The sequence below is a fragment of the Leopardus geoffroyi genome, chromosome B2 (genome assembly GCF_018350155.1).
Source record: "Leopardus geoffroyi isolate Oge1 chromosome B2, O.geoffroyi_Oge1_pat1.0, whole genome shotgun sequence".
Lineage (NCBI taxonomy): Eukaryota > Metazoa > Chordata > Mammalia > Carnivora > Felidae > Leopardus > Leopardus geoffroyi.
The window spans coordinates 81,323,371-81,467,549 of NC_059332.1; the positions used below are offsets into that span (position 1 = coordinate 81,323,371).

At 36.4% G+C, this 144,179-nt stretch overlaps 2 protein-coding genes across 10 annotated transcripts; both read right to left on the bottom strand.

The window, feature by feature from the left end:
* Positions 1-1,090: 1,090 nt before the first annotated feature.
* Positions 1,091-90,304, bottom strand: MAP3K7 (mitogen-activated protein kinase kinase kinase 7). Of its 9 annotated transcripts, none has more exons than XR_006717411.1 (19): positions 89,832-90,233; positions 70,580-70,690; positions 66,627-66,692; positions 66,090-66,135; positions 64,872-65,010; positions 55,942-56,066; positions 49,715-49,843; positions 47,805-47,935; positions 46,142-46,223; positions 43,711-43,841; positions 42,952-43,081; positions 39,939-40,019; positions 31,243-31,307; positions 17,312-17,417; positions 12,275-12,336; positions 11,425-11,540; positions 8,312-9,083; positions 7,444-7,499; positions 1,091-1,311 (listed from the first exon to the last, which is right to left on the bottom strand). XR_006717411.1 is itself a non-coding variant. In XM_045499046.1 (17 exons), exons 1-17 carry the CDS (start codon positions 89,949-89,951, stop codon positions 8,903-8,905), a joined length of 1,821 nt encoding a protein of 606 aa, XP_045355002.1. In that variant the 5' UTR covers positions 89,952-90,233; the 3' UTR covers positions 6,024-8,902. The 9 variants fall into 9 exon arrangements, 2 of the variants coding, with proteins under 2 accessions (XP_045355002.1, XP_045355003.1); XR_006717413.1 differs by lacking the exon at positions 39,939-40,019 and adding an exon at positions 6,162-6,280 and having other exon boundaries at positions 89,832-90,231; XR_006717410.1 differs by lacking the exon at positions 1,091-1,311 and adding an exon at positions 6,024-6,280.
* A 10,059-nt stretch (positions 90,305-100,363) lies between these two features.
* LOC123609766 (peptidyl-prolyl cis-trans isomerase NIMA-interacting 4-like) lies at positions 100,364-100,823 on the bottom strand. Its single transcript, XM_045500864.1, has one exon. It carries the CDS (start codon positions 100,789-100,791, stop codon positions 100,396-100,398), a length of 396 nt encoding a protein of 131 aa, XP_045356820.1. The 5' UTR covers positions 100,792-100,823; the 3' UTR covers positions 100,364-100,395.
* Positions 100,824-144,179: the final 43,356 nt, after the last annotated feature.

Sequence of the window (144,179 nt, forward strand, 5' to 3'; positions counted from 1 at the left end):
TTGTGAGTCCAATTATAATGTGTGGGCATTTCTCCTCATGCCAAACAATTTGACACCAGCCAGGTATCCTACAATTCAACTCAACTGTGATGTGATCTACTCAAGAGACAGTATAAGACTCCACAGGTTAAGGGTTCGGTCCTACAAGACTGCCCCCGCCCCCCTCCATTTCAGGCACAAATTGCAAGTCCAGGTTGTCACCTGTGCTTCTGACTGGCTATATAGATCAGAGGTTCCAACAATCTGTTCCCTGTATTTGATTAGTACGCCAGGGCAGCTCACAGAACTTGGGAGAAACATTTTACTTATTAGGTCACCACTTTGTTATAAAAGACATAATCCAAGAACAGCCACATAGAAGAGATGCACAGGGAGAGGTATTTGGAAATGGTGTAGAGTTTCCACGCCTTCTGTGTGCATCACTCTCCCCACTCCCACCCCATCTTCATATGTTTACCAACTCAGGAACTCTATGAACCCTGTTCTTTTGGAGTTTTTATGGGGGGCTCCATTACACAGGCATGACCAATTAAATCATTGGCCTTTGGTGACTGAATTCCATACCTCCAGCCCTTTTTCCCCTCCCTGAAGGTGGGGGTTGGGTGGGGCTAAGTTTTCTCACCTTCTAACTGGGTAGTTGGCTTCTGGGGCAACTAGCTCCCATTCTCACCCAGGGGCTTTCCCCAAAATTGCCTCATTACCATAACAAGACATCTTTATGGTTCTCACCACTTAAGGAATTTCAAAAGTTTTAGGTGCTGTGTACCAGGAACAGGGAAGAAGACCAAATATAGAATTTATTATAAATCACAATGTCACACTCCGCCTCTCAGCTTTCACAACACTAGATGGGTTAGAATCTAGAAAGCTGACGATGGCAATACCCCTTCTATCCACTCTATGGTATAGGTAATTCTCAAATCTGTCGGTGTAACAGAATCACTTCAGGAACTGGATAAAAGTTTATATCCCTGAATGATAACCTGTCATTGTGAAGCAGAATTTCGAAGGTTGGGGCCCCTAGAATGTGCATTGATAAAATAATAATAATAATAATAATAATAATAATAATAACAACAATAAACTTAAAGCCATTAAAGTTCTGATTTATTTATTTTTTTACTCCTCTTGTTGAGACTATGCTGCATCTTCACCAAATCCATGGGACAACCTTTGGAATCACTCCCTTTGGGTCCACCCCTACCTGCAGGGATCCAGGTTGGGGCCAGTAGTGGGAAGGGAAGTTCCTGCCCCTGTAGGATTCATGCAAGGGCTCCAATGGTTGTGCCCATGGCAAAGGGCCCTGAGTTCCTGCCAAAGAAACATGGTTTGTGTAAGGCTTTGTCCTCCTGGTTTTAATTTTTACTATGCAGAAAACAATAAAAAGGTAAAGAACTCTTAAAAGGAAAAAAATTACCACAATGTCAATACCTGAAGACAACCACCATGTCACTTTAGTATTTTCTCTCATAGTCTTTGTTGGAATTGTTCCATTCAACGGCATTATGATTTCATTTCCATTAAAGACCAGACTTTTATAAATATGCTTAGGAACCTAGTTTTCCTCCCCTTTATTAGGTCTATAAGAAAATGTATTCCAAGTTCTAAACTATTAAAATGAGATTTTTGTGAGCCTTGAAGCTAAGAAGACCTGGGTTTGAACTGCAGCCCATCATTTACTAGCTGGGCAAGTTTTAAACATCTCTGTTCATCACTTTATTTCTAAAGCAAGAGTAACATTTACAAAATGTCTAAAACATAGTATACACTTAGTAAGTGTTAGTTACTTTCTTTATGATACCTCCAAGTTTAAAATTTTTTTCCTCATAATATGGCTAATTTTGTTTTCTCATAATTTGTTCTACCAAAGTTTCTATTACTTCTTTCATTCGAGATATAAAGTTTCTTTTCTAAGGTGGATTGTCATTACTGAATATCTAAATTACTTCAAGTCTGATTTCCAACCAGTGTTCTAACTAAAGTGCTCTAACTTCACATTTTGAAGTTTTATTTTTCTTTAAACATATTATTTTTTTAATTTTTATTTTTGAGAGAGAGAGCGAGCAGGGGAGGGGGGAGGGGGAGAGAGAGAGAGAGAGAGAGAGAGAGAGAGAGAGAGAGAGAGAGAGAATATAAAACAGGGTCCAGGATCCAAGCTGTCAGCACAGAGCCTGACACAGGGGTTGAACACACAAACTGCGAGATCATGACCTGAGCTGAAGTTGGTGCTTAACCGACTAAGCCCCCCAGGCGCCTCTGAAATTTTATTTTTCTAAGCTGCATCAACTGTAAATATAGGGAAATCTTTAAGTATTATACACCATATTGATTGGGTTTTGACATTAATGTCCATTCTTGTGAGGGGCCAGCTTTTCCTATTTCCATTTTTATTGTGGAGAACAGGGGCAGAGAAAATGGGGGAGGCAGTGGTCTATTTTCCTTTCCAAGAGTGTGAAGAAGGCTATTCATTGTCCTCTAAATCTTTTTGATCCTTCGTTTGTAACTGAATTCCCCGCTTCCAGTTAGGCACACAGCTGCCCATTCAGACATTTCAGGCCTCAAAGAGGGTAGGGTTAAGGTGTGTGATTAAATTCTGGCAAATGGATGTGACCATAAGTGACTTGAACCTTTGCTGCTCTTGCCCTTTCCCTCTCCTCTTTGGCCAGGATGCAGATGAGCAAAACTATCATAGAAGCCATTATTTTCGGCAGCATCCAAATTTATGTTATTATGAATCACAGGCTACATGCAGCAGCACCAAGACTGGGGAATTTTCTGATATTGCTGAAAAAAAAAAAAAAGTGAAAAGGGAAGAAATATTCGGCTTAGGTCTAGGAACTTGGTACCACTTCCTCAAGTCTCCTATACATAAAATGTGGAATCATGAATGGGAGGACAGAATTAATGTGGTCAGACATGAGTTTTAGTATGAATTTTGAAGTTAAGACTATTGTCCAACAATGTACTAGTATATATTAGCCCTACTGTACGGAAATAGATTGTTTGTGAGCATATAAATTATAAATTGCATATGTGGCTTACAGAATAAAGACATGTTTCCAATCCTTAAATGATATCTGTTAAAGGGTTCTCATGGTATATGCAAAAGAAACAAGTGGTACTGATTTTTGTAAGTAATATGCTCATGACATATGGATATTTAGGTAAGTATCTTTGCAGGAAATGGATTAAAAGTCAAAAAGGTGTATGAGGGAATATCAGCATTTTTTCTTCAACCACAAAAAATTACACCCGTTTTTAGGTTTCTCCATTCTCTAATTTGAATTTGGTAAAGTTATCAATGATTAATGTAGTCATTCCTTTAATAACTAAAGAAGAGATTCCACGAAGAGAAACAGATAATAAGTCCGAGAAGCAACTGCATTTTACAGATGACTTTTGCTTTTCAGAAGATTTCTGGTGTACTCAAAGCAATTATCGTGATGCTATGTGGCATCTATAAGATATCACTGACCATTAAATTACAGGATAAAAAATGCATTTCATTACTTGGAAATGATTTCACTGAAAAAACTGACATCAAGGGCAGGTCATTTCAACAAACTCAGTTTTTGTGGGACCTCATGGCAGGGATGAGAAGCTCTGAGAGCAGTTACTCATTACTGATGGAAAAGGAACACAGGTCCCGGCAGTAAGCAGTACATGATCTACCAATGTCATCTTAGTTATTCCCATGGGCACCGCAATAGTACACAGGACCACAGAGAGCATCAGTATGAGAGATCCCTATCAAATACTTTTTACCAAAGACTGTTTTGTTCAGTTAGAATACTGTCTCCCAGGTTTTTGAACAAGCAAAAAAGCAGCTGCAATCTAAATAAAAATGAAAAGCAGGATTTTTTTAAAAGTGACACTGCCCAACGACTATTTCCTGAAAACCACCATGAACTTACTAATGTGCTACTGTCCATGTCCATGTTGCATTTCTAACACCCAAATACAGAGATAAACGGGCTTACTTTACCAAACAATGCAAGGGATTTTGTAAGCAAAGTGTTAAGGTTCCCTAAAAACAAAAATAAAGCAATCTTAAATGTTTCAGAACCTGACAACAATGCACAATCAAGCTGGCCACAATGGACACATCTATAGCCTCTTAAAACCTATGTTTTCTCTTGAAGACTGATACTGAAAGGTTTTCAAGTATCATTAAAAGTGATTTAATTAAAATTTCCTGTCAAAGGAATTAAAACAACTGTTCAAGAGGAGGAAAAAAAGCTTAAAAAGAATACATATTGAATGATTTCATTAATGTAACTAGAAAATGCAAACAAATTTATACTGTTAGAAAGCACATCAGGGTCTGGGGCTTAGGGCCTAGAGTGGAGGGAGGCAAGGACTACAAAGGGGATGGGAGACCCTGGGGAGGCGGGAAGGAAATGTTCAGTATCTTGCTTGTTGGATGGACTCCCAAGTGTATACACATGTCAAAACTCAGTAAACTGCACTCACTAAGTGGATGCAGTTTAGTGTGTAAATATTACATCCCAATTAAAAGACAAAGAACAAAGAGGTAAAAACAAAAACACAAAACAAACCAAAAATGGAAACGCCTGAATTAAACCTTTCCTAAGAGCAGAGAACAAATCTTTCTAGACCAAGCCTCACAATATAATTATTTGTATTTCCATTTTTAGCAGGTCTTTCAGCTGAGGGGAGTGAAAGAGTGACGACACCCCACCACATTGAATAAATAATGTGGAAACTGAAGCACTCTGCAAGTTTTAAATTACGGCGAAGTAGTATAGAGCACAGACTTGGGTTTAAAAGTGTTGGCTAGGGGCGCCTGGGTGGCGCAGTCGGTTGAGCGTCCGACTTCAGCCAGGTCACGATCTCGCGGTCCGTGAGTTCGAGCCCCGCGTCGGGCTCTGGGCTGATGGCTCAGAGCCTGGAGCCTGTTTCCGATTCTGTGTCTCCCTCTCTCTCTGCCCCTCCCCTGTTCATGCTCTGTCTCTCTCTGTCCCAAAAAAAAAAAAAAGTGTTGGCTAGAGGACCTGGGTGGCTCAGTCTGTTAAGCGTCTGACTGTTGGTTTCGGCTCAGGTTATGATCTCATGGTTTGTGGGATGGAGCCCTGTGTTGGGCTCTGCACTGACAGTATAGAGCCTGCTTGGGATTCTCCTTCCCTCTCTCTCTCTGCCTCTCCCCTGCTTGTGTTCCGTCTCTCAAAATAAATCAATAAACTTAAAAAAAAATAAAGTGTTGGTTTTGTTGTGATCTATAGAGTGGTCACAAAGCCTCTGTGCCTGCAAGTTACCTCAAATCCCCCCCTTCCCCCACTGACCATTTGCTACTCAGTTTACAAATTTTCCCATGCTCTTCTTCACATCATGGGCTTATAGTGGCTACAGAGTCCCCTTGCATGAGATTCTGCCTAAAACAGCTGACGGGGGAAAAGTAGACTCAGGCACAAGTCTTAACATTTAGGAGCCCCTTTTCCATCTGTGAAATGGGAGTACAATCGAACTACCATGTGACTAAAGAGAACATGTAACTTGGCATTAGCCATATGGGCTTCACTTATAATACATGCTCAATAAATATCTGTTAAAGAAATAAGTGAATCAATGAGCTGATTTACTAAAATGAAGATCAAGTTTATAAGAATGTGTATATGTGCACACAGGTGCTGGTTGGGGGGTTAGTAGGTAGATAATAGAATGAAATGCTTAATGTAACTTAGATATACTACAGGAAACCAGTTTCCTAATGAGAAGAATCACTCAGTGAGGTATATGCCATTTGTACCTCATATAAATCATGATTTAATGAAATTGTGAAGAGCACCCATTTAACAAAAACTTTGAATGGTTAGATAGATTATGTTAAATGGCCAATCATCTAGCTTCTCAAAAATCATGATTATGTTACAACAGTGTTGAGTACTGTAAGAATACTCACTACTCAGTTTTTATTTGACTTTGTGTGAGGTAAACATATTGCAGAGCAGAACACCTCACAGCTTATTTGCTGATATAAATCATTAACCATTTTTGTAAACAAGTTTAGAATAACAATCTGAATTTTATTACAAACAAAAATAATCTAGAAAGCTTCCTTCAATTATACAGTATGCACAAGGATTTCTGCATTACATGGTTTTACATAAAATGTTTTGAATGATACAAGTGGGACTTCCTACCATTTGAAGAGGAGTTGACTGCTGAAAACCATACACTTAACAGAAAGAAAAAAGTTTCACAGGCAAAACCTATGATCTCTGGCTACAGGCAGGAGCGGAAACTAGGAACATAAAAGAAGCTTGGAGAAAAAAAAAAGACAATAAATACTCCAAAATGCTTTAGCAAAAAGAGTCAAACATTTGTAAACAACTTTTAAACAAATCTCTTTACTATGTGGTGTTGCTATAAAGTCAAGTCTTAACTGATTTTCATTTGACTCAGAAAAGTTACTTTTACTGCTGAGTATTTCTCTCTAGATTTTGTTTTCTTTCCCTGGAGAATAAAATATAATTAGGTATTGTTCGAGATTCTGAATTTCTTAGACGGGGGCCTTTGAGCCACTTGCTTGTCTTTTTGCTATTTCCACCCAAACATGAGGGTTAGAGTGAAAGGTAAAAACAGAATCAATAAAAATTTTGGCTCCTTATTAGTCTCTGTTTGGAGGTTTAATGGGTGAGGATGCTGATAAAACTAGCTGTGGATTTTAATTATCCCTGCTGCACTTTTATCCCGTCAGGGATAATCAGGACTTAAAAAGTATTAGCTTTGCAACACAACTACTTACAAACCATGTAGGCTGAGCTGCACTCAGTGTCTAGGACAATTACTGTTTGAGAACCCCCAGGAACTTATTGTAAACAAACAAGCAAGTGTTCAAGAGCCTGTTTTTGTACTTGGTACCATGACATAACACTACTATTTTCTTTCGTTTTCCTACTTGAGACTTTTATGAAATGATTACATGTAACAATAATAAATTTTCCCTTTAAGTATATATGATATATAGTAAAAACACATTAATGACTAAAATAAAATCTGAAGTCAAGCATTAGCATCCATACTTGAATGTCTTGTGCTCTGAGATAATCAGAAAAGTCTCTAAACACTGACTAGGTCCCTCTTGGTGAAGTGACACATGTATGTAACAAGCAGCAATGCTAGGAGTTATACTTTTCCTTAGTCTACAGGTATTTTCTGTGCTAATTTTATTTTACTATTAATGTGTTGAGACCAGTATCACTTTCAGCTAGGTAATCAAATTATTTGGGAATGATAACCTTTCTTTCATTTAAATCAAGCAATGGTAGACATTTACTGGAAACTTTCTAATAATAGATTTTGAGGAAGCTAAAAATGACACAGTTTAGTACAAACTGTCCTTTACCTTTATTGCTTGTATACACAGGAATACATTATAAAACTCAGTGGAAGGAGGAAAAAAGTAACAGAAGAAAAAGTTACCTGCTTTAGCATTTTTTAAGAATAGTTTTGATAACTTCTTAGATCAACTTGCTTATCTGAAACAGAGCAGAACTACAATACAATCATGATATAATTCTAATAATCACAGAAATTATGCTTTCATTTTTAATTTTCTCTTCATAAAACATTAATGCTATAAAAATGAGGTTGATGACATCCTTATTTAAAAGACACCTTGTACTGGTATCAAAATGTGATTTATTTTAATACCAACTGAAAAAATAGAGCTTATATAGTCTATTATTTCAATGAAGTTTTTTTATTACTTTTATTTTCAAAGTTTACGGTAGCAAAGTTATTGTTAACAATATAAATTTTCTCTTTATAAGTGTTGAAATTCCCTTAAAAGTGTTGAAAGGCAGCAGGCATTCTAGGATGGGCTTGTAAGGAAAATTAATTATTCCAATGTTGATAAAGAGTATACTTGATGAATTTATATTTCCTTCTTTAACTTCCTTACTAAACTTCTCCTGATTTGCCAGGTTTGTTTTTATTTTTTACTCTTTTGGTATCATAAAAGAAATCTAAGCCCAAGCCTTTTAGTTGGAGCAATTATTTCCATTTTCCATCATTTCTCTTCAGTTTTTCAAATATACACTACAACAATCCAATAATCATTGCAGGAAGGAATGATCATTTAAGCTGGATCGTGTTCATTTACCTTTTAATTTCATTTAGGAGATACTAATATTAGAGTCATAAAGTCTTTACAGTCTCAACACACATACACACAATCACAGAATTAAAAATCTTTATATCTTAAAAAAAAGGGTTCCATTTTGTTCAATGTATCATAATTTCAGTCCAATGAAATATGCTTTTATTAAATACAGCAGCCGCCACTTACCTTTAAATATTTTATGGATGGAACTAAGTTCAGTACTGATTGAAGGATGCTGGCATCAGAGCCCTCACTTTGGAACTATCTCTAAAGGTTCTGCATTTCTATAATGTACCACTGATTATTCTAGATTTTATAATACCCTGTCTTTAACTTGGTATATACCATCTTTTGGAAAAAAAAAAATTATTTGTTTTTTGAGATGAGATACAAGAACAAAATCATTCTTGAGGTTCCACCTCGAAAAAAGGCGATGTTTGCACATAGCAGCTAGTTTGATACCCCGTTTTGTTAGGCTAGCCTTCACACAATGAGCATGCATATATAGCCATGGTTCACTGCATCTGTTTTGAAGTTGAGAACTGCTGCTTATTCAAGTCACAGATGCCCCCATGTTATGCAAGGAGACAGTTGAACTGCATGTCCACCATGAGAAAAAGAAAATAAACGATGAAACAAAATGCAGCAAATATAGGCAGTTGGCATTCAGAACACGCCCAAAAGCTAACACTCATGAATTGTCATTAGAAGGGCTTTTCTTTCCTTAAAAAAAAAAGTCTTTCTTTGCATATTTTAAAATTTGAAGGTCCCAGAGAATCATGAAGTGCCTTGTCGTTTTTGCTGCTGGCTTCTGATGACCTCTAGTTGTTTTTTACATTGCTGGTAGTAAGTAGAAAGGCTTTTGTTTTCATCTAAAAGCTTTTTATGTTCCTGTACCAGACGAGATGTATTTTGCTGGTCCTTTTCATCCTGGTCCAGTTCTGCAACTAGTTCTTGCCTAAAAACAAATACCACATAATAAAATATAGTACAAGATACACGATAGAAAAAATTTATACACTAATAACCAATGAGCTCAACTAATCAGAACTTTTATTCTGGCTCTGTCATTATGCATCTCAGGGACACCATGCAAATGTAACTGCGGGCTAGAATGGAGACTAGCATCCACTCTTCTGGTTTACCCATACAAACACCATAATCCTTTTATTTTAATAAGTAACTCTACTTAGACAATTAGTGAATACAGATAAAATGGTATAATTAAAATTTTAGAAAATTTTATCTGGTATCCTTTTTGTGTAGGAAGAAAAAGGCTGGGGAAGGGCTCTGACCACAAGAAAATAACATGATGCTTTTACCATTCACATTCCACTTTTACACTCATGAACTTTTATTCATGTTTTGAAGTCACAGTTTTATTTAACCACAGTGCCAAGTGGGGGCTAATACAACATTTGCAAGCTAATTAAAATAGATGCTATCAACTTAAATCTGTTTCTTATTTTAAAACAGTGAGAACAATACAAAGTACCACTTTCAAATGAGTTATTCACTTTTAAGAACATTTTCAGGAAAGACCCTTAGAGACTTTCATAGTCTGATAAACTTTTTTAAGCCCCCTTTTATTTGGGAGATGTTCAATATTAGCTCCTAAAGCGAAGTTACTGGATATAACTGAATAACTAACGAAAAGCCTCCAAATGGTTTTCTTGTAATACTTCTCATTTTTAAAGTATTCAAGGGGTGCCTGGATGGCTCAACTGGTTAAGCTTCCGACTTCAGCTCAGGTCATGATCTCATGGTCCGTGGGTTTGAGACCCATGTCAAACTCTTGTCCAGCTCAGAGCCTGGAGCCTGCTTTGGATTCTGTCTCTCCCTCTCTCTCTCTGCCCCTCCCCTGCTTCTGCTCTCTCTCTCAAAAACGAATAAACATTAAAGAAAAATAAAGTATTTAAAACTGATTAAAACCATCATAGTGTTCACATTCCCTCAATCCACCATTTATTTTTTCCAGCTCAGAACTCCTCTTTCAAATGAATAAAGTATGAAAAAAGTATAGGTTAAACATGTGAAATAAAGTTTTTTTTTTTTAAATAAAGTACTAACAGTTCTATAGTTAGCTCCATAATTTGCAGACTCTAATATTTATTTCCTATATAGCTTTTAAAGTAGTGAATTGAAATCATTTACATTGTTATAACAATAAATTGCGATGGAGCTACTTTTTGTTTGTTTTTTTGGAAGTACAAAAAGAAATTATTCCAGGAAGCAAGAAATTTTCACTTATTTAGATTAAAATTAATAGACGGAATCCTATTACCGTATATACATATAGTTGCCATGAGTTTTTCCTATAGCACTTCATTTTAGTTACCACAGTAACTCAGCTTCAGAGGTACAAAATTTCATGAGGTTCATGTTTAAGAAAACTGAAGTTTTGGGTTTCTTTAAGAATTTCAAATAAAGGAGTATGGGAATTGTAGTTCTTAAAAAAGCGAGGAAGGCAGCCTCCATAACTCTTAGAAAGACACCTATGAGTATAAAACTCCCAAGAAAAACACTCACAGGTATAAAATAAAGTAATTCTATTCTCCTAAACAGATAACTGGAGAGAACAGATCTACAAAATGTTTCTAAGATAAAGCACAAGTGAACATTAGTAAATCAAATTATTTCACTTATGTCCAAGGAAACAATAAATCTTTATAATTATAAATCTAAACAGCTTTTAATTTTAAAATTCTTAGAACATAAAACATGTTTATGTAGCACCAGTTTATTCTCCTTAGTTTTAATGTATGTAGTCAAAAAGGTTTAGTTTTGCAAGAAAAATAGCCAAACGGTGCTACAAACTGAAAGGTAGAACATATGTAGAACCTCCAAGTTACAAATATAGTTGAACAACATGGGTCTGAACTATATGTGTCCACTTATACGTGGATTTTTGTATAGTACTGCAAATGTATTTCCCCTTCCTTTTGATTTCCTTAAAATTTTCTTTTCTCTAGCTTACTTTATTGTAAGAATACAGTACATAATACTCATAGCATATAAAATATATGTTAATTGACTGCTTATGTTATTGGTAAGGATTCTGGTCAACAATAGGCCATTAGCAGTTATGTTTTTGCAGAGTCGGAAGTTACATGCAGATTTTTGAATCAGTGGGAGTTCACAACCCCAACCCCAAGCTATTCAAGGAAGTCAAGTGCATGCTTAATGATTAATTCTAAAAATTAACACAGTTTTCATGTCTTTAAACAATATTTCACCTTAACATATTTTAGACCCAAAATACTAATGTGTTTTATTTTTATTCATAACAGTCAACTTACTTTCTCTGTAATAACAATGCAATTTCTGTTTGAACTTTCATATATTCTTGTGCCATTTTACAATGCTGCTCAAACACTGCCATAGATTCTTTGGAGTTTGGGCACGGTGCTAGAGGCTGAAAATAAATAAAGAAAGTTAAAACATAATTAAATCAAATCTCAATATCAAGCTGAGAGTTAATATGGTGACTGTGATATATTTTTATAGCACTAAAGCAATGATCTTTTAAAAATAAGTGTTAACCCATGGCCTAGAAAATTTCAGTGTCCTTTTCTCAGAGTTAATTCACAGCTTAAATTCACACCTGTGGTTTTAACACTTTCATTGTTATAGCGGATCATGACTAAAGTGATCACTGGCCTCTGGTTTTACATTTCAGGTTGCCAAACCGTATTATACCAAGAGGGTTTATGGCTCTCATACTCATGAGGAGACACTGAAGTATATTACTTATATTTTCAGTCACAATGAACGTGACAGTGTATTACAAAATCTACTAAGGAGAAATGAGCTTAAGTAAAGTTTATATTGTAGTGCACTGAAAGAGCAAAAATGCTATTCTTGGCATCCTTAAAGATATGGGAGTATTTTAAGACAACTGTTAAGAACATGATTTTGCCAATTTTAAACTTGATTAACTTAACTGAATGAATTATTTTAACTTGAATTTAGAAAGTTTGGGGAAGCCAACTAAAAGCATAAATAAATGAATATACGATGACAAGATATGAACACTTTCTAGGTAGATTCTAGAAAGATTCTCTAGCTTAGATAGCTTTCTAGATAGATTCTCTAAACCTTTTCTATAAGGAAAAAGTAAAAACGGTCACTGAGAAACTACTCCTTTACCTGTAGTTGGTGATCCAGTGTAAGATAAGCCATTGGGATGGAGTTATCCGATCCATTGGTATCTGGAAATCAAGTATGTGTTTATTTATTTTCTATCATAAATAATTATAAACAAAAAGCAAGAAAGCTTCATGAGATATTGGCATTTTGTTCCTAAAGTAAGCAACACATAAAATAAAAGTTATTGCTACTGGTAATGAAGAATCTATTTCTGAATTTAAAGGTAAACACAGAACATCCAATTACCAGATAATCAGAATGCAATCATACTCTCATACAATTTAAGTTGGCTATAAATTACATAATATTAAAGCTTACAAATGCTTGTTCAATTAAAAACAAAAACAGTGGTATGGGACCTTTTTAAAATTTGGTCTTCACTGACCCCACCTAATCAAAGCTCGTATCTCTTTCTTTCCTTGACCATGCTAAGTTTGCTATAAGGCTGTGTCAACCCCTTGAACATTCGTGCTCTTTAACGAAGAAAGAGGGGAAAATAAGGATTACCTTCAATTTATATATATTCTAGTGTGAACCCTCAACCCACCTCCCCTAATGAGAATCACTGCAGAAAATGAAAGATGTTTTTGATGGGAGTATATTAAACACAGGTATAATGAACAGTTAGGTATATGGAAACTGCAGTTCAGTGTCCTGTGTGAAACAGTTAAATGGATTAAATCAAACAACTAGTCGATTTTACCAAATTGTTTGGATGGCTTTTGTTTGTATTTCGTAAGAGGTAAACTGTCATAACTTGCGTGAGTCACATGGGATTAACATTTATGCCTCCAGAAGCAGGCAGGATAACTGTGAAGTAATACGGACTTTTTATTTCAGAAGTAGCTGCCTTCCCACAGTTAGGAAAGAGTAAATGAGCTACACAAGTGAACTGTTCAGCCCTTTTCCTGACAAGTGACTCCTTGAAAGAGTGGTATAGATAAAGACAAGGTCAGGCTGACAGTAAGGCACTGTATGCAATGCAATAAAAAACTAGGACAGTTTGATGGTTCACTAACCTCAATAATTTATTGTTGACTGATGAATATTCTAGTTTCCTTTTTTAAAGCCATTGAGAATGTGCTTGCAAGTAACTCTAAAAGCCAAGCTAAATCAGATGAAATAAGATAATGCATGTAAGAAATACCATGCAATGCTGGCATATGGTATGCAGTCAACACATGGTGGTGATGGTTACTATTACTGTAGTCGTTGTTGTTATTGATATAAAATGGGAGCATTAGAAAGGACAGGCAATTTAAATTCTAAAGTTTGTTTTTCCGATTGAAAAAGTAATGCTTATTAAATACCGGAGTGCAATAAAGAAAAATAACAGCATATTGCCTAGTAGAGTCCTACCTACCTTAAAATCATATACACTATCATAAATGTTTCCTGAAATGGTTAAACAAGAAATACACTTAATTTGTTATTTCCCTCACCAATTCTTTCCCCACCCACAACAAGACTTTCAAACTATGCTCCCATGGAACACTATTTTCCACAAAATTACAACTGATTGGGGCACCTGGGTGGCTCAGTCGGTTAAGTGTCAGACTCTTGGTTTTGGCTCAAGTCATGATTTTGCAGTTCGTGAGTTCGAGCCCCACACTGGGCTCCATGCTGATAGTGCAGAGTCTGCTTTGGATTCTCTCTTTCACTTTCTTTGACCCTCCCCTGCTCACACTTTCTTTCTCTCTCTCTCTTTCTTTCTAAATTCATTCATTCATTCATTCCTTCATTCACTCCCCCTGGGGCACCTGGGTGGCTTAGTCAGTTAAGCACCTGACTTCAGCTCAGGTCTTGATCTCATGGATTGTGGGTTTGAGCCCCGCGTCGGGCTCTGTGCTGACAGCTCAGAGCCTGGAGCCTGCTCTGGATTCTGTGTCTCCCTCTTTCTCTGCACCTCCACTACTAGTGCTCTGTCTGTCTCTCAAAAATGAATAAACATTAAAAAAAAAATTTTTTTTTAAATTATTTCCCCCCGACTTTATAGGAAAAATTAAGTGTCTTGAACTCTTTTAAAAGCACTTCTATTCCTATTACTCTTTCTTAAATCTTTGATATTTGAGGGCGCCTGGGTGGCTCAGTCGGTTGAGCATCTGACTTTGGCTCAGGTCATGATCTCGCGGTCTGTGGGTTCGAGCCCCGTGTCGGGCTCTGTGCTGACAGCTCAGAGCCTGGACCCTGCTTCAGATTCTGTGTCTCCCTCTCTCTCGGCCCCTCCCCCGCTCATGCTCTGTCTCTGTCTCTCTCTCTCTGTCAAAAATAAACATTAAAAAATTTTTTTAAATCTTTCATACTTGATGTATCTTATTAAATAAATACCCTGTATCTGACATGTATTTTAGAATTAAGTATATCAGTGTTTCACAGTATTCAGGGAATGGAAAAAAAAGCCAAGGACTGTTATTAACTATTAAAGTACTCAGCTTACACTGCAAATATAGTAGTTTATTGAATTTATTAAATAAAGCACGCTAAGTTTATTTTTATTTTTAATGGGCCAGTATTCTGACTCTAATAATATTACAAGGAATGGGCTCCATGTCTTATACTTCTGTCCTTGCAAACATTGAGTGTTTCCCCCCCCCGTGGCTCCCTCTACTGTGTCTAGCCATCTCTCTCACTAACTGCTCTTGGGTATGTGTCTTTCTTTATCCCTACTATTATAAATAGAAACCCAAAGGCCCTCATTATGTGCTGTGATCATTAAACCGATGTATGCTTTTTACTTTTCTCTGAAAATGCATAGAAATCCCTTCTCTTTTGAAGTAAAAACATCTGATTAATTTTTTTTAACTATGTATGTATGCACTTGTAATTTTTTCCTAAATCAGGGGCCTTCAAAGAAAAAGGATTTGCCAGTATCTCTTCCCTGTAATTTACTGTATTAGCTTGATCATCGATACTTTTCTTAGAAACAGTGCAAAGCTGAACTTCATTAAATATAAGGCTTAAACCACTCTCAACTTTTAAATTATATTAAAAATTATTTAAAAATGCCAAAGACAAATTTCAGTTGAATTCTGGACCCAAGTACAATTTCTAACTATTGGCATTTTGTGGTATCTTAGGTCCCAAAAAGAAAAAAATGAGACTGGGGTTGGAAGGTTGGAAGAACACGGGAAGTAGAAAAAACACAGCAGTTAAGTGAGAGGGACGTAAGAGGATTTTTATTTTACTTTCATGAGTTCACATCTGCCACATGGTGACTGGTATGTCTAGATCAGTCTAGGCTGAAGTCAGGAGGCCGAGTTGAGTACCTCCCTCACCAGAGGGCTGAAGACCCAAAAAGAGCTAACAGTACCTGAATGTTAATGATCAAGTCTGTCAAGAGCATTTCCCTATGCACCTCTGAGGAGAAGCACACAATGATGAATTCTGCACATGTGCTGCTGAGTACTGGTTAATGTTCTGGACAGTCCTAGGTTGGGCAATGCTAGGGGTGAGACTTAGAGGAGTTTTTGCCACCACTAAATTTAAACTTGCTAAAACTAGAGAGTACACCCTTGGCTAAACATAGTTGTATCTTACACGAAACAGAGAAAAGCTACTCAGTTAATTTTTTATATTAAATTATGAACCTGACTAAGCCATGCCAAATATCTATAAATACTTGTAAGTAGTGTTTTTTTTTTTGTAAAGACAGAAAGCTGACTTTTTAATTTGGATTTAACTGCAACTATTAATAACATAGTTGATCTTATACAAGATCCCAAATGATCTGATTTTCTAAGGTCTAAGAGATCATCTTTCCTTCTCTGACATAATAACATATAAATAATAAATTTTTATAGAACTATACTGCTGAGTAATTTATTAAGGAATTCTCTTAATGCTAAGGAAAAGTTAATTCCACTATGGCACATAATTTCCTGCTTGCCCATAATAAACCCATTCCATCATTAGATTTTAATACTAATATTTTAACCAGTTAGTCATTCATGTTAAGGATTTTAGTGACTCTTCACAGGCTTTTTAAGGTCTAGTTAAAAATTTAGAGATTTGAGGCGCCTGGGTGGCACAGTCGGTTAAGCGTCCGACTTCAGCCAGGTCACGATCTCGCGGTCCGTGAGTTCGAGCCCCGTGTCGGGCTCTGGGCTGATGGCTCAGAGCCTGGAGCCTGTTTCCGATTCTGTGTCTCCCTCTCTCTCTGCCCCTCCCCCATTCATGCTCTGTCTCTCTCTGTCCCAAAAATAAATAAAGGTTGAAAAAAAAAAAAAATTTAGAGATTTATTTAAATTTAGAAATTTAAATTTCTAACTAGAAATTTATGTATCTGAAATGAAGTCTCCCTACCAGTTAAAAATGATTCAAAAGGTCAATGGTCAGAAATTTTTTTTTTCACTGAAGTGAGGTACTGGCATATTGTGTCTTTAAAACAAAAGACTGAGATGAAGAGGATTATCATTCTGATTTTAGTTCTTTAAAAAATAATGACTTTACTACTATCATATAGTAGGATGGATCAAAAATAGGAAAATCAGAGATGTAAGTTCAAGAATACAATATCTTCCTGTCTGTAAAAACCCCAAATCAAACCATGTTCAAAATACATGTTTAGTATCTGGGGGGAAATGAAGTATCTGGGGAAATGACGAGGGCAAGACAATCTCAGTACTCAGAAAGTCATCTTTAAGTTTATTGCTAAATATTTGATTTTATTAGTATAAAAATCTAACCTATTGTAAAATGTCTGCCTTTATTTAAAAAAATTTTTTTTAATGTTTATTTATTTTGAAGAGAGAGGGAGAGAGACAGCGCGTGAGAAGAGCAGGGGCAGAGAGAGAGGGAGACACAGAATCCAAAGCAGACTCCAGGCTCTCAGCTGTCAGCACAGAGTCTGACGTGGGGCTTGAACCCACAAACCATGAGATCATGACCTGAGCCGAAGTCGGATGCTCAACTGACTGAGCCACCCAGGCACCCCCCAAAATGCCTGCCTTTATAAAGATCAGAGCCATAACACAAAGAAATGAAAACAAATATGATAAATTCAGCTTCATAATTATAATGAGGAAATACACTGGTCACCTGTGGAATCATCAGGAGTCCATGGATGACTTCGACTTGGCTTTTCTGAGGTTGGTCCTGAGGTAGTGATCATTCTGACACTAGGACTGGATGACCTACTGCTTACCTGTAGGAAGAAGTAATAGAAGGAACAAAATGTGATGTTTATGTGGGAATAAAAAAAGACAAGAGAAAATTTTTATTATAAAGCAAAAGATAGGCTTCCATTTCTATCAGCAGAGGTCCTAAAACACTCTTGCAAAAAATATATCCTCTAAAAAGATACCTCTTAAAACTTGGTGAGCTTTCAGAGCACCCAGGTGGCTCTGTGGGTTAAGTGTCTGACTCTTGGTTTTGGCTTAGGTCATGATCTCACAGTTCATGAGTTTGAGCTCTGGTTCGGGCTCTGTGCTGCCAGCACAGAGCCTGCTTGCGATATTCTCTCTCTCTCTCTCTCTCTCTCTCTTTCTGCCCTACCCCTGCTTGCACGCTCTCGCTCTCTCTCAATAAATGAACTTAAACAAACAAACAAACAAGAAACAAAACTGCTGAGCTTTCAAGAAAGTAAGAGAAATGCTCTGAGACCAGAAATAAAGCAGGAGTAGGAGTCTAGTAAGTGCTTAAGCTATTAGACGGGAATTTCAGTTGAACACCAATGACCTAGAGCTTTTGTTTTGCTTACTTTCTGTACTCAGAGGAATAAGCATAAAGTCTTGGGCCTTTGTAGGATGGGAGTGAGACCAGAGAACTGCCTTGCTTAAAGCTAAAACCCAAGAAAGTCTTCACTCTTGGGGAAAAAGTAAACTAGGAAAAACATCTACCCTATAAAAGCAGATAGCAAATAAATTTGTCTGCATTGGTAGTGGCTCTGGGTGAAGGGGAGAAAATGTATACTGTGAATTCATAAAATATTTCCATAATTGATAGAAGATACAACAAATCCCAATGACAACCAATCCCAAGCAGAAAAAATAACAGAAAAGCTACAATAACTGAGTTAAACATGGGTCATATCATCGTCAAATTCTAGAAAACAAAGACAAATAGAAGATAGAAGGAGGCAGCCAGAGAAAGATTATCCACAAAAGAATACTAGTCAGATTCTCAACAGCAAAAAGGAAGCCAGAAGCCAGAAGAAAGTGGAATATCTTTAAACTGCAAAGAGATTAACTGCCAACTTAGAATAGGTTAGCCAACAAAAATGTAAAGAATGAGGTCAAAATAACGTTCTTAGACAAGCAAAAAGGGAGTCTACCATCCATATACTCTTATAACAGTATCTAAAGCATGAACTTTAGGAGTAAGAAAAGTTTTTCTCTGATGGAAGGGCCTAGTTACAATCAGGAATGTTGGTAAACACAAGGATGAATCTATACACAGAAAATATCAAACAATGGAAACATGACTAATTTACAAAATTACCAAGCAAAAAATAAATAAGATGGAACTAAAAACTGAACAAAAGCATAAGCAAAATAAGGAATGCTTTAAAAATGCTTATATTGTTGAGGATAAGAATAAAGATGTTAACTTTAGGTTCAGTATGAGTGTTAAAGTTTCTCAGGTAGTTACAAAACATAATACACATGACTCCAAATAAGAAAGACAAATAATGGAATGAGAAATGTATTTGCTCAATTCAAAGGAAGGCAAAAAAGGAGAAAAAAAGAGAAAAAAGAAAGCATAAAATAAGGAGGAGCAAACTTATCGATAATATAAATGGATTAAACTCTTCAGTTAAGATATTTAAAAAAATCAGAGTGTCAGGCTAGATTAAACATTGTTTATAAGAATTAGATCTAACAGAGATAGAGAAAACAGGAAGTTAAAGGATAAAAAAGGATAATCAGGCAAACCTACCCAAAATAAAGTTATTCAGCTATATTATATGAGAGAGGATACGTTTTAGGGCAAAAAAAAAAAAAAAAAAGATTAGAGAAGGAGATAAAATGATAAATGAGTCAATTCACTATGTAACAACAATTCAAAACTTATGTGCTCTACCTATTATACTACATGCTGTATCTATATATCGCTTCCAAATAGATAAAGCAATAAAACTGCAAGGAGAAAGGGACATATTCACCATTATCATGAGATATTTTAATACTCCTCTGTAAATACTTTATAAAAGCAGACCAGGGGTGCCTGGGTGGCTCAGTCGGTTGGGCGGCCGACTTCAGCTCAGGTCATGATGTCGCAGTCTGTGAGTTCGAGCCCTGCATCGGGCTCTGTGCTGACAGCTCAGAGCCTGGAGCCTGTTTCAGATTCTGCGTCTCCCTCTCTCTGACCCTCCCCCGTTCATGCTCTATCTCTCTCTGTCTCAAAAAATATAAATAAATGTTAAAAAAATAATTTAATAAAAAAAAAAAAGCAGACCAAAAAATATATATATATAACACTAGTGAAACCTGAACTCCAAAAAAAGCAAGCTTGATCTAAACAAAAAGATATGACTAAAAATTGGAGAATATGCATTCTTTTTAAGCACCATGGAACATTTATGAAAACTGATCATGTACTAAACTATTAAAGCAAATCTCAAAAAAGTTAAAAAAGATTATTATATAAACCATGTATTTTTGTACTGATTCAAAATTAACCTCATGTTTAGACATTAAAAAAAATTTTTTTTAATGTTTTTATTTATTTTTGAAACAGAGAGAGACAGAGCATGTGCAGGGGAGGGGCAGAGGGAGAGGGAGACACAGAATCTGACGCAGGCTCCAGGCTCCGAGCTCTCAGCACAGAGTCCGACACAGGGCTCCAACTCACAGACTGTGAGATCATGACCTGAGCCGAAGTTGGATGCTCAACCGACTGAGCCACCCAGGCGCCCCTGTTTAGACATTTAAAAATACTTCTAAATAACTCACTGGTCAAAGAAAACAAAGTGGAAATGAGAAAGTAAGTGACTTTTACCATGGAACACAGTATAACCTGTGGGATGCAACTAAAGATGCACTTGGAGAAAAATATTTAATTCTAAATATTTAGATGAAAAAAATTAGAAGTAGTGACAATTTACAAGATAGACATTTAACTTACAAAGTTAGAAAAAGAACAAAGTTATCAGTCCCCCCACCCCCGATAACAAAATAAAAATGAGAATACTACAAAAATTTGGTGGTTAGTAAATTAAAAATAAAACAAAAAAAATCAAGTGTAACAAATTCCAAAAAATATATAAATCACCAAAATTTCTACACATTAAAGAAAACCCCAAACCCAGAGGATTTTACAGTTGAGTTCTATCAAACAATCAAGAAAATATCGCTTTCCATCTTAAACAAATTATTCTAGAAAAAAGAAACACTTCTTGACTCATTCTGTGAAAGCAATAAACCTGATTAAGAAACAACAGAATAAGAAATACTACTAGCTAACCTCACTGATGAAAATATGTGCAAAGTTAAAAGTCCTAAAAATTATACTAGCAAATGAAATTTGGCAATGTAAAGACAATAAAAATAATTTGAAAAATTGAGGGTATCCCACAAATGCAAAGGCCACTTGATGATAGGAATTCTATTAATCTGATTCATTATATTAACAGATTAAAGGAGAAAATTCTCAATAGATATATAAAAAGGCATTTGACAAAATTTAACAGTCATCTATGAAACTACATTTAACAAGCTTAAATTCCATTTAAGAGAAGATAATTTCTTAACCGGAGATATTTATAAAAAGTCTACAAACGTGGTCTGAGAGAAAATGGTACTGTAGGCTGGTGGATGACAGGGAGGCCACAGGCAAGGAATACAAAGAAAAGACTCCTAGGCATAGATCATGTTCCATTTCCTAAGCTGTGTGGTGGATTCATGAGTGTCCATTTTATTATCAGCTTTCGCAACTTACATATTCATATATTCTTATCTATGTATTGTTATTTCACATATTAAAAACTCTCAAAGGACATATGAACTAAAATGGATTTTATAAGAATCTTTTTTTTAAAAGCACCTGTTTTTCTTGAAGTGTTAGTGAATACCCTACAGAAGACACAAAAAAGAATATGGAGTTATACATATACAAAGTAAAACATAAAAAGCACATACATTCATGAAGAACCTTATGTCCAATTTCAATATGTAAACACAGAAAAACACTCAAAGGGCTGCCTGGGTGGCTCAGTTGGTTGGGCATCTGACTTCAGCTCAGGTCACGATCTCACGGTTTGTAAGTTCGAGCCCCACATTGGACTCTGTGCTGGCAGCTCAGAGCCTGGAGTCTGCTTTGGATTCTGTGTCTCCCTCTCTCTCTCTGTCCCACCCCTGCTCACACTCTGTCTCTGTCTCTCTCAAGAAATGAATGAACATTAGAAAAAAAAAAAAAAGAAAAAAGTAAAACACTCAAAGACTGCATTAAGTAAAACGAGGGGCAATACAGCAGTGGAAAGTACCCCTGAGTAGAAATTAGCAATGTGAATTCTAATTATAGTACAATGTCTGATTTAGTTTATTTCAAGAAGCCTCCTTTATCTACAGAGGGGTTGGGGCTGGGTTAAAATGTGATGACTTTTAGTGTATCATTCACTGCTAACGTTCTGTTATTTTAAGTTTTGACAACTCACAATGAATTGAGGGTACTAAAAATAAAAGGCACTTTTATAACAAGTTCGGAAATAAATCATAAAATAATTGAAGAAATGACTGGTGGAATGTTACTCTCATCTTGGGTACCTACTGAAATTCCAAAAAGCTTTTCTATACCATAAACAATTTTCAACTCAATTATCAGACCAGTCTTTTCCAAAACCTTAGTTTATGCATGCCACACTTACAAAGGTGCCCTGTGTATAACAATACTCATTCTGTTCTCTCCTCCTTGCTAATTCCTCTCCATTCTGTAAGGCTCACCTCAGAGTCCCTTCCACATTAAATGCTCATTCTTGTTATATTCTTGGTTCTTTGAGCACAAAGCCAGACCCTGTGTTTGAAGACTGCTTTATTCTAGCAGTGTGTAAAGTACAAAATGTTCATTTACTGGTTGTTATGGAATAATTCTGAAATTTTCACCCTGGCATTCCTGACCCTCCATTGGCAGGTTTTACCTTATCCAGATGATCTCTACTCTGACAATTCCTTATGCCCCTCTTTCTCTCCCTGTTTTTAATCTTGACTCCATATTCATCCAAGGATTATATGGTCTAGTGCAAAGACCAAGTATGAAAACTGAACTATATGAAACTGACTTATTTATTTATTTATTTATTTATTTATTTTTTTAATTTTTTTTTTTTCAACGTTTATTTTTGGGACAGAGAGAGACAGAGCATGAACGGGGGAGGGTCAGAGAGAGAGGGAGACACAGAATCGGAAACAGGCTCCAGGCTCCGAGCCATCAGCCCAGAGCCTGACGCGGGGCTCGAACTCACGGACCGCGAGATCGTGACCTGGCTGAAGTCGGACGCTCAACCGACTGCGCCACCCAGGCGCCCCATGAAACTGACTTTTTTAAAAAAATGTTTATTTTTGAGAGAGAGAGAGCGCAAGCGAGCAAGCGCACACAAGCAGGGGAGGGGCACAGAGAGAGGGGGACAGAACCCAAAGCAGGGTCTGTGCTAACAGCAGATAGCCTGATGCGGGGCTTGAACTCACAAACTACAAGACCATGACCTGAGCTGAAGTTGGACGCTTAACTGACTGAGCCACCCAGGAGCTCCAAAACTGACATTTTTAAACATCAAAATATCAGCAAACTCACATGATTTAGTCTAAATATATTTTGCAGACCTGGGCTTAAATCCCAGTTCTGCCATTGATCGCTGTGTAAATTTGAGTAACTCAGCCCTTAAGCTCATTTGTCAAGTGTGGATGAGAAGTAGTAGTAACAGTTTAAGAAGTCAGGCACTGGAGACAATACAACCCAGAACTGGAGTCTTTAGCTTGCCATTCATTAGCACTGTGGCTTTAGGTTAACTTATTTAACCTCTAAGACTCAACAGTAAAATGAGGACAGTATTACCCACTTCATCAGTTTGTAAAAAATCAAATGAAATAAAGTACCTGAAGGGGTTCTTGACACGATAAAAATGCTCACTAAATGAATGACAATTAGGTTGTATCACAAGATAGGAATATATGAGTGCACTTGCAGCACCTAACAATTCCCTCTCAAGATCAAAATCACAGTTCTTTCTATAAAACATATTTAGTGACTAATTCCTATCACAAAGACATTTTTCTCCTTTGAAGTTTGGCTGTATTTAGAGTCTGCTACTACATAAACTTAAACTTGAGCTGGAAATAGTTTATATTACCCTCAAAGGTTGCTATTCCTCAAAAGCATTATAATATCCTAAGGGGAGAAATCATGTATACTTTTATTTTGTACTCCCCAGGATTTAGGATATTGCTGAATATACAGTAACTACATAATAAATACTCACTGAATAAAATGATAACACAAACTGTTAGCACTCAGATACAAGATGGGTGTTTAGACTCGTTTACCTTTTGTACTCAGGAGAATTAGAACACACACCAAAGAGAACCAGTGATGAAATATGTAACTCTTCCTCTTAGGAAGTTGTTACCCTTGGTAAAACAAGTACAGACTCTATGACATTACTCACGAGTTCTTTAAACCTTCTCTGACTAAAAGAAAGTTTTGATGACTTAAGGAAAAAATGATTTGACCATAGTTATAATTTCTATTATAAACCAAGAACAATTTTTCTTCAAAATGCTGGCAGACGGGGGTTTCAGAGTCAATCTAATTTTGTGCTAATATTCTTACTTTAACATTTTAAGAGGAGAAATAAATACAAGTGCTTGTGGACACGTGAGACTCAATATAAGTTATGAGAAATTAAACAAGATATAGTATAAGTAAGACTTGGGCTTACAAAACATAAGAATGAATTTGTATTAAAAAAAAAAAAAAAAAGCAGGGCACCTGGGTGGCTCAGTTGAGCTTCTGACTTCGGCTCAGGTAATGATCTCATGGTCTGTTGAGTTCGAGCCCTGTGTCGGGCTCTGTGCTGACAGCTCAGAGCCTGGAGCCTGCTTCGGCTTCTGTGTCTCCCTCTCTCTCTGACCCTCCCCTGTTCATGCTCTGTCTCTCTGTCTCAAAAATAAACATTAAAAAAATTTTTTTAAAAAAGCCACCGACCATTTGTCATGTTAAAACACATATTCCTATCTGGACCTAGTACAAATTATAGTACCGTATTCCTTAAGTTTAAATCTTTCCCAGGAGAATCCTTTGCTACTCATTTATTTTTCACTCTCTACTTTCCAAGAACATTTAGCACCCCAGGTGCATAATCATTTGTTCTACTTGAGATTTCCTATGGCTATAAAAACTAAGAAATAAGACTAATATTCTTAAGTCAAGTTTCAAAACTAGTCTTTCCTTAAAACTACAAAAAGACATGAAGTAAATTTATATCCTTAAATTAACTAAGTAAGCCTTCCTATTTCAAGAAATTGGTATCTCAAAGAATAACAATATGCTAAAATGTTCATATTAAAAAACGAAAGAAATATTTAAAAACAAGCCATAACTGTATTTTTTGAACACCTGAAAAATACAAGATATAAGTAAGAGGATCAGGTAATATTTGACAATGAAAAAAATCAAACGATTTTATAGATTAAAGTTATGTTACTGCTTGCAAACTAAGGTATAGTCTTATTTTATAGTAGCTATTAAAAAAATCACTGGTGAAATTCTTACGATTATATATGGTCTCAAACTATTAAAACTCATTTGGGTTCCTCCTTCCTTCAGGATATTTACAATTACTTTATTCTTATACAAACTATAAAGTTTAAGCGAGATAGAAAAACTTGACTTACCACAGGATTGGATATGAAAGTGGTTACGGGAGTTCAGAAATGCCACAGTGCAATTTAAGGCAGCAAAAGAATACTAACCCAAAATTAAACCAGAGGGCAAATTACCATCAGTGGATATGAAACAGAATTGGACTTTGGCCAGAACTTTATCGCTATATTTATAAAAAGGAATTGGGAATTATTTTACAGACAAAAATAAAGCTTTGCTTTTTATGTCTCACCTGAACGACTGGGAAAATATTTTTATAAGAATTTATGGCCAGGGGCGCGTGGGTGGCATAGTCGGTTAAGTGTCCGACTTCAGCCAGGTCACGATCTCGCGGTCCGTGAGTTCGAGCCCCGCGTCAGGCTCTGGGCTGATGGCTCAGAGCCTGGAGCCTGTTTCCGATTCTGTGTCTCCCTCTCTCTCTGCCCCTCCCCCGTTCATGCTCTGTCTCTCTCTGTCCCAAAAAAAAAAAAAAAAAAACACGTTGAAAAAAAAAAATTAAAAAAAAAAGAATTTATGGCCAGAGATACTATTTAGACTGAAATTTAAAAGCTATTTAAAACCCTCAGAAATTTTCTTACTTGCTAAGATTATACAAACACAAAACACAGACATTAAATAGTGATTTATATAATAATTTTGCTGAAGTAACATCTGAATAATATAAACATTAAAAAGAAATGGGTATCAAGTTGGTGATGTGGTTTTACAAGGGTACTTCCTCCATTATAGCAGTCACAGATAATTCAATTAAATCCATACATGACAGGTAATACTGATAACATTCTTTCTAATCTGAAGGTATAGGCTCAGTCTAATTCTAGCTTCACTATAAGGAAATCCATTAAGGAAATTTTAGAATTTTATTATTCTTATATGGTCTTTTGGTCTGTAAATTCTCCAAGAGAAAGGTGTACTATGAACCAGGAATTATTTAAAAATTTTTTAAACATTTATTTATTATTGAGAGACAGAGAGAGAGCATGAGCATGGGAGGGGCAGAGAGAGAGGGAGACACAGAATCTGAAGGAGGCTCCAGGCTCTGAGTTGTCAGCACAGAGCCTGATGTGGAGCTCAAACTCACAAACCAAGCAAGATCATGACCTGAGCCAAAGTCAGACGTTCAACCAACTGAGCCACCCAGGTGCCCCTGAACCAGTAATTATTTAAAACTATTAAGTAAGTCTCTGATTTAGACCTTTAACAGAAAATTATCCTGACGGAGATGCAGACTGAGGATAAAGAAGTAGTATAATAAATTATATCCCTTGAATAAATAACAATTGATATGTGATTAAATTAGGTCTTTAAGGCAAATACTTTCTATGATCCTTAACAGAAGCTTCTCTTTGATATAGAAATAATTGAATGCCAATGGGATTTTACTTCTTTCTTAGTGCTATTTTTGTTTTATTTCTGGATAGTAATATACTATAGTGAGACATGTATGGAATCTGAGAAACTCAACAGATGAACACAGGGGAAGGGAAGGTGCAATAAGATAAAAACAGTGAGGGAGGCAAACCGTAAGAGACTCTTAAACACAGAGAACAAACTGAGGGTTGCTGGAGGGGCGGTTGGTGGGGGGATGGGTTAAATGGGTGATGGCCATTAAGAAGGGCACTTTTTGGGATGTAAGAGATGAATCACTGGGTTCTACTCCTGAAGCCAAGACTACATTGTAGGTTAACTAACTTGAATTAAAAAAGTGCCCCCCCCCCGCAAAAAAAAGCCCCCAAAACCAAAAAACTAAACCAAAACAAAAATATACTACAGTGAGAGCAAGGAAGTGGTAAGTACCCTGGGAAGTATACTATGGGGAGGTGGGTATACATTACTAAACATCTACAGTGTGTCTGGTACTTTCGCATGTTGTAAGAACCCCATGGGGTGAGTGTTATGGTCCCCGCTGGTTCATAAGATTGCTAAACCTCAGGAAAATTAAAGAGCTTGCCTTGAGGTATATATCTGACTAATAAAAGTAGATTTTAAAGTCCATATAAAAATACAGCATGCCTAGTTCTCTAAGTAATCATAATCACATCATCTTGCAGTTGTGATTTTTACTGACTGCTGCCCCCTCCAAGAGACATCTTGAAAACAGATCTATATTGGATACAACTCTAGAAAGGACACGCAGACATACATGAAAATATTTAATTTTAGTAAAACATAGAAAGGCTCACCCAGATGTATAAAAAATAAATTTGTGCAGCCATCTGTAGAAATTTATTATCAAGGTGGATTAGCCTTGCTCAATAATATGGTAAAGCTAAAACTCATCATCACTGAAAACTACTTAAATTAGTAATCATGATGCAGACTACTGGAAGTCAAAACACTTGAAATGGAAGAGATGTAGGATTACTTTAGCACACAATACATGCAGTTTTGCATGCAAGACAGAAGGCAGCGTAGTTTGTGTGTTCTGGAATCGATCTGGATTCATAACTTGGTTATACCCATTATTGGCAGTACAAGGGAAGACATTTAGGAATGTTTCTCTAGCCCTCAGTTTATTCATCTGCAAAATGAGGAAAATAAAAAGTACCAAATTTACAGGGTTAAGATTTAAATAACATAAAGGCCTGACTGGCACAAAGTTGGTGCACAGCAAATAAATGGTGGCTGTTACTACTATAGTTCTCTAATTGATCTGGGCATAAGTCTGATGTGCCCAAAAACATCAGGGGGCTGGGCCTTCTTAGGATTGTCAATGTTTCCTAGCCAAAGACCACCAGGAACATACCCATGGTGGGATGCAATGGGCTTAACATTCATTGCAATAAAGCACAGTGCTCACTATGGGGGACTGTGGGTCTCTCTGAGAGGGTTTGAGAGAGAGCTTATAGATTTGGGGGCAGGCTCCAAGGAAGGAGGGGTTCACTCTAGATTGGCTACTGTCAGAAAGCAGAGGCAATTCTACAGGGAAGGCAGACTAGAGTGAGGATAAAGCTGCAGCTGGTAAAGTAGTCACTCACATCAGCTAGAAGGCAATGTTTGGTATTTTGTGTGTGCCACAGCGACCTTGGTTTTGTCTGTGCTGAGACAACATTATATGTTCTTGTTTTGCCTCATCTTATCATGGTCTCAGCATAACATTGTCTACTGGTGTTCTGAGAAATTATTATGTCCAGATTCTATAGCAGTACTTGAGGCCTCAGTGTCAGATCAGTCCCTAGACATCCTGGGGCTGCTGTTTTCCTTCTCAGTATGTTTTCAAAGTATCTAAGATGCCAGATCCATTATACGTGCTTAATAAGTTTCCTGATTTAATACAAACCTGAATTAATTTAAAAGTAAGTTGTAAGGATGCAATATTTTACACAAATACTCACAACTACCTTTAATTCAGAAGCTTGCTTCATTCACTGTTCCACTCAAGAGAAATGGCAGTATGAAAACAACCAATTTAATTTTAATTTACGGATGTAAAGTCTAAGTGATTTTAAGTTGTTGTTTTTTTGTTTTTTTTGAGGGAACAAATGAGCGAAGGGCAGACAGAGAAAAGAGAGAGGGAGAGGAAGGGAGGGAGGGAGGGAGGAGAGTGGGAGGGAGAGAGAGAGAGGGAGAGAAAGAGAGAAGTGGGGCTGGTGCTCATCCGATGCAGGGCTCGTGCTTACCTGAAGCAGGGCTTACCCGAAGCAGGGCTTGAGCTCACCTGATGTAGGACTCAAATTCACAAACCATGAGATCATAACCTGAGCTGAAGTCAGATGACTGGGACACCCAGATGCTCTAAGGTCAGTCTTGAATCAAGCTCCAAAGTATAAACTCTACTCACTTTACTTTTCTGTATAAGATGTAATCTTAAATTTTATTAATTTAATAAGTTTTCTCTCTTCCTCTGATGACTATACGGGGTGGGCAAATTCTTTTCTTCATGTTCTTTATCAATTTCCATGGCTAAAACCAACCAACCAACAACCAACCAACGAACCAACCAACCAAAACCTCCCATGTATGTTTTATCACTGTGTAGCCAGACTTTAAAAAAAAGTATACCTTCAATTCTGAAAATCCAGATTGTGCATACTTTTCTTTTCATATAATGAATGTTATTTTCATGAGTAATTAAAAACATTTAATGGTCATTTGCCATTAAACATTTCAGGGGAAGATGTTTAGGATTTTCTAATCATTAGGATTATTATTTGCCATCCTCATCCCAAACTGACATTTTAAGTTTATAACACTTAAAAAATTTTGAAAGAGTTGATCAATATTAAAAACTGGCTGTACGATGGCTACATATCATCTGTCTTAGAACAGGTTGCACTGCCACCCCAAATTCCCCCTCACTCGAAATCTATAGCGGTCTGTGACAATTCAGGCAAATGACTATCAAACAACCATAGTGTGTCTCAGTTCCAGGGTTTTCCTACTGAAGGTCTTGTAAATGAAAAGGGTAACAATCATAATCTCAAGAAATATAAAACTTAAGAGGAAATAAGGAAGGCTTGCTGTTGGTGAGGTCAGTCCTGAATTACAGCCAATGCCATTACTGTTGAGCACAGAGAAAAGCACTTGCACGAGCAGATGCTCCTGAATTGCCTTAGAGCAGGCTTCTCATTCCCAGTTGAAGGGAGAACACTTGGCTATAATTTCTCATAACTGGAATATCAATGGCAATAGTAAACAGAGTTTAAAAGGCTGAGCTCATCAAGCCTCTGAGGAATCAAAGCAAATACCAGAGGCTGAACTATCTGTTACTAAATGCCCTCATTAATACTTGACGTATTTGAGGGGGAGAAAGTGGGAAATTTCATCCAAAAGTTCTGGAGTTTCATAAAAGCAGATATACAGAAAAAGTCATAAAATAAAATAAAATAAAATAAAATAAGATAAAATAAAATAAAGTAAAATAAGATGACTGTATTCATTTACAATACCTTCAGATTTAGGGTCACTTACTATCATATATAATAAGTTAACACATATGTTTAATGTATGTGTGTGTGTATAGGCATTGTGAGAAATAAAAATATTTCCAGATATAAATAAAGATCCAGATCAAGGATCTTTATCATTTAAATATCTCAAGTGGTTTGTGTTAGTTAAGTTGATGGCTATAAAGGGCTTTCAAATTTTTATTAATGACTACAAAGATTCTCTAAAATTTAAAAGATTTATAAAAAATGAAGTAATAATAAAACACCTTTCTGGAATGAAAGGTACCAGTACATTTTACCATAGGTTAAATCACTTTGTTTATAATATATAATCCTGTAATTTTACATAAATATGGACTATAACGTGATATTTTTATGACTTCAGATATATGGCATACTCATAAAATTTATTTGAACACAACTGAAAACAAATCAACAAATACCTCGTAGTTCTCATTCATTTTAAAAATATATAAATTACATATGTCAAGTCTATTGATCTGAATAACAGAAAAAACAATGGCTGAGCTGCCACTTATATACTTGTTGATTAAAAGTCTGTACTAGTCACTAATGGTTTAAATTATAGCACTGTCTGGATCATTTTGAAAGAAAGTGATAAAAAGGTAAGAGGAGTTTAGAAGAGCATCCAGAAATGTAAGATGGAAGAAAATCTTAGCAAGTGTGATAGAAGCCTTTCTAGAATTTACCCATGTGCTTAGTAAACAGTCTTAAGCATATTTCACAAAAATAAAAATCCAGTGGATATTACAAAAATGAAAGATGTTAGAGTCATCTAGGTATGTTAGTGCCTTATGTGATGCTACAGGAGTGACATTTTGTTGCGGAAATATTTACTAGTAAGTATTAGTAATTATAGTAAAATAATTAGTAAAAAAAATCTTTTTGACCTTATTGCTAAAAAGGAGTCACTATGATTCACTTTAGAGACAGGGATAATGACAAAGTGTTGTATTACACAGTTGATACTTCCTTATTAAATCATATATAAAAACCATATAATATACATGGAGCACTATTGAATTAATCAACTTAGTTTGATAAATTATCCTTCAAGTTAACCTAATAATGGCATCTATACTTTTTTCTCCTAAGTATTTAAATTCAAGTGCCAATGAACTTTTCTACCACAATTTTAGGTGAACTCATAAAATTACTTTTGCACTGTATATATATTATAGTTAATTCTTAACTTCTGCCCATTATTCTCCTTCAAAGACAGAGAATTCAAATGTCAAGTCTTACCTGACCAGGTTCTGTTCCAGTAACAGTCAAGTCTTGGATGGACCTACGTCTTGGCTGTCCGTTGCCTTTTAAAAGATTAAAAAAAAAAAACAGAATACTGAGATCTATTCAAACAGATAACAAGGTTGCTACTGCTATGTAGGAAGTTGGAATTTGTTGCTCCTTGGATCTACACAAAATGTTTGTGGGAAAAATAATTAAGTGAGTTTATTGCTTAAAAAAAAAAAAAAAAAAGAGAGAGAGAAGAGAATGATGTAAGGAAAGGAAGAGAAACAGCTGTAGAGTTTTAACTCAAAAATTGCTGGTCTACAATAAAGTAGGTTCTAATACAATAACCACTCCTACCACACGAATAGCTGCTGAACTCTCTTGCACCATCTTCTGTCATGTATTTAAATAGATAAATGCTTGTGGGCCAGGGCTGATGATGGCATCTATTTCAAGGGTCTTACGTTACAGTTTCTACAGCAAGACAGCTAGCCAGCAGGTTGTATGATGTGACTGACTTTAACCAACAGCAGTACCTTGTTCATTCAAGGCCAAAAAAGATGCTTAGGCTTAAATTTATTACAGACTCACACTTACTTAATCCCATTAGTCTTTGTCAGAACCTAGCAATTTATTAGTGGAGAACAACTCTTAATTTCCTACTGAAAATCAATGACTCTCATTCCATTCTCAAATATACAGCTTGTTGAAAGTTGTATATTGGGCTATTGTGTTAATCTTGCTTTAGGAACTTCCATGCAAATAATAATTTAATCTAAAAATCAGCTTATGAAAAAATTCTACAAATGTAAGTTTTTAGCAAAATAGAATGAATTAAGCAATAGCTTCACTCAGCACTTTTATTTGGGAATAGGGCTGTTTATATGGTATATCCAAGGTGAGAGATCAGCTGTCTAAAAGGAAACACCAAAATATTGTAACAGCTGACACAATACTCAAAATTCTTTTGACTCTGAAAGCTATATTATATAATTTCTTAGCGAGGAGGCAGCACTCAGAACATGCACTCTAACAGTTCTGGCCTGATTAGCAGACAGAATTTGTTCTTATAATTTTATATTTCTCTAATCCTAAATTTCTTATTTTAAACCAATCAGCAATATAATTTAGCATCTTAATCCATACGACTCCATTATTATTTTGCATGTAAACTAAAAGGACCTTACAAAAGAATAATGTTTAATGCAGTAATATATGCAGTAAGCATAAAAACTCAAGTTTACAGCCAACTCAAATTTATAAGGACATCATCACTTTTTTTTTTCATTTTAAGCTATGTTTTAGAATTCTTTGCATAATTTTAGCTCAAATTTACTCCAAATTCCATTTTATTCCAAGTTCCAACTTTTGAATATGAATTAAAATAACAAAAAAATAGCACTTTTATTGAATCAGGCACACTAATATACTTTTGTGATAATTTTTAACTACCCCCTTTTCCCGGGGACAAAAAGATCCCACCACCATGAGTAATAAGCAATTTTAGGCACATTTCATTCAACACAATCATTCTAAAATTAGCCTAGATGAGACAGGCTTGTAAAAGTGTCTGGAATTCTCTTTTCAGATTAGCAACATTTGTGAATCTCAGGAACCACCCAGCACATGTGTCTAAAAATCATTACATCACCACTACAATAACACCAAAAACAAAATCAAATCTAGGTGGGGATAGAAGGGGAATAAAAACTTTTAAGGAAGTAGGGTAAATAAGAGGTGACACAGTTAACAAATGCCATAAAATGAGAAATCTTCAAGCTAAAACATGAGTCAAAGCAAGCAATATTAGGCAATGCATTTTAATTAGCATAACCATGGCAGAAACCATCTGGCAAATAGTTTAGACAAAGCAAAAAAGGACTGCAATCAACAAATACTTGTTGCTCCAATATTGTTTTTAAGTTTTAGAAATATGAATGTAAAAAAATAAAACTATTATTGCAAATGAACACTGGGTGTGTTCTTAGTAAATTTAACTTAATGCTGAATTTTCTTTGCAACTAAATACTAATTTAGAAACTCTCTTATTTTACATTTTTTTTAATGGTTCTTTGAAATGTACATACCTATATTACACATGGTAGTATAAATGAAAAAAAAGTAGAATCGAGGGCCAATATGATGTCAACAGATGCCTGATCAAGGAATCTGAATCCTGCCAATGATGTCCTGAGTATTCATTGTGTAATAAGTTCCGGAACTTTCATGACTTATGATAGAGAACAAGTGATATTTTTTTAGAACAACTTTTCTAAGTAACAGCAGCAAAACAAAACAGCTACATCCCTAGCCCGTCATAAGACCTACATTCCCTCCCCCCCCCCACCCAAAAAAGAAAGGGCAGTTGAAATAGCTTATAGGTCAATTCAGTTGTTTTTACAATAATGTCACAAAAACAGAATCAGTCTCTTCAAAAAGCTGCTCATTTATAAGTACAACTTATTTCCTAAACTGGTATTTGAACAGAGTCCTTCCCAGACAGCCACTTCTGTGGTTTTTCTTAATGGTTTAAGTAAGTTCAATGTTTTCCTTATCTTAACTACTCTTATTTTTCTATCTCCCAAACTTCCTGAGACCCTTTTCATGTAAAAATCAACACTACATTTTCCTGGAGACATCTCTTAACCAAATGTTGGAAAATTTGAGATTCATAAGTTTTGAATATTGAAAATTGTGGGACACTGTTCTCTTGATGTGTAAAATACATAAGATTTTAAAAAATTGTATAGCACTACACTGCATTATATCACTGCTTCATGGTAAACTGAATATGTAATTTAAAAACATATGTTCTCATTTAGGCTGCCACAAATTTCATTTTCTTTTACTTATTTCTACAAATTCTGGCTTATTCCTTAGAAGGAACGCCCTTCAGGGTGGGTTTTTCCTCCTATCAAAGGAAAGTATTATTGATGAGTTTTGCTTTCTGATAAACCACCGTTATTAGGTTAGAGATCAACTTTTTGTATTACAAAAAGTGATCTTGATACAATATAAAGAGACTACCTAAACATTCTCTTTAGGGTTGGTTACATGAACTTTCCTATTTAATTAGGCACAAATACAGAATTTCATTGAAGGTGAGGTGGCTACACATGGAGAAGCAGGTATATTTCAGCATAGCTGTCCCTGGGCCTCAGAATCCCTAATTCAAAGGTTTACAGCTGTAAATGACACCATGTGTCCAAGGTAGGTAGGAACTTGAAAGATTTAGAAAAGTTTACTTCTTTTTATCTCACTGTTTCTACACATTAGCACTACACTATTCAGGGGGAAAAACTACACCAATAATTTATGTACTACAGTTAAAGGATTTAAAAAAAAATTTTTTTTAACGTTTATTTATTTTTGAGACTGAGAGAGACAGAGCATGAACGGGGGAGGGTCAGAGAGAGAGGGAGACACAGAATCTGAAACAGGCTCCAGGCTCTGAGCTGTCAGCACAGAGCCCGACGCGGGGCTCGAACTCACGGAGTGTGAGATCATGACCTGAGCCGAAGTCGGACACTTAATCGACTGAGCCACCCAGGCACCCCTAAAGGATGTTTATAAACATTAGTACCTACTGATTCTTGAACCAAATACAGTATTAGAAAGGTTATATTCTTAACCTGATGGGAGAAAGCAAGATAGTACCTAAGGGTCCTTGAACAGTATCAGCCTCCAGCTGTCCAGCATTCTACAAAACCCTTACTGCACCCTGCCTCATTTGTTTGCCAATTACCTAAGATATTTGAAACTTCTAAAAGAAAAAAAACCTTTACACTAGTATTAGAAACTCAACTACCCATTTATGTTTGTTAAATATATTTGGGCTTTTCCATACTCCTCTTATGCTACTTAACTACTCATCATATTCTTGAAAAGCAACCAATAGAGGACTAAATGTGTCTGATTGAAGTTAAAAGTGAATATTCATTAAATTTTTGATATCTGAATGCAGCTGAAATCATAAGGACACCTAAAATTTCACTTTTAAAAAATTAAAAAATAAGTTTAATGTTTATCTTTGAGAGAGAGAGAGAGAGAGAGAGAGAGAGAAACAGTGCAAGTGGGGGAGGGGCAGAGAGGGACAGAATCTGAAGCAGGCTGAGAGCTGAGAGCTCAGAGCCAGATGCAGAGCTCGAACTCACAAACCATGAGATCATGACCTGAGCCGAAGTTGAATGCTTAACCGACTGAGCCACGCAGGTGCACCCCCTCTTTTATTAGTGTTTATTTTTGAGAGACAGAGACAGAGAGAGAGAGACAGAGAGAGAGAGAAGAGAGTGAGAGAGTGCGCGTGTAAGCTGTGAGCTCAGAGCCTGATCTTTCAGCTTTAAGAATAATATTACAAACAAAAAATATCAATTAAGTTCAGGCTCTTCAAGGACCTGGGTAAAAACATTTTATATGATTGACTAAAAGACATTTGTATATTCAATATTCTTTATTATTTAATATATCTTAAAAACAGTATGTAAGAAAATCATCTTTGGTCAAAGCATTCTACGATTCTAAAATGTTACGCCATATTATTTTAGCTTTAAAATACATATACTACTAAAGTACCACTGTTCAAGGTTCTCAAATAGCACATTAAGGCAAATTCTTATTTACAGAATAAATGAGAATTTTCAAGTGTTTAAAATGAAGTCAAGCTGTATAATTTAGTCTGAACTAAGAAATTCAGAAGTACTGAGTAAAACAGCATAAAAACTGTTTATTTGGAAAAATTTACTTTTGTAAGTCTCATATTGGAAACATATATCATTTCAGGGTAGCAATTAATCTGGTATAAACTATGTATAAGGAATTTCATATTAGAAAGGAAGTGCAGAAGACTAATGTTTCAATTAAATCTTTTACAGGTGGATATATATGTATGGATTTGTTAGTACCTTTTTCAGTGGCTTTCAAAATGCATTATCACAGGTGATTTCCTGAAGTGCTCTAACTACTCACACAAGGACTCCAGAATAGTTCATTTTTTTTGATTACCAAAGCTAGAGCCACAAACAAAATTTGCGTAACTATCAGAGTCTCCTACTCCATGCTTTATTTTTTTTTTTAATTTTTTAAAATGTTTATTCATTTTTTGATAGAGACACAGAGCACATGGGGAAAGGGCAGAGAGAAGGGGAGACACAGAATCTGAAGCAGGCTCTAGGCCAGGAAGAGGTATAGAAAATTGTGTAGCCTGATCCATAGGAACTCGTGAGGTATTAAAGGTCCATTTCTGCATGACCTGAGTGACTACTAAATTAATAAATGCTAGCCATAGGTTGCTCGCTCCTCCTCATTTGAATGATGGCAAGTATAAAATAGTGCTGAAGAGCAAGCAAACAACATGATTTGAATTTGTTTACCTGTGACTAGTTTAGGGGTTTTAGTCACTCTAAAGATGTATTTAAAAAAAAATTCTTTAGAGTAACAGTGTGTATTTTACAATTTTAAAAACTTGGTAACTTTTAAAAAAATTCAAGAAGCAATATACACTTTAAAAAGATAGATTTGTATATTGCCAATAAGTACACATAAAAATTTTTGTGATGCTTAGATGAACACTCTTACTAAAAGAGGCAGTTCAGGAATGCCTAGATAGCTCAGTCAGTTAAGCCCTCGACTCTTGATTTTGGCTTGGGTCATGATCTCATGTTTTGTGGGATCCAGCACGGAGCCTGCTTAGGATCCTCCCTCTCTCTCCCTCTCTCTCTGCTCCTCCCTGCTCATGTACTTTCTCTTGTTCTTTCTCTCTCTCAAAATTATAAACTTAAAAAAAAAAATCAGAATTAGAAAAAGAAAAAGAGGCAGTTTATTCCAAGAAGTACATCAGACTCAGTATACTGCACTTGGCCAAAGGAAAGTTATTATTCAAACTACTTATTCCTAACAGATAAGATAAAAACAAATCTATATTAAAAAAAAATGCTTACAACTGGGATCCAGTGCTAATGAATACCAGATTGGGTATATCAAGAGGCACTGTAATACCCCACAGAACTTGTGGGAAACTGACTTCGAGGAAAAAAAAAAATTCTAGAAGGTACTAAGAAATTTTGGGAATTAAGTAATGCCCTCCTTTATAGTTAAAATGACCATGTAAGACGTTTGAAATATTCCCAAAGCATGGGTTATATTTTCATATTTAATTCAATTTAAAAATAAACCTAAGAACACACTAATGTTTCGCTTTTATGTCCAACTGTAGTAATTCCAGTGCTTATATTCTTTCATTAAAGAAAGCGAAGCTGATTAAGTTAATATTTGGATATCTGGGGGGGGGCGGGGGGAGGAATCAACAAGAATATTTAATAAAATGTATTAATGAATACCATTTCTATTTGAACAGCATTATTGCTCTGACAAATTGAGAGCAGAATTAAAGTTTCCTGACTCCATAAGGACTCAGTTACCATAAAAGAGGGTCTGCTGGCCAAAGAGCTCTCTTTAATGTGAACACTAAAGAGGAGCAAGGCAGAATTGCTCTATCTTCTCTGACTCAAACAAAAGAGGAGAAAATTGATGTGATTTGGTGTCAGATCTAAGTTGGGACCCTAGCTATGTGTTTCTGGGAAAACCACATAAAACCCATTTGATCGAAGTTCCTCATTTGTAAAATGGCTGTAATTTTATCTGGTAATCCAGTTATAAAACAGCTATGGACATCAGTTAAGATGATGTACTTTATTTAAACTACTTTAGAGTCACATAGAGCATCTATGTGAAACCAGTTTCTCAGCCTTGCCACTGTTGACATTTTAGCTGGATAATTCTTGGCTTGTGGAAGATTGGTACATTGTAGGATGTTTAGCAGCATCCTGGGCTCCTGCCTACTATATGCCCCCTGCCACTTGTGACAACCAAAAATGTTTCCAGATGTTGCCAAATATCCTGTAAGGAGCAAATTCATTCTGGTTGAGAACCACTGAGACTATTCTTTCTCTGCATTCTCCCTCATTATTGTGTACAGTACTGGCTACATCATTCGTTATGTGTGTGTGTGTATTTGTTAATGCTTATTCGTTAAGACATGGATTAAGATTATATTGCCATTTACCTAACTTCTCCTGATTCACTCAAACATTAATGATAATCACAGTTTAAATGTTGCCACTTTTTTAGTCAAAATATTACTCCCTTAAACATAGCACCTTTTGGTATGGAGGTAAAATGATTGCAAGTTCTGCAAGCAGGCCATGACTCAATAAGTAAAATTACTATGTGAGAAGTGGGTTAACTCCTCTCTGAACAGCAATAGTGGTATTATAAAATAAATCACTTTGAAAAAATAAACATTAATTACTCTAATATAGTCTTATACAGACTAAATGCCAGGATCCTAAGAATTGTGTAATTTCTGTATTATACATATTTATAATTTATACAGATTTTATATGTATCCTAGTTCCTAGCCATGGGAGGTCAATAATAGTTTGTTCAGTTAATAGGCACATATTTATTAAACGCAATGTGTGAGGCACCGTGCCAGATAACTCTGATACAATCAATAATAAGTAACAAAGGCATGGTGTCTATTCTGTTTTCATTTTACTATGGGAGAAAAAGACCTCTAGATATTCAACTACAATGCTATGCTAGAAATACAATCACAAGCAATACACACTGCTGAAGAATTCACCAAAATCACATCCATGAATGTGTGTAGGGAAAACTGTGTTTCTTTTTGGGAAGAGGTGGAGGAAAACCTAAAGCAGAGGAATAAATAAAAGATATATATTATTTTAAGTTTATATATTTATTCTGGGGGGGGGGGAACAAGGGCATGTACACATGAGGTGGGGAGGGGCAAAGAGAGAAGGAGAGAGAATCAGCACAGAGCCTGATGTGCAACTCGATCTCATGAAACCTGCACTGAGATCAAGAGATGGATGCTTCCCTGACTAAGCAACCCAGGTGCCCGAATACAGGATCACTTTGGTGACATACATTAACCGATATATGCCATTTAAATTTCTATCAAAAATGGTGATTTAGATTCATCTATGAAATTATCACCATGAGAAGAAATAAAAGCAATTTACCAATTTTAAGACACTGAAGTACCATGTGTGACTTAGGTATAAAAACATGTAATTTGCAAAAAGATTCTCCTAATAACACATAAGAATCAGAATTGACCACGATTCTTTGTGAAGACACCATGCAAAACAGCAAATCTCATTTAATTTTACTGTTTCTATTTTCTATGTTAAGGCAACATGGTATTTAGCAATTCTCTTTTCTCAACTTCGTATTTCACTTGCTACCAACAGAAAGAGGCTTGGATAGTAAGCCTCAAGAGAGTCCAAAAAGGAGAAACCAAGGAAGGAAAAGAGCCCAGGACATCAAATATTTTTAAATAGTTGTTTCCTCTTTCTGCTGAGAGAAAACAACGTCTTGGTTCAGCTCACGTGCTCACTTAAAAGCAGGGAGGACGATGGTAGAATTCTGGGCTAGCATTCTCCCTTCTGTGAAAAGGTTTACTTTGCCTTCTATTTTACTCTCATTTTTGGAGATTTAAGGTATCCTGTCAAGCCTGCTTCATTGTATATAAATGTATAGTTTTCAATCTGTCTCCCTAGTTACTGTATGCAGGTGTCTATTTTCATGTCCTATAAAGATTGGAGCAAGAAGCATTTTATAAGTACCAGGGATCATTATTCCGGTCCCACAGCTATTAGACCAACTCAGGTGGTCTTTGATACCTGATATGACGATCTCAGGGACATCCAGAATGTTGCCAAATGAAGCAGTTTTACGGTGGCCCCGTTTAGGCTTGGAATAGGCTGCAAAAACATATATATACAGTATACATGCAAACAACCACAAACAGTAACACAGAAAATGATTAACTATAAAAACAGAATAATTTTCAAATAGCTATGTTAATAATACTTCATGCAGAATGGCATGCAGGACTGTCTAACTTTTCATCCATGCTTGGAAAAGGCGTGATTTAGGAGAAAACTATCAATAAAGATGTGTCACATACTGGTTTTAATTAGGAGAAAAAAAAAAAGGACAGAGACAAACAAAGCTGCAGGATAATGAGGAAGCAAAATTTCAGACATGTTCATAGAAACAATCTACCTAAGTGAAATCACTGATAAGCAATGGGGAGCTAGGACGAAAATGGGAAGGGAGAGAGGAGTTAAAAAGAAATAAGCTGCCATATTTTTTTAATTACACAAACACAGGAATATATATTCCAAATAGACGTTTCTTGAAGTGTGCTATAAAGTAAAATTCGGTGATTAAATAGTAATTATTGAATCAAAGAATGAAATGTATATGCTTTTATAAATATAAATATTTACACATACTTCTATTAAACTGAATGTTACACATACTTCTATTAAACTGAATGTTTACTGTAGTTTTCAAAGTTCAAGGTGCATTCCCATTACATGTGAACAGTGTTAGAAGCTGGAGAATTCAAATCTTTCAAAGTAAGACAATTCATTAAAAAAATCTGAATTGTATGAATTCAATGGATGTTCAACAGCATCTATTCTACATTTAGAGAGTGAGATAATCTAAATGTGTGTGGTTGTTTTTTAACTAGTGAAATATTACAGAATTATTATTCTGTAAAGAATAATAATAAATCAGTACCTGACTAGAAAACTGACACTAGCAAAGAAACAAAACTATAATAATGCCACTTATTTTAAGGCCATTATCTTAATAATGCCACTAGCCATCATTACTTAGCTGATCTAACTTGAATGACATCCCTGAAGGGAAAAAGGTTCCCCAAGAGTGAAGGTATGTCACTGTGTGCGCTATTCACCTGACACTACACTGAGAAGCCCTCACTTGACAGAAAAACACTTATGACGCAGGGACCAGGAAGGCTTGTTAGTGGCTAGTGAGCTCCATTCAACTTGATTATTTATGAAGATTCATCCATGTGGCAGAGACTCCGAGTCCCCTTCCAATCTCTGTCTTTCCCATCTTTCTTAGCAACAGAACTCTGACTTTACTCAAGGCAGCAATGTTCCCAGATAAAAGATCACAGATCCTTCTTTCCCGTGCAGCCATCTGTAGCCATCTGACCATATTATGATGGCCAAAGGCATATATGGAAGTTGTTAGGGGGAACTTCTGATAAAGATCTTTGAAAGAGCTTGGGCATATACCCTTTGGCATTCCCCTAATTCTCCTTTCTTGCTGCCCTGACTGTGGACGTGATGACTAGAATTGTAATAGTTATTCAGCAACACAAAGTCTTTGAGGAGACAAGTCACGCAATATGGCTTGTGGCACAGAGACAGAGAAATTCAGCTGCCTAATGATCACGGAGCCTACCTTCAAATTTCTTTATTTAAAAAAAAAAAAAAAATCTTAGGTGTTAAAGACATAGCTATTTTGAATATTCTGCTATATCTAACGGATTCTAATGCTGATACAGTCAGTGATCATAATTAGATGAAGACAAGTACAGTATGACATTCCTCTGGAAAACTTCTTTCTGAAAAAAGCTCCACACAAAATGAGAATATTCCATTTAGAAAAAAAAAAATGAGAAAAATACCTAAAAAACAAAACAAAACAAAAAACACACGAACCTGGTTAGCTAAGTTAAAGAATATATATGCTAATATACATGAAAATACACATGTATACACATATATGGCTTAAAAGACCAGAGGTAAATATATAAAATTGTTAAATGCTTCTCTCTGAGTGGGACAATTATAGAAAATTGTGGGTTTTTTGTTGTTTGTTTACATTTCCACATTTTCCACAAAAGAAATGTATTTACTTTTATAATTAGCTCCCCTCTACTCCTGGAAGAATTGGAAAGAAAACAAATTAAACCAGTATTACGACCCTTGAACAACATGAGTTTCAACTGCATGTATCCAATTACATGTGATTAAAGAAAAGATACAGTATAGTACTATAAATGTATTTCCCTTATAATATTCTTAATAACACTTTCTTTAGCTTATTTTAAGAATACAGTATATAATACATATAACATGCAAAATATGTGTTCAGCAATTGTTTGTATTATTGTAAGGCTTCAGGTCAATGGTAGGTTATTAATGGTTAAGTTCTGGGGTAGTCAAAAGTTACATGTGGATTTTTGACTGCATGGCGGGTTAATGTCCCTAACCTCTACAATGTTCAAGAGTCAACTGTAACTGTTTTTGTGCTGACCAGTACCTCTGTAATTAATCATTTTAAGAAGTGAAAAAATGGAATTCAAATGCTAACTTTTCCAAGACTGAATGAAATTACCGTGATCTTTTATATTACACTTATCTATTTTTGCTACCAGAAGGAGAAGGAGCAGACAGTAAAGCCAAACCACACTTGGGTCTATAGTATATTTTTCTGCTAATTTCAAAACAAAATATTTGCCATTATGTGAAGTTAGCACAAATTCTAGTAGAATCACTCAAAATCCTCTGAAACATACTAGTTTTGGCAAAATTTCAATTTCCCACTTAAATGTTCAGCTCATGTTTGAGTTGAATTACATTTGATAAAAATATAATTTATGATCCAAATAATTTTACAAGTCATACCTGCCTTATTTGGAACTGGAGAAAAACGTAAATTATTGTTAGTAGCTTAGAAAGTCTACTGTAAGCCCATTTCCTGCTTTAAAAAAATTCATAACACAAAAAACCCCTGACATCGCCATAGGTGAAACAACTGAAACTACTCTTTCCACTCCTCTGCAGATTTTTACTTCCTTTTTACCTGTTGTCGCAGCAATCCTGGCTTCTATTTCAGACATGTCAGCACTCATCCTCTTGCCCTCAGAGGTGGGGGGCAAGCTCTCCACGCTGCTCCCACGGGAAGCTCCCAGGCTTAAACGTCCCGATTCACTCTGTTAAAATTACAGGTCAATTTGAATTATTGAAGTTCTTTAAATTTAAAAATCCTGGGCAACCTAGGAGGAGGAAGGTATCAACTGAGATTCTTAGAGATTCTGTGCTGTTCTGAAGGAAAAAGGAGGTTCTAAGGGAGAGCAAGCTACAAACACTGCCTTTAGGAAAGGGCAGTCACTAGAGTTGGAAGTTAAATGCTACGATTATTCTTTAACCTAAATGTATCATGTAAGATGAATAAAATCACTACTTAACATACTTTTAAACCAGTAACAGCAAAAACATAATAAATCTGAACAGTATGAAATGACAGACTGAGGACAAACTCCTTTAACTGAGTAGTAGAACCAAGAAATAATCATCTTACATATTTAACCATTAAAGTTAGGGAACATCACAGGGAGGGAGTTGCGCTGTTGGCAAAGGCAGCCATAATCAGAAGACAAAACAATTTGATCGGTAATAAACAGTAGGAGAATCTCATTTTATGTCTCTATTCTTATCTGCTTCAAGAATAAGACTCAGCACTTGTATAATGGAAGATGCCAAATAATTAATTTTAGTTAGCATAAAGTTATGACTACTAGTAAGGTCATCACACAATTTTACTTTTAGTAACAAAACAAACCTGTTGCTTTGCCTGATTTTTCAACAATTTTGATTCTAAGCGTTTAATAGTATCATTTGTTGCAGGAATTTGCTCCATATTAGTGTCACTTTTATTACTGGTATTTGTAGAAGCGATGTCCATGAATGAGCCTAGGAAAGCAGAAACATTTATGACTACAGGTTGGAATAATACAGATGCTTTATTCAATAATATGTAACGTACATTATTTTCTAAACTAACAAGACATGAATATGAACAAAATAAGACTTTTCAAGTCAATAAAGATATCCAAACAAATCCATTTTAAATGGAATTTTAAGGATAGCACAGAAAGGGAACCAAAATGCTTATTAGTCTTCTAATAGTACAAGGATGACTTTAAGGTTCTTAGCCTGAGCTGGTAAATCAGAGTGGCTATTAATCAAGATGGTGAAGACGATGGGAGAAATAAGTTTGAAGGGACTATCAGAAGTTTAATTTGGAAAACATACGTTTGATTTCCTATCAGGTATCAAGCAAGTAGGTGGATATAGGAGTACAAAGGTCAGGTCTGGGATGGAGCAAAATATCAGCAAATAGATGGTATATAAAACCACGATACTGGATGAGATCATGAAGGAGATGAGTGTAGAGAAATAAGCGAAAGGCTCACTGACTAAGCCCTAGGAATACTGACATGTGTAGGTTAGGAAGATAAAAAAATAACCAGCCTAGGAAACCATCAGAAAAAGTGGCCAGAGATGGAATATGAAATCCAGGCTACTATGGTATCCTGAAGATCAACTGAAGAACATGCTATAGAAGGAGAGAGTAATGAACTGTGTCAAATGTTACTGAAAGTCAAAAAAGAAGAGAACTAAAAATCATTCATTTTGATTTAGTTATGTGGAGACAACTGGTGACCTTGACAAGAGCAATTCTGGAGTAGCGGTATAATAAAAGCCTGAATGGACTGGGCACAGGAAAGAATGGGAAGAGGTAACAGAATGTAAGTACAGACTATACATGCCTTGGGAATGATTCCAGTAGAAAGACTAACACTGATGAGGCAAGAGACTGAGGGAAGAACAACTGGGAAGAGCAGATAGGATATAGTGCACAAGCAGACACGCCTGCCTTTGGTGAGAGCATGGAGAGCTTAGCCATTTTAACAGAAGAGAATGGAGAGCAGAAGGGCCCAGATACAGGTAGGTGGGCAGATGTAGTGGGGCAGCTTCTGTAAGCTATCTTTTCTGATTACTCCAATTTTCTCAAAGAAATAACAAATGGGATCAGCTGAAAGTGTGTAGTGAAGAGATGTTTGAAGTTTGAGGAGAGAGGCTAAAGTATACAATTAAGTCATCTAAGAGAGAGGAGATAGACTAAAATATGGCACAACTATCCAACGTCACTAAATCACTTAGGCATTTGAAGACCTTAAACATGAGTTGTCTCCAGACACATTCAGCTGCACTGCTATAGACAAGGGGAAACTGAGTGTCAGATTTAACAAATTAAGTTTAGCCAAACAAGCTTAAGATAAGAAATTATAATAACCAGCTGGAATTAAGTGAAGGGAGGATGAAAGGAAGGACCTAAGAGAACTGTGGCTCAGTAAACAGAAGAATCAAAGGACTGAAGGTCACAGCACTTAAACAGAGAGAGGGTTTGGAAGCAGTGGTAGAAACACATGATGGAATTTTAGAGAAGTGCATTTAAGAATTCAGTGCAACTCAAAAGATTTTCGGTAAAAATGGAATTTGGGAACTATTAAACCAGATTAAAATAAATGCAATTATTTAGATCAGTAAAAATATTTGTCGGTAAAAATACAATTTTAAGTACAGGATAAATATTGTATATATACACACACAAGCCCTTTTGTTTTAATTAAATTAACAATGAATGCTTAAAATGCCATATAATTTGAGAGGCACAATTTTTCTAAGAGAGTTATTTCTATGGTCTTTTTTGATGATCACGAACTTCAATCCCACTACTACTTGATATTTAGAAAAGTAAGGAACTTTGAACTAAAAATAAGAGTTCTTAAATAAGAGTTTCTATAGACTCTTCTACAAAGACCAAAAAGTAGGGTGTTCATGATGAAGAAATACGTTGTTTTTTATATTTACAATAATTTCTAATATTCTTTGATGTAGCAGTATCTGTGTAAAAACGATTTTTATTTTTCAAATAAAGAATGACATTCCCAGCAATACAATATCCCATCTTTTTATATATAACTATGCAAGAATTCTAAGACTTGGAAGCAAGTCTTTAGTAACTCTTTAATCTCGGTACCTTCATGAAGAATGATGCACCAGGAAACTCAAATTGCAGTCAATCACATGAAATGAAGAAATTAAAATGCAAATAGAGACATCATTCATTGCCTCTTGATTATAATTTCATGGGAACAGAGACACAAAAAAAATTAGGTTATTACTCTTCCAATCTATCCATTTACCTGTACTGGTGGCAGAATTGCTCTGTCCTTCATCTGAGTACTGACAAGGATACTGTAATGGCTCATCTGCTCCTGGAAAGTACTATGTATGAAAAAGTAAATTACAATTTAAAATTTCTTTAATACAAATTAAATCCTGTAAGAATTAACTTGGAGAGTACACATTAATTATTTCTTTGTTCTGGGATTTGAAAGTAGGAAAGTGCTGCTTTATTTTCTGTAAGGCATACACTGAATTTACAGATACCTAAACTCAGTATGTTCCTTAAGTTTTTGATTTTACAAAGATGATGATAATGTGCTACTCTTTTGAATTTCCACTATGATCAATGCCATATATCTACTTAAGTATCTATTTTACATAGAGCCTAGATAGTTTTGAAGAAAACAGCATACATTTCTGTAAAGGAACACAGGAAATAGTATGACTCCTCACAATGATATAAAACGTACTTATGTTCTCACAGTAGTGATATAAACTTCTGAACTGCTGAAATTATTGTTAGTCTGGCAACTGAGCCTGTTATGTCATAGAATAATTGTTAGAACTAATATTTTGAATATCAGAGATAGATTATGGCTGTTTCTCTATAAACTGGAGATGTAATATTGGAAATTTTTGCTGGATAAATATTAGAACTTAGGGGAAAAAAGGAAGGTCTTCTTTTCAAATCAGACAAAGCAAATATAAGTACAATTATAATTTGAACAATTTATGTATCCCAATGTTTTCAAGTATCTGACTATGGTGACTAAGTTGTTTTATTATGACCATATCTTTAGGGCCTGATGTATAGCTGGTATCCACATATGATGGGAAGTTTTAATCAGAGTAGTTCATGCTTGGTTTCAATAGAATAAACAGATCTTTGGCCATTTAGGAAGTATATATTTAAGGAGTTTGAAGGGTTCTTCTAGTGAGCAAATTGTTCTGAAATTCAGGGACTTTTCATAAGTATGTGAACTTTTAAAAGTCAAAGTAGCGCTTGATAGATTTTGCTAGTGCACCAAAAACCAGAGTCCTAAAATTATTCAAATAATTCTAAAAGTGTTTGTTTATAGACTAAGACATTTTGATGATCATTTAACAGGGTTCTTCTAAATTTAAAAATTCCATAAATCCTAGAAGTTTAACTTTTTAATGGCAAATGAAAAGCTAAAAATATGCAATGAAAAACCAGAAGGTAAAAATCATTTAAATAAAGGTGTCTGGGAATGCAACCATTCTATTGCCCTGCAGATAAATGATTGTTTGAAGAAGATCTGCACTCAAGAAAATTTAAAATTTAGTTTGGCAAGTATTAGAGTCAGAATATACCTAAGTCCTGTAAAGACATTTAATTCAGCTTGTCTCACATTACAGATGAGGCAACAGGCTCCCAAAACAAACACATTTGTCCACTAAGTTACACAGGAGGAAAAACCAAGTCCAGAAACCTAGTCTAGCTATCTTTCCAGTATAAAGAACTAGACTTTTTTTCTTTTCCAAAATAACATTTCTTTCTTTGATTATAGGAGTGATAAGTACCCATTCTAACTTGGACAATACAGAAAAGTATAAAGCAGAAAAAAGCAATAATGTCTCTTTACTTCAAAATCCCATTCAAACTCAGTATATATCAAATTCCCCTAAATCCAAAGCCCCTCAAGAGAAGGATTATACCCGCATCAAGTGAGTCATTATTTTCACAATCTCCTCCATTGAAGGGCGCTGAGAAGGATCTTTAGACCAACAACGAGTCATCAGGCTCTCAATGGGCTTAGGTAAATTTTTGATCAGTGGTGGTCGAGTACCTATAATTGAAAATTAGAGGGGGGGGGGGAAAGAATGTATTTACCCAAAGAATGGTGTAAGCTTTTTATATGTATTTCCAATACAGTAGTTATTTTATAGTTCTTGTAATTTAAGATTTATTTTGGAATAATAAAAGTACATTTTTTTTTGGTCTATTAGGTTAACATATTTTCATAAAGGGGAAGCTATACTTTTGCAAAGTTAAATTAAAATTTTTATATGCATTATGGTTAAGAGACTGAGAAATAATATTTCATTTGTTCTAATATTGTTCTTTTAACAAATAATAATGGCTTAGTGTTTTATTAAGAAAATAAAATGGTGGCTTGAGGTAATCTTCCTTAAACTGTATTTTCAGATTTACTGTAAAAATTTCAAATGTGTTTGAAAAATCTTCCATAGCAGAAAAGTCACATCACTGTGGTATCATACTCACTGACCTCCAAATGACTCTTTTGTTGGTGGCAGACATTTTTTGGCTGCTGTGAATCTGTCATTTCACAAGCTGAAAACTATCAACTTTTACGTAATTACCAAGACTGTAATATTATTAGTGAGGTCCCTATCTTAAAGAAAGCCTCAAATATAATGAAGTTTTTGTAATTTCACCAACTAACAAGTTAGTTCCTTTATTCCTTACTTCACTGTCAATTATTTACTGACAACTGACAGAGAGAACATGAAACACTGTCTTGTCAGTGCTCTAGTACTCTCTACAATGACATTAAAGGTAGTAAAATGAAAGGTAGTACAGGAAACTGGTAAAAACACTTAAGATTACTCAGATGATGGCACTGTTTGACAAGTCTATTAATGACCTAATTAGGCAGGTATTTGTATGATTTGTGGAATAGTGTATTAAAATGCCAATAAAACTAAAATGCCATAATCAGAATGATTACAGCCAAATGATTAAAATTAGAGAGTGATGTAAAAATTAGGAAGGTTAAACAAGGTTTCCCTTCATGAAGAGTTTATTTTTCCAAATAAAATGTGAAGTAACTAGATTATGAAGAACATGTATTTTAACATCATAAGTGGTTAGAAACATAACTACAGGTCTAAAAGGAGCGGGAGGGATGCAAAGAAAGAGTTCATATATCAGTATTATTTAAAAATATGGGCACCGAGAGTCACAAAGATCTGGATATGAATCCCAGCAATACCACTTACTAATCTAGTGACCTTGGGCAACTTCCTTTTCCTGTTTAGGTCTCAGTTTCCTAACCTATAAAACTGTAAAATGAGGAATAGTACTCCCTTCATAAGGATGGATGAGGAGATAAAAAGAAAGAGTATGTGAGGAACTCTGTTTTGTCTTTACGAATAGCTTAAGTAACAACTCTTATTATTATTCTTTGCTTCCTCAAGAGAAAAGGTTATACCTCCCTCAACTACCTTGATCATGAGAAGAGATTTTACTTATTTATTTAATTTTTAAATTTTATTTTCTCCACAGAGTCCAACCCAATGCTTTTCTATCCCCTGGAGAAAGCCATCCTAGGTAGCTGGCTCTGGCTGTACTGATGGCCTTTCCCAAATCAGCAGAATCAGCAGATCTCCTCAGCCTTGTTCTAAGGATAGGACCAGTCTCGGCACTGCCCTGACTGATTTGGGAGGTGTGGGGAGGAGTGCAGGAGACTGATGGCAGCAAAGTATTCTGGCAACAAAGAACTGGACGTTTTAATGTTAGGGATAAATGATTTTCTTTGAGGTAGACACAGTTTTCCGGACAGAAAATATGCAAAATAATTAAAGAAAAATTTCTTTTTACGAACCATTATGAACAGCCCACATGATACGGAAAGCTGGGCCACCAATCTCATCAAAGGGTTTCCGACGTGTTATTACTTCCCAAAGGATAATACCCCAGCTGAAGACGTCACATTTTTCACTGTAATTGCTACCTAGAAAAAAAGGTGGTATAATTTCAAGACTTTTTTCCACATGACTTACAGAAACAACTGTTTTCATAAATTTTAAGAGTGAGCACTGTGTACAGGAGGATGCTGCATGTAGAGCTGAGAAATTACTCTTTGTGAAATACCTTAAGTCTCTGCAACAAGTATATTTATTTAATGAATTGAGTGTTAATGCACTAAAAAAATCACCTTAGAAAGTTGGTCATTTTCTACCTTTTCATTCAGAGGCATAGGACCTTTCTTCTATTTATTTAGACTTATACTTTCCCCGGGACACAGTATGAAACATTTGTACATTACTTTCTGTAATTTTTTAATCTTAAATTTTCTTCTCCCATTCATTCTTTTGATGGATACAACTACCCTACTAGCAAAGCAGAAGAAATTTCTAATTTAGTGATAAGATTTTCTTTTCAATATCTGGCAAGATAAAATTTAATTTGCAAACTTAAAAGTTGTAAGCAGTGAAAATTATGCATAACAAATTTATAGTAAGCAGATTACGCTGCCAAATTTGTAGGATCACTAAATTGGTGGGTGAATCAGCACAATAAACAGCCAAAACCCACAAAAAACCCACTGTAACAACGAACAATTATTATAGTGATAGCTACACATGTGCTTAGCACGTGCATTACACATGCAACTAAGCTGCACACTGTAAGCATTAAAATGAGATTATAGTCGGACTTGGGCTACAGGTGCTGACATCTTTCAGAAATGAAGAAGTCTAGCTTAACAGTATGAGTTTTGTTACTCTAAATATTAAAAGTAACTTTTATTTCTGGGCTTTTTTGAATAAACAAATCTTTTTGCTTTCCATACTATAGTAATACTATGTTATTTTAACACACAAAAAAGTATTTTAAATAGTTTTAAAACAATGTATTCTGTATATGAAGTTAAAAACAGAAGGCATTATTTAATTTTGTATAATTTAACATTTGCTAGTCCATTCACTTTTTGATTGAATTTTAGGGCAAAATAGGTCCACTCAAGTGACCATGTGCACAGCAAATTTCTCTTTCCCTCAAGTGGCTATAAACAAAGAAACAAAAATCTTTAAATTCATCAAAAATAAAAGAAGTAAGACATAAGCAGAACCTGACTGATTACTAAACATATCTAAATTTTATGGACAGTCTTACTTCCTAATATACAAATCACACATCTTCGGTTCAACTTTACTCATTTAATAGATAGCTTGATGTTTTCATACAGAAACCTATCATGAATTTATAGACCATTCTTTTAGAACTTGCGTGAAATATGGAGATGTAAAAGAAAGCGAACAGGGGTGCCTGGGTGGCTCAGTCAGTTAAGCGTCTGACTCTTGATTTCGACTCAGGTCATGATCTCACGTTTCTTGAGATTGGGCCCTGCGTCCAGCTCAGTGCTGACAGCACTGGAGCTTGCTTGGGATACTCTCTCTCCCTCTCTGTCCCTCCCCCCACTTGTTCTTTCTCTCAAATAAACTTAAAAAAAGAAACTAAACATAAGATTTTTCTTTACTTGTCTTTCTTAGTTATCATATTTCTGCCAAATTACTTGTATTCCAAAGGCATGCTCATTTCAACTTTAGATGTCAATTTTTAATTGCGAGGAAACCAATACAAAAGTACAGTTGAGTCTTACTATTCCTCGTATTTATGTTCTATAAAGTTTCTGCGAAGACTGAAATTAGTGAATGCTGAATCATTTGCTCATAGGGGCAATCAGAGTTGGGTTCCTGTGAGGCTCTTAATGTCAACTGGTCAAAACATGGAAGTCTAGAAAACCTCCAAAAGCATGGAGGTTAAAGAACACCCTACTAAAGAATGAATGGGTCAACCAGGCAATTAGAGAAGAAATTTAAAAATATATGGAAACAAAAATGAAAATACAACAATCCAAATGCTTTGGGATGCAGCAAAGGCAGTCCTGAGAGGAAAATACATTGCAATCCAGGCTTATCTCAAGAAATAAGAAAAATCCTAAATACAAAATCTAACAGCACACCTAAAGGAAATAGAAGCAGAGGAGTAAAGACACCCCAAACCCAGCAGAAGGAGAGAAATAATAAAGATCAGAGCAGAAATAAACAATATAGAATCTAAAAAAACTGTAGAGCAGATCAATGAAACCAAGAGTTGGTTTTTTGAAAAAATAAACAAAATTGATAAACCTCTAGCCAGGCTTCTCAAAAAGAAAAGGGAGATGACCCAAATAGATAAAATCATGAATGAAAATGGAATTATTACAACCAATCCCTCAGAGATACAAGCAATTATCAGGGAATACTATGAACAATTATATGCCAACAAACTGGACAACCTGGAAGAAATGGACAAATTCCTAAACACCCACACACTTCCAAAACTCAAACAGGAGGAAACAGAAAGCTTGAACAGACCCATAACCAGCGAAGAAATTGAATCGGTTATCAAAAATCTCCCAACAAATCAGAGTCCAGGACCAGATGGCTTCCCTGGGGAATTCTACCAGACATTTAAAGCAGAGATAATACCTATCCTTCTCAAGCTATTCCAAAAAATAGAAAGGGAAGGAAAACTTCCAGACTCATTCTAGGAAGCCAGTATTACTTTGAATCCTAAACCAGACAGAGACCCAGTAAAAAAAGAGAACTACAGGCCAATATCCCTGATGAATATGGATGCAAAAATTCTCAATAAGATACTAGCAAATCAAATTCAACAGCTTATAAAAAGAATTATTCACCATGATCAAGTGGGATTCATTCCTGGGATGCAGGGCTGGTTCAACATAAGCAAGTCAATCAACGTGATACATCACATTAATAAAAGAAAAGATAAGAACCATATGATCCTCTCAACTGGTGCAGAAAAAGCATTTGACAAAATTAAGCATCCTTTCTTAATAAAAACCCTCGAGAAAGTCGGGATAGAAGGAACATACTTAAACATCATAAAAGCCATTTATGAAAAGCCCACAGCTAATATCATCCTCAATGGGGAAAAACTGAGAGCTTTTTCCCTGAGATCAGGAACACAACAGGGATGTCCACTCTGACCGCTGTTGTTTAACATAGTTTTGGAAGTGCTAGCATCAGCAATCAGACAACAAAAGGAAATCAAAGGCATCAAAATTGGCAATGATGAAGTCAAGCTTTCACTTTTTGCAGATGACATGATATATACATGGAAAATCCAATAGACTCCACCAAAAGTCTGCTAGAAATGATACATGAATTCAGCAAAGTTGCAGGATACAAAATCAATGTACAGAAATCAGTTGCATTCTTTACTAATAATGAAGCAACAGAAAGACAAAAAAACTGATCCCATTCACAATTGCACCAAGAAGCATAAAATACCTAGGAATAAATCTAACCAAAGATGTAAAAGATCTGTAGGCTGAAAACTATAGAAAGCTTATGAAGGAAATTGAAGAAGACATAGAGAAATGGAAAAACATTCCGTGCTCATGGGTTGGAAGAATAAATATTGTTAAAATGTCAATACTACCCAAAGCTATCTACACATTCAATGCAATCCCAATCAAAATTTCACCAGCATTCTTCTCGAAGCTAGAACAAGCAATCCTAAAATTCATATGGAACCACAAAAGGCCCCAAATAGCCAAAGTAATTTTGAAGAAGACGACCAAAGCAGGAGGCATCACAATCCCAGACTTTAGCCTCTACTACAAAGCTGTCATCATCAAGACAGCATGGTATTGGCACAAAAACAGACACACAGACCAATGGAATAGAATAGAAACCCCAGAACTAGACCCACAAAAGTATGGCCACCTAGTCTTGGACAAAGCAGGAAAGAACATCCAATGGAAAAAAGACAGTCTCTTTAACAAATGGTGCTGGGAGAACTGTACAGCAACATGCAAAAGAATGAAACTAGACCACTTTCTTATACCATTCACAAAAATAAACTCAAAATGGATAAAGGACCTGAATGTGAGACAGGAAACCATCAAAACACTAGAGGAGAAAGCAGGAAAAGACCTCTCTGACCTCAGTCGCAGCAATTTCTTACTTGACACATCCCCAAAGGCAAGGGAATTAAAAGCAAAAATGAACTATTGGGACCTCATGAAGATAAAAAGCTTCTGCGCAGCAAAGGAAACAACCAACAGAATGGAAAAAGATATTTGCAAATGACATACCGGACAAAGGGCTAGTATCCAAAATCTATAAAGAGCTCACCAAACTCCACACCCGAAAAACAAATAATCCAGTGAAGAAATGGGCAGAAAACATGAATAGACACTTCTCTAAAGAAGACATCCGGATGGCCAACAGGCACATGAAAAGATGCTCAACGTCGCTCCTCATCAGGGAAATACAAATCAAAACCACACTCAGATATCACCTCTTGCCAGTCAGAGTGGCCAAAATGAACAAATCAGGAGACTATAGATGCTGGAGAGGACATGGAGAAACAGGAACCCTCTTGCACTGTTGGCGGGAATGCAAACTGGTGCAGCCACTCTGGAGAACAGTGTGGAGGTTCCTCAAAAAATTAAAAATAGACCTACCCTATGACCCAGCGGTAGCACTGCTAGGAATTTACCCAAGGGATACAGGAGTGCTGATGCATAGGGGCACTTGTACCCCAATGTTTATAGCAGCACTCTCAACAATAGCCAAATTATGGAACGAACCTAAATGTCCATCAACTGATGAATGGATAAAGAAATTGTGGTTTATATACACAATGGAGTACTACAAGGCAATGAGAAAGAATGAAATATAGCCCTTTGTAGCAACATGGATGGAACTGGAGAGTGTTATGCTAAGTGAAATAACTCAGAGAGAGAAAGACAGATACCATATGTTTTCACTCTTACGTGGATCCTGAGAAACTTAACAGAAACCCATGGGGGAGGGGAAGGAAAAAAAAAAAGAGGTTAGAGTGGGAGAGAGCCAAAGCATAAGAGACTCTTAAAAACTGAGAACAAACTAGGGTTCATGGGGGTGGGAGGGAGGGGAGGGTAGGTGATGGGCATTGAAGAGGGCATCTTTTGGGATGAGCACTGGGTGTTGTATGGAAACTAATTTGACAGTAAATTTCATATATTAAAAAAAACCAAAAAACAAAAAAACCCCATAACCTTGTTTTATGTGTGTTTCTGTTTAAAACACCTTATTTAATATATATTGTGGATTCTTAGTATTGAACTCATGGAACTGCACTATAAATCATACCTGAATAAAGATTAGCTAGCATGCATTTTTCTCTCTGTAAGACATACCAGTCTTGTTATACTTAGGAACACTAGAACACTTCAATGCTGCTCTTGGAGGCCATCTTAAACAGTAAAATCACCAACAAAAAGCACATAAGGAACGAAAAAAATGTGGTACTATGCAGATCATAAAAACAACACAGTATGAGAGCTGAAATACGAAGGTGGTGTGCTGTCTCGTTCCTTAGCCGGGAACGTGTGTTGGATGACTCACAATTTTTCCCTGCTCCATACATGACCACAAATAACCATGAATACTGATTTTAGGGTTACAAATAGGTGATTTTTACAGTTGCAATAGGTAGAATATGAAAATGAGGATTGAACATATACTTGAATTTGCACAGAATGTTGCTAGACAATATAAATCTTACTATGATCTAGGACTGTATTTGTTTACTACCTCCTTAGACTTTAGTACAGCTGACCCATGAATACTGGATTTATACACACATTTTTTTTTTTTTTTGACAAATACAGTTTAACACCATAAATATGTTTTCCTTATTATCTTAATAACATTTTCTTTTCTCAGCTTACTTTATTGTAAGAGTACAGTATATAATACATATATAAAATATGTGTTAATCAAATGTTTATGTTATTACTAAGGCTTCTGGTCAATAGTAGACTTTCAGTAGTTACGTTTGGGGGAGTCAAAAGTTACACGTGGATTTTCAACTGCATGGGGCAGTGGTGCCATTAACCTCTGCATTGTTCAAGGGTTAACTGTATACTTTATGATATGTACTATGCAGGAGTAAAACCATGGAAACAGGGTAAAGCCATAAACACATACTGGATGTACTGGAGTAAGAAGGAAGATTATCAATCACAACATGCTTTTGTCATTTTACCTTCAAAAACTTCAGGTGCCATCCAAGCAGCACTGCCCTTGTTATTGGTCATGTGTGTCTGAATGTCACAGGCTGTACCAAAGTCACAGATTTTTAAAACTGTCCCCCCTGCAACCAGCAACAAGCTGTTTACAAAAAAACAAAAACAAAGGTTATTAGACCAATACTTGATTCCTACAAAAAAAGAAGAGACATTTGTGGAAACAGAAAGTGTTAAGCAAAATGTCACTATTCGACTTCTGTCAAATGCTTCCTGGTCACTCTAACAGCTTAACAGTTCAGAGGAATATTAGCAAAGATTACCTGACCTTAACCTAGTTCTCTTAGGGAGACTGCTAGACCCACATTTTGATGTCTCCATCTCTATCTCCATAATCTTTCCTGACTATATGTCTCTCTGGGCCAAAATTAAACATGGGGTTTTAAAAAGTTCTAGGTCAACATTATGGTGTCCTGAAATGAAAGTGGATGGATTTCAATACCTTCATAAATCACTTGCACCCTAAACTTAATCTACCCCTTGCAGTGTTTTTCAAGCTGCAGGCAGAAACCTAGTCATAAAATATAGATCATAAAATCTAGCCCAAAGATCTGGAAACCTAGGTCACAAAATTGATTCAGTAGCTATGACAGCATTTTAAAAAATAGAATAGAAAATACCAAAGTGTGTCACAAACAGATTAAATACTGTTTCATGTATGTTGTTTCAGTTTTATACACATTAATATGTACACAATAGACTATGAAGTATGTCTTACCATGGATCATGGTCCAAACGTTTATAGACTTGTTATTAATCTTATGGCGAAAAGATATGAATCTTTAGTTTAGCCTAATGTATCCAGACTGGTTAACTGTTCACTGACCCTATTTCCTTTCCCTCATGGGCAAAAAGATTAGATTTTTTAGATTTCTGAGCAGTTAGATGGGGCTGTTCGTCCATTCTAGCCAATGGATTGTGGGTAGAAGTTATGTACTTCACTTTCAAGCCTGGCCATAAAGATCTCCCACAGACAAATTTACTCCTTCTTCTTTCCTCGTATGCCACTGCATGCAGAGGATTTTGAATTACAAGACAGAAGCAGCCTGGGATTCTGAGCCACCAATGTGAAAAACTCACTAATCAGAAACACTCATTTTGGACTTCATACGAGTGAAGGAAAAAAAAATATTTTGTAAAGCCATGAGATTTCAGAGCTTATCTATTATAACAGTGCCACTCTAACCAATATGAGAAAATGGTACAGAAGTGGGTGGTGGTGTAACAAAATCTAATATACTGTATTTGATATTAGCTAGGTAGTAGGCACAAGAAAGCTAAAATTGGAGGCTGGAAAAATCCATGTAATGACATGGCAAAACATTTGGTAAAATCTGTCTCCTATGATAATTTGTGGTCCTAAAGGACTACAAAAGCTGACTGCTTCTAGATTCCAAACAGAAGGAAGTAAGACTGACAAAGGTCCACGAAGACTCAGTACTGCAGCAAAAAACACATTAAAAGAGAGTAGTACTTCCCACCGAAACTTAACGGCTTCAGGGTGCCACTATTCAGTTGAGAAAATGCGATGTGGCCAGAAATCAAATAAACTAGGTTCAAGATTTTGCCTAACAAAAATTCTGGTAATAGTTATAGGCACATGAAACTGACTGGAACCAGAAATCACAAACCTACTTTTGAAGAAATTAATATTGCCAAAGGAGCAAGTTTCTAATTAAAAGTTTGATTGTTTTGAGTCTTAACAACAATCCTCAGGACCCCAGATCTACATAAGCAGGATGTAGGTTATATAAACTGTAGGGCTTCTGAGGACAGTCTATGCCAAAACCCACGTCTGACGTGGTATGAAAATGCACAAGGAGTCTAGATAAGGGTGAAAGTTGGAGTCATGAGCAATGGATAAAGGAGTTCCTTTCCAAGGTCGGATCAAGACCAACGCTCACAAATCCAGGGCAGAGGGACCAGACAATGCAGGACTTCATTCCTACACACCAGTAACTGCTATATGCCTCCATGCTTCTCTTTTCCCAGTGGAAATTTTACTGATTGTCCTGTCTTTCTGCCATTATGTATTGTGTGAGTTGGGAGAAAGAGGTGAAGAGGTGACAGATAAACTTGTCCTTTTAATTGCTTTCCAAATGAATTAAACGGGCCACACCCAGACCAGTTGGAGAGCATGGTATGTCATCCTGAGATCCTGGATCGTGAACTAGATGGTGACTGGAAGAGCCTTTGGGATGTTTAACTGGCAAAGGACAGTAAGTGGTTCTAACCTGTGGTTAGAGCAGTAAATAAATACTTTGGGGGACCGGGACTGGCTGACTGCTCATAAAAGCCACCCCCAACTTCCTCTGGGGCACACAACACTTTTCTGAACTTCTAGATGTAGCTAAGACTGAGTTGTGGCCACTGATATGTGGGTAGAGGGAAGGTTACTTCTAGGTGTGGCCCAAAAAGTCTCTCACATGATCTCCATTCTCTTTATCTGCTGGCTGAATGCCTACGTTCCCAAAGTCCTGGAGGATAGCAGAAATACAAGATGGAGGGAGCCTAACTGGGTCCTTGAATGACTACATGGAAGACCATCTGCCAAAGAAGAACACCTGTTTTGGATTTTACATGCACAAAAAATACATTTCTACTATGATAAGCCCAGTATGAGCTACAGCAGCTGTGTTAAAATAGCTAATATTCTCAGCTATTAAGATTCCAAAGACCCTGATACTCAGAGTCTTAAGCTTCTTATATCCCAATGTAACTTGTTAGTCCTATAAGAACTGAAATATATAAAGCATTCTGGAAGTGTAAAAAGACAATTTTTATTAGTTTGTTAAAGAGTTAAACATTTAAAAATAAATGTGTGAGACACTCTCTAATATCCTTACCTAAAAGACTTATAGTCATGTTGGTTAATCTGTAAACAAGTAGAAATAATTCTTTATTTTGAATCCCCTTCTTACACGCAAAAAGGTATTTTTGTTTTATATGGCCAACATTTATCTTAATGTATGTTTACTCATTTTGTTTCACCATTCCTTCTTGAACCTTATACTTGTCTACATAATCATTTTCTTTCTTTCCCAAATACCTTCAATTAAGGTCCATGTATTGTAAATTCTCTCAGGTTTTCTACCAAAATGTCTTTAACTTGCACCTTTCTCCTTAAAAATAATTTAGGGCAGGTACACAATTCTGCGTAGGTAACTATTTTTTCTCAGCTCTGTGAAGTTATGATTCTGGTTTTCTAGCTTCCATTAATGGTATTGGAAACTATACTTCAGTCTACCTGACAATCCTTTGTAGGTAATCTCTTTTCTGATTAGCTGATTTAAAAATCTCCCCTTTGTTTTTGTTGTTCTGTAGCCTCCTTAAGGTGTGTCACAGGGTAGACTCCTTTTCATTTATCCTATTTACAATTCATAACTTTGTCCAGAAAATTCTTGGCCAATACCTCTTAAATTATAATCTCTCCCCATCCTATTTTCTTCACTGGAGTTCTATGTTGTTAGTCTTTTCCTTTTTCCTATGTTCCTTAACCTATCATTTTTCTCATCTATTTGTGTTGCATTCTGGGTAACTGCAGATATCTTACAGCTTACTGATTTTCTTGTCACCTATTCCAGATCTATTGAAATTTTTTAATTATTCCTAAATGTTGTGTTTAGTTCTTTTGGTCATTTTGAATAGTTTTTACTCCTTGAACATTTTAATTCCTTTTTTAAAATTAGCATACTTATTTTATATTCCATATTGATAATTTCAAATATTTGGAGTCTTAATATTTGAGGGCTTAATTCTGTTCTATGTTATTTCTACTGACATTCACTCATGGTAACCTGAATGCTTACGGGTGCGGTAATTTTTTTTTTTTTTTTTTTTGAGAGAGAGGGAGAGAGAGAGAGGGCATAGCACATGTGAGCATAAGCAGAGGAGGAGCAGAGGTAGAGGAAGAAAAAGAATCTTAAGCAGGTTCCAAGTTCAGCATGGAGCCCGACACAAGGTTTAATCCCACAACCTGGGGATCATGGCCTGAGCCGAAATCAAGAATCAGACGCTCAACTGAGTCCAGCAGGCGCCCCACAGGTGTCGTAATCTTTATTGTGGCTTTATGATTTGATCAATTTTAATCTGCAATAATTAACAGTCTGGACTGAAAGAATAAGACTTTAAAATGGAGTTTCACTTACTATTAGATGCCCTCCCTGGTACACTACCAATCCCGAAAACAGTTTTAACCTGTCTTGCTGGGATTTTTCTTGATTGTGCAAGTAGGGCAAATTCAAACTCACGACAGCAGGAAGGGAGACAGCTCTGTTAAGAAATAAGAAATAAAAGCTCTGCCTAGTTAGAAAACTGATTTTTTTCCTAGCCTACTTTTAAGTTGTTCTCTCCAAAGACACTGACTTTATAGAGGTCTCAGGTCTGCTACTTTACCTGGTGCAGAACAAAGGACCTGTTTCCAGTTACATAAGAGCCATTAAAACTGGGGACTCTACATTTTTTATACTGAAAGAAGCTCACAGTAGAGTCCCTGGCTTCCAGGCTTGGTTTAGTTCTTTCAGGATTCAGTTCTCTCCATCTTTTGCCCTGATGATTTCCCTCATCTTCTTGTGAGATCACCTATGCACGTAAAAAGATGTTTGTTGCTGGGGCTCCTGGGTGGCTCAGCTGGTTGAGCATCTGACTTTGGCTCAGGTCATGATCTCATGGTTGGTGGGTTCAAGCCCCGCATAGGGCTCTGTGCAGACAGCTCGGAGCCTGGAGACTGCTTCGGATTCTGTGTCTCCCTCTCTCTCTCTGCTCTTCCCCCACTCATACTCTGTTTCTCTCTTTCTCAAAAATAAATAAACATAAAAAAATTTAAAAAAACAGGTCTGTTGTAATATGTAGTATCTCTGGGTGTTTGTTGTAGGATGATTTTTCAGTTGATCTGGTTTGCCACATTGCTGGAGGGTCAAAATTCTTACCATGTGAGCATAAGAATCAAAGCCACATTTGTATACAATTTCTATCAGCACACATAGGTTGTCAGGATTTAAATGCATAGCTTTAAAGGCTTCACTTTATGTGTTTTTCAAACTAGGGTATGAAACCTTGCAAGTATGTCAGTGTATGCCAAGGTAAGTGGTAGGGAGCCCACAGAGCCCCAGGTCAAAGCTAGCACTTCTCCCTGGACTATCACTTTTACACAGCTGTGAGTATTTCTAACATCCCAAGATTGACTTGAAAACAAACTACACAATATATGAAGTTGAATGCAAAATTTGCACGCAATATTCCTTAAGAAGGCTTATTGGGCTCTGTCCCTAGTAGAACACTGAAGTTATATCATTACTTTGTTCTAGGCAGTGGGAAAGTTTGAGAAGCACCAATTTTGGGCATTGAAAACTATACAGAATCTCAAAATGTCAAGTGATTCAGTAGCATTGTATTTTCTAAAAACAGCTCTATAAATCAAGTCTTCCAAGTCTAAGATTGCTTACATGAACAGAAATAGTTTCAAATACTTGCTTAGAAAGTAATAAGAAATTCTGTTTATTAAAAATAAAGAGGTAAATATCTGAATATACTGACATGAAAAGATGTCCATGTAAGTGAAAAAAAGCAACATTATATATAACATAACCCATACATGCTTAAAAAACGAAATAAGACCGAGGTTACCTTTGAGGAGCAGAAACAGGAAGCAGGAAAATATTGCTTTATATTTTTCTGTGCTTTTTGAATTTGTTTTCAATCATGAATATATTTATTTGAAAATAACAACATACACTTTAATTAAAGAAAAAAGGTAAAATAAACCAATATAGAAGGAAAAATGATCTTTATTTTAAATGTCCTTATTATTAAAAAAAAATTTTTTTTTAACGTTTATTCATTTTTAAGAAACAGAGACAGAGTGCGAGTGGGGGAGGGGCAGAAAGAGAGGGAGAAACAAACCAAAGCAGGCTCCAGGCTCTGAGCTGTCAGGACAAAGCCTGATGGAGGGCTTGAACCCACAAACCATGAGATCATGAACTGAGCTGAAGTCAGATGCTTAAGCAACTGAGGTACCCAAGCACTCCTTAAATGTCCTTACTTTTAACGTCCTTCTAAAATTTTTTTTTTTATGTTTAGAACGTGTGTATAGGAGGAACATAACTCTATTACAGTTAAAATGACCTAATGAAAGATTTCCAGAAAAATTTTCTGAACTTAAGATTCTGCCTTTCCTAAGTGCTTTATTAACCAAGTACAATCACCGAGTAGCATGCTCTTACTTAGGTTTTCCTCTTCATAACAAACAGAAAATAAAGATAATCTGTACCACCACATTGTAGTAATATTCAAAAGCAGAAATGGAATTCATTCAAATTATAAATTTTATAAATTCTTTGTATATAATTTTATACTAAAATTCTAACTGGAGAGTTTCTTTTCAGTCCAGCATGACTAGGATAAACCAGATAAACTACTATATACATCTCCATTAGGTCACAAACACTTCTATGCTAACTGAAGTGGAAAGAATGTTAAATGCAATTTATCTTTATATGTCCTTCAACAAAAAGTTTCCTGTTTTACTGTTCTTGTTCCAGCTGTACTCTTTACCCAAGATAAGAATTCTAACTGGTTTCCTTGTTTCATATTGGTATATCAAGGTAGTTTATTCTGAATGACTTTTATATTATTATTATTACAATTAGTACTCCTTTACTCATAAGATTTTGATAGGTCATCAGCCATGAGCATGACATTCAAGGTTCACTGAAATATGAACCTAAGTGATCTTTGCAGGCTTATATTCATTCACACAGCTGGGACCAAAACACATTTTTATTTCTGAAGTATTACACAAATGAACCTGCAAAAGAAGAATAAAATAGGGGTACAAACACAAGTCGATATTCTATAAAACACCTAACCAAATCATCAGTTGCCTTTTTTTTTTTTTTAAGTTCAATTATTTTGGGGGGGGGGGCAGGCAGAGAGAGAGAGAGAGAGAGAGAGAGAGAGAATATCTCAAGCAGGTTCCACACTGTCCGTGCAGTTTGATGTGGGGCTTGAACTCAACGAACCATGAGATCATGCGTGAGCAGAAATCGAGTTGGAAGCTTAACCGCCTGAGTCACCCATTCCGTGGAACTCCTCTCGACCAAAGAATTCAGGTTTCCAGTGATAATAATAGAGCATGTGGACTTGTATATATAATTATTTATGTAAGCATAGCCATTCCAAAGAATTTTCTTCTCCCCACTACATTCTGAAAAATCAATTCTAACTCTAAAGCCCAATTTGTGCATTAAGTGCCCCAAAGACAATCTGCAATACTATAGGATAAGTACAATCAGAAGGATGACCAAAAGGAATGAATGACTTAGGCCAGACTTCTTGTAAGTATACTGATGGTATTTAAGACAAAAGGAAGAGTTCCTAAACACAAATGATTTTAGTAGGACATATCCAGTCTAAGTAGGTTGGCTAAATAAACCTAACATTTATGGATTTATGGGGTATAGGTAGATGGAGAATGAAGGCAGTCACTTAAGTTGTATAATTATGGAATAGAAAAGATATTGGAAAACTGAAAGGACTTCCTTTTGTATTTTCATGTACATTGTTTTGTTATTCCAAAGCCAAAACATGCCCTAATAGAAGAAAAGGGATATTTTTGGAAGTTCCATCTGATGGTTTCTGGCTTCTCCAGAAAAAAGATGCTTTGTACCTGATGCTTGCCTGGATCCTTTGAATCAATAGTCAATTTGTTGTTGGATAAGAGCTATGATTCTCATGAGTTTGTTTTGATAATTCAGCTGTATGTTAATTAAGAGAGGAAAAACAGGACTCGATCTTCATAAACAGGAAAAAAAAAAGACAAAGTGATTTCTTCTTCACTAGGCAAAACAGGTTGCTAAGGTACTAGCCTCTGGAGTCAAGTTAAAAAAATTAAGGTGTCATGAATCTGGGTCTTAAACATTATTTGACCAGGGACCCGGGGAAAGAGAAATCAGTTTAAGCCTGGGAGTAGAAATAAGGTACACTAGTGAGAACAAGTGATTCCAAGAGCTGAAACCTATGCAGAATGTATCAGATTAGACATGAGAGTGACAAGTTGTACCCAGAAGGGGCACTTTAATGCTTTAAACCTGCATCAAGAGAACGGAATACCTGAAACTGATTTCTTAGGGGAAACCTCTTATATGAGGCTGATGTGGTGGCTGGGGGGTAGAGAACGAGAGAATGGCATGTGGAGACTCTGTCACAAGTGGATAAAGAAGAAAATAATCAGAGAGAAAAGGGGACAATACCTGTATGTTTTCTTTAACTGAATACCTATATAAACAAAAAAAAAAAAAAAAATCCCAAAGTTTCACCCTTTAAAATACTTATTCAGGGAATTGTGATCCTAGGATCCTCAATATGGAGAAATCCAGAAGATTTTCAATTTCTACCCAGATGCCAGAAACGTTCTTTTGCCTTCCTCTAAAAGGGCAAATAATAACCACTCTGTAAATTTTTGTAAAATGTCTACTATGTGTGGACATTGTGCTAGCTGTTAGGGATATAGTAGGGAACAAGACAAACTTGTCTCTGATCTCATGGAACTGTCTAGGGGCAATGATATATACAGCAGGCACAAAATAAATTTATAGCCTTACCAATTCTAGAAGTTTGCAAATCCATAGCAAGAATTATTAAAAATAAAAATTCAACTAAAATTAAAATCCTACTAAAGAGAACATTTTAAAATGCAAGCTTAAATAACTAAATAATGAAGGTGAGTTAAAAATAAACACTCTCAAACAAGCCAAAGGGAAGAGAAAAGAGAAAATCATGTGCAACAATTAGCTTGAATTAGAAAGTGGTGGTGGTGGGGGGGAGTGGTGTGGTGGAGGGATGGAGAGAGAGAGAGAGAAGGAGAGCAAGACACTGCACTATTAGAACTTACTTTGGTGGTTTCAGGTCCCTGTGAATTAGAGCTTTGGGTTGCATGCTGTGAAGATAAGCCACTCCTTGGGAACACTGTAAACACCAACTCATTGCGTGGGCAGCAGTGTAATATGGCAATGGTTCAGCACCATGCAGCACTGCAAAAGAAAGGCACAAACTAAAAAGAACTTTATTGCATATAACAAAAGACACAGGGTGAATGCAAGCACTGTCGGAACACATGACCAGGTCTATTTCTACATATGTTCCCATCAGTCCTGCTTTTAATTATTTTCTAAATATAAAGATAGAAATATCTAGTAATTTCAAATGGATACATACCACATAAGTACCTAAAATCTAATAGTACTTCTAGTAAAGGTTATATATATGCTCTATCTAGCAAAATCAATATATATTACCACTTTTCCACTGAAAGACACTGTCTTTCACAAAATAATGTAAATTATAAACAATATGATAGCATACTATTGTAACAGAGATATAGAGAAGTAGTACAGAAGGAAACAAAACAATGTAAATCAAGATGTTTACAATTATGCTTTCTACAATAGCTAAAAACTAGAAATAGTTCAATCAAATAAAACAATGGAGTATGAGAGCTACCCATTAACAATGATGAACACAGTAAATATAAATAAAAATTTAAATAAAATACTAACTTAAAAAATAGAATGCAACAATTTATTTTATATAAATGCAACAATATATTTACTACACGGTGTTTTGCAAGAGTGAAAAAGTTAGCTCTGTTCTATAAAAATAACTAAATGACACAGTGTCCTTCATTGTTAAAACGTTCTGTGAAGGGAGTTTTCACAATTTTATTTTTCTAAAGAGAGCAAATTATGCAGAATGAAATGGAAGTATGGTTAAAGAGTTCTCAAATGAGGAGGCTCAAAGCTAAGAGAGGGCAAAAAACAAAAACACTAAAAGTATGAAGATATTTTAAAATCTGTTTAAAAAGCAAATTTTACCTTACTTAAATGCTTTTAGTATTATGAAAAGTACCACTTAGACTTCTAAATTTCATATACCAATGCTGCAGCATTTCATCTTTTCATTTCTAATCTTTAGCAGATTTTTTTTTTTTTAATTACCTCCTTTTGGGATTCTGAGGGTAAACTGTGAAGAACATTAAGCAACTAACAGTGTATATTAAGATCTCTTCAATGATTTTATTCTACTAGATAAAGACAAGTTTAATGACACTCACCATTATATAAAGAGCCCCCTTCAGCATATTCCATCACAAGACACACCTAAAAGAAACACATGTCAGAATAATTAACTACAGTGTTGTGGCATCTTAGGTGATTTGGGCAAGATAGTTCAGTTCAATCTTTAATTTTATAAATGCATTAAAAATTCTTTTGGTCTCTAGTATGTGAATGGTATTAACGGAAAGAAAAGGGGACCCAAGACTCTGTCTTCTATACAAGGGGCCCACTGTCTAAGAGTGGAAATGAATGTGAACACATAATCACAAGATCTTTGAGAACTTTCTCCAGTGCTGAGTAGATGCTGTCACAGGATGTCCTAAATCTCATAACACGATGAGTTCACTGGATGAGACCACCTAAGATAATTCCTCCAATATAGTGTGTTGTTAACAGACTAGAAACAAATACATAAAATACAATTTTTTTGAAATAATCTAACAGATCAAAACAGCTTCAAAAACTACATCCCCTCAAACATTTACCGTGTCACTGCTTACAGATGGGTGACAATGAAAAAGTGACAAACTTACTGGATTCAAGCAGGCCCCATACAGCTTTACAATATTAGGATGGTTCACGCGGGATAACTGTCGAAGCTGTAACAAATTAAGGTTTCTTTTAAAAGGTGCTAACTTATGAGAAACTGATTTCACAGCATCATTGTAATTTCATGGTTGTACAAAACATTAGTTCAATCACTCAACAATCATCATTCACTATGTAAGCAGGCACTGTGGTCATAAATGCCTGCCCAGGATGGCAAAGATTCCCTGCCCTAGAGCTCTCACGCTTTAGTTGAGAGATGGACATGTAAACAAATAATTAAGGTAATGTGCAAAGTGCTGTAACAGGAGTTATGAACAAGTCATGGTAAGTACAAATAAGAATAAACTTTGCCAAGAAATGTTAGGACACTATCCCAGAGATGGCACTGAGCTGAGTTATTGAAGCCAGAAGAAGCCATATCATTGTCATCATCTTCATAACTATGGCTGAATAGTCTATCTACTCTGTGCCAGGCATTGGGGGGGTACTTTATAGATACCATATAATTCTCACAACTCTGCAAGGTAGGTATTGTCATTTCTACCTTAAAAGAAGAGGGACCTTTAAGATAAAGCTCAGAGAGGGTTAAGTGAGCTGTTAAATATCGTACAGCTAGGAAGTGGTATAGCCAGGGTGTGAACTTTGGTTTATCTGACTTAAAATCTGCACTCTTTCTGCATATGTGTGCTGTCTTCCCTATTTCCTTCTCCTATCTCTTGAATTAATTGCCTCCTCTGCATTCCCACTACCATTGCCTTAGTAACATGACTGCTGTAGTAATTGCCGTGTGTTCTCCTAGCTATTCTTCCTACTTCCAGCTTTAATCTTCCCCAATCCAATGAATCACACTAAGGTCAGTGAGAGGTTTGGCTATACTGTTTCTCTTGCTCTACATCTCAAACATCTGTTTATGTGTCCCTCCAAACTGCACCTTACTCTCTTTCTTCTCTCTTTTATGTCTTTTCCTTTCTCTTCCTCTTATTATTTACATTATACTGCTGGCTCATATGAAGTCCAAAAAGATAAACCTTTTTACTATATGCTAGTAGAAAGCTATATTTTTCTACAGCCAACATCTGTGTATTTTCAGCCCTAACACAAGAATATCACTATTTATTATATTCATTTATTATAAATACATATTTATTATATTTCATCTTAAGGTTCAGGACTGAGCTTCAGATAGCAGATTATGTAAGTATTCCTGCTCCCTCCTCAAATCCTACTAAGACATTAAAGGCATTTTTTCAAGGCACAAAGAAGTATAAAGACAATGTGAAATGAGAAGACAACAACACATTTTTGAAGTTGGAAAGCAAATGATTAGCAGTAAAGGACACAGCAGATCTAAAAAAAAAGAAAAGAAAAGAAAAAATGAGAAGCAATGAGATTTATCTCATAAAATCTCCCAGGTACCTATGCAAATAAGGCAATAATGGAACAGAGAGACTGGCTGAAAGGTAGACCAAAGATTCCCTCCCTTCCTGACTTCAAACAGCTTAGTGATGCCTCTGTATCATCCCAAAGATTAGAGGCTGTTTCTTTGATATAGCAAAGAGTCTCTGGATTGGGGGATACCAAAGAAAAGTAAGGAATGAGCTCAAAGTAGTTGCCTCTGAGAAGCAGAAAACTTGATGGGAAGGAGGGTAAGGGAATAAAAGTTTTCAAAGTAAGAACATGTAGAGGACTCACATCCAATGTGGCTGATCCAAAGCCCAGTGTGCATCTCTCTCCTCTAGTTTCTTCCCCTCCTTCTCTCCTTGGTTTCAGAAAGTCTAGGCTGTGGTTGTTGGGAGCCTAGGCCTTCAACCAAAAGTACTGTACCCACTTGTTGGGGTAGAGGCCAGGGTGGTGACACAAAGGAGTCTGAACCAGGCTCTCTGTCTGGGTCTTACTGAAAGTTTGTCTGAGACATAACTCAGTGGAAGGGATGACAGATTGAAGGTAGCAGCCTGTGAGAACACCTATTGCTCTTTTTAGGTAGGATGATAATATATAAAGGAAGAGCCAAGGTCTTTCCAGAAGTGACCTGATAGAATTCATCACGTGGTTTTTATAGGGGAGGTGCGCACTGGGCTAGTGCTATAAAGTCTTTATTATTTATTTTATTTTTACACTTAAACATTTTTTTTACTTATTTTTGAGAGAGAGAGAGACAGAGCACGAGCAGGGGAGGGGCAGAGAGACAGAGGGAGACACAGAATCCGAAGCCGGCTCCAGGCTTCGAGCTGTCAGCATAGAGCCCAATGTGTGGGGCTCGAACTCACAGACTGCGGGATCATGACCTGGGCCGAAGTTGGACGCCCAGCCAACTGAGCCACCCAGGCGCCCCTATGTATTTTATTTTTAAATTCTGATGTCTGAATGTCTCTCTGGAAGAGATGTGTCTCTGACAAACTATCTGGAGTTGAGAGATGGGATTAGAAGGGATTGGCTGCAGGCAAGGGAGTCAAAGATCTGTAAATGAAAGAAATCGATTTTGAAGGTGAGAGAGACACACAGAGGAGGTGGGGTAGAGGGAAGACCAATTGCTTTGTGGGAGACTGGAGCCCAAGGTCTCAGAACTAATGAAGGAAGAAGTGTGTCCCAACCTTGTGAATCTCTTAAAAACCATTCAGTTGTACTTCCAACAGGTGAATTTTATGGTACATAAAACAAAGCTTTAAAAAAAGAAAAAAAAAAAAGAAAAAAAAAAGAACATGTGGACTATTTGACAATCTCAATTATATGTATATATAACCTTGATAAAAAATTTTTATCCAAGGTATTATAATCTTTTCAAGTCCTGATTCCTAGTGTTTAACACATATGCTTTTACCTAGTTTTGTGAAAGTGCCAATACACTTTTAGACCTTATCTAAACCATAAACAAATATCATGAGTAAGGCGAGGCTGAGGCCAGACTCTCGGAGCATACTATTAGAGATCATCTTTTCTTCATGATGACCCCAAACTATCAGCATTTCTCAACTCATTCAATTAATTACAAAAATCCACTTCGTCATATCCCAACTAGGTTCTCAGTCTCCATGTTATACATTTAAAAATATCATAAAGTATACTTTGAAATTATAATTAAATATAATCACAAACATAAATTCAGAAAGGTTTGTAAGATAAAGACCACTTATGCACTGGTTAAAAAGTGATAAAACCACTGATATTTTTTTAAAGTTTATTTTTGAGAGAGAGAGGCAGAAGAGAGCTGTGCATGAGTTGGAAAGGGGCAAAGAGAGAAAGAATCCAAGCAGGCTCTGCAAGAACGTCTCAGAGACTGACATGTGGCTCTAACCCACAAACCATGAGTTCATGACCTGAGCAGAAACCAGTCAGACCCTTACCCGACTGAGCCACCCAGGCACCCCAAAACCGGATTTAATGAACTACTATAATTTAATATACAACATAGTACAAAATTAAGAATAAATCTGACAATAGAATAATCTCAATTACTGAATTCTCCATCATCAAATCTGTAAGAGAATAGTTGTAGATTTTCATGCTAAATGTGAAATAATCAAATTTGAAATTTTTCCCTGTAAAATGATCTCATTTGAATTTCTAAAAATATTCAGTCAAAAATGAATGCATAAAATTTCCCTTAATTTTAGATAATGGGAGAAAATATCATTTCTTTTCTATTTTAAAATTTAAATTCTGTGTCTTGAAATAGATCTGAATTACATGGATGAGACTATATTTTAATAAAGGGATGATTCACTTATGTAGTTAGTTAAGAGTCTTTTCCTCTACTTTTTAATCAGAATTAAGAGTGTGAATGAAAAATGTTTCCATGGCATTATCTTTGGATCTACCAAATTGCTGAGGTTGAAGTATACAGAGAAGTGACAACTGAGAAACAACTTCTTTCACAATATTAAATTCATAGAGTATCTCAGGTAAAGAATTACACAATGGAAATAAGATCTCAACTTACCTCTACAATAAAAGCTTTCCTCTCAGATTCACTTTCTATTTGTTTAATGGCAACATCTTTTGCTCTCCATTTAGCTTTGCAGACTACTCCAAAGGCTCCTCTTCCAACAACCTGAGTTAAAAAAAAAACAAAAACAACAACAACAACAACAACAACAACAAATCACCCATGAGAATCAGAAATAAATAGATCCAGTCCAACATATAACACTGAAGCTGACTTGAAAGATTTGGAAATGATTTTAGAAATCATCACTCTCTGGATTTGCCACTGAGCATGTATGAAGTTTCACTGAAGTGAGAAAATAATGAACTTGTCTCTATCTTTTGAAAGTTTATGACCTAGACAGCTCTTCATTGTCAAGTAAAACCAAAACAACAAATAAAAGACTCCTGGAACAAGAAGAAAAAAAGAAAAGAAAAGAAAAGAGACAAGATGAACAAGGAGAGAGAGAGATAGTTTGGGAAAAGAAAAATAAAAAGCAGGAACATACAATCGGTGTTTAAGCTATCATACTTACGAAATTAAAAATAGCTTTTGAATAATTCAATAGGGGTATGAAACAGAGGGAAAGGACAAAAATACGGATGATAAAAGACTGGCCCCTGTGACGGTAGACAAAACTTAGTATTACCTATATAATGGAATACACTTGGAATCCATCAAGAAAAAGAAATGAACTGCTGATTGATAAATGCTACAACATGGATGAACTTCAAAAAACACTGTGCTAAATGAAAGAAGTTACATACAAGAGACCACACACTATGATTCCACTGACGTGAAATGTCCAGAAAAGGTAAATCCATACAGATAGAAAGTAGATCAGTGGTTGCCTAGAACTGAGAGTGAAAATTGGGATTAACTGTAAATGGGTAGGAGGAATATTACCAAGGGGGTGAAAATGTCTGAAAACTGATTTATGATGATGGGTGCATAACTTGGCATATTTGTACAAATGACCGAATACTTCAAATTGGTGAATTTCATACTATGTAAAATATTTCATTAGTTATTTTTTTTAAGTTATAAAAGGTTGGCCATGTATTTTATTATTGTTGAAAGCTAACTGATAGGGACCTCATGGGTTCATTGCTCTCTCATGCTATTTGCTTTACTTTTACAAATGTTTGAAATTTGCCATAATATAAAAACAACAGAATAGCTTTTGAAGCTTGTTAAGATTTCATTATTGTAAACGACCTTAGTTAAATGCCATCTACTCCAATTTTTCAGCTTCCAATGTATCTAAGTACCTTGTGGCAATGCTTTTTCCTTAAGTGAAATACCTGTCTACACCTCTCATTTATGTACTTTCTATGTTTTGCTTTCATACATTACCTCATTTACACAACCATAGGAGGTACATATAATGTTATTCTTATTTTAAGGATAACGCTTCTAGCTTTTTTTTTTTTTTTTTTTTTATAATATATGAAATTTATTGTCCAAATTGGTTTCCATAAAACACCCAGTGCTCATCCCAAAAGGTGCCCTCCTCAATACCCATCACCCACCCTCTCCTCCCTCCCACCCCCCATCAACCCTCAGTTTGTTCTCAGTTTTTAACAGTCTCTTATGCTTTGGCTCTCTCCCACTCTAACCAATTTTTTTTTTTTTTTTTTTTTTTTTTTTTTTCCTTTTTTCCTCCCCCTCCACCACGGGTTCCTGTTACGTTTCTCAGGGTCCACATAAGAGTGAAACCATATGGTATCTGTCTTTCTCTGTATGGCTTATTTCACTTAGCATCACACTCTCCAGTTCCATCCACGTTGATACAAAAGGCCATATTTCATTTTTTCTCATTGCCACATAGTATTCCATTGTGTATATAAACCACAATTTCTTTATCCATTCATCAGTTGATGGACATTTAGGCTCTTTCCATAATTTGGCTATTGTTGAGAGTGCTATGAACATTGGGGTACAAGTGCCCCTATGCATCAGTACTCCTGTATCCCTTGGATAAATTCCCAGCAGTGCTATTGCTGGGTCATAGGGTAGGTCTATTTTTAATTTTCTGAGGAACCTCCACACTGTTTTCCAGAGCGGCTGCACCAATTTGCATTCCCACCAACAGTGCAAGAGGGTTCCCGTTTCTTCACATCCTCGCCAGCATCTATAGTCTCCTGATTTGTTCATTTTGGCCACTCTGACTGGCGTGAGGTGATACCTGAGTGTGGTTTTGATTTGTATTTCCCTGATAAGGAGCGACGCTGAACATCTTTTCATGTGCCTGTTGGCCATCCGGATGTCTTCTTTAGAGAAGTGTCTATTCATGTTTTCTGCCCATTTCTTCACTGGGTTATTTGTTTTTCGGGTGTGGAGTTTGGTGAGCTCTTTATAGATTCTGGATACTAGCCCTTTGTCCGATATGTCATTTGCAAATATCTTTTCCCATTCCGTTGGTTGCCTTTTAGTTTTGTTGGTTGTTTCCTTTGCTGTGCAGAAGCTTTTTATCTTCATAAGGTCCCAGTAATTCACTTTTGCTTTTAATTCCCTTGCCTTTGGGGATGTGTCGAGTAAGAGATTGCTACGGCTGAGGTCAGAGAGGTCTTTTCCTGCTTTCTCCTCTAGTGTTTTGATGGTTTCCTGTCTCACATTCAGGTCCTTTATCCACTTTGAGTTTATTTTTGTGAATGGTGTGAGAAAGTGGTCTAGTTTCAACCTTCTGCATGTTGCTGTCCAGTTCTCCCAGCACCATTTGTTAAAGAGGCTGTCTTTTTTCCATTGGATGTTCTTTCCTGCTTTGTCAAAGATGAGTTGACCATACGTTTGTGGGTCTAGTTCTGGGGTTTCTATTCTATTCCATTGGTCTATGTGTCTGTTTTTGTGCCAATACCATGCTGTCTTGATGATGACAGCTTTGTAGTAGAGGCTAAAGTCTGGGATTGTGATGCCTCCTGCTTTGGTCTTCTTCTTCAAAATTCCTTTGGCTATTCGGGGCCTTTTGTGGTTCCATATGAATTTTAGGATTGCTTGTTCTAGTTTCGAGAAGAATGTTGGTGCAATTTTGATTGGGATTGCATTGAATGTGTAGATAGCTTTGGGTAGTATTGACATTTTGACAATATTTATTTTTCCAATCCATGAGCAGGGAATGTCTTTCCATTTCTTTAAATCTTCTTCCATTTCCTTCGTAAGCTTTCTATAGTTTTCAGCATACAGATCCTTTACATCTTTGGTTAGATTTATTCCTAGGTATTTTATGCTTCTTGGTGCAATTGTGAATGGGATCAGTTTCTTTATTTGTCTTTCTGTTGCTTCATTGTTAGTGTATAAGAATGCAACTGATTTCTGTACATTGATTTTGTATCCTGCAACTTTGCTGAATTCATGTATCAATTCTAGCAGACTTTTGGTGGAGTCTATCGGATTTTCCATGTATAATATCATGTCATCTGCAAAGAGCGAAAGCTTGACTTCATCTTTGCCAATTTTGATGCCTTTGATTTCCTTTTGTTGTCTGATTGCTGATGCTAGAACTTCCAGTACTATGTTAAACAACAGCGGTGAGAGTGGGCATCCCTGTCGGGTTCCTGATCTCAGGGAAAAAGCTCTCAGTTTTTCCCCGTTGAGGATGATGTTAGCTGTGGGCTTTTCATAAATGGCTTTTATGATCTTTAAGTATGTTCCTTCTATCCCGACTTTCTCAAGGGTTTTTATTAAGAAAGGGTGCTGGATTTTGTCAAAGGCCTTTTCTGCATCGATTGACAGGATCATATGGTTCTTCTCTCTTTTTTTGTTAATGTGATGTATCACGTTGATTGATTTGCGAATGTTGAACCAGCCCTGCATCCCAGGAATGAATCCCACTTGATCATGGTGAATAATTCTTTTTATATGCCGTTGAATTCGATTTGCTAGTATCTTATTGACAATTTTTGCATCCGTATTCATCAGGGATATTGGCCGGTAGTTCTCTTTTTTTACTGGGTCTCTATCTGGTTTAGGAATCAAAGTAATACTGGCTTCATAGAATGAGTCTGGAAGTTTTCCTTCCCTTTCTATTTCTTGGAATAGCTTGAGAAGGATAGGTATTATCTCTGCTTAAACGTCTGGTAGAACTCCCCTGGGAAGCCATCTGGTCCTGGACTCTTATTTGTTGGGAGATTTTTAATAACCGATTCAATTTCTTCGCTGGTTATGGGTCTGTTCAAGCTTTCTATTTCCTCCTGGTTGAGTTTTGGAAGAGTGTGGGTGTTCAGGAATTTGTCCATTTCTTCCAGGTTGTCCAATTTGTTGGCATATAATTTTTCATAGTATTCCCTGATAATTGTTTGTATCTCTGAGGGATTGGTTGTAATCATTCCATTTTCATTCATGATTTTATCTATTTGGGTCATCTCCCTTTTCTTTTTGAGAAGCCTGGCTAGAGGTTTGTCAATTTTGTTTATTTTTTCAAAAAACCAACTCTTGGTTTCGTTGATCTGCTCTACAGTTTTTTTAGACTCTATATTGTTTATTTCTGCTCTGATCTTTATTATTTCTCTTCTTCTGCTGGGTTTAGGCTGCCTTTGCTGTTCTGCTTCCATTTCCTTTAGGTGTGCTGTTAGATTTTGTATTTGGGATTTTTCTTGTTTCTTGAGATAGGCCTGGATTGCAATGTATTTTCCTCTCAGGACTGCCTTCGCTGCGTCCCAAAGCGTTTGGATTGTTGTATTTTCATTTTCGTTTGTTTCCATATATTTTTTTATTTCTTCTCTAATTGCCTGGTTGACCCACTCATTCGTTAGTAGGGTGCTCTTTAACCTCCATGCTTTTGGAGGTTTTCCAGACTTTTTTCTGTGGTTGATTTCAAGCTTCATAGCATTGTGGTCTGAAAGTATGCCGCTTCTAGCTTTAAAGAGGTAAACTAACTTGCTCAAAGCTGTATTAGTAAAGAGCAAGTACGTATTGATCCCAGAGAAGTTAACAACAGAATGTGAAGGATGCTAATATGTACACATATAACTCTATTCTGTGCCAGAACAGGGGGCACAGAGAGAGGGAGACACAGAATTTGAAGGAGGCTCCAGGCTCTGAGCTGTCAGCACAGAGCCCTAAGTGAAGCTCAAACCAATGAACCGTGAGATTGTGACCGGAGCCAAAGCCGGATGCTTAACCGACTGAACCACCCAGACACCCCGTGAAGCTTTCACTTTAGACAAACTTACAAAACAAATCCATGGGCACAAAGCTCTTCTGTAACCAAGTTGGGTCTAGCTAGGCGGATCAGATAATTTATTATTTACATCAGAACTCTTTTTAGAGTAAGAAGTGCCAATAATAACCACGAGAACAGTAGCTGTAAATGGGGATGTATGGCCAGTTTAGCAATAGCTCAAATTCTTTTTCATACATTACACAAAACAGTATGGCTGTTTCTCATGTTACATAATGTATAAAAACACCCAAATGGTTAACATTTATTGAATGTTTCCATTTTATTTTATTTTGTCATCTCTAAGTATTTTTTGTTTTCAATTTTAATTCCAGTATAGTTAACATATGGTGTTATATTAACTTCAAGTGTACACTACAGTGATTCAAGAATTCTACACATTATTCAGTGCTCATCATGATAAGTGTACTCTTTAATCCCCTTCATAAATCCACCTCTCCTCTGGTAATCATCAGTTTGCTCTCTTGGCATTTCTCTTGTTTTTTCCCTTTGCTCCTTTCTTTCTTTTTTTTTTTTTTTTTTAATTTTTTAAATGTTCTATATATTTTTGAGAAGAAAGCACAAGTGGGGAAGGGACAGAGAGAGAAAGAGAAAGGGGAATAGAAGATCTGAAGCAGGATCTGTGCTGACAGCAGCAAACCCAATGAGGGTCTCAAACTCACCAACTGTGAGATCATGACCTGAGCTGATGTCAGATGCTCAACCAACTGAGCCACCCAGGTGCCACCTACATTTTGTTTCTTAAATTCCACACATGAGTGAAATCATATGGTATCTGTCTCTGACTTATTTCACTTAGCATAATACTCTCTAGCTCTATCCAGGTTGCAAATGGCAAGGTTTCATTGTTTTTTTTTTTTTTTTTTATGGCTGAATAATATTCCATCACACGTGTGTGTGTGTGTGTGTGTGTGTGTGTGTGTGTGTGTGTGTATCACATCTTCCTTATCCATTCATTTATCAATGGACACTTGGGCTACTTCCATATCTTGACTATGGTAAATAATGCTGCAATAAACATAAGAGTTCATGTATCCCTTTTTAGGGTAAATACCCAGTATAGTGCAATTACTGGATCACAGAGCAGTTCTATTTTTAACCTTTTAAGGAGCTTCCATACTATTTTTCACAGTGGCTATACCAGTTTTCATTCCCACCAATAGAGCATTAGGGTTCCTTTTTTCTCAACATCCTCACCAATATTTGTTTTTTGTTTTTGAGTTTAGCTACTCTGACAGGTGTGAGGTGATATCTCATTATAGTTTTGACTTGCATTTCCCTGATGATGGGTGATGCTACGCATCTTTCCATGTGTCTGTTGGCCATCTGGATGTCTTCTTTGAAAAAAATGTCTGTCTACGTATTCAGCCCATTTTTTAATTGGGTTCTTTGTTTTTTGGGTGTTGAGTTGTATCTCTCATATGAGAAAGAAACCAACATCAGTCATTTGCACTAGTCATCCAGTTACTTTAACATGAATAGGTATTGACTAAACCTGGCACCATCAGAGTAATGGAAAGAGCACACCCGGGCTCTGAAATCCAACAGACTCGAGTTTGAATAAAGGTTCTACCTATTAGCTATTAGTGCTGGGCAGAGTAACATCTCCGAGCTTCTGTTTTCTCAGCAGTAAAGGGGAGATGCTTACAATCTCCTCAGTGGTATCTACAGGATTCATACTCAAACCAAAACCATGTAGTTTCTTATATCCTACAAAAGAATAATAAGTGCTTAGAGTTAGGTATGAATCAATGTAAGGAGCTGTACAATTAACCATGATGAACAGCAAACAGGTCTTTAAAACAAATTTCAACTTTACGGCAACATTAGACTAAGAAGGTATGGATGGAGAACAGATTACCTATTGATATGATAATGAAATAATGATTATGAATTCAAAATATTCTTCAACCATGTATTTACAAAGCAACTGTACTTAGTAGGTGTCCTCCTGTTTCATTTTCCTAGTTTAAGTAAAGTCCACATAGGGATTCCAAACATTATATTTGTAGATCATTCGCTTGTCACAAAAACCGTTAGGTGTTATATGACTAGTTGTGATGCACAAGTGCCATCTAGTGCTGAGATGATGGCTGACTCTGAGTTTTCAACTTAAAATCTTGGGAACAAAATGTGGAGAAATAAGGACATGATAAACCTTCTTCTATTTGCTCAAGAAAGCAGCAATTTTTTGAAACACTTTGAAATATAAAATAGGCACATTTATGTAAGAAGAGAGCCAATGGCTTTAAGAAGCCTCCATTCATGTTAGGGGTCTAAGATATTTCACATGTATGGTGAAACAACAGATATAAAATGATAGTAAAGAAAGTACAAGATGCCTAAGGTTGTACACATAAAGTGAAGTGCATGATTAAAAAAAATAATAACTGAATTCAAAGGAGTGAGGTTAGAGGCACTGGGTGTTATATGTAGGGGATGAATCACTGGATTCTACTCCTGAAATCATTTTTGTACTATATGCTAACTAACTTGAATATAAATTAAAAAATAAATAAGTACATTAAAAAAAAAAAAGGAAGCAGAGTCAATGCTTAAAGAATTAAACCTTTGTGTATCTAATAATTCTGAACACTAATTCCAATGAACGAAAGGGGTTTTTCCCAACCACCAAAGAAATTCTCAGATACCAACCAGCTGGGTGTCCTACAATTCAATTCAACTCTGACACTATCTACCTGGACACAGTATCAGATCCTGCAGGTTAAGGGCTCAGGTCTATAAGACTGTCCCTCCTTCCACAACTTCAGATGCCAGTCACAAGTCCAGGATGTCACTTGTGCTTCTGACCAATGGCTACAGATTGGAGGTTCCAATGACTCCCTCCTTGGGTTCAATCAATTTGCTGGAGTGGCTCACAAAACTGAAACATTTTCCTTACTGTATTACCAGTTTATTATAAAAGGACAGGGGCGCCTGGGTGGCGCAGTCGGTTAAGCGTCCGACTTCAGCCAGGTCACAATCTCGCGGTCCGTGAGTTCGAGCCCCGCGTCGGGCTCTGGGCTGATGGCTCAGAGCCTGGAGCCTGTTTCCGATTCTGTGTCTCCCTCTCTCTCTGCCCCTCCCCCGTTCATGCTCTTTCTCTGTCCCAAAAATAAATAAACGTTGAAAAAAAAAAATTAAAAAAAAAAAAGGACATAACCCAGGAACTGCCAGATAGAAGAGAACCAGAGGGCAAGATATGCAGAAAGCGTGCAAAGCTTCCATAACCTCTCTAGGCAAGTCACTCTCCTTGAACCTCTATGTGTTCACCAACCTGGAAGTTCTCTGGCCTTTTGGGTTTTTATGGAGGCTTCATTAGACAGGTATGATTGATTACATCTTTGGTCAATGGCAAATGATCTGACCTCCAGCTCCTCTCCTTTCTACACTCCCCTCTTTGGAGGTCAGGGGGATGGGACTGAAAGTTCCAACCCTCTAACCAAAAAGTAGGTTCTCCTAGCAACTAGCCCCCATCCTGTGGTAGGGTTAAAAAGTACCCTCAACAGGGGCGTCTGGGTGGCTCAGTCGGTTAAGCGTCCGATTTCGGCTCAGGTCATGTTCTCACAGTTGTGCCCTGTCTCTTTGTCTCTCAAAAAAATAAGTAAATGTAAAAGTAACCTCAACATAACGAGAGAGAGAAACAGAAACATTTTTATTTTTCTTCCCTTAGGAAATTTGGAAAGTTTTGGGAGCTGTGAGTGAGGAACTGTGGACAAAGACCAAGTATATATGACAGAAATACACATTTGGTCATTCATTTTTTATAACTGTATTCTTTTTTTTTTTTTAATGTTTACTTATTTTTGAGAGAGAAAGAGTACGAGTGAGGAAGGGGCAGAGAGAAGAGGAGGAGACACAGAATCTGTAGCAGGGTCCAGGTGCTGAGCTGTCAGCAGAGCCTGATGCCGGGCTTGAACTCACAAGCCATGAGATCATACTTGAGCTGAAGTCAGACACTTAACTGACCAAGCCACATAGGTGCCCCTATGTTTGGTCATTCAGATGACCAAATGTATATTCCTTATAAATCATCACACTGCAATATGAAAAAAAAAAAAATGACTTCCCATTTTTTCAAGTGGCATAAATGTAGAGATATTAAGAGTAAAAAATATATACATATAAAGAATTGACTTTTGGGGCTCCCGGGTGGCTCAGTCGGTTAAGCGGCCGACTTTGGCTCAGGTCATGATCTCTCGGTCCGTGAGTTCAAGCCCCGTGTTGGGCTCTGTGCTGACAGCTCAGAGCCTGGAGCCTGTTTCAGATTCTGTGTCTCCCACTCTCTGACCCTCCCCTGTTCATGCTCTGTCTCTCCCTGTCTCAAAAATAAATAAAACGTTAAAAAAAATTTTTTTAAAAATTGACTTTTGCCTTCATGGAATAAAAGTGAGGTAGAGAAAAAATTCAAGACAACACAACAGTACTTAAATAATTTTTTAAATACTTACTAGCTTAAGTGAGCCAAAGGTAAGTCTATAATGGTGGTTAAAGAAACACCTCATCCCCTTCAGGGATAGGCTTAGAGATTCAGGACAGGCTTAGGAATTTGAGGGCAGAAAGGACTTATCCTTCCCACTTCTCAAAGAGATTTTTTTTTTTTTTTTTAATTTTTTTTTTCAACATTTATTTATTTTTGGGACAGAGAGAGACAGAGCATGAACGGGGGAGGGGCAGAGAGAGAGGGAGACACAGAATCGGAAACAGGCTCCAGGCTCTGAGCCATCAGCCCAGAGCCTGACGCGGGGCTCAAACTCACGGACCGCGAGATCGTGACCTGGCTGAAGTCGGACGCTTAACCGACTGCGCCACCCAGGCGCCCCGGTCAAAGAGATTTTTAAGAGAGGGCAGCCTCATACAGCTCAGCCACCCTGAAAAGCTACAGATGATTAAAAATGCAAGGGGAGAGGGCCTAGATGGCTTAATTGGTTAAGCATCCCACTCTTCATTTTGGCTCAGGTCATGATCTTGCAGTTTGTGGGATCAAGCCCTGTGTCAGGCTCCAAGGTGACATCACCGAGCTTGCTTGGGATTCTCTCTCTCCCAACAGAATATGGAAATGATAACAACAACAACAACAAAAAAAACCGCAAAACAAAACAAAAAAAAAACTCTTGCCAAAAATTCTTGCCAAAAGAAAAGTGAAGAAACTGAAATTAGAGTCTCTTGGACTATAGGGAGGAGGCTGTTTTAGGGCAGAATGTTGGAACCTGTATCTCAGGCTGTGGGATAGTAGACAGCTCAAATACAGGGAGCTAAATACAGAGATCAGCTGAGTTTTGGAGAATCAATGAAGGCCAAAGGGGAAGGCCTAGTAAGTAAGCAAGGGAGAAATGGGTAAGTTCTCCTTTCAAAGGTGTGAAGGTAAGGATCATACCAAGAAAACAATGAACTTCATTTGTTTACTCCTTAAATCAGCAGTTTTTGAACGTCTACTATATTCAGCTACCATTTAGCTTATCAGAGATATAGCAATAAATAAGACAAAGACTATGATCTACATGGAATGTGTTTTCAATTAATGGAGGGGAAAGATAATCAATAGGCAAAAAGATGAATAAGAAGAATATCAGATTGCAAAAAAATGCTATGCAGAAAACAAAAAAGGAGGATGATAGGACAAAGAGACTGGTGGAAGCTTTGGGACAAATAGTATGGGAAGGCCATCTGAGGAGGTTACTAACTTGATATTTGAATGATACAAGGAACCAACCAAAGAAGAAGAAACAAGTAATCTGAAGGCCCTAAGGGGAAAAAAACCCTCATTCCCTATTCAATAATATTTCAACCTCAGCTATAGATTAGGTGCTACCTTAGACACTCAAGATATAGAAGTGAACAAAATAAACCATAATCTTTGTTTCTACTGCTTATATTCTTGTGGAGAGAGACAAAGTAAAAACATGTAATATCTGGTAAATAACCAGTGTGCTAATAAGTAAAGGGACAAAATCTTGTGTGTGTGTGTGTACACACATGTATGCACTACCCCCACACAATTTTAAACAGTCGTCCTGTAAAGCCGCACTGAGAAAGGAGACATTTTAGTGATGACCTAGAGAAATACTTGGAGTGTTTCGTGTGGGCGGTGCATAGTGGGAGAAGGGAAGAGAGATACAAGATAAGACTGGAGTGACAGGCAGAAACTACATCCTGAATGGCTTTCTGCATCACAAAAAGGAGTTTGGATTTCAGTCTAAGTGCAATAGGAAGCAACAGGAGAAATTTAAGAAGGAAAGATGTGATACGATTTTACATTAAAAAAGTAATTCTAGCTCTTATGTGAAAAATGGATTTTAGGGAAGCTAGCATATATACAGAGACCAGATAGAAGGCTAATAGCAGCCCAAGTAAGAAAGAATAGCTGTGAGGACAAGGCTGAAGGCAGTGCAGAAAAACGGGCAGATCCAGGATATGTTTTATAGGTAGGGTCAAAAGAGCTTGCTGATGGCATGCATGTATGCAGGAGGGGCAGAGAGGAAGAGATGAATCAAGGATAACGTCTAGGTTAGGCAACAGTTTAATGAAGGAAAACAAAGAACAGAGCAAGCAGATTTTTTTTTTTTAATAACACAGAGGTGTGTTTTAGTCATACAAAGTTTAAGATGTCTGTTAGATATCCAAGGGGAGATATCAAGAAAGAAAATAGAAACATGAGTCAAGGAGAAGTCAGGCAGGCAAATCATCAACATTTAGTTGATTATTTCTGGTCAATCAACTGGATGAGAGATTACCAAAAAATACTACGGGGCACTGGAACTGAGCTCTGAAGAACTTCTATATCTAGAAAACAGAGGAGAAAGAACCAGCAAAAACTGGAAAGAACAGTCAATAATATAGCAAGCAAACCAGTAGAGTATCTCAAGAAGCCAAGGGAAGATTTCCAAAATGAAAGCAAATGCAAAAACAGCAAAAGCATTAATCCAATGGCTCTCAAAATGGATCAAAAGCATCAGCATGACCTGGAAATTTGTGAAAAATATAAATCCCCAGGTTCCAACCCAAAAGTACTGAGTCTGAGGGTAGGGCCCAGCAATCTGTGTTTTAAGAAACTCTGCAGGTGATTCCGGTTTGAGAACAATATTAGGTTATATTAAAAACATAACTAAAGGTGAAACAAGGGACTTCGGTGGAAACCATCACATAGATCAGTGAGCCCTCAACTGCTGTGGATATTATTTTTTCTTTTTTTTTTTTAAATGTTTATTTCTGAGAGAGACAGTGTGAGTGGGGGAGGTACAGAGAAAGAGAGAGGGAGACACAGAATCTGAAGCAGGCTCCAGGCTCTGAGCTGTCAGTACAGGGTTCAAACCCATGAACGGCGAGATCATGACCTTAGCTGAAGTCAGATGAGAGTCATTACCTGAGCCGAAGTCCAACGCTCAACTAACTGAGCCACCCAGGCGCCCCTGCTGTGGATATTACTTATCAAAGTTTTCCAGAGCACTAAATGCCATCTTGGGCATGAAGAAAGAAAAAGGGGGATTCTTGTGAACAACCCAATGTTTTTCTTGAAACACAGATTGACAGAAACGAGTGACATAGAGGGCAAATTGAGACACACTGGCATCTGAGGTATGAAAATCCTCATATTCAAACTAAAAACAAGGAAAGGAAGTTACTTTTTACTTACTATCTAACTTCTAATTCAAGTTCACAAATCAAATATGCTTTTTGGATTGCATTCATATCTGAATAACCTAAGTTTCTTTGACACATTGTCATTAACAATTATTTTGAATTTACTGCTTTCCCCAAAGACCAATTTCCACCAAGAGTGTAAAAAAGGGCACACATCTAAATTATAAGTATCTCCCCATCACTTGCATCCATACAAAACGGTGAACCTAGAAATAAATATTAGATATTTTTCACAGTCCCTCATCTGTAAAAATAGAAGAACAGAGGAATGCAAAGAGGACTTTGGTTTTAAAAGGGAAGTCAACCTAGAATTATTTCCTTCTAAATTTATGAATGCTTTCTAAATTATTCTTAGATTAATTCTCTTATGATGTGCATCTTTCCCCCTGTGGTGTAGTGATTTTGGGTCCACGACTTTAATCTCAAATTTTAAAGATTTAAATGTATTTTTTAAATAAAAAATAGAACAGAAGAATATGAGATAGTATGTAAAATATTTCCATATAATTAGTATTAAAAAGCACAAGTATCAAAATCAGAATTCATTTTGTGTGTTTAAAGAAAGCAACTCCTTTAAAAACTAATTTCTTGATGATGAGTGATATTGAGCATTTTTTCATGGGTCAGTGAGGACTTTAAGATACAAAACAGATGAACATAAGGGAAGGGAAGCAAAAATAATATAAAAACAGGGAGAGGAACAAAACATAAGAGACTCTTAAATATAGAGAACAAACAGAGGGTTACTGGAGGGGTTTTGGGAGGGGAGGTGGGCTAAATGGGTAAGGGGCATTAAGGAATCTAGTCCTGAAATCATTGTTGCACCATATGATAACTAACTTGAATGTAAATTTAAAAAAATAAATTAAATTTAAAAAAAAGCTAATTTCTTCAGGATGGAAGACTATTCTTTCATCCAAGTCATGTTATTAAAAACAAACACAAACCCACCTGAACTACACTAAACGGGAAAGGATGACCTTGTGTTCTTAATTTACTATGAAATAAGTCTTCTTAATTGTCCCCAATTCATGTTATTTTTAGTTCAGTGACTATAGTTGTCACTTTGGTTTGGCCCTGCTCTTTGGACTATGTGAATGGATCCTGGCTATGTTGCCACTGCTCTGGCTAGAAATTTGGAACATGACAGAACAAGCATAGATCATATATTTATTTGTTAGAACTTAGAGCCTCCAACTATTTCAGAACTTAAAACTTCAACATCTATTAATACACTGTGGCAGAGGAGAACTGCCATCTGCTGACAAGACAGACTTGATAACATGAAAGTAAAGCTTTTATTATTCAAACTCACTTTTGAATTTTTGTGCAATCTTTTAAAACCTGCCATAGACACCTGACACAGTTAGTAGGCCTTTCTTTCAAATACATGCCCATGTCATCTTCTAAGCTACACAGGCACAATTTAAGAGTTATCATGTGACTATCTCTTTCCTGTGGTAACAATTCCAGATTTCTAATGAAATCAATGATCATTAAGTTTCACATGAAGAGTTTATTAATAATTTTGGATAACAAATCTACAGACTCAGTTTAAGAAGACCACTATAAATAAGGTTTTTCTCCAATATCAGATGCCCATTTACCTCTAAAAACTACAAAATATCATGGCCAAAATTCTTTCTAGATTTCCCTTTAAAACAAAACCTTTGGGTCTCTATAATGAAGCTTAAGAACATATAAACAATGCAGTGATTATATGTGCCTTGCTTAGATTACACTTGAGGTCCACACTGTGGGTCTCCCTTTTAAAAAGCATCCATGCCAAAAATAGGGTCTTTGTAACATTTTAGTAGAAGCCCACCAATACATGGTTTACTTACAGCACCTGCCCCTTTACAGCATTTTTTACCCCAAATGAACATATTTGCTAGGTATAATAGTAATGGAATCAACATTTGGAAAGAGAATCAGATTTCATTTCTAGTGTAAATGCTGCCTTAGCCAAACCACAAACTTACTGCAACCTCTGGTTTTATCACATGCAATGTAAAAGAACTAGATGAGCACTAAATCCTCACAATTATGCTGTGATAACTTCATTTACTCATTCAACAAATATTTATTGAAAAACATGGTGCTAGACATTGGGGTTACAAGTGTGAATAAGGCACCTTACATTGTGCTGCGGGATACACAATTTTGCTTACTGGTAAGTGCCACAAAGGATAATAGAAGTAACAAAATCTAGGTTGCTCAGGGAAAGTTTCCCTGTGGAATAAACATTTGAGGTGAGACTTGAATGGTGAGAGGTGCCAGCCATGTGAAGTTCTTGAGGGAAAAGCATGCTGGGCAGGGGAGGGAACAACTGCAAAGACAATTCACCTTTGTGCCTTTCCCAATCTATGATGCTTACTTTATTCAAAATCTATTTTCAAATTATTTTCCATTCAACAAAGTGTTTTGTGATTAACCCTACTTTCAAATTATAGCTTCAGTGCTCAGTTTACATTATACTCATAGTTCTAAATTAGTGGTTCTGAAAATGTTAATTATTAACTGTTCTGTGTTTATTCTAGTCTCCTAATAATAAAAAATTTCAAGGAGAGAATCCTAGAATTCTTCTGTTCATCTTCCACAGTACCTTAGCAATATTGTGCACAGAAGAGAATGTTCATTACATGCGTAGCACCAACTACTGCAAAGGAAATCAGTATTTTGTTTCTCCATTTTCAGAATAAGGTTTGGTCAGAGTGCTTCAGAAAGAAAGCAACACTGTAAACTTAGTAGAAAGAGTAAGTGACTCATGAGTAAGAAATCTCAAATTCAATTCTCAGCTCTACCATTTACTTACACAAGAGGTTTCTAGTAAATCAATCTCTATGACCACTGTCAATATCTGTAAAATGGGGATATTTGTCCTGTCTAACCAGGATTAGTTGGTTACCAACTACCTTCCACAAGAGATCATATGACACTTATTGTGGAAACAGACCATTAATACTGGAATAAATGTGTTTTCATTTCAGACCTGGAAGAGACTTTAAATAATCATGTTCAGGCCTTCACTTCACATGAGAAATCAGACCCAGAAAAATGAGATTACCTGATCCAAGTTACTTAAATATATTATGGCACAATGAGTATGGCATCCAAATTTTTTTAACGTTTATTTATTTTTGGGACAGAGAGAGACAGAGCATGAACGGGGGAGGGGCAGAGAGAGAGGGAGACACAGAATCGGAAACAGGCTCCAGGCTCTGAGCCATCAGCCCAGAGCCTGATGCGGGGCTCGAACTCACGGACCGTGAGATCATGACCTGGCTGAAGTCGGACGCTTAACCGACTGCGCCACCCAGGCGCCCCTTCATCCAAATTTTTTAAATACCCAGCCCAGTACACTTTTTACCACACCACACTGCCTTTACCACTTCTTGCAACCTAGTCCTCAATGTACATACTTCACAATTTATTGTAATGTTCTCTACACTCAGCCCCAGAATGGTAAAAACTAGGTGATTTTTTTTTTTTTAAGTACCTACCTAGGTTTCTGAGGCCAAGGTCTCACATAATTTGCTATCAGAACTGAATTTAGGAAGTGCCACACTAATTAGGAATGTATGGATTAGAATCAGCTGATACCTTAAAGATATATATCTACTAAATGACTACATATTTGGCCTGTGGTTGGAGTAGTTTTCATACATAGTTTCTAACTGAATCAGTATAATGCTGCTTCAGTTACACTGTTATTTGGGAAATACAGAACATGATTTTATTTATAGGCAACATATTTGTACTATGTAAAAGACTGAAAGCAATATAAAAATACTTTTTGTTTCTAGCCATCTTTCTTCTCTTATTTATGATTTTAACCAAAAGTAAAATCTAAGTTAAGAAACAGTTATTGAAGGGGCGTCTGGGTGGCTCAGTTGGTTGAGCGTCTGACTTCGGCTCAGGTCATGATCTCAGGGTCTGTGAGTTCGAGCCCAGCGTCGGGCTCTGTGTTGACAGCTCAGAGCCTGGAGCCTGCTTCATACTCTGTGTCTCTCTCGCTCTCTGCCCCTCCCCCACTCATGCTCTGTCTCTCTCTGTCTCAGAAATAAACATTAAAAAAAAAAAAAAAAGAAATAGTTATTGAATGCCTATAGTGCACTCTGGATTATATAACACTGTTTTAATGTGCACAAATACAATGGGAGTTATGTAATACTTTCAACGTTAGAAAGGTCTGAATTCAATCTTTAAAGTGAAAATAAACTGGGTACTCAAAAATAAAAACTAAACTAGAGAACCAGCTAATACTAGAAATTTCCATTTGAAAACAAAAATTTACTCCTCAGGAATGTCTTAAATATACTTAAAAAAGGTTGAAACAATATCTAAACTGAAAGAAAAATCTTTAGAAACATAAAAGCCTAATCAGAAGTTAAGTGGCTTTCCAGGAAGAGCAGTAAAATGATGACTCTCTCCTCAGTAACTTCCATTCTTCCAAGAAGAATGTAAAATGCTTTAGAAAGTAGTGTGAGAAAATGAAGGCGGTAAGAATAAATGATGTAAGTCTGTGGAAGCATTTGTTAGACCATGAAGTACAAGTTATTATTACATAACAATTTGTAGTCTACAAGCAGAGCAGTTTGCCACAGAGTAGACGTAAATGCTTATTTAAAAACTGCAATTCTTTTATACTGACTCACTGAATTTTTATTCTTAAAAAAGAAAGTTAGCCATGAAAGCTGGATCAACTATCCATTTCTGAAAAAGGAATTTATCATAGCCTCAATAGAAAACACACACCCACACATAAATAAATTCCCCTCTCTTTTCAAAATATGGGTCCTTCTTCTTTTAGCATGTGACCTTAAAGCAGGTTACTGTTCTCTGGAATTCAGTTTCCTAGTCATAAGTGTCAGGTACTGTGTTGGGTATTTTGATCATATTGTCTAATAGAATGTTATACAGGTAAAATTAAATAGAAATTATTATCCCTGTTTTATAGTTAAGGAAACTATAAAGCTTAAAGGGGTTAGTTAGGAAGCTCGCTTCACATCACATGGCTAATAAGTGGTATGTATACCTGATATACTGAACCTCCCTCTAACTCCAAAGGCCTTGTTTATGTTATCTTGTAAAATGACGTTGTTCTCAGTGATTACCTTATGCAATAGAAAGACATGATTTAGGAATCCAGTATTCTTCCAAAATATGCACAGAAAAAAATGTATTTGTTGAATGGTAATTATCTGACTACTTTAGCTTGCCACTATTTAAAAATAATTTTGGATTTTTAAAGTAAAGATAATTCACTGAAAGCCTGTAACATGGGTCACACATTGTTCTTTGTGGCATATGTAATGCAAAATATTTAATAAATTTTAAAAATGAGTAAGTGGTAATTGATAGTATTTTCTTTTTAATGTTTATTAATTTATTTTTGAGAGAGGGAGAGAATGGGGGAGGGGCAGAGAGAGAGAGAGAGAGAGGGAGACAGAGAATCCAGAAGGAGGCTCTGCACTCTCAGTGCAGAGCCCCAGGCAGGGCTTGAACCCCAAGAATCATGAGATCATGACCTGAGCATAAGTCGACACTTAACCAATTGCTTAAATGACTAAGCCACCTAGGTGGCCCACGATAAGTATTACTTTCAACCAAAGTTTGAACACTTTCTAAAGTGTGTGTTTAAAACAGACAGTTTTTACTTTTCTACATTCTATGATTTTTAGAATCAATCTATTATGTATATTTGAAAAGAAGCAATATATTAAAAGCATATTACTACCTTTCCCTAAAATAACTTACTACAGAATAAAGAATGGATTTGGGTTTTCTAACAGCGATTTCTGTTATACTGCGGTCGTCACAGAAATCGTTAAGTTTCCCTTCGGAATATGCTGCTTGAGACATCTTTTACACTGTAGTCTACATTACTAATGGTAAGAGTTATCCAAATTAGTCCAACTGAAGGCAGAATATTTAATATTACGACTACTGCTCTATCGAATCGGCGAAACTGAGAAGCATTCAGTACTGAGGCGGACACTTCATTAGACATGATGATATATTTGCCAAGTATTTATTGAGCACACACTACATACCAGACACTGAGCTAGAAGTGGAACATAATACAAACTTTGGCCCTTAAAAACACCAAGTCTTAGTGAACTTAAACTCCAGAACGGTCATGGTGTTTGGTGAATTTACTATTTACATATATAAGAACTGGTGCTCCACAACATCTCACCAGTTCATCTTGGTGTTTGAGATGACCGAATTCCGGTAACAGACCAAACTCAAGAGTGCCGAAATGAGGGAAAAAGAAAGCTTCCCAGAGCATTTGAACGCAGAGTCCCCTCTACACCTGGCCTCGGTGGGGACTCCCGGGTAGACTCCGCAGGGCCCCGAGAATCAGAGAGGCCGGGGAGGCACCTTAAGAGTCGGGACCAGGCAAAGGCGGAGACAGGCGCCTCCGCGCCGGGCCTCACTCACCTCTTCCACTTCGATCTCCTTGTAGTCAATCTCTTCAAAGTTGAGGACTTGGGAGGGGGCTTCGATCATCTCACCGGCCGAAGATGAGGAAGAGGAGGAAGCGGCGGAGGCTGTAGACATGATCCTTCGCGGAGCCCGGGGGGCCCGGGGAGGCTGCCACCCGGACACTCCGGGGGAGACCCGCGCCCACCCGCCTCCGGACCGACCTTCAGCCTGAAGCCACGGCGCTCCGTGGCGGGGACAGGGGCAGCGGCCACAGCCGAATCCCGGCTCCGGCTCCGCAGCGTTTTCCGCCGCCGGGCCCCGCCCACTGAACTTCCGGTTCCGGCCTGAAATCGGAAACAGAAGGAGAGCTGTGAGCTCAAGAAAGGGGAGGTAAGAATTTTGTGATTGAGACCGGGAAAGGAAGGACAGGTTGGGGGTGGGGGAAAGTGAGGCTAGCTTGGAGCTGTAGAACAAATTTCGCGAGATCTTTATTAAGGGACCTCAACATCGGGTGATACCGCGAGAGCTGATATGCTGACGTAATTAAAATGCGCAAACGGAAGTGGCGCGGAGCTTGACGGAGTATCAGTGCGGTTGGTCGGTCAGAGACTTGCGGGAAAGTTAAAAACTAATGTTTCAAGTCTGCTTCGTAAACTGTTGTGACCCTGCTCCCTTTTCTCTCAGAGACCTGCAGACGGGTGGAGTAGAGTTGGACTCTTTTTGTGACGAAGCTTACTTTTCACTTTCACCTCTAAGCTAAACTGAATGATTTCTTTAAGAAGCCGTGGAAAATGTGTTTCCCTCAATGCGGTATATGGAAGGAAGGAGTTGCTACTGTTGATTTGAGCCAGTCCCTGACGCTATGAGAGATTCTAAGGGAAATAATACTGAGCGAGCCAGCGCATGTAACCTGAATAACACTATGTAGACTGAGTGCTCAGGAACAGAAGTTAATATTAGGTAAGGTAGATATTTATAACTTGGCATAATTTGTATTCATCGAAGTTATGAATTGTGTTAATTGTATGCATCGAGTGCGGAGCACTTAGATCCTTTACACTTATAATGTAATCATTAATAATACCCTTGCAAATTAAATATTTTGGCTGCCATTTTAAGGTCATGAGAAAACAGGCTCAGAGATAGGAAAAAAATTATGCATTTCAAAAGCTAGTAGGACCTAAGGCAATGTAGCTTCAAGGTGGATAGTGTTGCCTGTGTTGTACTATCAACACAATTTTTAGTTTTAAACTAGCTTTTAATTAAGCTTTATTTAGTCGGTTTGACCTGAAGCCTAACTAGAAAAATTGGGAGTTAGAAATGAAGGCTTACCGACCAAGGATGAAAACCCTGTAAATGTCAAATTCTAAGACTCTTGTAAGAGACAGAAAAGGAACAGAAAGTGAGGGGAATGGTGATCAGAATATCACTGGAGGAGAGCTTTCCAATTAAAGACCAGCCAACCCAATAAATGCTGTACAAAAGTAAGGTAAACACATTTGGGATTGCACAAAGGTCTTTGGATTTGGCAATTAAGTTATAAACTGAAAAACATCTCTTTTTTTTTTTTGTAATTTTAGTAATAATGATAGTTTGATAAATGGATATAAAAGAATGAAAGAAACATTTCTCAGTATACACTCTGGATGATACAGTATCTTGATGACACGTCAGTGACTACTGCAGATCTCTCCCGATGCTCAAATACTTCCTGAATTTCCAGCCTGTTGGACATCTTTATTTAGGTGCAACATAAACACCTAAACTTCAAGATTCCTAAAGTCAATGCAAAAGTTACCCACCACAGATATCTTTTTCCATGTGCGTTTTCTGTCTCTCTAAAGGATACCATCATCTACTCCCTTGTCCAAGTGAGAAATCAGAGCTTTATTTGTACATTTAAAATGATGCTTAGTGCACTAATAACTAAATAGAAGCAGATTAAGTCAATGAGATAACCATTTTCACCTGTCATTTCTCTACTTGATTTCCCAAACCAGGATGGTCATCTCTTAACCTCATGCTATTTACTCTGCAGGTCATTTCCGATTTCTCTTTAACACCTTGATCTTAATTCAGTGGATGCTACCAAGTGGAAATTCAAGGAACATTTGTTATATGCTCTGGATGAATGAAGAGCTTTTTGCCAGTTCTCTCTCTGCCTGGAGTGTAAGGTCTGTTTTCTGTACCTTCAGTTTAGAACTAGAATCCTGCTGATGGACTAATCATTACAGCCATGGTGCTATTCTCCTGCTTGATTCCCCCCGCCCTGCTCTGCCCCACCTCAACATTTTGTTAGAAAAATATCAAACATACAGAAAAGAAAGAATTTTACAGTGAATACCTATATACTTACCAAGATTCCAATGTTAACATTTTGCTACACTTGAGCAAGTGTGTATTTGTCCATCTATTCATCCACCCATACACACATACTCCTATCATTTTTTTGTTGGATACATTTCTAGGTGGATTTCCTACAATGATTTTGAAATCTCAATTATTTCTGCTTCTATATTTTATCCACTGATTTGGACTTATGATATTGATACTAAAGTCAGTTCTCCCATTTGCTTGCAGACTGCTTTTTGTTTTGGGGTGGGGTGTGGTGGGGAGATCTGCCTGGCACCTTTTCACTAGCTTCTGATGAAGTCCCAGCGCTGTTCATGTCTGGATCTAGTCATCCCCAAGGTCCAATCCTTCTCTCCTTCCCTCCCCTCCCTTCCTCTCCCCTCCCCTCCCCTCCTCTCCCCTCCCTTCCCCTCTCCTCTCCTCTTCTCCCCTCTCCTCCCTTCCCCGCCCCTCTCCTCTCCTCTCATTATGTGAGGTGGTAAATTCCCATTTTTCATTTGAGTCAAGTTCTATTTTTGTTACTCATGACCAAAGATTCCTAAGTAATACAGTTTGAACCCAGAGAAATGAGGAAGGGGTGTGCTGAACCCATCTTAATTCATGTCAATTTTTACTTTGCATTCCCTTTAACTTCCTTAATTTTCATGAGTTGAGAATGGAAGGTTGGGCCTCATAATTTCATGTCAACTTCAGTTACCAGGTCTATTGTGTCTACACAGATTTCCAGAGATACATACAAGGTGGTCTCCTTGAAGTCCCTCCAGTCTGAGCACTCTCCCCCAACCACCCTCATGTAAACGTCCTAATAACTATTCTTTAACCTTCACCCCTGTCTTCAATTTTGTCTTCTGCACTATCCATGGATGAGGACCAAGAGTTTTGAAATCCATTTCCCACTATCTCTTTGCATGTTTTTTTTTTTTTCTTTTTTTAATGTGTGTTTATTTTGAGAGAGAGAGAGAGAGAGAGAGAGAGAGAGCAAGGGCCGGGGAGGGGCAGAGAGAGGAGAGAATCCCAAACAGGCTCCATATTCAGCACAGAGCCTGATGTGGAGCTCAGTCTCACAACTGTGAGATCATGACCTGAGCCAAAATCAAGAGTCAGATGCTCAACCAACTGAGCCACCCAGGCACCTCTTTTTGCATGGGGTTCTCATCTTACTTGGCTCCCTTTGGTTATGAGGATATCTGGCACCTATATTCATGAAGGCTTAACAGAGACAGACTAAAATAGTTCCATTTTAATGTTCTGTTGCATTGGCCATGTAATTAGATAAAGAGTTCCATATTTTGTCAGTTAATATGACATTTGTTATGACTTACAGGAAACAATACAAAATAGCTTCAACAGTAAAGGGAATATATTTGCTTAGTTAAATGGAAAGTCAAGAGCTGGAACAGGTTTTAGGTGTCATAAACTTTGACTCAAAAACTTAATGATAGCATCAATAATTTAGTTTCCATTATTGTCTTCTGCCTTTGGTGGTATCTGCCATTGCTCTAGAACAGTGTTTCTCAACCTTTTCGTTATATTGCTCCCTTAAGGAGCCTTTTAAGATTTTTTTCTCAATGCCCCCCCTAAGTCTTAATACCACAGGTATTGTGCATATCTGTTTATGTACTGTATGTCTATTTTAGGCATTATACATAGAAAGTATGATTTTTTTCCTCTCCCCAATTTTCATCCCCTCAGAGGAGATATCACCCCCATTGAGAATATAGGCTCTAGCAGTTTCATTTTTCATATGACATACATACTTCAGTACAATGGCAGAGAGTGTCTCTTTTGGGAGCTATTTCAGATGAGCAGGGAACTTTCTTTTACTAAAAGCCCTTGGCAGCTGTACCCTTGAATGAGCAATAGGGCATAGGAAGTTTGAGGTTGCAAATATCTTGTATAACTTATATTGAAGACTCGTGGGATCATAGGCTTTGAGAAGTAGGAGCTCCCAAGCAGAAGAAAAATCTGGACTCCCACGAGGAGCAAAGCAGGGAATGGTTGTTTGCTTTGCAACCAACAATTGTTCATTATTCATCTGTCTATTCAGGTTGAGCTGTATACCTAGAAAGTGCTATATTTACTGCCTATCCTAGAACCAAACTAGCCCAACCTGATCAAACGTTATTCTTTCCAGGAAGTTCAGAAATAGTTTTCTGATGTACTGTATTCAAAACTGCAGTACACAGAGGATAGCCAACTCCTTAGCAGTTCAGTGACACTGCTGGAGAGCAGCTCCCCAAATTCATGCATTTCTCAAATATCTGAATTTATTCCATATTTTCTGCTCCCCACATCTTCATCCTAAGTCTTTTGCAGGCAATGGAGCTGCTGTTCTAGGCGTTCACAATGTGGATGGTGAAGATAGGCCTTTGAGAGGGGAGTAGAGGCAGGTGCAGTTCCAGAGCATTCTCTGACATTACATATAACTGACATTTCTGTTTGCAGATAACTCATGTTTTATTTTTTACTCCCTCAGCTGAGCTAGCTGCAAGGCAGCTGCTTTGATGGTGCCTGTGTGTCCTGCAGATAAAATCTCCATTGTTTTTGAAATATTTGATGTGAAAACGTTCAACTGGTTTCAAAATTCATTCATATTATCACGAGAAATTTGAACATCACATTTGCATTTAAAAGGGAAGAGCTGTTAGAGTCTTAAATATTTCAACTGTTGCAAATTTTAAAATGGTTCTGAAAGTATTTAAAAACTTTTTTCGTTTCTTTTTGTTAGCGAAGTTTCTCTTTGATCATGACTATCAAGAGTTTAAAGAGAACATCCTTAAAGGCCTTGATCAGGAAGTGATAGTAGGCATTTTAAGCAGAAAATCTTATATTAAAAAAATTATGTTTATGAAGGAAAGCTTACTGAAAATTCCTATTAAACTTTTGAAAAATATACTTGATATTTATTTATTATTATTTTTTTTTGTTTATTTATTTTTGAGAGAGACAGAGACAGGATGTGAGTGAGTTAGGGGCAGCGAGAGAGGGAGACACAGAATCTGAAGCAGGCTCCAGGCTCTGAGCTGTCAGCACAGAGCCCAACGCGGGGCTTGAACTCATGAGCTGTGAGATCATGACCTGAGCAGAAGTCGGACGCTTCACTGACTGAGCCACCCAGGCACCCCTATACTTGATATTTATATAAGTTCAGTGTTTAACATGGTCTCTGTTTTGTGTTTATTTTTCAAAATTACATACTATGAGAAAAGCAATTGTGTATTTTTTATTAAGGCCCAAATAGATACCTCCAGATCCTTGACAGTTCATTTCAGAGTATCTTACCATGTTATTCTCTCCCTGTCCCATGACATGAAAAAGTTTAAGAAGCATAAGGTTAGGGGCTGTTGCAATAGTCAAGGAAAGAATTAATAGTGGTTTGAACAATATAGATAGTGGCCTTAGGGGTCATAGATAAATGGATAGATTTGAGAGATATTGGGGAAATGGAACTGGTAGAATTAGTGATTGGATGTGGAGAAAGGAAGTAAAGAAAAGGGCAATGTGAAGAATTCCCAAGTTTCTCACTTGTGCAGCTTGGATAGGAAGGGTGCTATTTACAGAAGCAGAGAAAGATTGGAACAAGGTTGGGGGAGAAAAAAATAAATCAGTTTAGACATGTTGAGTAGAGGGACTTGAGAGACTTCCAGGTGTAATTATCAAACAGTCTTAGGGAAAAGCACGGCATTAGGGAAATAGATACAGGCCTGCTGACAATAAGTCCTGGAAATGAATTAGGTCACGTAGGGAAGATGTGCAAAGTAATAAAGGATAGGACTTAAAACAGAGCCTTAAGAAATAAAATATTTAAAGCATGAGTGGAGGCAGAAGAATTGTTAAAGAAATTTGTGGAAAACTAAAAATGTTGATGTGGAAACCAAGGTAAAAGGCTGTTTCAGTGTTGAATACTTCCAAGAAGTTAAACATAAGGTATACACATGTGGGTGGGTAAGGTTCCTTACAGTATAGACTTGAGCCCAAGGAGAGGAGGAGGCTAGGTCAGGAGCTGAAGGCAGACTGCTCACTCATATCACTACATTCTGGTGAAGGTAATATTTTCAAAGGAAGAGGTTGGAATATATTTCCTTTACCAGCTTGTTATCTCGAGTTAGAACTTATAAATATAAGGCCTGTCGTATGTGAGCCTTCATTTGTATTCTTGCCCTGGACTCCATAAATGGTAGGGGAAGGTCTGTTTTTTTATGTTAGATTTCTATTCCTATATACTAGTGGTCTACAGGTAAGCTGTTCTCAACTTGGATTTGCAATTTCCCCATTTTCCCACGGATGTGTCGGCTCAGTCACCACCCTAGAAGTAACGATGTTAGCCTTCTTTCAGCAACTTTCCCCTTCACTTTCTATCCATTACTCAATTTTATTTTTTTTCTAACCCTTTACCTATCTGACATTATTTTATTTAATTATTTGCTATCTTGTTTATTTTCTGTCCTCCCACCCCTCCCCACTCCTGCCTTTGGTTGTTAGTTCCACTGGGACAGGGATTATAAGTGATTGTGCTCAGCAGTTTGTCGGGATTTACAACAGTACCTGAGCTGTACCAGGCACTTAGTAATTTTCTAAAAGGTAAATGAGTATCTTTATCACTAAGTAAATACTGTTTAATTTATTTCAGGTATAAGGAATGGGTTAACCAAGTATTTTTTATAATCATTGAGATAAGATTTAATAAATTGCATGTCAAGTGTTTATCATACAGATTTCTTAAGTATTTGAGAGTTTTGAAATGCTTTGTTCTCCTGGTCAATTTAAATCTTTCTCTAACCTTAAAATTACTGATTTTTAACATATTTCTCTTTCTAGAATTTGCAAGGATAAACTTTAGTTCCTCTTTCCAAACACACATTATTATTTAATGCACTTAAATTGCTTATTGAAATTTATTAATAAGGTGTTATTGTGGTGCTAATAATTGCTTTCAGAAATAATTGGTATTTTAACTAAAATAGATGTAAAATTAGGGATGCCTGGCTGGCTCAGTCAGTAGAGCATGTGACTCTTGATCTCAGGGTCCTGAGTTCAAGCCCATGTTGGGCCCTAAGTAGGGCTTACTTTAAAAAAATAAAATAAAAGAGATGTAAAATCAGACAGAATAGGCGGATTTTTATTTTCTAAGCTTCTGAGGCAAGCTTAAAACTCATGATATACTTCATCCGTTTTTAAAAGCAAAAACTTAATCAGATAAGAACATACTTCAGAAATAAAAATAATCTTCATAGAAATAATGTTGTTCACTACAAAAGTGCATTCATTAAATGTTTTATTTCACAGACTAATATGTCAAATCAGTGTTCTTAGATGGTCTTTCTCAGAAGAAATTCCAGAAGCAATTTGGCTTCATTTACGGGAATAAATAAGAGTGTTTTATTTCACACAGCCTCAGGGAATCACAAATTAAAACTTTCCACTAAAATGGATGCCATCTACTATTCATTATTTTAACAAACAAACCACTCCACTCTGCTGAAGTTGCAATCAGGGTAAGGGACACATAGTGCTGGAAACCTGCAAGGCTGAGAGGGCCTACTTTGCATTCTTATTCGCAAGCAGCCCATTTCACGTCTTTCTCTGAGTTCCCCAGCACCCCACAGAGCTACTCTCAGTGGTGCAAAGCTCCATTAAGTAAATAGAGGCTCTGTATTTAGAAGCCATCTCTGGGAGTTCAAAGTGTTGAGAGGGAAATTGGTACTATCAAGATTAAGGTATTAATGAAAAGTTCTGTTAAATTTCTGTTGGGATGCTAATTAATCTTCTAAAAATTGTCAATCAATTCAATTGTGTAATGCACTTAAACTTTAACACATGGTACAGGAAAAAAACAAAACAAAACAAAAAAACAGGATTTTTCAGTTATGCCCAGAGGCTTTCTGAAAGTTAAGGGAAATAGTCTAAACAAAAATCACCTCCAAATGGTGTTTTAGTTTGATCTTCAATATTCACTTGTTTTATCACATTTGATAAGTTTGGGAAATATTTAAAGCTCAGATATTTGAAGAAATATTGGAAGTATTAGAAGAATTCAGGAAATGGAATTATGACAATTATTCTTTAAATGGAATCTCCTACTTGTAGTGCAGAAGACAATTTTAGCCTGGATTATTAAACTCATGCTGATAGCTTTAGCTTGAAATGTTAAACAGTAGCATAATTGTTTAATATTTGAAGGCTGCCTACCTACACTGTCAGTATTGAACTAAATAAGTAACACTGTAAGTTATAGTATATTCCTATTAATATTAAAACATTTTGTTTGTGTCTTATGAATCATATCAAAGTTGTTAAATATTAAAATGTCAATCCAGATCTTAATGTATATGAAACTGTATGTAAAAGTGTATATAGCACAGTGCTTAGAGAATATGTGGTGTTCAGAAATGTTAATGTGAATGTAATACTAGATAGAGGAACAGAAGTAGATGACATGATGTGACAACAAAAGTTAGCCACAGCCTAAAGATCTGTCAGTGAGTGTCACTCCTGGAGAATCTGATTGGGTAGGTCTAAAATGTGGCTGAGGCAGCCTTAGTTTCTATTTCACAGACTTGTCAGAGTGAGAACTGTTAAGGTCACACGTAAGACAGCAGCATGCATTTTAACAAATAATTTTCATAATTCATTTTGAAGAACTAAAAATTGTAACATTTTAATCTTGGGCCTATTTTTCTATTTAAGAGAAGAAAGTTGATGTTAGTGATTCTGTTCTGATTTGTAATACATTTGGTTTGGACACAGTTGAAGACTTTCTAGTAGCGTCTATGGAACAATTCACCTTGATTACAGCACATTGATCTTTGCTGTAATCTTTGGTTTTATACATTCAGTAACTCACTTTTATTGGTTCACTCATAGGATGATTATGCTTTAGATTCCTGCTTGTCAAAACCATTAGTGACCATATGAATTAAAAAGCCAATACTATATACTAGTTCTTTGCAGTGAAGGGCTGGAGAAAGGGAGCCTAGTTAAAGCAGGAGGCCATTATACTAGAGTAGATTAACAAAAGGAGGCTTTAAAGGGGTGGCGTATCAATGCAGGTTTGATGAACTCACTTTTGTCCTATAAAATCATTTTATCAACATTCTCTGAACACTTTTGAAAAGACAATAACTAGCTTTGTAACCATAGGAAGACATCTTATTGTAGTGGACCAGTTGAAGTTCTTTGTAAAATCACCAAAATCTATTTACCTGAAAGCTTAGAGCCAGATTAGTAGTCCTATCTTCTGTTGAGCTATTGAATTAGATTCCACTACTAGTTCTAGCTGCTAGACAATCAGGTTCTGGGCTTTTGCCTATTAAGCTATCAGATGATCAAATTGCTTCTGGGTATATTGGAGTCCCTTAAGAAAAATGATTAATTATAACCTTATTTGTTTGCAGGATGTTTTTTGAATAGGGCCTTCTCCAGAAAAGTATGGAACCTTTTCTATTTATTTATTTGATGAGGTAATTATACATTAGGATTGTATCATCATGATTTTCCTAATAGTATTTTCTTTCATATCATTTACTATGAATTTAGGGCCAATTATGCTTAAAACTTGGGGATGGATGGTGTGGTAAGATTCTTTGGTTTCAGGGAGAAGAAATTAAAGTTGGAATTTAGGCAGAGTAAAATATTTTAAGGAGCACGAGGTCAGTCATTAAGAATGAATCTTCAAGGATGTTTAGGAATGTAAATGTTTATGTTTAGGAATGTCGTACTGTAACGAGTGCATCAAATGTAATATTGTTATACTGATGGCAATTAGGTAGAAGTTGGTAATTTGGGGAGGATGAAGAATATTATCATTCAGTTTATGTTAGGGTTTTAAATCTCTAAATTTTTTAACTTTCCTGGTAAATAGGAAATGGCAATATCCTTGAGAAATAGCGATGTCTTAAGGTGAGTATGTCATTATTCTCATCCAAACTGGGTTCACAGCCTAAAGGGAAATTTCATTCTGATATCAAAAGAAGCAATTCTTGATCAATCTAAACGAGAGTAAGTTTTACACCTCCCCATATCCAGACAATTCAAAAGTTTATAAATATAAGGTATCTTCCTTAAAAGAAAAACAGTAGCATATATGAATTGACATATGGTGTTTATTAAACTTATAAAAATGGAGTTGTCTTTGGTTTCAATTTCATATAATATTGCTTACCTTAACTTTCTTGCCCAGAATTGATTTCTACTTTTTCTTTTTTTTTTTTCAGTCTTGCGTACAATTTTATTTTCTCCCTTCAACCATAATAATATGATATCCAAATTTTGTCTTAACCCGAGGGTCTGTAAACACAGGCTTATCCAGCCCACTTATGGGCAAGGCAAATGCTGCTTCCTGAAATGGTCCCACCATGGTACCTCTGGTCATCCAACCCAAGTCACCCCCTTGCCTGGCTTTATCTTCACTATACTGTATGGCCACTTCATTGAATCTCATTCCAGACTTCAACTTTTCCATGGCTTCCATGATTTTCCCATGTTTTTCACACAGAATGTGTCTGACCTTTACTGCATTGCCACTACCTTTGGGATCCTGAGCCTTCTTGTCAGAACTGTCACTCCCAAAGGCTGCTCTCCCTTTCCCCCCTTTCCTGGAATGGCTTTTTCCCTTGGGTGGCATCTTCGAATCTTGGGGCTGTACTTGATTTCTGCTTTTTCTAAAGGACTCATTATCAACTTTAATAAACCTCAGATTGATCCCCTTTGGAAAACAAAGAATACCTTACTTCTTGTGTCTCTAGCTTAATTTACAAAAAACAAAACAAAACAAAAAACCAAACATATATCAGAATTGATAATTCACCTCTAATTGAAGAATATTGAACTGACATATACAATATTTCTGGGGGCGCCTGGGTGCCTCAGTCCATTAAGTGTCCCACTCTTGGTTTTGGCTCAGGTCATGATCTCAGGTTTAGTAATTCGAGCCCCAAATTGTGCTTGGTGCTGATGGCGTGGAGCCTGCTTGGGATTTTCTGTCTCCCTCTCTCTCTGCCTCTCTCTCTTATTCTCAAAAATAAATAAGTAAACTTAAAAAGTTTTTTGAAAGCAAAATTTAGCTGTAGGACTGTATGTAATAAGATGTGAAATCAGGGTTAAAAATTTAGTCTTGAAATGGCATTAGATTTTGAGAAAGAATGTGGGAGATTTAGGATATGCAGAGAATAAGTTAAATGCACTTCTTTCGAGATGCTTTTTTATTTTAGATTTTTAGTTGACTTTATAACTGTGTTTATATTAGGAGAAATTGTTAGTGTTTATCATCTTTATTTTTGGCATTCTATGGCTAAATGGAGTATATAACTATTTGTTAGAAAAAAAGTCCTATGTGAGAACCATCCCCTCATAGCTAGGTTGTCAAGAGTGAACTTTCAAAAATAAAATTCAGAGCTCAGTGCAAATGGGCTGCTTTGGCTATGTGTGCTGTTCTGGTGTATCTGTTCCTGGATAGCTCGGTCTTAAATTCATTTATCCACTCTTCCATCAAGTAGCAGTGATTTACTGAGTGTGGACGGTAGTAGGCTATTTAGCATGGTGCTATGAAGTTACAGTTTTATTTTATTATCATCTCTTTTTACTCTAGAGGCTTTTCCGTTCACATACCAATTGCCATTTCTTGCCTTTTGTAGCAGACACTATGAGTGCCACACTCATATCCTTTCAGATTCTCTTAGTATTTCCAGGCATGCCCACTTGATTTTTAAGGGCCAGCAAATACATCTTTGTTGGGGGCTAACTTTGGGCTACCAAAACTCAGTTTGTCTACATGTTTGTGCAGGCTGAAAGTATGTGAGAAGTAGTATTCCTTAGGCGATGGCCCTTAACCCAGTGACTTATGGTTATAGAGGTATAAATACCAGGCTCCTCACCTCTTTACTGGAATAATTACAGAGCTTCCCTGTGGTGTCCATTGTGGTAGTTGGCTTAAATAATGCACCCTGTAATAGCTGCCTTTACTTTTCTGTATTTTCATTTCCCTGTCAAGGTCACTATTTCAAGTAAACAATGTGTATTCAGTCCTTGTCTCAGAATATGCCTTTAGGGGAAACCTAACATAGAACTTGGTATTCTGTAAACAATACAGATAGAATCTTGGTTGTAGCCATAAAAGTCTACGAAATACAAATAGTAGGTATGATTTTTGTTACTTTCTCAGACCTGAAAACTTATATACCCCAACATATGACTGGCAGAATCTTACTGGGTATAGTTAATTGTAATTTCACATTCACGTAAATTCTGTATTGGGTTCACCAAATGAGGGGTGTCTGGGTGGCTCAGTTGATTAAGCATCAAACTCTTGATCTCAGCTCAGGTCTTGATCTCAGGGTGGTGAGTTCAAGCTCCATGTTGGGATTCTACACTGGGCATGAAGCCTATTTAAAAAAAAAGACAAAGAGTGAATGGATTCACCAAATGATATGCCAAATTGTTCTCTTTTAATTAATGAAAGTAACTGGGCAGAGTGGTTACATATTCTGTTTTTTAATTGAACAAAACACATTGAATGTCCACTGTATGCCAGGTACTATTCTAAGCTTTGGTGATAAAGCAATTAATAAGACTATTGATTACTTAGTCTTAACTTTTTCTTAGTCACCCTTTTATGGAAGCTTAAAGTTGAGCTTATTTTGTTGTTTTCAGCTATATTGACATACTATTCTTGCAAATCTTAATAGTTGTTAATAGTATATTATTCGTTTTACTCAATGTGTTTAATACTTTTCCCTGTTACTAGCATTGCAAGACTCAAAAGTTGTATTATATTTCCTCTGTCGTGCTTTTCCATCTTGATTGCAGCTTACTGATTTTGCATATCTGGTAGTTGTAGTTCTCCTTAATCAGTTCTTTTTTTTTTTTTTTCCTCTTCAGTTTCAGTCATTCTCTTTAAAGAATGACTTCATTATTGTAGAATTTGTTTCAAGGTCTACTTTATTATTCCAATAATGTTTCACAGCATTTAGCATTTTTCAATGTTCTCATATTTGGTTCAGCCAGATTTACTCTTAAGATTTTTGAAGCTTTTGATTAAGTATAAAGATTCTCAAAACTGAGTACATTTTTGATTAAGTAAATAAGTGGTCCAAAACACAAGTAATTCTTAATACTATGCAGATAGCATATAGCAGTTTGAGATAAGTGCCACATTTAGCTTTTCACATTGTAACAATATTCAGCTTAATTTTAAAATATTAATTTAAAAATTCCTTAGAAATGCATAAAATTCTTATAAATGGTTATTGCTTTCCTGTCGCATGTCAGGATAAACATAAATTGAAAGCTGTGGTTTTTTTTCCAAGTGCATGCATTGATTGGAGTGTTCACTTGAAATTTGCACCCAGCTGAACCTTGAGAAAATAGCAGGAAGTTTAAATACATAGAGTCTGTTATTTAAAGGTTTTTACTCATATCATATGTGTGTTCCTTTGAAAAAACCAATTGTTTATTAGTCATTCTCTGCTTTCCATATTTTTCGCATAGAAATGATTCTTAACACTATGTAGTTGGCTTTTTACTTGTCGACCCAACATTCGCTTCCCTTTCTTTTGGCATTAGCATCTTGGTTTTCCCTTAGAGAATGACCCCTCTCTGTACGTGGGTTTCAGGTGAGGTTGACTGCTCTTCCCTGCTTCAGTGGTGGGAAAACCATCTAGTTGTGGCCACAAAGTGTAGTACCTTCCTTTGGTCACAGTGATTGGTTCAGGAGTAGATATGTAAACCAAATCAGGCCAATCAGAGCCAATAGAGTGACTAAAACTATGGGAAAGAGGCATTCTCTTTTTACTAGGGTTGCTAGACTGGTAGTCTGTATACCCAGAGCTACTACCAGCTGACCTTATGACCATTTGGGAAGACCTTATTTGAGAATAAAGCCTGTAAGGGGAATTGGACCATGGATGGGAAGAGACAGGATCCTAATGACAATGCCTGAACATCTTGGCTGGAGATCTACCTCTGCACTCTTACTTACATGAACCATTAACTTTCAGCTTTCTACCAATACTCTCCTACCACTCCTTCACAATTTGCATTTTTTCTTACTTGCAACTATAGGTTTCCTAATACTTACTATATACACTATATGAAACCATTGTTCTCCCTTTCCAACAAGACTGTTGTGACCAAAACACCAAATAGATAGACTTCTATTTTAAAAAGCTTTTGGCTCTTGGGATATATGCTTGAGGGTTAAACTTTCTTTTTGGTGAAGCTTTCTTTTCTATGATGCCGAAACCATAGTTAGATGCTTAGAGGAGAGCAGAGCCATTGAAACTGAGTATGACCTAAATCTGCAGTCGTAAAGAAGGCCTATTGTCCTTAGAGACAATACTGGTTACTCAAAAATGTATACCAAGTTCCTGCTATTTTAGGCATGGGAATAGAGCAGCGAGCAATAAAGATAAAAATCTGAACTCTTGGAGCTGACATTCTTGTGTTGTTCCAGAAGACTTGGTACCCAGAACTGGAGCCATTTCTGGGGCAGATGGCACTCAGGAAGACTTCATGCCTCTGCCTAAAACCCAGTGGTTTCCCACTGTACTTAAGTCCAGAGGCCTTAACACAGAGTAGTACTGCAAAGGTCTGGCCCATGTTCACTTGTCTAAAACCTTATCCAAGAACTTACACTCCCTTTTTCATGCTGCTATAGGCAAACAAGCTCTCTTCCCTTCTTTGAACATTCATCTCTCTCACAAATATTCACATCTTCTGCTCTCCATCTTGTCCATCTCTATCCCTGACACTTCACATGGTCACAGCTTAAATGACACTTCTTCAGAGAGACATTCTCTCCCCACCCAGTCTAAAGTGGACCTCCTTAATATTTCATCTCTTTTGTCATAATGAATTTAATATATATGTATATGTATTTGTATATATTTCTTTTTTAGTGTTTATTTACTACCTCTGCCACCAATGTAAGCTTTGTGAGGTCAGAGACTGTATTTGTTTTGTTCACCACTGGATTGCAATAGTGCCTAGCACATTGTAGGGACTTAAATATATTGTATAACTGTGTGGCTTGACCTCAGCCTCTTTAGATGTAGCTTCTACTGTCTTAACCCTTTTTTCAGCCTCATGCTTTCCAAGTCAAGGACCCTTTGTAGCCCTCTTCTTTAAGCTGCCTATCCTAGAGGTAATTCTGGTACAGCAGTCACCATCTATTTATGTTATAGGCTGGGCCACAGGCACCAACTGGGAGAGTGACCACAGAAACCTGATGAGATAACTTGAACCAAAACAGAAACTCTGCCCTTTCAACTAGAGCTTTTCAGAGCCGGAATCGAAAGGGGCAGGGTAATCCCAGAAACCCAATGGCGATTATGGGAGCACTGAATCCCAAACTGACTGTGGGCTAAAGAGACTCAGGCAACAATGTGGAAGCCAGTGAGGAGACTGAGAATATGGGCAAGTGTGTCAGCTTGTAAGCTTGTTTGTTTGGAGTGTGATGTTTGTGTGAGTTGGGAGTGGTATAGTGGACAGCTGTAACTTTTTGCATACTGACTGCCTGACACACACAGAATGTCTGGATAACCAGGCAAAGTAGACCCTCCAGGTGGGAGAATCAACATAACCTGAGGTGCTGGGGGGTGCTGGGGGGAACTGGAGGCAGTGGAAATGAGATGAGCTGACATACTGCTCTTGCCTATTCCCATTCCATACTGGTTCTTTGTTGGTTTTGGATGAGGTATAAACAGATCCAGTCAGCCTACTCTGGTTCCTTTTAGACTTCAGACTTTCTTAGAGCCAAGATATTAATTTTTCTCCCTTATGTTTTATTATGAAAGTTTTCAAATGTTCAGCAAACTTGAAAATATTTTACTGTGAAATTCGAATATTTTCCACCTAGATTCTAACAGTAACATTTTTATTTTGCTTGTTTTATTACAAGCATCTATTTAGCCCTTTATCCACCTACTAATACATCTTAATTTTTGATGTATTCATTGGTGAAAGTAATCGTAGACATTGATATATTTTCCTTTAAGTGCTTCAGCATTCATATCATTAGCAAGAGTTCAATATTTTTTACAATTTTTTCTTTTGAGGTAAATTTTATATGTAAAAGATGCACAAATCTTTAGTATCCATTTGCTGGCTTTTGACAAGTGAATACCCTTATATAATTCAAACCCTATCAAGTTGTAAAAGATTGTCATCATCCCTGTAAATTCCCTTATACCCTCTACCAGTCAATTCCTGCCCTGACCCTTGGAGGCCAGGGCTGGCTGTTCTGTTTTGTTTTTTTGTTTTGTTGTTTTTCCCTATCATATTTTGAAGACATCAGCTTATACTGGTTAGGGTCGTTAATGAACCCTTAAATAATCTTTCTATAGTATCTGTTCTTCTCATGATTCAAATAAAAACTCTACTTCTAAAATGAAAAATCAACTAAAACTTGAAAGAAAGAACTTGGTACAGTGTCTTCTTCATAATGGATTTCCCTGGTTAGGGCCTAGTGTTGTGTTATCTAACTCACATTTCCACAGGGTGCACCAGATACAGAATAAAAGTAGGATCAAGGGTCACAAGTTCACTTTAACAGAAACAAAACAAACAGTATTTCTGTGATATTACCTCCTCTCTATTTTCCCCCCACTACCTAGGTCACTCCAAGGTCATTCTGGCCTCTTCTTACCAGTGCTTTGAGGAAGTCTCCATGCATGTTGTATATAATCTTGCTAAATTGACCAAAATCATACCTCTGTGAACACTAGGTTTTTACCCTTACTTGGGTTAAACTGGTACTCCTAAAGTCTCTGCTAACCTAAAGATGTATTTCCCAGGAGCATGCTTGGCCTTTTTAAGAATAGACCTTCAGTGGCCAAATCCCACTTGTTTTCTAGATATGTATACTCAGACACGTCTGAATTTTCTGTAGGTTCATAGCTTAGCTTCATCCTTGGTGTCTGTTGCTATAATTACAGATGACATTTTTGAAAACTAAACCACTGATAAGGACCACACCTTTATTCTAGCTATTACTCCAATACAGTGGAAAGAACTTTTTGTTTTATGTTGGCCTTTAGCTTTCATACATTCCTTTTCATATATTAAAGTGAAGATTTTAATACATTAAACCATTAACACATGCAGACTACCTTCTGTACCTTGAATTTGGACTCTTTTACACCATCTTCTCATCAATGATTTAGAAACAGTGCAGCCAAAAATTTAGCTTCACCTATCTTCTTGGCTGTACCCAAGTAGCAGTGTTTGTTTAATTCTTTGATATCCTACTATATTTTATCCTTATTTGAAAAATGAATTCACAATAGAAAAATGAATGGGCTGGTTAAGAAATTAGGGCCTAAATATCTTAATACATTTAGGACAAAGACTAAAATCATTGAATGAGTTGAAAGGACTGACTTGTCAATCTCAGCCAAAGGTTTGTTAGATTTGAAGGGATTTGTATGTTGAGGTATATTTTTTAAAAAAGAAAGAACATATGTGGGACACTTTAGAAATACACCACCAAAGATTGAGTTTAAAAGGTAAGCATAGCATTTTTTAGCTCTTTAAGAAGAAAACCCAATGTTAAAATAGTCTATCATAATGTAATTTTCCTATTTATCAAAATTAATAATGACAACATACTATCTGATTATTTATCCAGTGTGGATTTATCCCAATACACTATAATCTCCCTAGGCTTTTTTTTTTTCTCCTTCTTTTAACTACTCTTTCATGAGAACCTAGACAAATGACTAGCATTTACATGGGTTCAATAAATGTGTTGAAAGAATTAACAAATTTGTGTGAATATTCCTATAGAAAAGCTACAGGGCTATTAGGTTGAAAGATATGCACATTTTAAATATTGATAGGTGCAGCCAAATTGCTCTCCAAAAAGCATAAATTCCATTCTTGGGGTAGTAGGAAAATCTAAAAAGGATGTAGATTTATTATTCTCATGTGAAGAAATTAATATGCTTAAAAAATCCTGTATTGTTGTTTAAAATGTTCAGGTAGAGAAGTATGTTGTGTTGAGAAACTTTTAAAATTTTGAAGTTGTTGTAGTGTGGTTATGCAGAGGTAACAAAAAACTGAAACTTGCTTGTGTAGATGTTGGCCAGGTGTAGTGTGGGAAATGTATTTTAGATAGAGGGAAGAGCAAGTGCAAATACATGATATACAAACAAATATCCAAATATTCAACAATTGAGATGAGATTAAGTATATACATCCATAACTTGAATGATAATGTGGAGAAATTTATAAATGAGGTGGTTCTGTAGGTATTGACACTAAAGGATACTTTTTAATTTAAGAGGAAACACAGGTGATAAGCAGTTGTTTTGAAACAAATACTGTGTGTGTTTGTGTGTGTACCCACACACGTTTGTATCTGTCCTCACAGAGATAAAGTATCTGGGAGGTTACAAACCAAATTGTTAACTATGTTATTCCTGGGGAAGTGAGTGGGTTGAGGTTGTGATACAGAGATTTTTTATTTAATATACTTAGGTTTTAATTGAGTTTTTTAAACAGCCAAACTGTATACATTTTGTAGTGAACTGTTTTTTAAAGAAAAAGAATGTGTTATGTGGAAACCTGGTGGGCTGTTCCTAAAATACATTTGTTAATAAATGTGCAGAAAGCATTAGGACATTTCTTGTAGCAATTCTTTACTAATCTTTCACAAAATAGGCTAGGTTAGATTAGTGATTTTTTGGCATTTTTAAAGCCATGGAGTCTATTGTTTGAACTCAATCCTAGGCAGAATTCTTGTATGTGAAAACGATGAAATCAGAGTCAGTTGGTGGAACCTGAGAGTGAGGGGCCTCTGTCAGTGTTCCCCTCCCCTTATAATCTTTTGACAGACCCTAGGGCTTGCTGAACACAGTTTGAAATACACTGTTCTCTTCCCGGGATGCTTTTGATTTAGTCCTTCCTGAAGGTCAGAGGGATATACCAGCTCTGTGATTCTAAAGCACAGAGAATAAAGAATGCCTACAGGTAACCCCAGAATTCTCTCTTGCCTTGCAGAAAACACGTTTAGAGCAGGAGATATTCATGTCATGTAAGATAGTTCCAGATGTACAATAAGAGACAGTTTTTATTTTGCATTTCTTGGCTTTGGAGTCTTATAATCTTCTTAAAAATCCAAGCTTTATGATCTATGCCCTTTTTATATCCACAAAGTGACGAGAACAGTTGTTAAACTAACAAATATAGCTTCTATACATGTCTGACTTCTTTGCCAATGTTAAACGTAATGAAATAAACAACTTTAAAAAGGAAGATATTATTTTGTATTTGTCTAAGAATATCCCTGTTTCAGGTCCAAGCAACTGAACAAAGAAATTAAAAAGCATAATTAGTATTTAATAGTGAAATTTAAACCAACTTTTGAAAGAATTATTCTTCTTTTGGGATGCGTACATAATTTTATATTTAGTGTTTCATGCCTAACATTTGATTTCTGGGCTTAGTATTAGAAGCAAAATTTCTTAATGCCATATATCATTATGCTAGTTTGTTAATAAAAGTTACTTTGATCTAAACATGCTAGTGTGTTTAAAATAATAGAGAAGCATATTGTCATAGTTTATTCGCATAGACCCAAGTTTTTGTTCTGTGCTTTAAATGGTTTTATTTACTTTTATTTAAAATTTGTGCATGTACATATGACTATATAGTAGAGGAAAAGAAAACAGCCATAATATAGAAGATGAAAAAAATCTCTTTTCCCCACAAGGTGGTACTGTGGTTCTTTTACTCTTGCAAAAATCTAAGCACAGAATTGATATTTCTGTACTTGTCTTCCTTCCCCCAACATTTTACAGGTGATCTACAATTAGATTCTAATAAAAATGAGAAATAATTTCAAAGGAAATTTGATACTTTTAAGTTTGAGGTAAATGGCAAGCAACTAAAAATTCTCTAGCCTTCTAATAAGAGTTTCCCCTCCTAACTTTTTGCTTCTTTTTAAAAAGTTCATGTACAAATTTTGGTTATAGTTTATGGTATTTTATATACACTCCTTATACTATATATACTATGATAGTGTAGTAGCAGTTTTTGCTATTATAAAAAGTATTAGCAGACATCTTTAAAATGTTTCAATTAATGAGCATAAATGCAACTCCTCATTTTTAGGCAATTCGATTTTCTCCCTCTTCTAAGCAATATCAATAAAGAACTTCCCTCAGTTCTATAAGTAAAAATTACAGAACATGGCTTAAAAAAAGACAAAACACTTGAGTAGATATTGTGTTATTTCTTTTTACACTGTATCTTTCAGCTTATTTGAAGATTAAAAACTATGTTCGTATATAAATATGGAACATCATATATGTTTGTTTTTCTCTGTAGTAAGAAATCAAGGCAAGTCATTGCGTGATTGGGTTCCAGCCTCAACTTCCTGGTTCTGCCCCCTGGTAGCTTGTGACATTTGTTGAGACCTTGCATAGATTTCTGGGCCTGGCAGAGGGGACATGATGACAGAGGTGCCACAGCGGCCCTTGCCCTCAGGGCAGCGGTGGTCTCAGGGGTCCTGCATAAAAATTAAGTGGGGCGAGAGCAAGTGTGTCTTGAGACTGCATTCACAGAGTAAGCAGAGCTCTTCCTAGACTGCCCGATTATTTTGGGGTGGCCCGGGGAGCGGGCTGATGGAGATATGCGGATTTGCCAGGGGAATCCCAGAGTCTAGAAAGTGGAAACAAATCTTTGATGAATTTGTTGGCTACAATAATGAACATGGGAGGAAAAGAAAGGAGAAAAGGTATTCTACGAGAGATTGGGGAGACAAAACCAAGGGGAAAAAACAGGATCAAAAATGACAGTAAACGCCGGGGAAGAGAAAAGGCAGAACATAGAAAAGAAGAGCAAGAAGCGGAATTGAACGAAGACGGGGCAGGACACTAGGAGCCGGAGGCTGGGCATCCGGCCTCTCATTTCATCCCACAGGGAGCCCGCGGAGAAGGCGTCTTCGGTCCCGTTTCACGGGTTGGAAACATCGACCTTAAGAGGTTAGATAACTGCTCAAGGTCACCGAGCTAAGTAGCAGAGCCACGATTCTCACCCCTCCTCAACCCAGATCCAGGGTCTGGCTGGATCGTGCCAGCCGCCCAGGGAAAGGGCCCGCAGGGCGGGCAGAGCGCAGGACGCGCCGGGCTGGAGTCGCAGCTCCATGAGCGTGCAGCAGAGGCGGCCGGGCGGGGATCGGTCATTACCTCCCCAAGCAAGGGCGCGGCTCGGGGGCCTCTCTAGACATCCTCTCCACAGCGCGAGTCTGGGCAGAGGAGGGAGGGCGAGCGGCGCTGGGCTCCCGCAAGGGGAGAGTCACCCCATCCCTCCGCTCCCGGTCGCATCCAGCCTCTTCCTGGCTCCGCGCTGGGATCTCCCAGCCACGCCAACGCGGGGGCCCCTCTGTTCGCCTCTCCCGGCCAGCACCTCCAGACCCACACAACACCACCAACGCGCCCTGAGGGCTGCGGGCGGGCGCTGCATGGGATGCGTGCAAAAGTTAACCATACGCCTCAGGCAGGACTCAGAGGACAGTGTTTCCAGGCGCCTGGGCTCAAGCTTTGTGGTGGAGCGTACCTGCCAGTGAGACCAGACTCAGACACAGGGAAGCCGGGGATGTTTACTAACCTAACTGTAACTTACATGAACATACACAAGTACGTTAAGGGTAGAGATGTGTGCACCCTCACAGGAGGTAAAAACAAAACAGTCACAGGGAATAATGCCTAGTTTGTATTGTAAATCGGTGCAGTTTGGATGTTATGAGCACCCCATTCGACGAATAGCTCCTGCCAATTCTTAGTGATTATTCAATGATTATTAATTGACGAGACACCTTTCACCTGAAAAATGGCTTGTCTGCATTGTCTTTCTTCTCAGAGAACTGCGAATTAAAGTTTCTTTGTTAGGGAGAACAAAGAAGAATCCAAATTATTTTAAGGAGGCTTTAGCATTTGACTTGGCAAACCCTTTTGCTAAAAGATCAACCTTCCCTCTTTGACTCGCCCCCTCTCTGTCACAGCCTCAATGTGGGGTTGTCTTTGCAACAAGGCTAATGCTCCCAGCTGGTTTGGGGCCCCTCTCTTTCAGAATTTAGCAGTTTAGAAGTAAGAAGAGATTTAGAAGCCTTCTACCACATACAACCTTTTACTTTCACATCGGAGGTAAAAGAGGCCTGGAGAAGTTAAGGGCATCTTGCAAGTTTGTGCCAAAGCACGGGCCGACTCCCCGTCCCACCCTTGTTCCTTGGAGTGGTGGCCACCTGCTCCACTTCCTCCCTTCACTAGGCCCCCATCCTATGTTCATCTTCCCTCTTGGGAGCCCAGGAAAAACTCCCTTCTTGAAAGTTTGTCAAGCAGGCAATGTCTTCTTCCTTTTCATCTTAAAAATTATTTTCTTTTGCTGTCAGATTCATTCTGACATAGATCAGGGGTGGAAAAGTGTGTGGTATAGAATAGAGTCATTAGTAAATCCATCTCGTTTTTTGTTTCATTTGACAGCAACACATTAAATTAATCCCTGTCCAAAAGAATCACATTAAGGGAGCTGTCAATGCTAATCCCCAGCTCATTGTTGCTACCTAGCTCAGGGTTGACTTTAATAGGTCGCGCTGACATTTGTTTCTTGAGAGGCACATCGGTGACTTCATCCAGACCCAAATCTGTTCTCATCAAAAAGTGGAGGCACTAGCAAGTTTTTACAGACTCTGAATTCTCTGGGTTTCTAGCTTGGGGTTTGGGCTCTTGTTGGAAACATTGATTTACATTTAGCTTTTAACAATGAAAAGAAGATAAGGTAGAATCCTCTTTGAGAAAAACAAAAAGCTGACTAAAAAAACCTAAAACTAGAATATTATTGTTCTTATGCTTATTTGTATCATCCTATATTAGCTACTACTGTTATCTATAGATCTGATTGTATACACGCCAGATTTAAGGTGAAAAACAAATGAGAAAAAATAAAATGTTGAGAAGAATAGACTGCATAGACTAATGAAAAGGGTAGAAGCAAGGATGAGAAAACCTGGAATATAAAAGACCTATAGAAAAGCTGGAGGGGAAAAAAGGGAATTTACTGGCAAGGAAAAGTAACATTTAAGCAATAATTTGGATAGAAAGAATTCGGGCAGTATAGAAACTAGGAAAAAATACATTACAAAAAGGGCAAAACATTCCTTTAACCAACATTTAGAAACTATGATTATAAAATGTTTTTTTTTTTAATGTTATTGCTCTCCCTCTCTATCCTCTGTTTTCCACACCTTCCCCGAACCCCTGCACACTGATATGGATTATCCAGCTTTGTGCTTATGACATTTACGGATTCCTGATCTGACAATCATATATTAGCCTTTGTCTGGGCAGCTAAGAAAAAGCAGAAGACTGATCCAATCTTAAATCATTAAACCTGTTCTTAAAATATGCCTCTCACCTGGTTATTCTTATTTTTATGGATATTTGGCAACGTTTTGAAGATGAAGTGGGAGCTAAAAACTGAGAAGTGGGTATCCATTATTTAACAAACATATTGAGTGAAGTGTACAAATACTACAGATTTGCTATATCCATATATGCCAGAAAATAACTATGTATATTCTATTTTTACTAATTGAATCATACTTTATTCATATTGCAAGGTGATATTATAAATCTTTTTATTAACTGAAAACTCACCTCTACCTCAATTTTTTCCTCTGAAAATCTGTATTTTCAAGTAAACATGGCACATTTAAACCTTTTACTTTCAGGATTTTTGTTATTTCACTTTTATTATAGTTTTTATTCCTTTTGCTCCCTTTATGTCCTCAGAATTACCTCTGGACATAACCATTTAAAAAATTACTTTTCTATAATCTCTGGAAAACACAAAACTATCTATTGAAGGCAATTTCATTTATTTGAATGATTGAACAAGTGAGGCTAATTCTCAGAAAATGGGCTAGGGTTTTTGTGGTCCACATAATAAGACTAGTAAGGATCAGTAAGAAAAGAACTGTGCATGCATTCAACAATCTCCAGACAAATGCCAGGAGTATGAGGAATAAGAACTTAGCTTCATAGTGCATCAGTGGACTAAGACCTAGTTGACATTTTAGAAATTGGTGGGTTAGAGCAGACATGAATGGAATGCTAAAACTCTAGGTACTCCAAGGCTTTGTACTCAGCATGATCGATGTCTTCTACATAGTAGGCATTCAGTGGACAGTTTTTACACCAATAATGAATGTTTGTGTAACATGCATGGAGAAAGAATGCAGGACAGAAAGAATACAGATAGGAAACAGAAAGGAGAAGGCCAGAGGAGGTGGCAGAGTGGGACATTGTTAGTTGTCGAAGGGGGCATAATCAGTGGTGCTTTGCTGGGTTGCAATGACTGAGGAACCGGATCTGGGAATTAAAGCAGAAAGGTGAAGCCAGTAGGCAATTATGCAGTGGAGATAGGAGTACTTATCCTTTGGAAATGCATCCATATGCACTGTTCACTATATTAATGCTCAGATAAGAGCTTTACCTTCAAGGAATATGTATTTCAAAGGGAAAACATATGTTTTTGAATTTAGATAAGTTGTTATGTGTAATGATGTATCAGGAAATAACTTTCAACGATTGTGAACTTCTGTGTGCACCTCATGGTTCTGCGCAATCAGGAAGAGCTCCTCCCTTTCTTCTTTGCTGAGATGCTCTAATGACAAACCATTGGTAGTGGATCCCAAGGCCACTGGTGGAGGCTGGGGTGGGACCTGGGGGATGGGAAATGTTTTAGTAGAGTGAACCCCCAGTCACTCTCTGGAGGCTAAGACCATATCCTAATCCCCCATCCCATCCACCAGTCCTCCTACTGTTGTTTTCTTTATCGGCCCGAGGGTTGGTCTGCCTGCTTTCCTTCTCCACATCTGTCTCCTATGGTTTTTGTGTGGGCTTTTCTTCATCCTGTTGTGGAATAGAGCCCCGATTCACTGCTTTTGCCCTATCACCCATCTGACCTTGAGGCAAGCACAGCATTTTTTTTTATTTTTGAAAAGGATTATTTTAAATAGTAATGATGGGAAAAGAGGGGATAAATAGAGGTGTGAGGGTATCCCCATTTTTCCTTTCTTTTATACAACTAGATTTTTATGGAATCAAAATATATACAGAAGGACCTAAATCAGAGGGTAAGCTTCAGATTTCACGTTAGTTATTTGTCACAGGAGTTGGAGTATGTGTCGGGGGAGGCACAAGGCTTCTGAAAGGATGGTGAAGATTTGCAGTGGGGGTGTGGGCGCTACTGGCAATGTCACACCTTGGACTGGGTGGGGTAAGGACAGGGAAGAGAAAGTCAGTTCTGGGGCTTTACTCTCCAGTCAACTCTCCTCACTTGCTACTGCTTCTGAACACAGGCTCCCCAGTGCCCATCTCCCTGCCCCCTTCAAGTCTAGGACAGCAGGGAGCAGCAGGGTGAGAAGTCAGACACACAGGGTTGTTTCTAAGTGTTGATAATTTTCTCTGAGCTCTTGATGGCCTCTCATTACTGACCTGTGGCACGTTTCCACAATATTGTTTTCTGGGTTAGTAGACCAAGCTACTTGGAATATAAAGAAGACCCAAGGGGAGAAAGGGATGGATAGGAACTTATATACTTTTAGTTTTTGTTCTATTGCTTCTAAGCCTTTGGAAAAGGCTGTAACTGACAACTACAACCCATTTTCAAACTTAAATTATATCTGTGCAATTTAGGTAGAAAGCCCCTGGGCCGATATGGTACCTTTTTTTCTGTGCCTGCCAGGGTACCAAGCACATTGAAGGCATTTAACAAATAATGATAATAATTTAAAGCAATGGGAGCATTGGGTGTATAGGGAGATAAGAAACTGGAAGACTAGGGCCCACTAATAATTAATAATGTCTCAGGAGGTGGTCCTACTGTTTTTGGATTTTAAATTCCCTTGTTCAATTTCTTGCTGGAGTGAATTCCACACAAAAAAGAATAATCTTTAATTTGATACTTAGTCACTTCAGTGTCCTGTGCTGAGCTGGCTAAGATTGCATATTCTTATGAAAATATACGCATTCATAATCAGTCTGATAATGTTGCTCCCCAGGGCTTCTAAATGCAAAAGCAAGAGATCATATATTCAGATATGTGTCTTCAAAGTCATAGGATCATCTGAGAAGTTTGCATTTCTCATTTTTCACTTTTTATTCTTGGAATTGAAAAGAAAACAACACCCTGAAAACTTCTAATTAAATACATAACGAAACAAGGCCCAGCACCCATGAGTTAAGACCTCACCAGGAATGAATTCTTGTCCTTTAATGTGATAGGCTGAATTGACAGACATTGTCATAAAATGACAGGATAACTAGAGTATGCTTTTGATTAAGGTTTGATTAGCAATTATTTTCTGCTTCTTGTGCTTATATTCTGTAGATTCGGAGTCTGCATTTCTTTTTCTTTTTTTTTTAAAGGATTTGAAGATTTTTTTTTTCAACGTTTATTTATTTTTGGGACAGAGAGAGACAGAGCATGAATGGGGGAGGGGCAGAGAGAGAGGGAGACACAGAATCGGAAACAGGCTCCAGGCTCTGAGCCATCAGCCCAGAGCCTGACGCGGGGCTCGAACTCACGGACCGCGAGATCGTGACCTGGCTGAAGTCGGACGCTCAACCGACTGTGCCACCCAGGCGCCCCTGCATTTCTTTATGTGGTTGAAATATTCAGAGACCATAGGAAAGGCTACCCCCCCAGGGAAAGACTGGAAAGAATGCAAAGCACGTCTTCTGTGTCCATCCCTTCTTCCAATGTGTTCTTTTTCTTATGTCTAGAGCATCCTTTAGCACCTGTCTTGGTTTGGATTTAGACTTTCATTCTCTTCTCTGGGTCAAAGCTTGTTATTCTTTGCTTTTCTGAACTGACTCCATCTCATATTAGATTCTGCTTTCATAATATTCTTGAATCCTTCCTCTCCTCTATATCCTCTTTACCACGGTCTTATTTTGAAACTACACCATCTCTTTTGTAGTAGCTATTGAATTACTCCAATAGCTTCTTTCCATCCTTCACCTGCTGTTAGAGTTTTTATTTCTTTTCTTCCTTTTTTCTTTTTTTTGAGAAAGAACAAGGAATCTTTAGTGTTCATTTATTTTTGAGAGAGAGACAGAGTGTGAACAGGGTGAGGGACAGAAAGACAGGGAGACAGAATCTGAAGCAGGCTCCAGGCTCTGAGCTGTCAGCACAGAGCCCAACGTGGGGCTTGAATCCACAAACTGTAAGATCATGACCTGAGCCAAACTCAGAGGCTTAACTGACTGAGCCACCCAGGCGCCCCTATTTATTTTTTTCCTTAAAACACAGGTCTGCTTTTGTCTCTCCTCTGGTTAAAAATTTTGACACCTTGGGGCACCTGGGTGGCTCAGTCAGTTGAGCATCTGACTATTGATTTTGGCTCAGGTCATGATCCCAGGGTCCTGGGATTGAGCTCTGCATCAGGCTCCGTGGTGAGTGTGGAGCCTGCTTAAGATTCTCTCTCTCTCTATCTCTCTCTTCCTCTCCTTCTGGCCCTCCCCAACTCACTTTCTCTCTAAAAAAATTTTTTGGACACCCCACTCATCAGTTCTCAAAAAAAATCATAATCTTTAGCAGAATATAAAAAGAACTTTGTTGTCTGGTCCCTGGCTATCTTCCCAGCATCATCAGTTGCTACCTGACTGTGGATCTTTGTACATGTGTCTTTATAAGCTATTTTGCTCCGTCCATACCTTTGAACATGATAGTCTGTCTGCTTGGATTGCATTTTTCCCTTTGTTTCTCTGAAAGATGCCTGACTTTCCTTCAAGGCTCACCTTGAAATTACGTTATTGTATTGAAGATGGCAATTATTTCCTCTTCATTCCCACACTTCCTTTTAGGAGAATCTGTCCTTGGACTGGGGTAGGATGAAGTTAGATTCTCTTCCAAAAATTGATATGGGGATAGAGAGAGAGTGAATTAGCTGGCTATGGATGTTGGATAAGTAAGGTCTTAGGGTCTCAAGGGTTGATATGGTCATATGTACAAGCCAAAAAAGTTGATCTATGGCAAAAGGTAGGGAAATGGGGCAAATTGCAGGAAAAAAGTATATATGAAAGATACGCTTAGAAAGGGAACACCAGTAGGTTCTCGTTAGTTTATCGACTCTTATCAGAGTCCCTCTTGAGACTGCATTTTCCTTTTAGAAACTCTTATCTATTTATGCTAATATATTCTTATTTTATTTTATTTTATTAAAAAATTTTTTTTAATCTTTATTTTTGAGAGAGAGACAGCGTGTGAGCAGGGGAGGAGCAGAGAGAGAGAGAGGGAGACACAGAATCGGAAGCAGGCTCCAGGCTCCGAGCTGTCAGTACAGAGCCCAACGCGGGGCCCCAACTCACAAACCATGGGATCATGACCTGAGCCGAAGTTGGATGCCTAGCCGACTGAGCCACCCAGGCGCCCCTAATATGTTCTTTATTTAACTTGTCCAACTGAGTTTCTGTTTTTTGTTATAAAATGATTCCTTATTAAGACTGATCTAATATATGCGAGAAAATTATTGCATACATATCTGTCTTCTCCACCAGACAGTAAACTCCCTGACAGTTAGGACACTGTTTTATTTATCTTGAGATTCCCAGCAATTAGTCTAGCTGTGGTAGATTGACAATATATGTTTGAATGAATGAATACTAACCTCATTTTTTCACTGCCTTTTCTAACAAAGAGCTTAGGAAATTACAAAGTTGGTGTTGCTATCATAGTGGATGATAAAGTGTTAGGTCTTCCAGTAACATATTGTATTTTAATAAGGGTTTTCTGGAATCAATCCTTTGAGGTACAGGAAAAGCCGTAAAAGTGGGAATTTATCAGTATTGGATTTCATGGGGAGGTATTTAGGATCCTTTCAATGTCTGAAATTATACCTTTGTTCAGGGCCAGTGGGGAGTAGGGCTAACAGCAGGAGGAACTGTCTGAGGGACAGATGGACACCCTTCCTGCAGGGACTGATGAAGTGGGAACAGGAGTGGGACCTTACTTCCCAGAACTGCATTTAATTCCTTCCTAATGGTTTCCTATAAACACAGATCATCCAGGAAGAACAGAAAATAGTCTTAGAGGAACCTTTCAAAATACTGAGTTCCTTGAGGTTATATCACAATGTGGAAAGTTCACTTTGTGAATTAGTATATTGCTCTTTAAATATTTTTATTTCTAATAATACATTCTCTTCCACTTTCTGTGTTAGTATTACTAATCAAATGGCACTTAACAGACATCAAATAAACAATTATTTTCTATGGCATAAATTAAAGATGATGTCATATTATAGCTGAGACCTCACTATAGGAAAATCAAATGTGATGGATCATTGAAATCAGCCTGAGATGAATGTTTCCCTCTCCCAAATGAACCTTCCAAGATTTTTAGGTCATAGAATTGTTGATCTCTCCTTTTAATTGTGAGGTGTACATTTTTACCTTCTTTTCTTCCTAGTCTACAGTATTAATAAGGCTTCCCTTTCTTTGGCTATACCAAGACTCTTCTTGTTTGTTGTTGTTGTTGTTGTTGTTGTTGTTGTTGGTTGAACCAGGACAGTGCAACTATCGTCCTCATTAACTGGCATTTCTCTTGGTGCAGATACATTTGAGAACATCAGCATTAATCAGACCAAAGCCTATTTTAGCAAGTCCCCCTTCTAGACAAAACTTTAAACAGGGAATTCATCCTTTTTTTTTTTTGAAAAAAAATTTTTAATATTTATTTATTTTTGAGAGAGAGAGAGAGAGCGAACATGAGTGGGGGATGGGCACAGAGAGAGGAGGACAGAGGATCCAAAGTGGGCTCTGTGCTGACAGCAGAGAGCCCGCTGTGGGGCTCAAACTCATGAACCGTGAGATCATGACCTGAGCCGAAGTCAGATATTTAACCAACTAAACCAACTAAGCCCCAAACAGGAATTCATCTTTCTTAATGCTGTTCTGGTAAATGTGCCAGGCATTAGAGGCTAGCTTTATTTGAGGATTTAGTAAATTCTACATGTGGTTTAAGGTGATGTTTCTTTTAACATTAAATGTAATTATAATAGGGTAGAGGTGCAATGTAGGCATGTTGTTGGATAAACACATAAATTTATGGGTGCTCAACAGATTCTGTGCTTATTCCTGCCTAGTGAAAATGTTTCTCAGCTCCAGTAAAACATATATATGCTATCCTCTAGAGAATCTAAGAACATAAATGGAAGTTAAACAGCTGGACAGAATGCCAATGTTTTAAAATATAGCTAAGAATCAGAGTTAGAAAGCAGAAAGACCTCTTTAGCTTCAAAGGTAGCCAATTAAGTTGCAAACACTATTGGTAATAGTTGCTGTATTCAGAGCCTTATTATATAAAACACCATGCTGTCTTGAAACTGAAGAGGTTGCCATGCAGTTGTCTCCATAATCCATAATTGAAAGAATCATAAATGTAACAATTATTTCCCTCTATGATTGCTTTCACAATTTCTTGTTCTCTGCAGGATCCTTGTGTTTTTTTTCTTTCTTTCAGCTCATTGCAACGATCAAGCAATTATAGTGTGATTCATATTTAAGATTAAATTTTGCATGTCTACTGAGGTATAATTGTGAACTATGTTTACATAATCAATCAACTTTTTAAGTAAGTAGTATTGATTGCAACATATCCTTTGTAAGTAATATCTATTTGGCCTAAGTTTTACAAGTTATATCAATCAATGACTTATAACAAAACAATGTGATTAAAGATGGACATAAATAGTATAATATTCAAGTTGGAAAAGCTACTCTGAATGATGGAAAAGAGATAAGAAATAAAAGCAATTCCCATATGTTGTATTTTAATCTAATCTTAAGAAGTCCTGTCATCCTCCAGAAGATATTTCTAGCTTTAAGTACTTTAAAATGTTGGTAATGAACTAAACGAAGATGTTATTACTTCTCAGGTTTGATATTGTCATTCTGTACCTATCACGCAGTGACAGACAATGCTTACAAATCTATTAATCAAATCAGTTAATATCAGTTACAAATCAGGCAAATCAGTTACTATTTGTTTAGGAGTGATTGCTCACCAGGCTTAGATTGGAGACTGGCCAGCTTCTGTAAGAGCCCTGATTTAATGGGTGAGTTTAACGAGAGCAGTTAAGTTCTCTTTCTCCTTGCTCACTCCCCACTCCACCTCATGTCTACTGGGAGAAGAGGGAGTGAGACCACCTAGGGAAGAGGAGAGGAAAAGTTAAAGGGGAATGAGGGCACAGTTCCAGAGGGGTTCTCATGCATTTTGAACGAGTGAAACAAAAGTAGCTCCCTACATGGAAGTTCAAACTCTTCTGTGAAAAAAGAAAAAAAAGCCATCAAAGTATGTCATCTTAACCAAAGCTAATAGCACTTTATATTATTTTAGACTTAATAAAGCATTCAAATATTTCTTTCCATGTATAACCCATCTATTTTAATGAAAACTCTCACATTTTACTTAACTTCAGAGGCCATCTAATTCATTCTCCTGATTGTACAGGAGAACTGACTTTCTATATTATAATTAGAGTGGTTACATACTTTATTGTCCAGATTTGGACACTGAAAATAAAAGAGGTTGCTATTAATAATTACCCCAGGACAACAGGTGTGAACTGGGAAACTAGGACTTATAAGCACGTTGATGTTGATTATAAAAAATAGAATAGTTGAGTCTTTAAAATTAATTGTTTTTTTATTGTTCTGCCATTATGATGGAGGAAACAGTTAAATTAGCTATTCTAATAATAGTTAACATATTTAGATCAGTTATTATATACCAAGCAATATTATGAGTATTTTATTTGTAAAAACATGATTAATCCTCATAATAACTCCATGAGGTTGCTACTCTCATCCCTATTTCATAGATAAGGAAACTGAGGTCTAGAGAGGTTAAATTGCTTGTCCAAAGTCACAAAACTAGTACTAAAAGAGGTGGGATTCAAACCTAGTTATTTTGCCTCCAGAGTTTATGCCTTTCATGAATCTAACACTAATGGTTGTGGAGGCAAGTCTTTAAAAGCAGTAATGTTTGAAGGGCTGAGCAGATCTCATAGGTTTGCAGTCCTGGGGGCCATAAAAAATTAGAAGCCTGGGGTAGGAGGTTGTGAAGTGATTGCTTAGGGATCTGGTATTATAAATGAGAAATTACAGAATGAAACTGCAGTTATGGATGACCCTTGGTGTGCTTCTTAAGGTGTGGATTTTACACATTTTTCAAGGAAGTAGGAATGATAACCACATGGTGAACCCACCAGGGCAAGCCGAGGCAAAAGGAACATCTGACTTAGGTGAGGAATAAAGGTAGGGAATGGAGATTCCTGACCATTCTTTTGGGCTACACGTGAGCTATATACATAACCTTGGCTTCAGTTTTTGTTGATAGAAGGGAACGACTTGCTCTTACTTCCAGGGAACAAAAGAATGAAAGATAGCTGGGTGGGACATAGGGAGGTTTTTAGTCAATGCACTGAGACCACTTGGCTCAGCCTTCAATTCTTGGTACCATTAAACTGCTGGAGACCAAACAGAAGTTCTACAATGCTGAGTTTGTGCTGAGAAATCACAGAGAAACCACTGGATCTATTATTCCTTGATTTTCAGCTCTCTTTATAGTACGAAATTATGAGATTCAAGCACTGGGTGCAATATGCTGCCAGTTCTAATGTGGGTTGTGTTGGTCTTTTAGGCAATTATTTTCATCCATATCAACCAAGATATCTTTGGTTCTAATCATTTATCATCATATTGATTTTGGGGCAAACGTGTACATAACGTATACTTTTAATCTCTTTGACATATTGTTTCTAAGTTTTCCTTTAAGAAAATGAGACTACATTCGTTCACTTCTTTTATTGATAGTTTACTCACCTGGTCTCAGTTATTTGTATTCATTAAACTGCCAAACTTAATCTTGATTGTGTTGGTCAATCTTACTGAGGATCTTTTTATTGAATAATGATACAATGAGAAGAAAATAATTCTTGTCTTCAAAGTATACGAGTCCCAACGCAAAACAAAACAAAAACAAAAGATAACGTAATCGAAAGCAACATAGACAAGGGCAGATGATAATAGGATTCACTTATATTAACTCTCAGTGGTTATAGTTTAAAAGGGTATTCACCAGATATTTTCGCCTATACTCGCCTGTTTGAGTATTATCGAGTGTTTTTGCAAAATGGTCAAGTACAATGATAAAAATACTAAAGAAAAAGTTATAGTATCTTTAAAGAGCTAAATAAAATCCAGAATTTTAGATTATATTCATAAAATCCCTGCATATTCTTTTCATGTGTACTATTTAAAAAAAAACCCTTTGGGGCATCTGGGTGGCGCAGTCGGTTGAGCGTCCGACTTCAGCCAGGTCACGATCTCGCGGTCCGTGAGTTCGAGCCCCGCGTCGGGCTCTGGGCTGATGGCTCAGAGCCTGGAGCCTGTTTCCGATTCTATGTCTCCCTCTCTCTCTGCCCCTCCCCCGTTCATGCTCTGTCTCTCTCTGTCCCAAAAATAAATAAACGTTGAAAAAAAAAAAGTTAATAAAAAAAAACCCTTTAGTTTTAAATTAGAAGAGAGATCAGAGGTTACCTAATTCAGTCTCCTTTATAGGGCGAGCAACTGAGGATCAGAATCTTTTATGCCTTGCTCAAGTTCGCTTGAAAGCACAAACAGAAACAGGGTCCCTTAGGCTGCATCCCTTTTAATAGTTTTGTATTCACTTAAAATTAAAAAATTAATATCATATAAATAGAATACAGAATGTACTCTATAAAGCTAGTACTGAAAGATAAAGGCAGAAATCTAATTCAGGAAAATGTAATTTTTTTCTCTAACAAAGTAACACATTCCTGTGTGCCAAAATCAGCAAACTGCATAAATAATTCTAAATTCTAATCTTGCTTTTGTCACTGTCTTTGTATAGTATTTGGTAGGACAGTTCACCTCAGTGACAGTAACCCCATGTATATAATAGGAAAAGTATTGTTTTTACTTCTGAGGCAGAGAAAATGCTGGTATCTCTCTTTTTTAATGCATCAACAATTGAAAGGGTTAAAAATTCCACATTATGAACATACTATCATGTTTTGATAAGAAGCAAATTATTTGAAGTACTAAGAATAATACTTAAGCAAGGCTGAAAATCATTAAGTTTGATATTCTTTGTTTATGCCCATGACTTTAATTTTACTCTTTTAGATAGAATTAAATATATTTTCTGTATATATGTTTTTCTGTCTTGACCAAATTCTTGTCAGAAATAAATTGTGTTGTAAAACTACAATAACTTTCTGGAACTTAGTAAGCCAAGCCAAATCATTCAAGCAATTTCTTCTCCCTGAATTCCTGCCTTAGCTCAATGGACTGTTGCCATTGGTCACATTAACTGGGTAATTACTGAATCTCCATTACTTTCTGACATTACAGCTGAACCAAAAATAAGAGCACAAACATTGAGGGTAAATTGTGAACAAATAGCACAGCTATTTAAGTCTTTTTGTGTACATGTATTTATATTTTTTTTAGAAGTTAAGGACAGGCTTTCATTTTAGGTTAGAAAAATAAAAATTAAGGAAGAACCAAAATAATCTATTTTGGAGTAATATCTTTCTTAAATTAAATGCTTAAATTATAATATTAGAAGAGGCATAATCCCAATCCATAATTCAACTTCAGTGCATGCAAAGACTTAATTATAGACATTATTAAAAATACCTGATGCCTTTTTATGGGAGCTAATGTTTAAATCTATTTGACAAAGTTCTGTTTGCTGCACCTCATTTGCATTGCCTATCATACAGAACAGATAAAATGCATAGTCGTCTTGTTCTTTATTAAAGGCATATCCATTTTCATCTTGAAGACATAGGTTTGAGTCAAAGAATTATCTTTTAAATAGAATTAGTCCTTGGAGTTAATGTGTTGGCACTTCTTTTATGGTTCTGATTATATTTTTATTTTAACCATTAGAGGGCACGTTAGTCCAAGAAATATTAAACAAAAAGCACAGCAACAAGAAGGAAATAGAAGTAGTAGGCAGTGAAAATTTATATATTTATGCTTATTTCCCCTCATTGTCATTTGCAACATAATTTACCAGATTTTTTTCTTAATCTGAAAATAATTCAGTTATATATAGTTTCTTGCGAGAAATAACTCTAGGCTTTTTATTGCTAGTTACTTCTCCTAGGAGAATAATGTTGGCCTAGTTGAATTTGGCAAGGTTGACTATTATGTGACCAAGGAGGACATAATAAATCATGGCATTTGAAGAACATCCTGAGTTCAAAGTTACATACGATTAGATTATTATAAAGTAAGTAAATGCCAGCCCCTGGTTTTGTAGTTAAAAAAAACAAAAAACCAAAAAAACCTATGTGTGAATGAATGTAGCTCAGCAACTATGCTTCACTGCGAGTATTTATAACCTTTAAAATTTGGTACAAATTACAGAGAGAACAATAGATGGCCCCAGAGTGAACACAAGGCTTTATTTCACTAGAAAGGCTTGGCTGAGGTCATAAACTGCGAGAGGGCAGGCAGCTCAAGAGGCTTATGAATGACTGCGGAGTCTCAGAATGAGTTCATTTGTTTTCAATCTACAGCAAACTGTTATTTCTAATGTTCAGTCTTTTGCTCTAAAGGCTGCAGGTTTTAATCTGTAAGGCTGAAATAGATACCAGCTAGTATTTAACAATAATGCTTTTATGACGTTAAGTTAAAGGAATACTTTAAATGACTAATTCATTAATTTATTTAATAAAACAAAGTGAGCACCTGCTAAATTTCAACTTCTGGGCTAGGTGCTAGGGAATAAAGATAGATCAATACATTGTCCTTGGCTTGAAAATAAGCTTTTTTTGTTTTAAATACCCTTTGATTTACAAAGAAATAAATCAGCAAATAGCTGTAGTATATGATAACTTTATATATTAGTGGGAAAAGAGAAAAGAGACTTACCAAGCCTACCGCAAAAAATATTTTACATTACATTTTTAAGGGAACTAAAGGTATAGGCAAAGTCATTAGTATATATTATCTTCAGTTTAAGACTGTAGAACTGCTCTGGTAATATTTTTTTTCTGAAAGTCAATTATACAATAAATCGTAGTAATTAGTTGCATAAAACAAGGTAATAATGTAATTAAAACCAAAATATTTACTTGCTATAGAAGATACTTTTATGCATCTTAATTCTGCTCCTTGCAAGCTAATAATACTCTATAGGAATTTCTGTGTGGCTTTTACATCTGCTGGCTGTGGAATTAGCATGTACAAAGAGAGCTCAGAATTATGCTTTAATTATGATTTGAATGATGATTTGAGTCTGAGCATGAGTTGTCAACAGAATTGTGAGCTGGGGGAAAAAAGATAAGGACTGTTAGTGGGATTAAAAAGTATATTTGCAGTCACTTACTTTAAAGTGCCTTTTGTTTTAAAAGAAGTAATTAATGTTAGGAATTAATTGGTTCAGATTCTTGATTTTAAAGTTATCACTTGGTTGCTAAGATGAAGCCTTTTCGGAATTACTACACGATGTGCAATGACAGGAACATTTCAGTTGAAAGGTAGAAAACATAATTGAAAAGCTAGCTTTTGAGTGCCTGCTTATCACCCTAATTGATAGCAGATGAGCCCAAGGAACTAAATGCTGTAGTTTAATAAAAAATTTATTTAGTGGATTTCACATTATGATGTACATCATACATCAGCTTTCCTCTAAGAGCTAAACATTTTTGCTGATGTTTTTATATAATAGTAGGCTTTAAGTGGATCCTGGTCAGTATGCATTAACTATTATGCATTAACTATTGTGAAGCAATTAGTCAAAATTATATGCAAAAAATGGATCTAGGTATAGTATCTAAAAATCTTTTAAGGTTAGGAAAACCAAATTTAGAGTATTCATAAAATGCAGCCATAAAGAATGATGTTTCAGGTATGCATTTATTGACATAGATATCATGTTACAAAACAGGGTGTATAGTCTGAGGCCTGCTACTGTAAGAAAAAAGAACATATGTAGGAATAGGGAAAACCAGAAAGGACATATACCAGTGTTAATAGTGGTCATCTAAGGCAGTGGATTTGTAAGAGATTTTTATTTCCATTAGGCATATCTGTACTTTTTAAATTTTTTTACAGCAAATATATTTAATAATGCAATAAATTATGATATATTAATATCACATATTATTCTGGTCTACCTAATGTTTAGCAGCAAAATCTTCATATGACTTTAGCTATGTACACTTGTTGATATTTAGTTGGTCCTAACATATATTTACAATTCCTGTTTATTCATTTGTCTTCTGCTTTTGTATTTATACATTTTACTATAATGAATATTAAACATTTAGCAAAATATATCATAGGTAATACCTAATTTTTCTCATACAAATGAGAATATAGAGTGAATTCATAACTAGAAAATAAAAAGGACAGTTGAACAATGGATCTGAATTTAAGCTTTGTGAATATAGGAGAAGGGAATACTTAAGATCATATGAAGGAATTATGTACTGGATGTGACCTGGGCATATAGAAAGAATGAAATGAAAGGAAATAGATCCATATTATATCACATTTTGAATCTGCACATGTGGAGGAGGATAATAGAACTATTGGTAACGATTGATCAAACCAGTCAGGAAAGAAAGTGTGACTATTTGAAAAAAGATGATGGATGGGGCGCCTGGGTGGCTTGGTCGGTTAAGCGTCCGACTTCGGTTCGGGTCATGATCGAGCCCCGCATCGGGCTCTGTGCTGAAAGCTCAGAGCCTGGAGCCTGTTTCAGATTCTGTGTCTCCCTCTCTCTCTGCCCCTCCCCCGTTCATGCTCTGTCTCTCTCTGTCTCAAAAAGAAATAAACGTTAAAAAAAAAATTGAAAAAAAAAAAAAAGAAAAAAGATGATGGTTTGGCTAACACCTGCCTGCCTTTCTATAAAGTTAAATCCCTTTGAGGAGGAAACATGGTCCAATTGATCTGCTCAAGAAGTTTATTTTCTTACTTCTATTTAAAAGCGTAGCATTTGGCAGGTGTATTCTCAGGGTACTGTAATTCAGGCAACACATCAGTGTAAACAGTTGAACCACACATACAAAAATCAAATGAGATGGGTGGATTTGAGTGGAAGCTAAGCAGGAATTTCTATTTTAGGAAGAGCAGAAATGACCTCTATGTGAATTACTTGGGAAACACACACACACACACACACACACACACACACACACACACACACACACAATGACTCTAGGTCAAGAAGGATCAAGCTATATGAAAGAAAAAGATCGCTTTTGGAGCTCTTGGGTGGTTTCTCCGTTAGGCGTCCGATTTTGGCTCAGGTCATGATCTAGCGGTTCGTGGGTTTGAGCCCCACTTCGGGCTCTGTGCTGACAGCTCAGAGCCTGGAGCCTGCTTCAGATTCTGTGTCTCCCTCTCTTTCTGCCCCTCCCCTGCTCATGCTCTGTCTCTCTCTGTCTCAAAAATAAATAAAAAATTTTAAAAAATTTTAAAAAAGAAAAAGATTGCTTTCCTAGTTTAGTTTAATAGTTAATCATGAGGTAAGTATTTATTAATTTTTTGCAAGTAAATGTTATAAAATCAAAGTTTAAGAGAAGAAGTTATGTTTCTGGGGACACAGTATTAAGCTTCTTTCTTTCCTTTGTGATTAAACGAGATACTCTAGTGTTTTATTTTTTCTGCTTCATAGGCTGTCTTCATTCTGATATGTGCAAAACAGCTTTTAACTACTAGCGAATAATCAATTTCCATTACAATTTTATTAACAGTAAGTAATTAACGAGTCTCACAATTTTATTTAGAATGTTGGTTCAAATATCCGGCTGTAATTTTTTTCAGCCCAAATGATAATTTGTAAACCAACCATGTTTCAAATTGGTCCTTTATCCGATGAACTGATTTTCTTGGGAGGGAAAGCTTAGAAAAATTTCTAATTAGTGCTAAGACCTGATTTTCTGTGGCTCACTGCTTCATGTATTCTACTTCTTCAAATTATGCTGTAGGAAATGTCTTTAGAGGTTGGTGTTTTCTATTGATCTCTACAATTGTCCTCAGTAATTTAGAAGTTAACTGTGCAGTGATTTTTCAAGAATGTGCCGGAGCTTTGAGTCAGTACACACTCCTCTCCACGGAGCCAGGGGACAAAGATCCTTGTAGCCCCTCATTGGCTCCAAGCATAAGAGTGGGACGCCTGGACTCCAGCTGTCAGTTCATTTCCTCTGTGTAACTCTCCTGTTCTTTCAGCTTGCAGTTCACTTCTTAAATGCCTCTTTCCTTATAAGCTGAGAAGGGATTTGTGCAGCATGAGCTTACCTGAGAAACTAAAGATCATTAATTAGAAAGGTGCTTCTGGGCAACAGGAAATTTTTCATTGGAAAGGTTTCAAATCTAAGAAAGTAATTAATTTCTCTGTGGAAGAAGATCACATTTTTCTCTTCTGATGTCCTTCCCAATTGCAATTGAATGGTTTAAGGCACAACAGAGGGAATATGACTCCTCTCTCATTAACCCTCACAGTTTGGCTTCCTCTTTTCTATCTCTTTCCTTTCCTCTTCCATTTTGGCATTAGTGGTGCCTTCTAGGGATTTTGGATGACATTTTATTTTATTTTTGTGAGGAGAAGTTAAAGAATATGTTTGAAGGAATATAACACAATAAGTATTTTTCTTAATGTGTATATAGTGTCAGAAGGAGTTTTTAAACTAAAAAGTTCCTGTTTATTAAAAATGACAAATTAGGAAAAATAGTTGCAGTAAATATGATGAAGTTTTGTTAAAAGGAAAATAGCAAGTTAGGAAAATAGTTGCAATAAATGCAATAAATCTTTGCCATCATATATCTATCTGATATATATATATATATATATATATATATATATATATATATATATATGGAGAGAGAGCTTATAGTCTTATAAAAGATACTGAAGTTTTGTTAAAAGGAAAATAGCAAGTTAGGAAAATAGTTGCAATAAATACAATAAGGCTTCGCCATCATATATCTATCTGAGATATATATATATATATATACACATATATGGAGAGGGAGCTTATAGTCTTATAAAAGATACTGAAACTCCAATCAAAATAAGAAGAAAGAACATGGCAGACATTTCAAAGAAGAAATAAAAGGATCTAAAATTTATTATTAGTAGTCATCAAAGATTAATATTGAAACAAGATATACTAAAAGTTTATGTACGTATGTATCTGTCTACCATCTATCATTATCATTGTCATCTAGTACCAGTATGGACTCAAGGATCCCTATTTTATTCATTGGATTATAATTCTTACTATGTTTATTTTCATGCTCAGATTGCCCCAGATTTGGTGAGTGGGAGGCCCTTTAAGCTGGCTTTGTGTTTTTCTGACATGCTTCTATCATTTTTTTGAGTGCTTTCTTATTTTCTGGTATAAAAGATGTGTAAGACTGATCTCAAACTTTTCCTACCACAGACCTAGAGTTAGCATTTCTGCAAGGAGCTATTGTTCCGTTTAGTAGCATTTAGAAACAAAGATGAGATGTTCAATGTGCTCAGTCCAAATTCACAAAGTTCTTTACTTGCCTTTCTCTCTTTCATATTTGCATGTTTCTTCTGCAGGGAGAACTCTGGCTCTGGCCACATCAATACATTTACTCATTTGGTTATCCCTTCAATGCACATAAACTAGTTTAAGAATTCATGTACCTTTACCACCACAAAAACAAACCTGTTAAGATGAGATCCAGATTTGTTTGTAGTTCTTTTATTTGCTAGCCAGTGCTCAAAAGTAATTTAGATTAGTTCTGTTTTTCTCACATGGTATGCTTATATTATTTATTTAAAATACAGTTTGGATCACTTATTTATGTTTGGATTTAATTTTATAGTTTTCCTTATATCTGTTGATTTATGTATATTTTTTGAATATATTGAATATTAAGATGCTTTCAAAAGCATCCAAATAGATATACTTAGGTATCCTCAATCTCTCTTCTATCCCTTTCATTCCATTACCCCTCACCTCTTTATAAGCAATTAGTTTCATGATTTTCTAGTTGATCTTTTCTGTGGCTTTTCTAAAAACAAGCATATTCCTGTATATTTCCTACTTTTCCTTCTTAAGCAAAGGTAGTGTACTGTATATGCATTTTTGCATTGATATGAAAATCAATGCATATCAGTTCATAGATATTCTCTTTATTCTTTTCTTACTGTTACATGATACTTCATTGTGTTTTTGTACCATAATTAATTAATTCAATCTCTTATGTTTGGGTTTTGGATTTTTTAATTGCAAGCAATGTGGAAATGAATAATCTCATATTGTTGGGGTTGTAACTTCTCAGTAAAAATTCTGGAAATGGGATCATTGGATTGAAAGGTAAATGTGTTTGCGGTTTTGTTATGTATTATTAAATTTCCCTCCATAGGCTTGTATCATTTTGCATCCCAGGAGTTTTGTATGAAAGTGCTTTTCTGCATAATTTTATGAAAAGAGTATATTGTTAAGCTTTTGAATTTTTGCCAGTTTGATGGGTGAAAAGTGTATTTCAGTGTACTTTTAATTTTCTATTATGAGTGAAGTTGGACATCTTTTCATATGTTTAGAGTCATTAAAAACTTTTTTTGGTGAGTTACTGTTCATGTCTTTTGTCTACTTTTCCAGAGGATTTTTGTCATTTTTTATTTCTTTTTATGTCAGAGATATCACCCCTGTATCTGTGATACATGTTACAGATTTTTCTCCCATCTATCATTTGTCTTTTGTTTTTGTCTTGTGATGTCTTATGTCAAACAAATGGCATCTTATTTTTATGCAGTAAGACTTTTCAAATTTTCTTTTATTGTACCTGGAGTTAGTCATTATTAATAAGTCTTTACCTATAGCCAGATTGTAAAGGAATCTACCTGTGTTTTCTTATAGTGCTTGTGTTGTTTCATTTGTTTTAATGTATGTGTTAGGGATGGTTTAATTTTATCTTTTCCAAAGGCTATTAAGTTGTCCCAATACCATTTATTAAGACATTCATCATCATCCCAGTAATCTGAGAAATCACCTTTATTATATACTAAATTTCCATATACAGGTGGCCCTGTTCCTGAACTTTTTATTCTAGTCAATTGGTCTGTCTATTCATGCATTAGTAGTATACTATTCTATGGTATCTTTTAATATCTGGTAGGGATAGTACCCTCTCATAGCTTTTCTTTTCCTGTTTTTTCCTGTGGTAATCTTTCATGTTTATTTGTTTTAAGTTTTTATGTAGATTCCAGTTAGTTAACATACAGTGTAATATTGGTTTCAGGTGTATAATATACTGATTCAACACTTCCATATATCACCTCGTGCTCAACACAGCAAGTGCACTCCTTAATCCCCATCACCTATTTAACCTATCCCCCCACCCACCTCCCTTCTAGTAACCATCAGTTTGTTCTCTCTAGTTAAGAGTCTGTTTATATATATATATATATGTATGTATATATATATATATATATATATACACATATATTTTACACGTATATATGCACACCCACACCACATCTTCTTTATCCATTCATCAGTCAACGGATTCAAGCTGCTTCCATAATTTGGCTGTTGTAGATAATGCTGCTATAAACATCAGAGTGTGTGTATCCCTTTGAATTAGTACTTTTGTATTCTTTGTGTAAATACCTAGTAGTGCAATTGCTAGATTGTAGGGTAGTTCTATTTTTAACTTTTTGATGAATCTTCATACTGTTTTCCAGAGTAGCCACACCAGTTTGCATTCCCACCAATACTGCAAGAGGGTTCCCATTTATTCACTTCCTCGCCAACACCTGTTGTTTGTTGTGTTGTTGATTTTAGCCATTCTGACAGGTGTGAGATGATATCCCACTGTAGTTTTGATTTGCATTTATCAATGATAAGTGATGTTGCACATCTTTTTATGTGTCTGTTTGCCATCTGTATGTCTTCTTTGGAAAAAATGTCGATTCATGTCTTCTGCCCATTTTTTAATTGGAGTATTCATTTTTTGGGGGTGTTGAATTTTATAAGTTCTTTATATATTTTTGATGCTAACCCTTTATCACATATGTACTTTGTCAGTATCTTCTCCCATTTTGTAATTTGCCTGATGTTTATTTTTCCATGTGAATTTTACCATCATCTTATTTAGCTCTAGAAAAGGAACTTGTAGGTATTTTTATTGGATGGCATTAAATTTGTAAATTAACTTTAGTAGAGAACTGACATCTTGGTGATATTGAAATGTCGTAACCCAGAACATAGAGTATCTTTTCACTTAGGAGTGTTTTATAGTTTATTCATACAGTTTTATAGTTTTACTCATATTTTCATGTTGAACATTTCTTGTTAAGTATTTTTGTAAGAATTTTATCCTTTTTGTTGCTATGGTAAATGGGTTTTTCTCTTCCATCATATCTTCTATTTATTATTTGTGCTTTTGAAGGTTGCTGATTTTTACATATTAATTATGTATATTCCTATCTTGATTAATTCTTTAATTTCTTGAGATAGTTTTATCACTGATTCTCTAGGGGTTTCTAGATGTATTCAAATGTCCTTTGTGAGTTCCAGTTCAAGACTGCAATATAGGAAGCTTCTGAAATTACCTCTTCCCATAGACACATTGAATTTATAGCTATAAGTAGAGAAATTTCCTCTGAAAGAAATCCAGAAACTAGCTGAATGACTACTACATATTGGCAAATAAGAAAATATACACATTAAAATGGATAGGAAAGGCTGAGACAAACTCTTACCACAAACCCCACTCCCAGCAAAATAACATACAATCAAGAAGGAATTCACAACTCCTAGCTTCTCCCTGAGGAGCAAAGGATTTGAATTCAACATCCAGCACCTCAGTTTTTAAAAATTCCACCTGAGGGATGGGCTGCTAAAATATCTAGTTCTGAAAGTCAAAGGGGCTTGCATCCATCAAACATATAAGATGGTAGCAAGCTAAGAAATAGTTCTTAAAAGAGGAACTCCTTTGCCCTGCATGTGGGATGCAAGCTGGTGCAGTCACTTTGGAAAACAGTGTGGAGGTTCCTCAAAAAATTAAAAATAGAACTACCCTATGACCCAGCAATTGTACTGCCAGGTATTTCTCCAAAGGATACAGGTGTGCTGTTTCAAAGGGGCACATGCACCCCAATGTTTACAGCAGCACTACTGAGAATAGCTAAAGTATGGAAAGAGCCCAAATGTCCATTGACAGATGAATAGATAAAGAAGATGTGTACACACACACACACACACACACACACACTAGTGTTACTTGGCAATTAAAAAGAATAAAATCTTGCCATTTGCAACAAAATGGATGGAACTAGAGTATATTATGCTAAGAAAAATTAGTCACTCAGAGAACATAAGGGAAAGGAAGCAAAAATAATATGCAAACAGGGAGGGAGACAAAACATAAGAGACTCTTAAATATAGAGAACAAACTGAGGGTTGCTAGAGAGGTTGTGGGTGGGGAGATGGGCTAAATGGGCAACGGGGATTAAGGAAGACATTTATTGGGATGAGCACTGGATGTTATAAGTAGGGGATGAATCACTGGATTCTACTCCTGAAATCATTATTGCACTATATGCTAACTAATGTGGATGTAAATTAAAAAAAAAATATATATATATATATATATTTTAAAAATATATATATATATATTTTTTTTTTAAAAGAAAAAGAAACAGTTCTTAATGGATTTAAGAGGACTCAGTGTGGCTCTTCTCCCCAGGGCTCAGCACAGAAGGAGCAGACAGAAACACCATCTCCCAATCTTCCTCTGAAAGAGGTCTGTTTGTATGCTGTAATAGCTGCTATCTGAGGGTCAGGATTCTAATTTAGTATACTTTTAGGGGTTGATTGTGATCCTCCCCTGAGACATAGGAGGCTGGTGTATGTTCTCTCCATGTCTTCCCTCCGTTCTGCTCCAGGTTGCTGGTGTCTCCCTGGAAGGAGCTTATACACATGTCTGAAGCTCTGGCTTTTGTGGCTGCCACCAGAGGATATACCCCTTGATCATCTGGCTCTGGTAGCCACTGGGGCTTATGTTCTCTGGTCCCATAGGACTGTAGCCAACAAAGAAACAGTTATAAACTGGCTATCTCCCCAGGGCTCAGTGCAGAGGGAACAGACAGAAACACCCAGCTCTCAGTCTTTTTTTCCACGAAAGAGGTCTGCTTGCATACTTTAAAAGCTACGGTCTGAGTATTTGGCTTCCCATCAGCCTGCATCTAGATGCTGACTGAGATCCTCCACTTTGGTATACTGACAGATTTGTGCATAACCTCAACTACTGGGAGCCACTAAGAACAAAGAAGTCAACTTGGACAATCACAACGGTTTGAGAGACAACCAAGGGCTAGAGCTGAACTGAAAGATAAGATTCCTTTCCCATACAGACCACTCCATCAAGATGGGAAAGGTGGCTGTTTTATCTACTGCACCAAATCCAATACAGGGAGTCAAGAAAAATGAAGAAATAGAGGAATGTGTTCCAAACAAAAGAATAAGATAAAACCCTAGAACATAATGAGATGGAGATAAGTGATGTCTCTGATAAAGAGGTGAAAATAATGGTTGTAAAGCCGCTCACTGAGGTCAAGAGACCAATGCATAAACAAAGTGAGAATTTAAACAAAGAGATAGAAAATATAATACAGTACCAAACCAAAATCACAGAGCTGAAGAATATAATTGTACTAAAAAATTCAATAGAGTGATTCAAACTATATTACACAGCTATAGTGATCAAAACATTATGATATTAACATAAAAACAGATGCATAGATCAATGGAACAGAATGGAGACCCTGGACATAAACCTACACATATATGGTCAACTAATTTTTCACTAGGGTGCCAAGAACACACATGGAAAAAGGATAGTCTCTTCAATAAATGGTGCTGGGAGAATGCAGCTACATGCTAAAGAATGAAACTGGACCCCATCTTATACCATACACAAAAATCACCTCAAAATATATTAAAGACTTGAACATTAGACTTGAAACCATAAAACTCCCATAGGGAAACATAGGGGGTAAGCCTCTTGACATCTTTCTTGGTAATGAATTTTTGGATTTAACCCCAAAAGCAAAAGTAACAAAAACAAAAATAAATACATAGGACTATATTAAACTAAAAAGCTTCTTCACGGCAAAGGAAACCATCAACAAAATGAAAAGGCAGTCTCTGGAATGGGAGAAAATATTTGGAAATCATATATCTAATAAGGGATTAATATCCAGCTCAAAAGCAAAAAACCCAAACAATCTGATTAAAAAATCTGCAAAGGGGGTGCCTGGGTGGTTCAGTCAGTTTAAACATCTGACTTTGGCTCAGGTCATGATCTCATGGTTTGTGAGTTTGAGCCCCGTGTTTGGACTCTGTGCTGTGCCAACAGCTCAGAGCCTGGAGCCTGCTTCAGGTTCTGTGTCTCCCTCTCTCTCTGCCCCTCCCCTGCTCGTGCTCTTTCTCTGTCTCAAAAATAAACATTAATTTAAAAAAAAAAATAATAAATAATCTGCAGAGGAAGTGAATACATATTTTTTCCAAAGAAGACATACAGATGGCCAACAGGTACATGAAAAGGTGATCAGCTTCACTAATCATAGGGAAATGCAAATCAAAACCACACTAAAGTAATACCTCACACTTGTTAGAATGGTTATCATAAAAAAAGATAAGAGATAACAGGTGTTGGTAAGGATGTGGAGAAAATAGAGCACTTGCACACTGTTGGTGGAATGTAAATTGGTGCAGCCACTATGGAAAATAGTATGGAGATTTAAAAAAAAAATTAAAAATAGAACTATATATGATATTCAATTCCATTTCTGGATATTTATTCAAAGGAAATGAAAAAAGGATCTTAAAAATTTATCTACACTGCCATGTTCATTGAAGCGTTATTAACAATAGTGAAGATATGGAAACATAAAAATTTATGGAGAAACAAGATGTATTATATATACCCAATGGACTCAGCCATGAGAATGAAGGAAATTCTGCCATTTGCAACAATAAGTATGGACCTTGAGGACATTATAGTAAGTGAAATAAGCCAGATAGAAAAAGACAAATAGTGAACAGTATGAATTATATATGAAATCTAAAAAAAAAAAATCCTCCTCATGGACACAGGAAGTAGAAAAGTGGTGGCTATGAGCTGAGGGATGGGGGAGATAGGGAGAGGTCAGCAAAAGGGTGCAAAATTTTAGCTATAAGATGAGTAAGTTCTGAGGATCTAATGTAAAACATTGTAACTATAGTCATTAATGCTGTAATATATAATTGAAGTTTGCTTAGAGAGTAGAACTTAAATGTTCTCACCACCTGCCCTCCCCAAAAAATATATGTGTGAGATGATGGATGCATTAATTAACCTGATGGGGGAATCATCTCTTAGTGCATACATGTATCAAGCCACCATGATGTACATTTTAAGTATTTTATGATTTTATGTCAATTATACCTCAACAAAGCTGAAATACTAAAAATGTGCCCTGTAAGGTGACATTGTTGTTTTCTTTCTCTCACCTTCCTCCTCTTCCTTCTACTTCCTTTCAATTCTTATGCCTCTAATTATTTTTCTCTTGTTAAATAGCATTAGCTAACACTCTAGCACAATATAAAATAGCAGTGGAAATAGTGGGCATCTTTACCTTCTTGACCTTAGTGTTAATACCTCTAGTCTTTACTCATTAAGATGCAGACTTTAAATAACATATATTTTACCATGTTGAGGAAATATCCCTCTGTTTTTGTTTTCTCAAGTTTCTACTAAGAATCATGTTAAATTTCTAAATTGTGTTTAGCATCTATAGGGAGAAATATATTATTTTTCTCCTTAAAACTATTAATATGGTGAATTATGTTAATAGATTTTCTAATATCAGAAATCTTTGTATTCCTTGTATAAATCCCATTTAGCCATGCTGTATTATTTTTTTAAGCAGTATTAGAATTTGTTAATTAATATTTTGCTTAGGATTTTGCACTGATATTTATAGATAGTATTGGTCTATAATGTATTTTATGTATTTATTCATTAAAATTTTATTTTTATGAATAAATAAACATAGAGGAAGGGAGACAGAATCCCAAGTAGGCTCTGCACTATCAGTGCAGAGCTTGATTGGGGCTTGAACTCTTGAACCCTGAGATCATGACCTGAGCCAAAATCAAGAGTCAGACGCTTAACTAACTGAGCCACGGAGGTACCCCATATTTTTTAGTGATTTTTTTTTAATAAATCCAATTTCAAAGTTTTGTTATCTTTTATTCTCAGAAATAATTTATATAGACTTGGGACTACCTGGCCTCTAAAAGTTTAGTAGAATTGCTGTAAAACCATTATGCCTGTTTATTAAAAATTTTTTTTTGGTGTAGAATTCCCAAGTAATGAGATTTCTTTTATAAAAATAAGTGTATTAAATTTTTTATCTCTATTGGAATCAGTTTTGATAAACTGTGTTTTTCTAAGAAATTTCCCAGTTTGTGCACTTATTTACATAGGGATATGCAAAACCAATCTTTTATCAATATGTATTTCCTCCTTTTCCTTTTTTAGAGTGTGTATTTGTGCTATTTTCCTTCTAAACTAAGCAGTGGTTTGTCTACTTTGTTAATTTTTACCAAAGAATCAGGATTTTGTTTTTAAAATTTTGATTTTTAAAAAATTCTCTGAATTATTTATTTCTACTTATCTTCCTTTTTGGTGCTTATTTATGGTTTACTTTGTTGCTTTTGGGAATTTAATTTATATATTTTAATTCTTTTATTAATTTTTAAATGTTTATTTATTTATTTATTTATTTTTTTTTGAGAGAGAGAGAGACAGAGTGCAAGCAGGGGAGAGGCAGAGAGAGAGGGAGACACAGACTCTGAAGCAGGCTCCAGGCTCTGAGCTGTCAGCATAGAGCCCAGCATGGGGCTTGAATTCATGAACCATGAGATCATGACCTGGACTAAAGTCAAATGCTTAACTGACTGATCCACCCAGGTGCCCCTCATTATAATTAATATGGATGTTTAAGGCTATGGGTTTTCTTCTCATCACTGCCATAAATATATCCAACAGACTCTCTGAGATGTAGTATTTTCATTTTTAGTATTATTCACAAGCTTGACAATTTCTCTTGGTATTTTTTTACTTTTCAAAGAGTTGTTTGATAAAATTAAAAAAAATCTGAATTGAAAGGCCTTTTTGATTTTTTGTTACATTTTCACTTTTAATTTTATTATATTTCTGATCAGTGTGCTATTTGTAATGTTTCTACTATATGCAACTTTATTATGTTTTCTTTGTCATGTAACATCAATTTTGGTGTATTTTTCATGAGTACCCTGAAACAAAGTATTTTTTATTTTCAGGAGTAGTGTTGTATTTCACTTATATTTATAAGACATATTCTATTGATTATATTGTTTAAATCTTCTATGTGCTCACTTATATTTTTCTATCTGATTGGTTCTGTACTAAGAGTGGTGTTAAGGTTTGTAAAATTTCAAATACAAATATTATTTGTAAATTTTCATCTCTTTCTCCCTGCATCATCAATCATTTTTGATTTGTTAATGTATGTGTTACTTGGGGCATAGGTATCCACAAATATTCTATTTCCTTTGTGAATTCTGGCTTTTGGCATTACATAGAGTTTTTATTTTTCTTGTTTATTGATTTTTGGCTTGAATTATGCTTTATAGTAGGATTACAAACTCTGCTTTCTTATTGTTTCCATTTTCTTTCTACATCTATGCCCATAACTTTATGTTTAACCTTTTAAAATCACTGTTTTAGATGTATCTCTTCTATACAAATTAGCTGGGTTTTGTTTCATGAACCAGTTTGAAAGTGTTTACGTTTTAACAGGCAAGTTAAGCTAATTCACATTTATTGATATGACATGTTTAGTGCTGTGTCATATTATTATTATTTTTATTTTTTAAATGTTTATTTATTTTGAAGAGAGACAGAGAGAATGAGTGGAGGAGAGGCAGAGAGAGAGAGTGGGACAGAGGATCTAAAGTGGACTATGTGCTGATGGCAAAGAGCCTGACCTGGGGCTCAAACTTACAAACTGCAGGATCATGACCTGAGCCGAAGTCAGCCGCTTAACCAGACACCCCTCATATTATTTTATATTGTACTTACTGTGTGTATTATGTCATATTTACTATGTTTCTCTAATTTGTTTTTATTGCTACTTTTAAAAAAGTTTCTTTCAGACTTTAACAAAAGTTGTTATTTTTAAAATTTATTACCACTATGTTCATTCTTATTTTTTTAATATTTACTTATTAAATTTATTTTTTAATTTACATCCAAGTTAGTTAGCATATAGTGCAAAAGTGATTCATGAGTAGAATCCAGTGATTCATCCTCTATGTATAACATCCAGTGCTCATCTCCACGAGTGTCTTCCTTAATGCCCCTTACCCACTCAGCCCATTCCCTCACCCACAACTCCTCCAGCAACTCTCAGTTTATTCTCTATATTTAAGAGTCTCTTATGTTTTGTCCTCCTCCTTGTTTTTATGTTATTTTTACTTCCCTTCCCTTATGTTCATTTGTTTTGTATCTTAAATTACACATATGAGTGAAGTCATATGATATTTGTCTTTCTCTGACTGACTAATTTCACTTAGCATAATACCCTCTAATTCTATCCACATAGTTGCAAATGGCAAGATTCCATTCTTCTTGATTGCCAAGTAATACTCCATTGTATATATGTATATATACACCACATCTTCTTTATCCATTCATCCATCAATGAACATTTGGGCTCTTTCCATACTTTGGCTATTGTCGATAGTGCTGCTATAAACATTGCCCCTTCGAAACAGCACACCTGTATCCCTTGGATACAGACCTAGTAGTACAATTGCTGGGTTTTACGGTAGTTCTATTTTTAATTTTCTCAGGAACCACCATACTGTTTTCCAGAGCTGCACCAGTTTGCATTCCCACAGCAGTGCAAAAGAGATCCTCTTTCTTTGCATCTTGCCAACATCTGTCATTGCCTGAGTTATTAATTTTAGCCATTTTTACTGGTGTGAGGTGGTATCTCATTGTGGTTTTGATTTGTATTTCCCTGATGATGAGTGATGTTGAGCATTTTTTCATGTGTTGGTTGGCCATCTGGATGTCTTCTTTGGAAGTGTCTATTCATGTCTTTTGCCCATTTCTTCACTGGATTATTTGTTTTTTGGGTGTTGAGTTTGATAAGTTCTTTATAGATTTTGGATACTAACCCTTTATCTGATATGTCATTTGTAAATGTCTGATCCCATTCCATTGGTTGCCTTTGAGTTTTGCTGATTGTTTCCTTCGCTGTGCAGAAGTTATCTTGATGAGGTCCCAATAATCATTTTTGCTTTTGTTTCCCTTGCCTCTGGAGATGTGTTGAGTAAGAAGTTGCTGTGCCCGAGGTCAAAGAGGTTTTTGCCTGCTCTCTCCTCTAGGATTTTGATGGCTTCCTGTCTTACATTGAGGTCTTTCATCCATTTTGAGTTTATTTTTGTGCATGATGTAAGAAAGTGGTCCAGGTTCATTTTTCTGCATGTTGCTGTCTAGTTTTCCCAGCACCATTTGCTGAAGAGACTGTCTTTCTTCCATTGGATATTCTTTCCTGCTTTGTCAATGATTAGTTGACCATACGTTTGTGGGTCCATTTCTGGGTTCTCTCTTCTGTTCCATTGATCTGAGTGTCTGTTGTTGTGCCAGTTACTGTCTTGATGATTACAGCTTTGTAATGCATCTTGAGGTGTGGGATTGTGATGCTTCCAGCTTTGGTTTTCTTTTTTCAGGATTTCTTTGGCTGTTCAGGGTCTTTTCTGGTTCCATACAAATTTTAGGATTGTTTGTTCTACCTCTGTGAAGAATGGTGATGTTATTTTGATAGGTATTGCATTGAATATATAGATTGCTTTGGGTAGTATTGACATTTTAACAGTATTTGTTCTTCCAATCCATGAGCATGGAATATTTTTCCATTTTTTGTGTCTTCTTTAATTTATTTCATAAGCTTTCTATAATTTTCTGTATATAGATTTTTCACCTCTTTTGGTTAGGTTTATTCCTAGGTGTTTTATGGTTTTTTGTGCAATTATCAATGGGATCGATTCCTTGATCTCTCTTTCTGTTGCTTCATTATTTATATATAGAGATGCACCTGATTTCTGTGCATTGATTTTATATCCTGCAACTTTGCTGAATTCATGGATCAGTTTTAGTAGTTTTTTGGTGGAATCATTTGGGTTTTTCACATAGAGTACCATGTTGTCTGAGAAGAGTGAAAGTTTGACTTCCACCTTGTTGATTTGTATGCTTTTTACTCCTTTGTGTTGTCTGATTGCTGAGGCTAGGACTTCCAATACTATGTTGAACAACAGTGGTGAGAGTGCACATTCCTGTCGTGTTCCTGACCTTAGGGGGAAAGCTCTCAGTTTTTCCCCATTGAGGATGATATTAGCGTTGGATCATTCATATATGGCTTTTAAGATCTTGAGATATGCTCTTTCTATCCCTACTTTCTTGAGGGTTTTTATCAAGAAAGGATGCTGTATTTTGTCAAATGCTTTCTCTGCATTTATTGAGAGGATCATGTCATTCTTGCCCTTTCTTTCATTGATGTGATGTATCTCATTGATTGTTTTGTGGATATTGAACCAGCCCTGCATCCCAGGTATAAATCCCACTTGGTCTTGGTGAAATAATATAAAAATAATATAGAAAGAGAGATAAAAAGTTTCCTAGAGAAACAAAGACTAAAGGAGTTCATGATCACCAAACCAGCTGGCCAAAAATTTTAAGGGGACTGTCTGAGAGGAGAAAAGATGAAACAAAACAAAAAACACCAAAAGCAACAAAGACTAGAAAGGGCAAGAGAACACCATCAAAAACACCAACTCTACAGGCAACATAATGGCAATAAATTCATATCTTTCTGTATTCACTCTAAATGTCAATCAACTAAACACTCCAATCAAAAGACATAGGGTAACAGGATGGATAAGAAAACAAGATCCATCTATATTCTGTTTACAAAAAACCATTTTAGACCTAAAGACACCTTCAGATTGAAAGTAAGGGGATGGAGAACCATCTATCATACTAATGGTTGACATTCTTTTAATGTATTATTCAATCCGGTTGGCTAATATCTTGTTGAGGATTTTTGCATCTATGTTCATCAGGGAAACTGGTTCGTAGTTTCCTTTTTAGTGGGGTCTCTGTCTGGTTTTGGAATCAAGGTACTGCTGGATTCATAGAATGAGTTTGGAAGTTATCCTTCCATTTCTATTTTTTGGAATAGCTTCAAAGAATAGGTGTTAACTCTTCTTTCAAGTTTGGTAGAATTCCCCTGTAAAGCCATCTGGCTCTGGACTTTTGTTTTTTGGGAGATTTTTGATTACTAATTAGATTTCTTTACTGTTTATGGGTCTGTTCAAATTTTCTATTTCTCTTTGTTTGAGTTTTGGTGGTTTATATGTTTTTAGGAATTTTTCCATTTGTTCCAGATTGCCCAAGGCCTATAATTGCTCATAATATTCTCTCGTTATTTTTTATATTTCTGCAGTGTTGGTTGTGATCTCTCCTCTTTCATTCTTGATTTTATTTATTTGGGTCTTTCCTTTTTCTTTTTGATCAAACTGGCTAGCAGTTTATCAATTTTATTAATTCTTTCAAAGAACTGGCTCCTGGTTTCATTGATTGGTTCTACTGATTTTTTGTTGTTGTTGTTGTTTTGATAGCATTGATTACTGCTCTAATCTCTATTATTTACCATCTTCTGCTGATTTGGGGGTTTATTTGCTTTTCTTTTTCTAGCTCTTTAGGTGTAAGATTAGTTTGTGTATCTGAGACCTTTCTTCCTTGTTTAGGAAGGGCTGGATTGCTATATACTTCCCTCTTATGACCACCTTTGCTGCGTCCCAGAGGTTTTGGGTTGTGGTGTTAT

Bases quoted from the DNA above. Each gene is read 5' to 3' on its own strand.
- MAP3K7 (XM_045499046.1), bottom strand. From the start codon at position 89,951: ATGTCTACAGCCTCCGCCGCTTCCTCCTCTTCCTCATCTTCGGCCGGT. The intron at 65,011-66,089 runs GTGAGTGTCATT...TTTCTTTTGCAG, and splicing joins AGGGGGCTCTTTATATAATG to TGCTGCATGGTGCTGAACCA. The intron at 47,936-49,714 runs GTTCGTAAAAAG...TTTCAATTATAG, and splicing joins CATGTGGGCTGTTCATAATG to GTACTCGACCACCACTGATC.
- LOC123609766 (XM_045500864.1), bottom strand. From the start codon at position 100,791: ATGCCACCCAAGGGAAAAAGCCATTCCAGGAAAGGGGGGAAAGGGAGA.